General features: G+C 39.0%; 1 protein-coding gene across 2 annotated transcripts; it reads right to left on the bottom strand.

Moving 5' to 3' along the window:
* Positions 1-32,372: 32,372 nt before the first annotated feature.
* Positions 32,373-99,589, bottom strand: GPRIN3 (GPRIN family member 3). Of its 2 annotated transcripts, none has more exons than XM_058721914.1 (2): positions 99,355-99,589; positions 32,373-43,749 (listed from the first exon to the last, which is right to left on the bottom strand). In XM_058721914.1, exon 2 carries the CDS (start codon positions 43,633-43,635, stop codon positions 41,308-41,310), a length of 2,328 nt encoding a protein of 775 aa, XP_058577897.1. In that variant the 5' UTR covers positions 43,636-43,749; positions 99,355-99,589; the 3' UTR covers positions 32,373-41,307. The 2 variants fall into 2 exon arrangements, with proteins under 2 accessions (XP_058577897.1, XP_058577898.1); XM_058721915.1 differs by lacking the exon at positions 99,355-99,589 and adding an exon at positions 49,634-50,158.
* Positions 99,590-144,179: the final 44,590 nt, after the last annotated feature.

The raw sequence follows: 144,179 nt of genomic DNA, 5'->3' as shown, positions 1-144,179 counted from the left end.
AATAGGCACATGAAAATGTGCTCAATGATACTAATAATCAGGACAATGTAAATCAAAACCACAATGACATAACTCCACACCTGTTAGAATGGCTATTGTTATAAGAAATAGTAGGTCTTGACAGGGATGTTGCATAGGGAACCATTGTGCACCATGGGGGAAGTGTTAATTGGTGAAGCCACTATTGAAAACAATATAGAGTTCCACAAAAAATTAAAAATAGAGCCACCATATGATCAGCAATTCCACTTCTGGATATTTATTTGAAGAAAAAAAATCACCACTTCAAAAAGATACAGGAACTCCCATGTTCACTGCCACATTATTTACAGTAGCCCAGATATAGAAGCAACCAAAATATCCACTGGTGAATAAATGGGTAAAGAGAAAGTGCTACATATATATAATATAAAGCCATAAAAAAGAAAGAATCTTTCCATTTGCATAATATGGATAGACCTTGAGGGCATTATGTTAAGTGAAATAAATCAGAGAAAAAAAATACCGTATGTTCTCACTTGTATGTGGAATCAAACTGCCACCCACTCCTATACATACATACATACATACATACATACATAGAACTCATAGATAGAACAGACTGGTGTTGCTGGAGACAGGAGTAGTGTAAGGCAGAATGGCCAAGAGAATCAAAAGGTACAAATTTTTAGTTATAAAATCATGGGGATGTAACATACAACATGGTGTAGTTAATACTGTTGACTGTATTTGAAAGTTGCTACAAGAGTAGATCTTAAAAGTTCCTTCACGAGAAAAAATTTGTAACTCTGTGTGGTGATGGATATAAACCAGACTTATTGTGGTGATCACTTAACAAGGGCAAATACAAATATTGAATCATTTTGTTGTGTATCTGAAACTACTGTAATGTTATAGGTTAGTTTTATCTTAAAAAAAACCCAAAAAACCCAGAGAGAATTAACGTGCTGTCTGGTTTGAGCTGCTTCACATTAGGGCTTCTTTATTATCACAATTTAGCCCATACTCTAATTCATGCCATTCATTTGTATGAATTATTTTTCAAATTATTGTAAAAGTTTTACTTATAAGTATTAGAAAAATACATTGTTCTCTACTCTTTGTTGCAAATTCATTTTGAGGCTATATATTTGTATTCCATTATGATTCTTTTATTTCAGGAACAGAATATATTATATTTAAAAAGGAAAAATATATAAAAATGAGGCCACCTCTTTGGGAAGAAGAAAAATCTAGTAAGAACAAGGCACAAATTTATAACTTAGTTGTTTGTTTTGCCACTCTTAATTGCATCTACGTCCATCCTGCTTTCCTTTCTTCAGGGTTTAGGTAATTTTTTAACCCTGACTTTTATTTCTTTTTCTCTCTCAGAAAAGCTTGATCAGGAATGATTCTTCTTTGCTCATCCTAGAAACATGCCTAAATCTCAGCCTATCTAAAAATTGCCCTTCAGCTGCATGTCCCTTTTGAGCATTGTCCACTTCTCATATCAAAACATCCTCAAAGAGTCGGTCTTCACTTCCTTGCATTTGCATTCACTCCTTAATACCAGGTGTCTTCTGACCACAATTCACTGATGGTGGAGTTGCTAAGATCACTTGTGACTTCCAGTTTCCAATGCCAGTGAAAATATTTTAATCCCTATTTGATTATACTACCACTGCAATGGAAATTGTGGATTAGCACTTTTTCTGGAAATTGCCTGTACTGTTTCTACTTATACCCATAATCTTTCTTTGACCCCTTTGCCAGCTTGTCTTCCTCTGGGGACCCTAACATGGTGGTGAGTCCCAGGAATTGGCCAAGAATCACGGCTTTTCTCATTGTACTCACTCTTCCTGGGTGATTTCATCCATCCTCATATATATTTTTTGAAATAGGTAAAAGATGGTTTAAAAATTTATATCTAATGTCTTTTAAATTAAAAAATCCAAACCTCTATGTGGCACATTCCTAGTGCCTTATGATGATATTTGCATATTACTTTAAAATACTATGTCATAGATACTCTGAAAGCCTAAACATACCAAATATTTTAGAGATCATCAGACTTTCATAAACAGAGCATATGAGTTTAATGAGCCCTATAAACTGTAAACTTTGGGATGGTGTTCTAAGTTTAATCTCTAAAGTGTCTCAGGTAGTCCAGATTCTTTGACACCACATATTAAAAAAAATAACAATTAGCTAAAACCTATCTCTGGAATGGTACTTCTCTTGCCTCAGGGGAAGCTATTTATGAAAAGTATTTTTGGAGCAACAAAAAAGACATAGAGCTGACACTTCATTATTCTTAAAGAACAGGTTGCATGACTGTGTTGTGCTGGTTTGCTCATTAGTGGTAGATTGTGTTTTCCATGGAAGACTAAATGATCTCTAATGTGACCTTGTCACTCTCCCGTCTGGTTATAGGAGTTTGTTTCTTCACCCCCTTCAATACGGATAGGTCCAGTGGCAGCACTGGTGGCAGACTATGGCAGAAATGACTGTCAGTTATGAGTACAGCCCTTAGTTGCTCTTCATTTAGACTCCATGGTGTGGGAAGCCCACACCACATAAAGAGGATATGCACAGATGTTCTGGTCCTGGCTGAGCTCCTACCCAAAGCCAGCATTAAAACCAGCCCTGTGAAGAGCCATCTTGGATGTTCAATCTATCTGTCTTCAGAAACCCAGAAGACATGACTCCTCAGAGAATGGAAGAAAAAAACCACCCAATTGAGATCATTCATACCTCATAACAGTGAGAGATTAATAGTAAAATTGTTTTTCAGCCCACTAAGTTTTAGAGAAATTATGAGAATTGAGAGACTAAGATTAACGTCTATGTTTACATCAGAATTTGGTCTGAGACTTGTTTTCTTTATAAACTTGTGTTGAAGTAGTGGGGAAACTTAGCCCTTACCCACCTACCTCCAAATATTGTTGGCTATTGAGATATAACAAAAAGAACCTAAGTGTTACGTGTGACCAAATAGACTTGGGGAGATAAGGCATTTTCATCAGTGCTAACAGAGCAAGAATTTCAAGGCTCAGAACCTAATTAGGCCTGTGCAATATAATTTGTGGAATAGCAGAATTATAGCTTCAAATGTTACCTTGAGTTATGGGGTGCTGACATGGCTGGGAGTAACGTCAGTAAGCTCAGAGATCTAGAATTCTTCTGTTCTTATGCACAAAGTGTCCATATAGACTAAGACACTGCATTTACATTGCATCTCCTTGAGTTAAAAAGGAGACATTGAGGAATTGTATCAGCCATTTCAATCTTTACTTTTGCATTGCTTATTGGCTCCTTCAAGAGCAAGCCAAAGCAAAAGCAGTCTTGAATGTGTCCAAGTCAATATTCTCATTCATCCTTAAACTTTGACCAGGTGGCCTAGTATAATATCTCCACCTGAACACACCACAGGCATCTCAAACACATTGTATTCCAAACTGAGCATATCACATTTCCTCCTAAACCTACTGCCATTACTATCTTCTCTGTCTCAGTAGATATTAATCTCCATCCACCTGTTCACCAGATTTCTCCTTCTACCACTCTTGTGACATCCAAACAGTATCTGAGAATGGCTAATATAACTTTCTTAAGTGTTTAGGAATCTCTTCATAATGTTTTAAGGTTGTGGTCTTAATCATGTCTCATTTAGATCTGACTTATCTCCCTGCCTCCACTATTGTCTACTTCAAACACTCCCTCTACTCAGCTAGCAGAGAAAGCTATCCATGATGTAAATCTGACCGTGTCATTTCTTTGTCAAATCTGTTATCCTGATAGCAGCATGGCCTCCTTACTCTCTGCTCTTGCTTCATTTCCCACCACTGCACTCAGAACACTAAAATCATTCTTTCGACACTGCCCTCTCACAAAACAGCAACATGTATCTTACTTACACATCACATACCAAACTCTTTCTTGCCTCAGTGCCTTTGCTTGTACTGTTCTCTGCTCCACATACCTTGTCTCCATGGCTTTCTCCACCATCTTTGTTTTCATCCTGGTTAATTTCTCCTTATTCTTTAGAACAGTAGCACCTGAAAAAGTCCTAATGCCTAGGCAATACCCCAGACCAATTACAATAGAATTTATGTGATGGCTCCCAGGAATGTATATTTTTAAAAGTTCCCCAGGTAATTTCTGTGGCAGCTAAGGCTGAGAAAAATGCTTTAGAGTCAGGATGCTTCTGTTTTCCCCAGATTGAAATGCTCTTTTACGATCTCATAATGTTCTGTAACATCTCTATTATTGCACATTTCACAATGCATTATAATGAGCTGTTTACAAGTTTGTCTCCCTAAAGAATATGAGCTCCTTTAGGGTAGGGACTGTATTTTTTTTCAGATTTATATTTTCAGTATTTAGCTTAATGGCTGGTAGGTACTAAACAATCAATCACTCTTTATGAACGAATGAATGAGAAAGCAACTAATGTTAACAAACATTTTTCAGAATAATATTCACATTAAAGGGAAAATCTCATCCTATTTTATTCCAGTACTCTCCATTTTTTTTGTTGTTGTTGTTAAATCTCAAAGCACATAGGCATGACTAGGGTTAGAGTTCACAAAATTTGCTTTATAATTTGGAATGAAGGTATTCAGAAACCAATGCAAACACAGCAGATTTTGGGTCCCTTCAAAGAGGTCACTGACAAGCCCAAGAATACACAAGCTAGTTAGGTAGCAGTGAGGTAAAGTTTCTTCAAAGACAGAAATAGAAAAGGGAAACGTTTAAGGTTTACTCAAGAACTTTGTAAGAAAAAAATCCCTTTTCTCCTACTTACTGTAGTTTGATGAGAAACTTCAGTGAGTTAGCTAGATATAATAGACCATAAACGTGTACTTTTGAGAATTGAAAACAATGTAAAGAAGACAATAACAATTTAGAAAATAAAATTAATTAAAACCAGAATGACAAATATATCAATCTGAAAAAACACATTCTGAGGCCATTACAATTCACTAACCCATATCTGAGCATCTGCATTTCAAGTTTCTGTGAACTTGAACAAGAAAGTCCCTGATACCAAGAAACTTAGCCTCATAATAATGGTAATGGGAACAATAGCATATATAGCTATTTTGAGCATCTACTATGTGATAGGTTTTGTCCAAAGATCTTTATTCATATATGGCATCTAATCTATGGTTAACTAATTATTTTCACTCTTTTAGATGAAGAAACTAAGGCTCAGGGAGATTAAGTCATTTGCCCAAGTTTGGTAGAACTAAATTTCTATTTTTGTTATTATTGTTGTTCTAACCCATTCTGCCTTCCTAATAGGGTATATTAAAATGTATATCAGTGATAAAAATTAGAAAGTGATATGTGCTTTAAGGAAGCAAAGGCTACAAGAATATATAGTGTAAAGTTTTACCTCTCACTGTGGAGCAGGGGTTGGGGGCCAAGGTGGGGATAAAAGTAGACACAAGGGGAAGATATCTGCTTCACCTCCTACATGAGGAGTAGAATTTTGTTGTTGTTTAGTAACTGTACTCAAGTTTTTTTTTCTTTTGTGGTTTTATTATGAAATATATTTGAATTTACAGAAGAGCTACAAAGATAGTACAGAAAGTTCCCCAGTACACTTTACTCAATTTTCTGCCATGTTAACATCTTACAAATCCTTGAAACAATGATCAAAACTAGTAAGTTAATTGTCATAGACTCTGGGTCTGGAGTTCTCTCTTGTCCAGCAAGAGAGCAGGACATAGGATTAAAATGGGAGAGAGGCTAATGTCCAGGAAGAGACAAGAGCCACAAATAAGTGTCCCTGTTCTGTTTTTATTAAGATCAGAAGTCTTACAAACGTGATGGGCATGCACAAAGAGACAATGAAACCATGAACATTAACTCATGGGTGTGGGGAAAAGGAGTTTTGAAGATATGCTGTGTTAGAGGTTTGGGTTAATACAAAACGAAATCCTGACTGGAAGGAAGGTTGTTTACAACAGGCATGAGGCTCCACATCTGCTTACCTAAACTGGCCCTGGGGACAAGAAAGACAGAGCATGCTTCCTCAGGGTCAACAAGGCACCTTTCTTTTACTAATTAGCTCCACTCTGGGCAACTTTGCCCTGCTGCTGTCTAAAGTCCTGTTTTCCTGTTTTTGTCCTTCCTTCTTGTGAAAGCAACTTTCTGCTATTGTACTAATCTGGGGTGTTTCCGCCCTGAATATCTAATCTTGTTTACCTCATCTTGATGTTTTTATCCTGAAGCTTTTCTATTTCTGTACATTTGTCCTATACAGGGGGTCTTTGCTGTTTACCTAATCTTGTTTACCCAAATTTGTGTGTGTTCATCCTGTGGCTTTCTAATTCTTTATGCCTTGTTAACCCATGGGTGCAAGCTCAGGGAATTCCTAAGCTTATTCCCCACAGTTAACACTGATACAATACTAATTACTAAACTACATACTTTATTCAGGTTTTTCCCACTAATGTCCTCTTTCTGTTCCAGGCTCTAAAGAATAGAATTGTATCCGGAGAAGATGGAAGAGGAAAATATTCCAGGAAAAGAGAAGTCCCAGGAATAATGAAAACTAAGGGTACTTCTTCTAAGATGATCAGTAACATTTATTAAATCTAAGTGACTATACTAGGAATTGGAGAATTCCCCATTGCTGTTTTTCTTCCTGTCCATCAGCTCTGCCTGGCTGAACCTAAAGTGATAAATAAAGAGGAAAATAATTTGTGTTATTCCCTTGCTGTTCTGTTGTATTTTCCTTTTGCATCACCAGTAATAGAAAATTAGGCTGTGCACATTTCAGTGCTAATGCACTCTCAATGGCTTTTCTGTCTCGGTCTGACAGTTCTGGCTTCATCACAACATACCACAGATCTGAGAAAAATATGCCAGTCTATGCTGTGTTTCCCCAAATAACTTTTTCATTTTGCAGAGTAGAAAGAACCTACTCTACAAAAAAGGATAAACAAAGCTATTAAGTTCATCGTAGGTCTTCTAAAAGGCTTTCAAAAACAGGCATATTAAAAAAACAACAACTACAAGCTCCATAGAACAGTAATATCCTGGACATAAATTTAAAGAGTATGTCTCCATTGAAAACAACTATGACAGAAACAGTCACCTAAGTTTCTGGGAATATATGCATGATAGGACCTTTTAACTTTGCCAAGTTCTAGGTGAAGAACCAAAAGAGTACTTTTTCAGAGAAATAGCAAATATGTCTCCACATTGACTTCCTTTTTTCTTAATGGATTTGATGTATTTCAGCCATGTTTACCTATTTTTCCATCTCGCCCTGTAGATGGATCATTGATTTATATAATGAATCAATAAAATTTTATTTTTTAAATAAAAGGGTACTGTCAACTTCCCTTCTTTGACTTTAAAATGTGTGATATACCTGACATGATCCAATGCAGAGGCAGGGCTGTAAGCTAGATGTGTCCACGTTATCATGGATAATGATTCAAGGTCACCAGACATCCCTACTTTCCATTCTTGGTGAAATTGCAAACTGGGACATTTTTAGTGACATTACTCATAACCACACTATGGTTGTTTAAATTGGAAGGAATGATAATGAGAGTAATTTGTGGGTAATTAAGCCTCTCTTTTCCACCTGTCAGTTATGCAAACTACAAGGACATGAACAGCATAGTCATGTATTGCTTCAATTAAAAATTTCATGAAGACTGAATAATGTGGGTAGTCCATTAGAATGTTAAAGAAGAAAGAGTTGAAATCTGTTATGCTTTCAAAAAGAGTTTTATTGAGATATAATTTACATATCATAGAATTCACCCTTTTTAAGTACATAATCCAATGAATATTAGTATGTTTATGGTATTATACAATCATATTCCAGAACCTAAATTTGGAACATTTCCATCACTCTAAAAAAACACTTTGTGCTCATTTAGTGATTCCATTTTGCCACCTTCAGCCCTTAGCAAACTACCAGTTTACTTTCTCTATATATTTGCCTTTCTAGGACATTTTATATATATAGAATCATACATATTGATATTCTTGTGTGTCTGGCTTCTATTGCTGAGTGTTTTTTGAGTTTCATGCCTGTTGTAGCACACATCAAAACTTTGTTTCTTTTTATTTCTGAATAGTTTTCCATTCTATGATTTGCAGGATTTTGTTTATTCACCAACTTGATGGATATCTGAGCTCTTTCCACTTTTTCTCTATTGTACATCATGCTGTTATGAATATTTATGTACATGTTTTTTTGTGTGGACATGTTTTTATTTCTTTTGGGTAGGCATCTAAGAGTGGATTTGCGAGGTTAGTTAAATGGCAAGTCTAACTTTTTGAGGAACCTATCAAGCTGTTTTCCAAAGTGGCTACCTCGTTTTACATTCTTAGTAGCAATGTGTGAGGATTTTAGTTTCTGTACATCTCTGGCAACACTTCTTGTTGTTTGGGTTTTTTGTTTTTTGTTTTTGTTTTTAATTTTTTAATGTTTTTATTTATTTTTGAGACAGAGAGAGACAGAGCATGAGCAGGGAAGGAGCAGAGAGAGAGGGTGACACAGAATCCAAAGCAGGCTCCAGGCTCTGAGCTGTCAGCACAGAGCCCGATGCAGGGCTCGAACTCATGGACTGTGAGATCATGACCTGAGCTGAAGTCAGACGTTCAACCAGCTGAGCTACCCAGGTGCCCCTGTTTGGGTTTTTTGTATACTCATCCTAGTGAGAAATGGTATCTCATTATAGTTTTGATATTCACTTCCCTAATGAGTAATCATGCTGAGCATCTTCTCATGTTCCTATTGGCTTATCAGGTATAGCTTCTTTGGCTCTGTGTCTGTTCAAACCCTTTTTTTATTTTACAGTTGGGTTATTTGCTTATTCCACCTTCCTGTCTCCTTCTGGAGGAAAGCCCTATTTCAAATTTTAGGGCCATTATTTCTTTGCATCTAAAAAATTGTTTTCATAATGTATTGCACTTAAAAAATTGTTTTATTAGGTAATCCTAAACAAAACATTGTTTGGCTTCTTCTTAAGTCTTAAAAAATGGATTTATATTGTGTATAGTCTTCATGAATAGAAACTTGAATATTCTCATAATTCGATTTTCATGTTGGGTAAAACCAATTGTTTTCCCAACAGTGGTACTAGAATAGTTAACACAGAAAATTATTCTTAAGTGAAAAAGTAATGTGAATGAGAACATGCAGCAGCTGATTCTTGTTTCTAGAAGATTTAACTGAGTTATTATAAGTGAGGTATAAAAGTGACAAAAAGATGCCCCCAGAATTTATGAACATCAACTATTGCACTAATTGTAATTGTTATTAGAATGTAGAGCTAGTTGCTTCTAAATTGTCCTCTCCTCCTGGGAACTTTTGAGCTTGTGAGACTAATTTTTTCTAGTTTTCTTGTCTCTTTTTTTTTCTCGGAATCTGATCATTGCGTCTTTCATTTCTCTCACTGCTTTCAACATGCGTTTCTTATCTAACAGATTTAAAAAACAGATAATCTAGATTTAGATTCAATATTTAGGCTCTGATTAAGAGCCTGGGGGATTCCTTTGAAGATGAGTTAAGAAGCTTTAGTGCATGGATTATGTGAAATATTTTCATTGCTGAGGTCTCTTTTTGTTTCCTTCTTTGTTCTTAGCTTTTTTTCTGACAGATTTCAGAGTATAGGTTTGAAGTTGAATTTGGTTTTGAATTATTGCACTGCCATTTTATTGGCCATGAACAAATAACTCTATTTTCTTTATCCTCTAAATGGGGATAGGAATGTGTTTATCATAGCATGACACAAAATAAGAGGGTATCACTGTATGACATAAAAAGATATTTCTCAACACCTAGTATAAGCATCAGTAAATTTGTGGATAGTATCATTTTATAATATTAAAGAAGCTTATCAACAATATCAAGCCCTCAAATTGTTCTTTGGTGACATTGGAGAGTAGGAAAAATAAATACAGTGTAGACAAGAAAGACTGTACTTCATAGATAAGATATGTAATGCTTGTTAGGACAAGAGAGGGAAGAATTGAGAACAACTATTAGATGGTGGGAGGTGGTGGTGGTAGGAATGGTGATAGGGAAGAAGTATTTCAGGAAAACCAGATCAGGAAAACTCCCACTTCCTGGTGAGGACAAGTTGATCAGAAGGACTGTACCATCAAGAAGGTCCTGGAAGGGGGCTTAAGCATTATCTAGCTCAGAAATATCAAATTTTATCACTTTATCAAGATTATCTTTTATTACTTTCTGCCCCTCGCCCCCAGACTCCACTGAGTAAATCTGTTCACCAAGAGATCTGATGTGCTAGTGAATTAACTAATTTGTGTGGGTGAACAGAGTCTAGAGAGAAGAAGGATTTTTTCCCCCTTTCTCCTCTCCAGAGAATGAAGAAGGGGTGGGGTGGGGACTCAGAGACTACTCAGAGACTACGGAAAGCATGTGGACTCTTCTCTAGGTCTCATCTTGGCTAGGGTCCATGGCTCCACCTGAGATTTATTCAGAGAAGCCATTCTTCCTCCTTTTGTACTGAATCTGGCTTAGCCTAGGTACAGTAAAATCTACAGGGCATATGAGCTTGTCAGCAATTCAAGGACCTGTAGCACTGGAATGTCAAGGAGATAACCTCATGGGCTTGGCAGGCATCCCTAGAAGGTGTCTGCAACCAGGGTGGTGGTTTTTGCAATTACAGATGGATTTGCAGACCACAGACACCATACAGTTGACAGGAAGACAAGAATTTCACTCGCTTGTGGGCATTAGGGTAACTCCCCGGGTATTCTCAGAAGTAACTATGGGAGAGATGGTTAAGGAGGTAGCTGATAGCTATACAGATGAGGGTGATGAATCAGATAATTTTTGGCTTAAATGGTAATGTAAAATCATTTAAATCCCCAGGGAGATGAAGTTCCAAGATTTTTGAGTCATTTAAATAATAATTCACAAATTAAAACAAAAATAACCAAATGTATTAATCTAGGACAAAATTATTTTAATTATATATTTTTTACTAAAAATTATATAATTATAATTAAAGTCTTTAGAATTATAATGTATTAGTTAGCATATGCATTGTCATTCAGGCATAGGCCCCTGTATTTCATAGATCTTTTAATCACATTCTAGAATCTCTAGGGGTCTAAGGACTTTAAATTGGGAATGGTGACATAGGTCATCTCTTTCTATTCAGATGGATAAATGAGGAAGTGATAAAGCTCATATTAGAACAAGGTTTCTTTTTCTAAGTTAGTGTTTTTTTTTGTTTTTGTTTTTTTTTAGTCTTGCACTTTGCTTTTTCTAATCCTTTTTTTAGAAGTTTATTTATTTTGGGAAAAAAAGAGAGCATACATGAGGGAGGGGCAATGAGAGAGAGAGAGAGAGAGAGAGAGAGAGAGAGAGGAATCCCAAGCAAGCTCTGCACTGTCAGCACAGATCCTGACTTAGGCCTCTATCTCATAAATTGTGAGACCATGACCTGAGCCAAAACAGAGTCCAACACTCAACTGACTGAGCCACCCAGGTACCCCCTCTTCTAATATTTTAATACCCATAACCCATAGCCATATGTTTCAAGTAAGTAACTCAGCAAATGTATAGAGCAATTAGTGAATTGTACAACAGTCAGATATGCAGGTAGCCCATTTCACTCATCTCAGATGAGTATTTTGTTGCTGTGGATGGATCTAGCGGAGGGAGAGATGTGTCGGCTTATGGCAGAATGTCACCAAGATTAGTAATTGGGTAAAGCAAAAATCCAAGATTTACTTACTTAGTACTACTTAAGAAGCCAAGTACAGATCTTGGGAGAACAAAGAACCAGCACGGTGTTGGAGCAGAGAGAGTAGAACCTATAGTAACTAGGCTAGAGAGAATGTTTACAGGTTCAGTTGGTTGAGGGAGAGTGGAGGGGAACTGGCATCTGGGTCTACCAGTCTCAGAGGCTGGTCATCCAGGCCATTCCAGCAGAGGGCAGTCACAGCTTGGTTTTTTTCCAGCAGTTCCTGGTTTCATTCCTTGGGTTTTACTGCCAACTCTGAGCGAACTCTGGGGTCCTAGCTCATGATGGAGGATAGCTTCCCTTGTCTATAGAGAGGGAAAAAAGATTTTTATTGAGGTCTCAAATTCCAGAGAGGACCTGGGTGGAAATGCAGCTACACTGTCTTGTGCAGGGCATAGAACTGAGAGTCAATCCATATAGATTTTCTTTTTGCTTGTCTGCTTCGAGTTTGATCAGCTCTCTATCGGGAATATGTCCACTCAGAATACAGTATGTTTTAGACAAAGGCCTGACCAAAGGTATGATTGCTTAACTAAAAGTTTCTTGCAATGGAGAAAAATACAGAGATGTTTGAAGGTGGAAATTTTAAGGTATTTAACAGATTTAAGAAATGTATGGGGTGGGGGGGAACCTACCTATTTACAAAAACACCCAGAAGGCATTTATTTAAATAACCATTTTGCTTATTATTCTTGATAATGAAGGGTAGCAGAAAATGCTATTTCAAAACATGTCACTTTTAGTATATTGGTTATTTTGAGCTGTAGACACTTGAAAAATAACAAATGCAGGGAAAGGCAGTCTCTGCACTCCCCTTATTTGCCTGAAGACAGATCCTCTAAAAGGAACTCAATTATCATACATCACCTCCCCAGGAGTCTCATCACATGAGAGGAGACTAGAAGTCCATACCATTCCCAAACCAACTTTCTCACAAACTATCAGATCTCCCATCTGTTCTTCTAAGGGATCATTCATATTTCCTGTAAGTTATTTATATACTCTCCCCTACAAAGTCTACTTCTCCCTTTTTCTTTTCTTATTAAGATGATATAAGCCTGAATTTTAGGTCACTTCAGAGAGTTACTCATTTTTTCCTGGGTTTCTCTCATGTACACATGAGGTAGATGTGTTAATAACTTTCTGTTTTTTCTTGTTTATCTACTGCTAAAGGAGTCTCAGCTAAGAATTCAGAAACATAGAAACATTATGTTTCCTTCCCTACAATAATTTAAGTCTACACTCTACAACTTTGTTAATTAACTTTGTATTTAAACATAAGAAAATGAAACGTTACACTATTCTTAGCACTAACTGGGTTTTAGGTCATTATGAAGCATAAAATGTTTCAATTACTTCCTTTTTTTTAAAATTTGAATTTAGGGTTCAGTGTGTATTTTAGCCAAATTATTCAATCTCCTTCTTCTGATTCTAAAGGGAAATTAATTCAAGAGACTCATCTCCCAATAAACTGCCAATCAGTTTATCATAAAGTCTTAACTATTGCATCTTATTCTTGCCATACTTACATGATGTATATAAAGTTACTAGTTACTGATTTTGCAACAGAGTAGAATAACTCTTTGGTTCCAAGTTGTAATATATCTCAAGGGTTCTACATCAGTTACAACGTGTGTTCTACAAACCACCAAGCCACAGGGATTCCAGCTGGGTGTTCTGTAACTCAACACAATTCTGACACTATCCACCTGCAGATAGCATCAGATCCCACAGGTTTAGGGGCTCAGCCCTACAAGACTGCTCCCCCACCTTTCAGGCACCAATTGCAAGTCCAGGTTGCCACCTGTGCTTCTGACCAAATGACTGTACATCAGAGGTTCCAAATACCCTCTCCTTGGGTTTGATTAATTTAGTAAAGTGGCTCACAGAAACATTTTACTTACTATGCCAGTTTATTATAAAAAGATACAATTCAGGAACAACCAGATGCTAGAGATATATGGGGAAAAGAAAGGGGAAAGGGTGGAGAGATTTCATTCCTTTTCCAAGTGTACATCTCTCCTTAGAACTTCATGTGTTCACCAACCAGAAAGCTCTCTGAAGGGTCCTTTTGGGTTTTTATGAAGGCTTCATTACTTAGGGATGATTGATTAAATCATTGGCCATTGATTGATCCAAATTCCAGACCCCCTTCCTTCTTGAGTGGTCAGGGAGTTGGTCTGAAAATTTCAACCCCCTAATTACATGATTGGTTCCCCTGGTAACCAGTCCCTACCTTAAACTGTTGAGTCCAAAAGTCGTCATTAACATAATAAAAGACACCCTACAGCTCTCGTCACTTAGGAAATATTTGAAGGTTTTAGGAGTTCTGTGTCAGAAATAGGATGAGGGAAAAATACAGTTGACCCTTGTATAACACTGGGGGTTAGGGGTGTCCATCCCCTGCACAGTTAAAAATCTGCATACAACTTTTGACTGCCCAGAAAATTAACTACCAATGACCTACTATTGGCTAGAAGGTTTACTGATAATATAAACAGTCAATTGACATATATTTTGCATGTTATATGTATCATATACTGTATTCTTACAATAAAGTAGGCTGGAGAAAAGAAAATGTTATTAAAATTCATAAAAGAAAATACATTTACAGTACTGTATTAATTGAAAAAAAAATCCATGTATAAGTGGATCCAAGCAGCTCAAACCCATGTTGTTTAAGGCTCAACTGTATATATTCCTTATTATAAATCATAATACCACAATAACCCAATTAGAAATTTGAGTCCACCATCTATGTCCTAACTCTGGCAATTCCTAACATTCACTTTGGTTTAAAGATTCCCATTGATGGATTTATTTGTCAGAAACAAATTCATATACCTCCAGCTGGATATAAATATACAGTTTCTATTTTTTTTTTTTTTTAGAGGAAACATTTTGTTCATTCTTGTAAGAGGATGAATATGATTAAATTTCCTACCCTTGAGTAGGGGAGAAAGGCCATTATACTTCTAGGGACTGGGTCTTCCTTACCTTGGAGGTAGGGTGTGGCAGATTACAGATTATATTCAATCTGAGGCTTTTCTTACAAGGTGATTAACACTCATCTCAATGGGGTTTATGCTCCCTCCCCTTGAATCCAGGCTGGGCTATGATTACCTTGACTAATGGAATATCTCAGAAGGGATGCTATGCGATTTCTAATGCTAAGTTATAAAAAGGATGCAGTTTCTTTCTCTCTCTCTCTCCTGGAGGAATATAGGAGTTGTATGCTCAGGTATAGGTGGTTGAGAGAGGAGTGGTATTGATAGCTAAAAATTCCAACACTTTGAGGTACCAATTTATACTGTAGGTATCATATGGGCTCAAAGAAATTTGATATTAATCCTATTCATATTATGAGGGCAAAAACTCTCTGAAATCTACAGGTTAGTCAAATAGTGAAAGGAGGAGGTTTGCTTTTCCCTGTCCCTTTTAAGTTAAACTGAGAGAGTTTTCACTTAGAAGACTTTCCAATATCCCAAGAGTGGAAGTAGAGACTGAGAAAGAAAACCCAGGCCACAATAACCTTATCTTTCTCAGGGACTAAAACATTTGATACACAGGAGATAAGCTTCATGAGAGAGAATTGCCCAACCATTGACCATTTAGTTCAAGGTCAGAAAACAACTGTGATGTCTCCTAAGAATTTGAAAGGACACGCTAGAGAGGTTTTGATTAACGGCATACTTTTTTATTTATTCTTGTTGCTTCTTGGAAATTCATTTTGAGGGTTATTGACAGGCAAGACACAGAAAATGAGGAGTCTTGTCATCTGAACAGACTGCTAACATGCACTGGTGTCTTTTATTACATGAGTACAGTCATTAAATTGCTTATGCCTTAAGTCGTCACGTACCAAATTCCTGATGGCTATATGTGGATAGGAGGTATACTGAGGAGGTCCACAATATATTGTAATTCCTAGGGGGAATACTGAGCACCTTGGCGTATATTATATTAGAGAACCCTAAAGCTGAGCACAATGACAAGTAAACATTTCTGTTTCACACTAATTTTGTGCTGACCCACATGGCTTCTCTGCTCAAGAACATCATGTGATTCATTGTTTTTGTATTAATAACACTGAACACTGGTAATTTTGTAGTTTTGTAATCCTGCACTGACATCTGGCATTCTTTGTTATGCTTATGTTCCAGTGATTACAAACATAATAGGTACGAGTGAAAGAAAACAATAGGCCCCACATATTTTACACAGTATATATATTATACTATTTTTCTTCTCAGCGTTCACAAAATGATTTTTTGTGGTACTATCGCTTGAAACTATTATGGCTCACCAATTAATGTACATTAAAATTTACTAATATGGTGATATTGTATATCTAGTGACAAATAATTTGTGACATGTTAAAACAAGATACTCTAAGTACACAGTAGTGCAAATATACACTCTCACATTCTATACACTGTGGTTTCCTAATTCCATTTTTTATCTTCTTGACTGAACTCTATAAGCAAGGGTCAGCAGTTCATCTTCTGAGCTCCTATAGTAACTGATAATTGCTTTTGTGTGTGTGTGTGTGTGTGTGTGTGTGTGTGTGTGTGTTTTGATACTGCTGTGTTTTATGGTTTACATATCTGGGAACCTCTGAAAGGTAAGGTCTATGGATCATTCATGTTTCTAACACCTACATGTCACATATGTGCTTGGTACAGATGCTTAATTTAGGTCTACCAAATGAAAGCATGGTTCTTTAGATGTCATTATGTTTAAATCTATTTTGGGTTCTTGGATTAAGATTCTGGTTGAGATTTAACCTAGTGTAGAAAACTTCTCCCAATTACAGGCAGAGTTGGTATACCCTGTAAAGTTCTCAGAAATAGATATACACTGTTTCTACTTTTACAAAATTGAGAATTTATCTGCCAGGTCAACTGTGTCTATGCTTATTTCTTCAGTATTTCTATTATTTTTCTCAGAGAGGAAGTATTAATACATTGTCCGTGGCTTCCTTTCCTTATTTATCCACAAACATGTTGACAGTTCCTGTTTTATTACAATGTAACTCCTTGGAAGATAAATCTAAAACCTTATTGAAATTAAATGATTATATCATGTGTAAATTCATAATTACTTTAAATATCTCAGCCCATACATTTGGCCATTAGTATGAGGATTAGTGTCTTTAGATGAGCATTTCACCTTAAGGGGGAAAAATGTTATACCAAGCTTTGGTTCTTTCATAAAGGAAGCTATAATTAAAAATGTATACCTTCCAATAATTTTATTAATTATCTTAAAACATGCTCAAGGCTTATTCATATATTTCATAGTTACATTTAGAAAGTTCAAAAAATGTAATAATTATTTATTAAAATACTTTTGAGGGTAGAAAGCAATCTCATTTCTACAAATAACTTTTAGGAAGGTGGGTCCAATATGGTGGTATAGAAAGACGGAACTCACCTCCTCCCACAGACACTGAATCTACACCTGCATATAGAGCAAATTTTCCTAAAAAAGAACCGAAGGCTGATTCAACAACTTCTGCACAACAAACAACAGAGGGCCCACATAGAAAGGAGGAGAAATGGAGTAATGGCTGGAACCCCAACCCTAATGCTATGACCTGCGGCAGGGAGGAATATCACTGGGGGTCTACACACATACTTGTTTTCCCTAAGGAACACTGAAAACACAGCAGCCTAAAGGGCAACTAGATTATAAGTGAAGGAAATCCATTTATTAACCCTACAGTGTCTGCCAAATGGATGGAGAACTGTTGGAATTCTCTCTGGGTTTTGTTCAGTATCATTTTTATATTCTCCCTCCACCATGATAGCACACATGTCCTGGTCTACCCTGCCCAAGTCCCCTTCAGCTCCAGTCCTCTTGCCAGGTCACCCCTGGAGTTGCCTTGGGACACTTCCAGTCCACACCTGCTCTGGACCCAGTTGTCTTACTAAGGCAGTGGTGATAGGTTCTAGGACCCCTCCAGACCACATCTTCTTTGACTCCAGCCACTTTGCCAGGGCAGCCCCAGTACAGCATACCTGGGGGCCCCCTGACCTGTGCCCATTCCAGCTCCATTTGGCTTGCCAAAGCTGCCAGACACATGCAGGCTACACAAGGCTGTTCCTTCAAGACTGGGAGAAGTAGCTGTTCTGCCTAATTCATGGAAACAAACACAGGAAGTCAACACAATGAGGAGACAAAGAATATGTGCCATGTGAAAGAATAAGATAAAATCCCAGAAAAAACACCATAATGAAATGGAGATAAGTGATTTACTTATCAGAGTAATAGTCATAAGGATGCTCACTGAACTTGGGAGAATAGGGGAGGAATATAGTGAGAACTTCAACAAAGGGATATAAAATGTTAAAAAGAACCACTCAGAGCTGAAGAATACAATAAATGAAAAGAAAAATACACTAGAGGGAATCAACAGCACATTAGAGGAATAAAAGAATAAATCCATGATCTGGAGACAGAACAGTAAAAATCACCCAATTAGAACAGCAATGAGAAAAATAATTAATAAAGTGAAGATAGTTTAAAGGACCTCTAGAACAACATTAAGTGCACTAAAATTCTCATTTAGAGGTCCCCAAAGGAGACTAGAGAGAGAAAGAAGAAAAAAACTTATTTGAACAAGTAATAGGCTGAAAACTTCCCTAAGTTGGAGAAGGAAACAGACATCCAGGTCCAGGAAGCACTGAGAGTCCCAAACAAGATGAATCTAAAGAGATCTACATGGAAACATGTCACAATTAAAATAACAAAGTGAAAGGGAGAATCTTAAAGGCAGCAAGGGAAAAATAAATAATCATATATAAGGGAAACTCTATAAAACTATCAGCTATTTTTTTCAACAGAAACTTTGCAGGCCAGAAGAGAGGGACATGATATATTTAAAGTAATGAAAGGGAGAAACTTACAACAAAGAATACTGTACCCAACAAAATTATCATTCAGAATTGGAGAGATAAAGGATTTCCCAGACAAGCAAAAGCTAAAGGAGTTTATCACCACTAAATCAGCTCTATAGGAAATATTAAAGGGACTTCTTTAAGCAGAAAAAGAAAAGGCCTTAACTAGAAATAAGAAAATATATGGAAGAAAAAAATCTCACTGGTAAAGGCAAATACATAGTAAAGGCAATGGGTCGGCCACTTAAGAAGCTAGTATGTAGGTTAAAAGTCAAACAATAATAAAATCAACTATAATTAACATAAGTACTTAAGGGATACACAAAGTAAAAAAGATGTAAAATATGATGTCCATAACATAAAACATTGGTGGGGGAGTAAAAAGGTACTGCTTTTGGAATTCATTTGACCTTAAGTAATGATAAATATAGTGTTACATATATTATTATATTTATTTATATATATTAAATATTTTATATGTATTTATATCATATATAAGTAAATATATTAAATATATTATATATTTATATATTATATATATTTATATAGTGCTACATATATTATACTTAAAATATAATACTACATATATTATTATAATATATAATACCTTATTACATATTATATTGTTATATATTATTTTACTTTATTATACATTATTATATATTATATATGTTTAATTTCAATATATATGGATACATATATGACCCTCATGATAGCCACAGCCCCAAACCTACAACAGACACACATAAAATAAAGCAAAAGGAATCCAAACATAACACTAAAGACAATCATCAAACCACAAGGGAAGTGACAGAGAAGAAATGAACAGAGAAGAACTATAAAAGCAACCGGAAACAATGAACAAAATGGCAATAAGTACATACCTATAAATGACTACTTTAAGTGTAAATGAACTAAATGACCTATAAATAACTACTTTAAGTGTAAATGAACTAAATGCTCCAATCAAAAGACATAGGATGACTAAATGGATAAAAAACAAAAACAAAAACAAAAAGCAACAACCCAAGCACACCACAAAACAAGACCAAGAGACTCACTTCAGATCTAAACACACACAGACTGAAAGTGAAGGGATGGGAAAAGATATTCCACGAAAATGGAAATGAAAAGAAAGCTGGAATAGCAATATTCTTATCTGACAAAACAGACTTTAGAACAGAGACTGTAACAAAAGAGAATGGGCATTACATAATGATAAAGGAGTCAATACAATAAAAAGCTATAACATTTATAAATATTTATGCACCCAACATGAAAACACCTAAATATATACTAAAAAGTTAACAGATATAAAATGAGAAATTGACAGTAACACAATAATAGTAGGGGACTTTACAACCCTACTTATATCAATGGATTGGTCATCCAGACAGATAATCAACAAGAAAATATTGGCCTTAAATGACATATTAGACCAGATGAACTTAAGAGATACATACAGGACATGCTATCCAAAACTGCAGAATACAAATTCTTTTCAAATGCACATAAAACATTCTCCAGGACAGATCACATGTTAGGCCGCAAAACAAGTACCAATAAATTTAAGAAGATGGAGATTATATAAGGCATCTTTTCTGACCATAATGATATGAAACCAGAAATCAATTACCAAAAGAAAACTGGAAAAAAACCCCTCACAAATGTGGAGACTAAACAACATGCCACTAAACAACCAATAGTTCAAAAGACAAAGAAATCAAAGAGGAAATAAAAAAAATACCATGAGACAAAAACAAAAACACAACTTTTCAAAATCTTTGGGATATAAGAAAATCAGTTCTAAGAAGGAAGTTAATAGTGATACAGACCTACCTCAAAAATAACAAAAATCTAAAAAAAATAATCCAACTTTACACCTAAAGGAACTAGAAGAAGAAGCACAAAGCCCAAAGTTAATAGAAGGAAGGAAATAATAAAGATCAGGGTCAAAATGAAATGATATAGAGACTAAAGGAAATAACTAAAAAAAACCCTAAAAACAAAAAACAAAAACAAAAACAAATAACCCTCAAAACAAAAGATTACTGAATTAAAAGCTAGCTCCTTGAAAAGATAATTGATGAATTAGATAAGAAATTGGTAAACCTTCAGCTAGACACATCAAGAAAAAGAGAGAGAGGGCCCAAATAAATAAGATTAGAATGAAAGAGAAGTTATAACTGACATCACAAAAATACAAAGGATGATAAGAGTCTACTACAAACAATTATGTGTCGACAAATCAGAAAACCTAGGAGAAATGGAAAAATTCCTAGGAATATATAATCTTCTCAGACTGAATCATGAAGAAGTAGAAAATATGAATATTGATTATAAGTAGTGAAATTAAATCAGTAATTTAAAAACTCATCCCCAAAAAAGTCTAAGAGCAGACAGTTTCACAGTTGAATTATATCAAACATTAAGAGTTAGTGCATATCCTTCTCAAATTATTCCCCCCCCCGCAAAAAAAAAAAATGATGAGGAAAGGAATGCTTCCAAGGTCATTTTAGGACACCAGCACTACCTTGATACCAAAACCAGATGAAGGTACCACCAAAAAAGAAAATTACAGGCCAAAATCCCTAATGAACATACATACAGAAATTCTCAATAAAACATTATCAAATTCTATTGAAAAACAAATTAAAAGGATCATTCACCATGACCAAATAGGATTTATTCCAGGGATGCAGGTACAGTTCAACACCTGCAAATCAATCAGTGTGGTACATCACATTAACCAAAGGATAAAGACATGGATCCCACTCTTGCCACTTTTATGCAACATAGTATTGGAAGTCCTGGACACAGAAATTAGGCAAGAAAAATAAAGTGCATCCAAATTGAAAAGAAAAGCGTTAAGACTAATAAATGAATTCAGTAAAGTTATAGGATACAAAATTAACAAACAGAAATCTGTTGCATTTCTATACACTAATAAGGAGCATTAAGAGAAGAGAAATCAAGAAAAAAATCCCATTTACAACTGCATCAAAAAGCATAAAATACCTAGGAAAAAATTTAACTAAGGAGGTAAAAGACTTGTACTCTGAAAACTATGTTATTGGTGAAAGAAACTGAAATGACACAAATAAATGGAAAGATATATCATGCCCATAGGTTGGAAGAATTAATATTGCTAACATGTCCATACTACCCAAAGCAACTTATGGGTTCAATGAAATCCCCATCATAATACCAACTCTAGAGAAAAGAATCCTAAAATTTCTATGGGACCACAAAAGACCCTGAATAGCCAAAGCAATCTTGAGAAAAAAACAAAGCTAGAGGTATCATGTTCCTTGATTTCAAATTATACTACAAAGCTATAGTAATCAAACTAGTATGGTACTGGTAGCAAAGCAGACACTTGGATGTGGAATAGAATAGAGAGCCTAGAAATAAACCCATGCATATAATGGTCAATTAATCTATGACAAAGGAGGCAACAATATACAGTCGGGAGAAGACAGTCTCTTCAACAAATTGTAATGGGAAAACTGGATGCTACATGCAGAAGAATAAAACTGGACACTTACACCATACACAAAAATAAATTCAAAATGGTTAAGGACTTGAATGTAAGACATGAAACCATAAAACTTCTGGGAAAATAGGCAGTAAACTCTGACAATATAGCTTCAACAATATTTTTCTGGATCAATCTCCTCAGGCAAGGGCAGCAAAAACAAAGATAAACAAATGGAATTTAAAAGTGAAAAGCTTTTGCCTAGTGATAGAAACCATCGATAAAATTAAAAGGCAATCTATTGAATGGGAGAATATATTTGTAAATCATATGTCCAGTAAGGGGTTAATATCCAAAATATATAAAGAACACATGCAAATTAATATAAAAAATCCAAACAACCCTATAAAAATTTAGAAAAAAACAATAAAAAAACAAAATAATAAACAAAGGCTTGAATAGACATTTTCCCAAAGGACACATACAGATGGCCAACACGTATATGAAAAGGTGCTAAATTTCACTAATCATCTTGAAAATACAAATCAAAGCCACAATGAAATATCACCCCACATTGATCAGATTGACTTTTACCCAAAAGACAAAAAATAATAGGTGTTTGCTAGAATGTTAAGAAACATTGTACACTGTTGGTGGAAATGTAAATTGGTGCAACCACGATGGAGGTTCCCCCTCAAATTAAAAATAGAAATACCACATGATCTAGCAATTCCACTTCTGGGTATTTATCTGAAGAAAATGAAAACACTAGTTCAAAGAGATATTTGCACCGTTATGTTCATTGCAGCATTATTTACAGTAGCCAACATGTGGAAGCCAACTAAGGGTCCAATGAGATAAAAGGATAAAGAAGATGTGGTGTACATATACAATAGACTATTACTCAGCCATAAAAAAGAGTGAAATCTTGTCACTTGTGACAACGTGACTGAGCCTACAGGGTATTATGCTAAGTGAAATAAGTCAGACGGAGGCAAATGCCATATGATTTCACTTATATGTGGAATCTAAAAAAACAAAACAAACAAAAAAAGTAGAAACAGACTCATAAACAAAAAGAAGAAACTGGTATTTGCCAGAGGCCAGAGGGTGGGGGATGGGCAAAATGGGTAAAGAGTAGTGGGGGGTACAGGCTTCCAGTTATGGAATATATAAGTTATGGGATAAAAGGTACAGCATAGGGGATATGGTCAATGGTATTGTAATAGTGTTATGAGGAGATGGTAGCTACACTTGTGAGCATAGCATAACATTCACTATGTTGTACACCTGAAACAAATTGTGTGTCGTTGTGTGTCACCTATACTTCAAAAAGATATTAAAGTGATAAAAAAGGACATTGTATTCTGAGAAACTGGAATATTCATCAAGAAGATATAGCAGTTTGGGGTGCCTGGGTGGCTCATTTGGTTGAGAGCCTAACTTCGGCTCAGGTCATGATCTCACAGTTTGTGAGTTTGAGCCCCGCGTCGGGCTCTGTGCTGACAGCTCAGAGCCTGGAGCCTGCTTCAGATTCTGTGTCTCCCTCTCTCTGCCCCTCCCCTGCTCTCACTCTGTCAGTCTCTCTCTCAAAAATAAATAAAAAATATTAAAAAAAAAACTCACAAAGATATAGCAATTGTAAATTTTAATTAAAAATTTTTTTTAAAAAACATTTATTTTTGAGAGATAAAGAGAGAGTGAGGCAGAGCACAAGTAGGGGGCGGGGACGGGGGGCAGAGAAGGAGACACAGAATCTGAAGCAGGCTCCAGGCTCTGAGCTGTCAGCACAGAGCCCAATGCGGGACTTGAACCCACGAACTGTGAGATCACGACCTGAGCTGAAGGTGAACGCTTAACCAACTGAGCCACCCAGGCACCCCACAATTATAAATTTATATGTGTGTAATAAAGCAGTCCAAAATATATGAAGAAAAAATATACAATTGATAGACAGTTCCATAATAATATTTAGAAACTTCAATATCCCACTTTCAATAATGAATAGAAAAACTAGAGCAAAGATCAATAAGGAAACATAGGACTCTGAAATAAAGTAGTAATTCTCACTTCCAGATAGGAGTACAGAAGTTTTGAACTTGAGAATATCAACTTCAAGCAAATCACAGGCTCAAAACAAAGCAAGCAATATTCATTGCCTATGACATATAATTCTGTTTATGTGTAAACATTTCCTCCATATGAATCTCATATTTTTCCTCTGTGAAGTGGTTTAATAACTGGTTACAGATATTGACAGATGTAATGGCTAATTTGCAAGGTAGTATCTTTATAACAAACAATAAATTAAGTTAATAAGTATATTATTAATAAAATACTGGAGAAGGATGAAGCATTGCCAAGCATTTTGCAGAATAAAGAATATTGGCCAGCAAAATAAACAAACAAACAAACAAACAAACTCCCTCCAAACAAGAAATAGCTTTTACTCAATTTGTGCAACAGTATTTCAGGTGACGCATAAAACAATGTCTTAATACATCAAGATCTTTTTTTTTTCTTTTCCCCTGAAAAGGGCAAGTAATTTTATAGTTTCCATAAGTAGTCTTATTTTTTTGCATCCTTGGCATACAACTAATTGTGGTTATCATGAACATGAGATTTGCATAGAAAATGAATATTTTGATAGCATAACTTGTTTTTTTGTTCCTTCCTCCCATTATACATAGCATAGTATTTAGAGGAAATATATTTGAGAAAACTTCATTTTCTTCTAGAAGTAATTGTTTCCTTTTTTTTTTTTTAACCCCACCCTCGATTTGGGAAGATTTGTTACTTTATTTGTGATGCAGCAAAAAATACTCTAGTAGCTGGAGTTAATAAAACTTAGTAAGGGCTAATGGAAGAATGAGTCAGGTCATAATGAGAAAACCATTATGTTTTATTGAAGCAGTATCTGACATCCTGTCATTAGCATTTCATGTGCAGTAAAGCAGCCGGAGTGAACTAGTTAGGTAAGTAGACGATGACAGGCTTGAGTGGGCTTTGGCCATGGTGCCACCTCAACAAGCTATATGTAATTAGCCTTCTGCGTTTCAACTTTCATTTGTAAAATGGGAAGGTTAATAACAATAATGCTTACATCATAGGGTTATTGTAAACAGCAATAGATAATGTATGTAAGAAACTTAGAATAATGACTGGTATGTAGTAAACATTCAATATACCTTAGCTATTATTGTTAATAGTAACAGTCTCGAATACTAAGGTATAATCATTTATATATAAGTTTGATTGTGAACAAGGGGCAAATAGTTTTAATGATCCCATTTTATGAATGGGGAGACTGAGGTATATAATTTCATTAAATGTTTATCGTAAGAGCCTTGAGATAAGAGCTTATGCCTGGAGACATAACAACTTAGTACCTATTTCATACGAGAAGGCTTCTCCTTTACCGAAGATGGCACCTGTATCATGTAGTAAAGAAAATCTTATATGCATATCATCTACATTATTTACTCCAGGAAATGTTTTTCAAATTATAGAGCACTGTCCCTAACGGTAGGTGAGAACAATAAATTAATAATACTGGCAGCCAAAGGGGCATAGCTAGAAGAAGCCAGCCAAAAGAGAGAAATTTATCTGAAATCGTGTGTTTTATCATTTAAAAATGGTGAATGTGTCTTTTGATTTTTCTTTCAGTTGGATTTTGGTAGGAAACAGCTGGCACTTTCAACCTGGGTAATTGAGAAGAATTTTATAAAGAGATTGTGTATAAAGGTGCAGGTAGGGTGACCACAAATTAGGAGTGCAGTACCACGGGATCTAGTGACGGGTTGGGGTCAAGCGTATCACTCCTAGACCTGAGGAGTCCAGGAAAGGAGGAGCAACCAGAACCCAGCCTAATGGAAATGTCTGCCTGGTAGGGGCTCTGGCTTTGTTGAACATGACACAGACAACACAAAGCACCCTAAGGCGGGTATCCGGGAAATAAATGTCTTACCCTTCCCCCTCTCTGCCACCCATCTCCAGCCCTCTGCTAGGGCTGAAAGCAGAGGGTAGCGGCATGGCCAGGGGGCCTGTGGGACCTGTCTGTACAAGTCAGCCTGCAAGAGCACAGAGCAAGATGTGCAATGGTACAGGGTGGATAGACAAGAGCACATGGAAGATTCCAGCACATCTATATACATTTATATTTGATATTTGCTTCAATATTAAAGCGACTTAAGTACTTACCCATTAAAACTGCCATCTCATGTTTCAGGAAAAGTGATTATCCAGGATGAAAAGTTTCGGGTCCTGGTTTGGGGAGCGGGAGCACAGAAATAAGTTCCTGACTGAAAAGTTGATCTTTGGCAATTTCAAACCCCCAACTCAGTGCTGTATTAGTTTTCTTTTGCTGTGTAACTAATGACCAGAAACTCAGCAAATTTAAGCAGCACATATTTGCTATCTCACAATTTCTGTGGTCAGAATTATGGGTGCAGCATTTCTGGATTCTCCAAAATCCAGACATTGGGTCTTGCCTGACAGAAATCAAGGTGTTGATTAAGGGCTATGGTTCTCACCTGAGTTTGGGGCTCCTCTATCCGAGCACACTGGTAGTTGGCAGCATTTATTTCCTTGTGTTTGTAGAGCCAAGCTGCTGTTTCTCTTCAGGCTGTCAGCTGGAGACTTCTCTCAGCTCCTGGAGAGTGTCCACACCTCCTTGCCACGTGCCTTCTCCATTTGCAGTTGACAACATAGATTGTTTTCTTACAGGCCTGTTGGAGTGTATCTCTCTGACTTCTGGGACCAGCTGGAGAAAACTCTCCTTTTAATGGGCTCACGGGATTTGGTCTGGTACATGCAGACAATTTTTTTTTTAAAGTTTATTCATTCATTTTGAGGGAGAGAGAGGGTGCACTAGTGAGCAGGGAAGGGGCAGAGAGAGAGGGAGTGAGAGAATCCCAAGCAGGCTCTGCTCTGTGCTGTCAGTGGCTCGAACTCACAAACAGTGAGATCATGACCTGAGCCGAAAGAGTCTGACCCTTAGCCCACTGAGCCACCCAGGTGCCCCAATCTCTCTATTTTAAGGTCACCTGATTTGGGACCTGAATTACATTTACAAAATCACTTCATGGAAGTGATTGATTGAATGACTGGAGGAAGGTGTGTGTACATCAGAGGCAGAGAATCTTGAGGACCATCCTCAAATATTGTCTACCACAGTGGGCCTGAATAAACCAAAGTAGAGTCACCTGGGACTCTCTTCCCACAACCTCTGCAAGGTCTAAAATGCATGGTAATCTGGGGTCTATAGACTAGCAAGAGCTGCAAATGCGGATGCATTCAGGATCCAAACAGCATGGCTCAGTCACATGAATTTCCAGTATTTTCTATTCACACGAATCTTCATGTCAGGTGGCACGGTCATCATCAACGACATCGTTTATTTCAGTCTGGGGGACACCCCCTCGATTCAGCAGAAACAGGCCGCTCAAAATTGTAGATGCAATCCCAATTCAGATTTAAAATGTCCAGTCTCATGCAATAATCCTTATTTTGTTTATAATTGAAAGTCCTCTCTTATCAGCTCCACAGACTCACATGAAGAAGGGGGTTGTGATTTGGATTCTTGTTTCTTTCCACTCCTTAGAGATTCCTTTTTTTCCCCCAAGTTTATTTATTTTGAGAGACAGAGAGCATGAGTGGGGGCAGAGCAGAGAGGGAGGGAGGGAGTGAGAGAGAGAGAATCACAAGCAGGCTCTGCACTGTCAGCATGGAGCCCAGTGTGGGTGGGGCTCGAACCCATGAACCGCAAGATCACTACCTGAGCTGAAATCAAGGGTCAGGCACTTAACCAACTGAGACACTCAGGTGCCCCTCCACCCCTTTGGGATTCTAATTCTGCCAAATAGTCTGGTTGAAGGCCAGGGAAAGAGAGGGAAACAGGACATCTGGAAAGGTTATAATCTTCTAAGTGTTGCATGCTCTGGTGCTCTGGGCAGGTGTTTACGTCTAAACTGCTCTCATTGGCTTTCTGTAGATTCTTTTCTTTTAAAGTTTATTTATTTATTTTTGAGAGATAGAGAGAGAGAGAGAGAGAATCCCAAGCAGTCTCTGTGCTGTCAGAGCTGAGCCCAACGAGGGGCTGGAACGAGGGGCTGGGCTTGAACTCAGGAGCCGTGAAATCATGACCTGAGCTAAAACCAGGAGTTGGTTGCTTAACCCACTGACCCACCCAGGTGGTCCTGTTTAGATTCTTTACAGAACCTTCCCCCTCCAGTCTCCCCTCCTCCTTTAAATGTGCCTGGATGCTGCTCACAGATTTGTGTGCAGGTGTTCAGGTGTATACTCCCTCCCCTCCTCCCTCCCTTACACACATCACCAGGGATCTCCAACCTACAGATCTCTTAGCATTGTCCTCCAGCTCTTGGGCATAAAGCTCCTAATTCAGTCCCTGTGAATTTTGAAGGTTTCCTCCAACAGCATTCAGCTGTGGTGGAAAGAGATTAGTGAAGTTGAGCATAATTTTATACATTTATGATGCTTGCTGATAGAGTTTGACAAATTTCTCTGTTGTATTGCTCATCCTTTGTAACTGATTTGTAGATGTTCTTCCGATTTTTCCAAATTCTAATATTTTGTCAGTTACATGACTTTTTTTAATTAAAAAAATTTTTAATATTTATTTTTAAGAGAGAGACACAGAGCACAAGCAGGGGAGGGGCAGAGAGAGAGAGAGAGAGAGAGAGAGAGTCAGTCACAGAATCTGAAGCAGCTCCAGGGTATGAATTGTCAGCATAGAGCCTGATGCAGAGCTCAAACCCACAGTCAATCAGATCATGACTTGAGCCAAAGTCAGACGCTCAACCAACTGAGCCACCCAGGTGCCCCACATGACTTCTCTTTAAATCTTAGTTACTTAAGTTTTAAATTTTAGTGTAAAGTTACCGATTGTTTTCCTTTTTCCTCCTTTTTTGAATTGGTAATATTTTCATTAGCATTTAACTTTATATTTTAAAAATCATATTTGGGGCACCTGGGTGGCTCAGTCGGTTGAGCGCCCGACTTCAGCTCAGCACATGATCTCGCAGTCTGTGAGTTTGAGCCCCACTGACAGCTCGGAGCCTGGAGTCTGCTTCGTATTCTGTGTCTCCCTCTCTCTCTGCCCCTCCCCACTCATGCTCTGTCTCTCTCTGTCTCAGAAATAAACAAACATTAAAAAAATTAAAAAAATAAAAATCATATTTGATATGACAAAGTTAAACTGAATCAAAAATATTTTCCTAATTCTTAAAGGTCTGGCAACTCTAAATGTTTGAACGTATTATCCTCATACTTTAAACAAAAAGGGAAATACGTTTAAAGTCACATAGGTATTTCATAGTAATATTTAAAATTATTTTTAGTACTTACCTAGTTTTTAAAAAAAATGTTTATTAATTTGGGGGGGTGAGGGGCAGAGAGAGAGAGAAAGAGAGAGAGAATCTCAAGCAGACTCCATGCTGTCAGTACAGAGCCCTACACAGGGCTTGAACCCACGAATTGTGAAATCATGACCTGAGCTGAAATCAAGAGCTAGATACTCAACTGACAGAGCCACCCAGGCTCCCCACTATTTATCTGGCTTTGTGTATATATATATATATATATATATATATATATATACACACACACACATATATATATACACACACACACACATAAATACATACATATATATATATATATATATATACATAAATACATATATATACACATAAAAGATGTAGGGAAATATATACACACACACACACACACACATATAAAGTTTGCGAAGTAGAAGAAAATGGCAAAATGCCAGCCTTTTTGTAATTGAGTGATAAAGTTCAAGCAAAGAAGAAAGCAAATCTCAAAGGAGTAGGGGAGATAAATGACATTTTGTTTTGCCTATGTTATTTGATCCACACAATTTTGCAAAGTAGGTACTGTTATCCTCAACTCACAGATGAATGTGCTGAGTCTCAAAAAGACTAGATGACTTGGACAAGGAATTTGGCTTTAAAGCTGAAATTTGAACCCAGTTTTCCTTGGTTCTAAGACTGGGTATTTACTACTATATCCCTTTGAACATCCAATTTATATGTCTCAAGTATCTACCATTGAAAAAAATTGGCTGAAAACAGTGTGCATTTATATGCAAAACCTCCCAAGAGTGAAGACATACGTGCAAGTGCCCAGCGGAATGTTTGGCACATAGCTATTATCCTTTGTATTGACTTTGGGCAAAAAGAACATAGGTAACAGGAAAATACTTTCCAGGCCTTTAAGAAATCTTACCTTGCTTCTAAACACCTGTAATATCTTTGACAATGACATTCTGCTTAGTTTTTTTTTAATTTTATTTAAAAAAATTTTTTAATGCGTATTTATTTTTGAGACAGAGAGAGACAGAGTGTGAACTGGGGAGGGTCAGAGAGAGAGGGAGACACAAAATCTGAAGCAGGCTCCAGGCTCTGAGCTGTCAGCACAGAGCCCGATGTGGGCTTGAACTCACAGACCGTGAGATCATGACCTGAACTGAAGTCAGAAGCTCAACCGACAGATCCACCAGGCACCCCTGCTTAGTTTTTTTTTTTTTTTTATTTTTTAACGGCAGGCCAAGGTTCCTGTGCTGTTTGATTAAGAGATGTCAAGTGGGAATTAAAAAAAAAAGATGTAGAGAAATAATCATCCTTGAGATGCCAGTACTCCCACCAGAAATCTTTCAAGCACTTTCAGCTTCTATCCTGACAATTTGAATTTCAACTATCTTAGTCCTCTATGCTATATTTAGAAAAACCGGCTGCAGAACATTAACATAGTTCTAAGGGTCTAAAGAGTTTAGAACTCTGTAAATTAGCTGACTGATAGTCTAGGGTGGTGTTGAGGAAAATTAAACAATGTTGGTATTCATGAGTTCATTAAGTATGGGTGGTAGACTGAACGTGATCCTACGTGGTTTACAAAGAAAGACTTCACAGGAAACAAGAAATATTTTGAGTCCACAATCAGTCCAGTGAAGCCAGATTAAGCTATGAAGGTTGCTGTTGTGTTTACTACTCGGCATTACAGATGTGGATGGGTGAGAACAGTGGCTGGAAATGTCATCTAAGGAGACAAGCGTCTGGTTAGTGGAACAGAAACAGCTACAGGCATAAGACAAACTATCTCAGCCCCCTGAGGACCTTTGTGTGATCTAACTTTCCACAAATAGTATTTATATCTTTGGAAACACATGAAGTTTAACCTTTAATGGCAGCTCTATTTTAGGCCAAAATAGTGTGTACTTATATACACAGTAGTTGGAAGTTTTTTTTTTTATTTAAAAAATTTTTAGTTTATTTATTTTTTGAGAGAGAGAGAGAGAGAGAGAGAGAGAGCGAGCAGGGGAGGGGCAGAGAGAGAGGGAGAGAGAGAGAGAGTCCCAAGCAGGTTCTGCAGTGTCAGGGTAGAGCATGGTATGGGGCTTGAACTCATGAACTGTTGAGTTCACACCCCGAGCCGAAATCAAGTCAGATGCTTAACCAACTGAGCCACCCAGGCACCCCAGAGTAGTTGGAAGTTTTGAAAGAATCACTGTTTAAAGTATATAGAAATTTTACTAAGTTATTTTTGAGAGTTGGGGTTCATGAATCTTACACCTCTCCCACTCTACAGTTTCTTGATGAAGATAGATTCAAGGAGGCACAAAGAAATCCAATGATAGTGTTAGTTTTATAATGATTAAGCTAGATTGGAGGACATGGCTGGACTTTCCATCTTCTTCTAGGAACTTAGACCACAGGATCCCAACTTATTTACCCAGGAGTAGGCAGAGAGGCTGAAACTACACAGCATACACCTGGATGGCCCTGGGCAGGAGGCCGCTAAGCCTAGATGTGACATAATATAAGCTTGAATACAGGTGCTCTGTGCCACCACAAGAGCTGATGCACCCTGTACCTCCATGCCCTCCTGTATTTCCATGAATGTCAAGCTCTTATCACTTTCACCAAGCCAAGAGCAAAAGTATGCACACACGCACACACACACACACACACCCTATATCACCAAGAGCAGGAAAAAAAAATCACTGCTTCTCATCTGCAGGTGTTGTTGATTCTATGGGAATTCTATTTTAATCAAAGGAAAAAAAACCCTTTCATTGTAAATACTTTCAGCTCTACTGTAGATTTCTAGCAGAAGTGTGTCACGTTGAAAATCAATTGATTCTAAACGTCTAGGGCTAAAATAACACTTTTGACAGCAGTGCAAAAGCAACAACAACAAAAAGAACAAAGTAAATTTGAATCTCTATTATGTTTATTATGGAAAATGAAATGCAAAAAATCATACTTAAAATTTTTTGAGGGTAAAACAAAGTCATCCGTCGAATTTCCTTCCTTCCTTCATTCAAAAATCAAATTCAAAATGAGAGCAGAAGTGTATAAATTTCAAAATCCTGATCTATCCTTATTTAAATCCTAATATTCCATATTTTTTTCTAGGAAATAAAATTTTATTGGTAGGTCAATTTCTGGAGGATGGGGACTTTCTTGAATAAACCATTTTATGACTTTCATATATAGACATCATGAAAAGATATAAATTTAGATTCTAATATTGATACATTCATAAATGGAATTTCACTTTGAGTACTACTGTTTTTTTCAGAGATTTAACATTATACTACACTTTTGGTCTTTCTCAGCTGAGTATTGACACACACAAATGATTTTCACATTGACAGCTATAATTTTTCTGGGTGGCATTTAAATTAATATACATCATCCAAAATAATTACACGAATTTATCTTTTAAGCAACAGTAAATATGGACAAACATCAAGATTTCACATATTCTGCTCTTATAAACAAGTATGGTTTTAGTAGTTTAAAAACACAGCCAGCTATAGTTACAGTGTTCTTATGATTGGTTAGCCTTTTATTTTTATCTAAGATACAAAGATGGCACATTAATTCTCCAAAACATAAATACATATTAAATATTATTAACTTTCTACTGAGAAATGGTTATATTTGCACTTTGCCACATGGAGTTCTCTATTAATGGAAACTCATATATCCATTTATATCTTCAACCTAATACCCAGGCAACATAATTTTTGGTGTCAAGGAATCAGGGTCAAATTACATTAGATTTTAGGAACCAGATCAGACTTTTTGATCTCTAATAGAGTATTTCCTTTTAGGAAAAATGAGAGAAACTCAAACATCATTTCACTGATTAGAGTTGTGATAAGTTGACAAGTGTTGTCCAGTGTTGACATTTGCTGGCTAATGTCTCTCATCTTGTTATCTAGTCCACACAGTATTACCTGTTATCAATAATAGGAATTTACTTGAGTCCACTTGACGGAACTCCCAAATGCTCATATTCTATTATCCTGCCAACATCATCTGTAATTTAAAAAAAAACAAAAACAAACTTTTACTCTTTGACTTCTCTTTGGTGTTGCTAAACATCATTTTGCTTATCTCAAGAGAATGCGTACAATCATTTTCCTCTTCAAGGGATCATATACTGTTTTGAAACCTATGGATAGATCTCTAAAAAAAAGGTAGGGCTTTTATCAGCCTGTGCGAATAAACACACGAATAAATGTACAAATGGAGCCTACAAAACATAATTGATTTTCCCCAGTGTTTGTCATTTCCAGATGTAAAATTAGGTGCTTAAAGAACAGCATTAAACCTTTGGAGGTGCTCAGGTACCAGTCTATGACAATAACTAGATTTTCATAGTGAGGCAGGGCTTTCCTAAGCACCAAATCTGCTACCTGGGAGTATAACACCATTTAACGGGGAGCATTTGATCCCATGTTAATGTATAGAAAACAGAACAGTCATGGAAAGATGCAGTTTTCAATTGTTTTAATTTGTAATTTATTTAAATATTAACAGTATGAATGAAATGCATTTATGTGTGTATATATATGTGGGTAAGCTATTTACAGTTATGCCATGTATACATTTTTATGTGTAGAAAATGAAAATACTCCTTGATTAGCCCTTTTGAGGCTTTTGAACAACTGTTTCGTTTTCCTGCTTTCGTACAACTCTTTGAGGATTTAGGTTAATTCATACAAGGTATGTACACAATCACACCCATAGCATGTACATCCTAGTCACACACTTACCACGGAGAGGATGTGTGAGGAATGTAAATCATGCCGGTGGTCAAAGAACTGACCTTACCTGTGACTAATGGCATGGTTAATTAACCTGGCAGATTTAGTAACATGCCAGTGTATTGCCAATGTATTCAGCCTTTGTGATAATTATGTTATCTACTCTCAGAAATGATAAAACACACACACACACACACACACACATACACACCAGCCCTTTCTGACCTTCAGAAATGAAAGGACAAATTCTGTTACTGAATACACATGTACACTTCTGTTGGCTTTATTCATTTTCATACATGTGCCTACCCGATGACAGAACTTGGTTTTGAAATGGGACACGGCATGTTTTTTTTTCCTACACATAGAAAGAGAAAACCAACCACTCACAGACTATACACACTTACAAAATGTATTGACATACCACAACCGGCTACAGTATTATGCACAACATATTGTTCACATGTTAGTACAGCAGAGAAAAATACATTGAGGAATTTAGGAATTATTAGTATATTTCTTTCTTGAGTTTTCAGGTCAGGCCCTGTTGACCTTTCTCAGCCTCAGGAAAGCTATGTCCAGATGTCCTTAAAATAAAAATTAGTCTCTCCTCTCCTCTAGGGATTGAGGAGCATGACTGTAATACTGCAATCTTCTGATTTACCAACATCAGTTTAAGATGTGATGGAAAACATTATGAAAAATAATTTACTCAAAGATGTGGCCTAAAAGAAGCGTTAAGGAATCTCAGCTAAAATCATTAAGAGATCCTGATAAACGTGAGTAAGCTCCTTCTACCCACCCATTCAACATAGTTTGCTTTGTACAGTCTTCACGTGATATTAAAGCAATGGTATAAAACAGAAAAATCATTTATCCACTTAGAAGTTTTGCTAAAAAATAGGCAATCTAATTTTTTAAAGTAACAAAGAGTAATGCTAGTAGTAATGTTAAAAAGCAAGCCATAATTTTCACCCTGCAAATCAGTGGATGACATCCCCGCATCATAAGAGATCAAGAAAGAAGTTAGCATTTCTCTCCCACTTATTTCTCCTTAACACATGTAAATCACTAGGTTATTTCTCATCATAATTCTCACCATGCTGGTTGATGATTTGTATCATTTTATGAAATGTAAAATAGTGACTTATTTTTTTGCAGCCAATTGATTTTGAGCTTGAACTGAAAACAGGGCTAGTATTTAGAAACGCCCATCTGGAATATCATTTTCTGTAAGGCATTATTTGAGGCCCTTTTTGATATGAGTACTCATGTTTTAGTTATTTTACATTTGGGAACACATTTTTTTCATAGCTAAGGCTGGTAATCCTCTAGGCAGAATTAACTGAATTGCTTTGCTACGTGCAAGTGTCCAGGAAGAGTAATTACTATATATTTAACCCCTCTGTTTCAACAAGGTTTCTGGTTGAATCTATCTTGAATTTTAAGCTAGCAAGACTTTTTGACTCCTTTTTCGTCTTGGCTAGCATTAAGACAGAGATGTTACCTTATCTCTACTAATGTCCACCGGCGCTGTATCTCTTTATAGAGCTCCTAAACACGTTTTTCGAGCAAGAAAGCAGAAATTATGCCTTCGCTTGTTTTATCTTGTGGGTTATAGTCAGTCTTCACGGAGCAAACCATATTACATAACGGTGTGCTCGTATAGATGCACTTGCTGGTATAACTGCCTCTTTTTGGCACATTATTGCTTGGCTTTAATTTCATTTTCAACAGTCTTTATTCTCATGATGAGTATCTGAGATTTCTGGGTCTTAAAAAAATAACAAACTTGTGAATAACATCTTGTTGCACCATTCTGGCCTCCATAGTCATTTCACCAAGGCCCATGGTTATTTAAATGTTCTTTATAATTATCTTCACCTTGACTTAACTAATAGTCAACAGTAATTTTTCAGGATTTTTTGTTGTTTCTATCTACACATATATACAGATGTATCGGATTTACTTTGAGAGGTTATTTGGTTGTGGCAAGTGAGTAGTTTAGCTGGTGAGTGTTCACAGTTAAGAGTAGCTGTAATGACCTCTGGCAGATGTCACTGATTACTTGTGAGACAGAATTTTTCCACCTCAATCCATCTTCATTTATGTCCTTGGTCATCGCAAATAAAGTTTATCTTATTTCTGCAGCCAAGGAGAATTTTTTTTCCCAAGAGCAAGATAAATTTCATGGAAATGTTTCAGTATTTACAAGACTATTTTTTCCCCCTTTGCAAAAATGTCTAAAATTTTGTAGACATCCTTAAGCCTGTGTGTCTGCAAAGATGACATTTATAATTACTCATCCAGTTGCAGAATTCCATTAAGAAGGCTATAGTTACAAGAATGGACAGGAGATTTAGCGTATCACCTGTTATCTGCCAGGTGGCAGCAGCTGACCCACATTTGGAGAGATTCAACCAAAAGGGCCACACACAGCATCAAAGAACGTTGCTCACAGAAGACAAAATGCTCGAATATCAATATAAAATAGCAAACACTGAAGCAGACCTGGACAAGACTTCTGATTCACTGTGTAGACAAAACAGGGGTGGGGACAAGATGGTCAGCTCAATTATCCAAGATACTGCTGAGTTCACTGTATTATCATCACAAAGGGAAATTCACAGGCTTCATTTCTCAAATACCGTTTAGGACAAAGCAGGAGAGAGTAAACAGTATCATCTCCATGGCAGCATCGTAGCCGATTAGTAAATCAGACAGGAAGAGGCCCACACAAGGCTACAAGTGCCCAAGTGTCAGTAAAAACACATACACATATATGCAAACCTTATCCTAATGTATTGTTTTTCTTTATACTGATTCTTAAAAAGTAGACAAGAGATGTGGTGAATTATCTGGTACTAGAAATGGACCACTTTTTTAACACTTGCACAATATGTAGGAGGAATAGAAGATAATTTCTCACATTTTGGCAGCAAAACAGTAACAGTGGATACAGCAAAGGCCAAACAATTTACATTAACAGCATACTCATATATATCCTCTGTAAACAAAGTGTAAAGTCACAGGATATTATATTCTTCATGTGGTATATACAGGTATTCTCAGAATGATGGGAACTCCTAGAAATGAGAGAAATAACATTAGAATAAGCTAGGAACAATAAAACCTCAATACTCTCAGGATGCAACCAAAAGTCATTTCCTTTTTCTGTTTTCTACTTGAAAATGACAAGCTCCTATTAGAGATTTGGTCCCCAAATTCAGCCTCTAGGGTATATGTTACACATGCATATTCACTACAGTTTGTTTAAATTTTGAGATGTAAGCTATAACGTGAAGAATACTGGTATCCAAAGTACCAATTATCAGACAATTCTGAAGATTAAGAAGTCATCAAAAATCAAATTATATCGACATAGCTGAACTTGTCAAGGTAGGAAAACACACTAATATATTTTATAAATATTTCATTTTGGACGCAAACAAAAAGGATTCTCCGACCTAACAAAATGTTCAACTTATGCCATTGGTCCAAAACATAAACATAGAGCAGTTGGTCTGTGGCACCAAAGCCAGTAATCCAGAAGGACATAATTAGAAAAGCACTGAAGATAAACATATGACAGCTCAAGCGGTGCCATTTTTCTTGTGGTCATTAAAATAGAAAAATCGACATTAAAATTAAAATTCTAGTATTCACTGGGTAAGCCATAACGCCTCTTAACATTGTAAATATTTCATTATCTTCCAGACACTGTGTTCTAATTCATCTCTCTTATACTACTTGCTTAAGAAATATTTTATATTTCCTCCATATATCTCAATGATTAAAAAACATGTTTTTAATTTTCTCTTTAACGTTTTATTTATTTTTGAGACAGAGAGAGACAGAGCATGAACGGGGGAGGGTCAGAGAGAGAGAGGGAGACACAGAATCTGAAACAGGCTCCAGGCTCTGAGCTGTCAGCACAGAGCCCGACGAGGGGCTGGAACTCACGGACCGTGAGATCATGACCTGAGCCAAAGTCGGCCGCTTAACCGACTGAGCCACCCAGGCGCCCCTGACTAAAAAACATTTAAAAGGAACAGAACATCTGAAAGAAATTAAGGCCAAAAACAATTTTCAACCTGCTATGTCATGCAGCCAGGCTAAGAAATAGCCCAACAAATTCAAAGAATCTGCTATGAAAGCTGTTTTCCACTTCCATTTTGTTGAACCAACCTAAGGAGTCACGAATGATGTGCTGCATGTCAATGTTGTGTCACAGATCGAAGTGAGGGAAAATTTTCAGGTTAAGGTTTTATGGTGTGAGTACTTGGAGTGTCATAAAGCAAAAGCATGGCTTGTCTTCAGGAGGCTTCATTATTTACCCACTCGGTGGTCTTTTCCTTACTGTTTTGAAAAGCTGTTCCTTCTTTAAGATTCAATACACAACTAAACGAGAAAAGTTTTATACTATTTTATGACAAGCTCTAGAGTGTGGCAGAAGTAAAGGTGAAAAGTAAAAAAAAAAAAAAATAAAGATTAAGAAGGAAAGGCTAGTTCCAGTACCAAAGAAAACCAAAGTTACTAAATCAGATCTTAGGTTTTACTATGAGAGGCACACTGCAACGCTACATTTAGTTTTAAGTAACTTAATGTGATTTTCTTTTAATTTAATGTGCGACAAAGGTCTACAACTCTCTTAGGCCTCTGCCTCATTTTTAACTTGAGCTATTTACAATTTATAAGCTTACATTTATAATTTATAAATGTATAATTATACATTTCTAATTTCAGTATTTCTAATTCACGTGGTTACTCTAACCTCATAAGAATAAATATTACTACCAGATGCTAAATTCTTCCTTTCCCGCTATTTTAATGCAGGAACAACCTGTTCTGGCCCCTCCCTACACAGCTGAGGATTACCTGGGGCCCACCCATCTGGAGCGGGCGCTGCTGACAGCTGCTACTGTGTACACAGGGTGTTCTCTGTGTGTACACAGCACGTATGCCAACGTGTGAGGGAGACAGGCAGTGAGGAAAGGGTAGGAGGGACACGACACCCTGGCAAAAGCATCTCCAACAGAAGCCACACGAACACTACTTCAAACGGGTATTCGAGGCCAAAGAGAGAATTTTAGACTACATCTCTGATCCTTAACAGTAATTTGATTGATAATCTGATGGCAATTTCTACTGTAGGTAGTATTCTTAATAAGGGCCAGTTGGTAAGAAATGGGAAAATGTGCCTAATTAAAAAATTCAAAGGGTGGCTCCAAATGTAACCACTGTGATTTTACCATTCTTAGGCTCTAAGAGTACTGGGGCTGCAGTCCATTTATGCAGTTGTCATCTACGGTCCTATTGCTTTCAAAGAAACCAGGGGCTATTTACTAATTTGGGTTGTGCTCCGTTTAGCATGTGGTGTTAAAGCTCAGGCACAAAAGATTTTTCCCTATATGCTCAGAATCTGCAAAAGAGAATTAACAAAAATAGAAGCCAAAACAGAGGTTTTGAGTTTACTGCACAAACGCCATTTATGCGTCACCAGAGAGAGAGAATACATGGATAGACGCTCTTTTCTGGCTCATCTAGGGGAATGAGCTCAGAGAAGGCAACCAGGGAGCACCCCTTCCACATTTAACAATCTGGCTTTGTAAATGTAAGGTGGAGACGAGCAATCTCCCTACATGAATCTAGGAGGGGAAACTTTTCCAGAGCCCTGCCTCATCTCCCTTTTCCACACCCCTCCAACTCTCAAGCCACTACTGGTCATCCCAGCCCAGTACCCTGCAAGACACTCATGGGTACAAATGAAAAGCTCCTCTTCTGGAGGCAGGTGAGCGCTGAGCTCAAACAGGTGCCTATGGTTTCAAAATCTATAGCCCACTAGAAGCTCAAACCAGGTTTTAGTAAGGGCTTTTTTTTTTTTTTTTTTTTACTGGGTTTGAAGGATGAGACACAATGGTATTTCTGTTAAAATCAGTAAGTTGACAGAGGCTACCTTTTTACTACAGATGAGAAATTTAAGCAATTAGATGATATTAGTCTACCTACAAAAACATGAGAAGTTTGTGTTCTATTTGGTGTTCACTACATTTTTCTATTAGAAGCTACTGCATAAGCAAGTCAAAAGGAAAACACAAACTGCATCCCGTTTATAGGAGTTGAAATTAGACCCATCGCTTTTGTTACTTCCTTTTTTTGACACAGAAAAGGTTTCAACACAGAAACCTTAACACTCTCAGCAGAATGTTTTTGGAGAACACCTGTACTACACAAACTTTAGTATACTTAATAATTTGATGACTCTTTCCAAGAATTCAGTTGCATGTACTTCCTCTAAAGAAATAGGAATTTCATCTCGTCAGAATCATAGAGATGCCCCTTGCCTTCAGTGCAGGAAAATCTGTAGATATAAATTCAAGTTTTACGTGGGCAGTATTCATATTCAAAAGCTCAGCTAATTTTCCTAACGTAACTTTCTTACATTTGTTGACGATATAACAAGGTTTACCAAAACAGTTATCTGCAGATGTTGACAAATATTAATTCATTTGGTATTGTATGCATTTAAATGCTTTTCCTTAATGTCATCTGGCTGAAGAGCAAGTAGAATTTATTTCACAGTTTTACATTATAGTTCTTATCGTCTACTTAAATTCTGTGTGGTAATAGCATTCTTATTGCAATATGACTAGAAAGTATAACAGTATTTTTGCTAGTTTTAATATTAAGCAGGGATTTTAATGGAAACACCACAGTGTGATATGTTGAGGCAGTAATACAAAGTGACACGTATTTAATGATAGTGCTAGTTCTATAAGTAACATCATATTAAAAAATCCAGTGAGTGTTATTTCCTCTTAATTAGGGTCATTAACCTTCAGTGGAGCTTTCTTCTTTTCTTTTGTTCTTTCTTTCAAATTGAAATGATATTTTTATTTATGGAGCCCCAATCAAAGGACCCAACAATTCTTAATAGCAACTTCCAATAGTTGATTCTTGCTTGTCTTCCTGGTCTCTCCAAAAAAACAAAAAACAAAAAACAAAAAACAAAAACTAAGTAAGCTTTGACAAATAGAGACACTTAGGAATACCATAAATATACACAAGGGTTCCCATACACATTCTCTTTCAGTCTAGCACAGAAGAAGGGGCAGGACGAACACAGCAGTTGGGGCGTCGAAAGTTCTGCAGCATGGACTGTAAAACACTGTGCTGCCTTCCTTTGAGCTTTTTATTTGAAGAAGTATCTGAGGAAATGGATCTCCGGGTCTGGCTGTTTTGAGCTTTGATTAATTTCTCATGTTCCCTGATTTGTCTCTGTAGATGGTTCTGGATTGCGATACCCAGGGACTCTGGGTCCAGGGAGGCACCATACACTTCCCAGGTCATGCCCTGCTCATCCCACACGACGTCCCTGACACGCTTGGACTGTTTCAACTGCAGCTTGGAGTCGGCGCCCAGCTGCTTTTTCTTCTCTCCTGGGGTGAGTCCCACCTGGGCGGCAGCCGCGGTCACATTTAACTTTTGCTCCTTGAGGAACTCGCTGACTCGGCTGGCCCGCCGTGGGCTGGCTTTGACCAGGCGAGAAGGGGTCCTCTTGCCAGAACCTGGACTGGAGTCACCCATGGAATCGGATGGGAGGCTCAGGCTGGTGGCTGTCTTGGTCTGTCTATTTTCCTCCAGGGTACCCTCCTGGTTCTTCCTCACTGGGGAGGGCGTAGGACTAGCAGCTGACCCAGTGCCTCCACTTTCTTGAGATTTAGGATTGAGCAGCAGGGTTTTGGCCTCTGCCCTGGCCCTGACATCAAGGATATCGGTGCCTCTACATTCTTGTTTTACTATCTGAGGAGATGCCGGCTGCTTCTCTCTTGCATCTCCTTTGTCAGTGGGATCCAGGCTCCCGGGCTGGTTGGCTTTGTTGGCAGGACCACAAGAGTCAGAGAGTTGGCAGTCTGGGTTTGTTTCGTGACCATCTGTGGTTTTCACTGCAAACTCAGATGGCTTGGTTTCAACTTTCCTCAATTCATGATTTGTTTCGGTTTGACTTCCCGCACTGAAAGAAATCTGGTCAGTGGGGCTGGCTTTCAGGGACCTGGAATTCACACCTGAAAGCTGTTTAGAGGTGGGCTCTTCCCTTGCTGGGGTCATTCCTGCAGACCCTGTATCTTCCTTACACAGATCCTGAGTATTACCGGATGCCACGGTGATGGATGAGATCTTAAGGACCTCACTCGGTAAGCTCATCAATTTGCATTCCCCTTGGAGAGCTGTGGAAACAGCGGCAGCTGCCTGGATGTGCACTTCTGGCATGATGCTGGGGCACGGACCTGACCCTTGTGGGGAGTGGATGTTGTCAGATAGCTCCAGCGTGTGGCTCCCACTGCCGCTGCCATTGCAAATGACACGCAGCTGCTCTTGTTCCAAACACTCAGGAATTGGGGTTTCCTTTAAGAATGCAGCGAGGATGCTGGGGCTGGTGGAGACCGATCTGTTCTCCACACTTGCCACTGCCTGCACCCCAGCATCTTGCCGAGCCCTGTCGGGAGCTTCCGTGACCTCACTTGCAGCTTCGTTGGTCATTGTACTTGCTTCTTTGAACCTTGACACCTGATCTTGAGGATGTGTGGAGACTTTGCTAGTGAGGTGGGGTGGTTGAGGTGTCACAGAAGTCACGGACTGGCTGTCTGAAGTGGTGGCTGAGGGCTGTTTGTTCCCTGAACATCCTTCTTCTCTCGCGGGAGAGTCACAGGACCTTGTCTGGGAGTCGCATATGGCTCCTGGCCTTGCCCCTTTGGGTTGGCCTACAGGAGACGAGGGGTGACTGAACACCTTGGCTGCTGTATTTGCAGTCTGCAGCATTCCCTGGATTGTTTTTTGAGAAGAAAAATCACAGGGCACTTGGTCTTTGCTGTTGCTCTGGGTGCTTCCCACAGGGCAATTTGACTTTTCAGGTTTTTCAAGAATCTCCCCATCCGAGGTTCTCTGTGTTTTCAGCAGAGTGTCTTCAGGTCCTGATAAGGGGCTGGCATTGAGCTGGTCACCTGGGGTCACCTGGTGGGTGTGTTGGTTGGCTGGCATTGTAAATGCTTCATCTATGAGATCCTTTCCTGCTGCAGAACATGGGGCTGGTGCTGTGGGCTCACTGCTTCCTGGCAGCTGGGTTTTGTCAGAACTGCATGTAGGAGACACTTTTTCCACCTCATTGAAGACACCAGGAGAAGACATGTCTGGCTGGGTGGTCTCATGCTCAAAGGCCTGCATCAGGACCTCAGCAGCTGCACTGGGGCTGAGGTCTGGCTCTGCAGGAATGCTGGAAAGGCCATTGGTGTTCTCACACAAGACGGCTGGTGGAGACCGAGGGGAGGCAGGCTGCACTTCTCCTAGATCCTCTTCTTTTCCAGAAGCTGTGATCAAGGAAGTTTTAGCTGATCTCAAAGGGTCCGGTACAGTCCCCATGGAATTCTTCTTCAGGAAATCCTCAGAGCTCTCCCCGGAACAGTGTTCCACCTGGGAAGCAGTTTTAGCTCAGTGTAGGGACGGAGTCAGGGACGATTCCTCTGAAGGATCAATCTGTGAATCAAGGAAATAGTATGATTAACACGGTACAGCATTTAGGGGTTGAAAATACAGCAAACTGTAATTTGTACAAGATCTTATAAGCACACTAAACCTTTTCCTCGCGTATTCATTGCTATAAAACATAGATCTTGGGAAGAAAGACTTTGAAAAAAATATTTTAATTATACAAGTATTATTTGGTACATTAGTTTCTGCTTGCATCCCATTTCTGTCTGCAAATAGGTTTTTAATGTATTTACCTAAGCATTTGATAACTACCCAAAAGTCATTTGTGTAGTCTGATTTACCAGATATCCGAAAATCCTATAAAGCTACTGTAATCAAATCAGTAAGTATTGAAATAGGCCTAAACAGATACGTGAAATAGAATATCTAGAAATAAATCCACATATAAATGAAGATTTAATATATGACAAGAGAGGCATTTCAATTTAGTGGCAAAATGATGGATTATTTAATATAAGGAGCTGGCAAACTGTTTATGCATCTGGAAGAAAATAAAGCTAGATCTTTATCTTATACCAACTCCAAAAATAAATCCTAGATGGATTTAGATAGATTAAAGGTTAAAAATGTAAAATAAGTAATTAAATAAATAAAATCCTATAAGAAAATCTAGGAACCATAAATATAATCTAGGGGCAGAGAGGGTAGGCTTCTCTTGGCAAGGGAGAAAACACACAAACTAAGAAAAACATAAGGGATTGAATAAAACCCAAAAGTTTTGTATGGCAAAAGATACCATAAACAAATACAATAGATTTGAAAAACAAATGTTTAAAATCCTAGAGGACAGGCAAAAATATCTATCATATAGCAGAAGCTCTTAAAAATTTTCAGGGAAAGAAAATAGGTCTTCGGAAAAATGGACACAGAACATGAAAATGCAGCCTGCAACATAGGAAACATGACAGTCAACAAGCTTTTGGAAAAATGATCAAATTCATCTGTAGTCAAAGAAAATGCAAATAAAGTAACAACGAGATTTTAGTTTACAATACTTCCACCAGCAAAAACTTTTTTTAAAAAGAGCTGCAACATTATGGCCTGGGGAGACCTAGCAAAAGGAAGTATTTTTATTAATTGTAGGTGCATATTGTGTATTGTTACAGCTTTCTTAGGGAAGCAGTTTAGTTTTTAAAGCTAAAAATACACATGTCCTCGACTCTGTGATCCTAACTCTATCAACAGATGTAAAATACCAGCATATATAGATAGGGATACAAGTATGTTTACTGAAGTACTATTTGTAGGGGCAGAAAAACTGGATGCAAACTGATTTCCATGAAAAGGGGGAGTAGTAGAATAGATCAAGACATATCTCTACTGTAGAGCATAATGCAACCATCAAAATAAACAGTTAATTGGGCTGTAACTTTTCAATTGGGAGGGATTTCTCCAAGGTATGGCTGAGTGAGAAAAGCAAGGTAGAGAAAAGAATATATACATTTTCCTTTTTGTGACACAGTGACTTAAAACACACAGTGACCTAAACACACAATGACCTAAAACAGACTGTGTATGTGTACAGACATGTTTGTATATGATTATGTAAATTCTAAAAATATTTAGACTGAGACATATTAGGTCTTAAAATGGAGGGAATGTGAGGAGTAGAAGACAGTAAAAGAGAGATGGAGGTACTGAAAGGTGGGAAAAAACTTAATTTTTTAAATCCGAATTTTATTTACTTATATTTTTATTTGAGAGAGAGAGAGAGTGAGCAAGCATGGGAGGGAGGGGCAAAGGGAGAGCAAGAGAATCTTAAGCAGGCTCCATGCTCAGTGTGGAGTCTGACACAGGGCTCTACCCCATGACCCCTAGGATCATGACCTGAGCCGCAATCAAGAGATGGATGTTCAACAGACTGAGCCACCCAGGCGCCCCTTCCCATCCTTGGTCTTGACTGTTTTCTGCTAAAACCCTTTGTCCAGGTGTATATTCCATTTCTTCCTTATTGGAGTTTTCTGTCGCAGTCACTTACTGGGCACCAAGCCTGTCTTCCCCTCTGCCCCTTCCTCATCCGCCTATATTATGCCTTTCCTCCCACTCTCTGCCCTCCTCATCCTCAAAAAGCCTACCCATTCTTCAAGGCTCCACTTAAATCTCATTTCCTTTCTGAAGGCCTCTAAGGCTTTCAAGTCATAAAGTCTTTCTCTCTTTTAAAAATCGTACAGCTGTGGTCATCTGGGTCCTTCTAATGTGCTGTTTTTGTACCTTTGTTACTCGTGTAAATGTCTTATTTCTCCAAAAGTACTTCAAGTTCCAGGAGGGAAGGGGACAAGCTTATTGATTCTTTTCTGTTCACTCCACAGGAGACAGTGCAAAGTCTTGTGCATAAAAAGGTGTTAATTGATCCCAACTTCCCTCCCAAATGGCTATTATTAAAGCCTTGCCAAACTTCAAAATAATAGGAAATGTTAACCCATGACATGGAATATTAATCAAAACACACAATTTAAAAGAGTGCTATTTTTAAAAGTAAAAAAAAAAGGTTGTATCTTATTTATGAAACTTTATCTGTAATTCAGTGTTAGGCAATTAAAAACAAGTACATTGGACACCTGCTACAAAAGCGGGAAGGTTTCATAAAGCCAGGAGTATAGAACATCTCCTGTGTTATATAGCTGGAGCCAAGAAACCTGGTTTGCAAAGAGGACTGTGAAATATAAGCAGCTCAAAGTTCAGTAACTGAAGCTGAAAGACTTAGAAAAAGACGACATTTCATAAAGCTCTCAGAATTCGCTGTGTTTACTTCCATTTTCCACAGATACCTAGTTGATTATACCAGTTTAACTTTAAAAGGTGTTTCCTTTTGTTTACTTTGTCAATAGAGGCAAAATCCATCAATTCAAGAATCAAGAAGAAAGAGGCCCCTGGGAGGCTCAGCAGGTTGAGTCTGATTCTTGATTTTGCCTCAGGTCATGGTCTCCAGGTTCCTCAGACTGAGCCCCAGGTAGGACTCTGTGCTGACAGTGTGGAGTCTGCTTGGGACTCTCTCCCTCTTATTTGTGTTTTTTTCCCCTCTCTCTCAAAATAAATACACTTAAAAAAAAAGAATCAAGAAGAAAAAACAGATTCTTGGCTCATACTTGTGATCTGAAACTCTTGATTCATGGATAGATAGGAAATCAAGACTTTTCTCAATCATATCTGCTAAAGTAATTGTTACAGCATCTCCATGTGTCCAGGAATATTTCCCCCTCCCCTCTCCAACTAGAAGCAGAAATCTATAGTCTCCAATAGGTTAGACAGATAGGGTATTTTAAAAGTGTAATTACTTGGTGGTTTAGAGTGGGGAGTGTATATCTTTAAAATCAAGCTGAGTCCATTATGATAAGATTTAATAACCTCTACAAATGAAATTGCTAACAGGTAATCCACAGACTGAATGAATCCCTGCAGGTGTGTGTGTGTGTGTGTGTGTGTGTGTGTGTGTGAGAGAGAGAGAGAGAGAGAGAGAGAGAGAGAGAGAGAGAGAGAGAACTGCACGGTTTCCCCTTCTCTTCTCTCCCTTTCTTCCCCCTCCTCTCTTTTCTCCTTCCCCCTTCCTTTTCCTTTCTTTTTTTGTTTTATGAATTGAAGAGGTCTTTCATAAAAAGCCAGATTTCCCTCTTTTTGTTAATTTTTAAAAACTCAGAAGGTATGCATTTCTAGGCAGCAACCACCAGGTAGTGATGATGAGGGCTGGCTACCTTGTTGAGCATGGACTTTCCACATGGCCCATTCCCCACTACCTTGCTTTCCTGGTTTGTTATTACTTACCTGGGCTTGTGTGGGCAGTCAAATTTGAGAACTTTGGTCTAAGAATACTGACAGAGTAGACTTCCTAACCTAATTTTTAGTCCTCTGAGAGCAGTTCAGCATTGTCTTTAAGAACATGGACCCTGGGGCAGAATTCCTGGATTATAGTATCAGTTCCACTAGCTAACTCTAACTCTGTGTGCTTGGGCAAGTTAACTTAACCGCTCAAGGAACCCATTTCATCTATAAATTGAGGATAAAAATCATGGTACTGCCTCAGTGGGATGTTGTGAGGAATAGATTTAACATTTAGAACAAACAACATCTTGGCATATATTAAACATCTTATGAGTACTAGCTTCTTTTGAAAACCTTGATATTTAGGCTTTGATCTGTGTTAAAGAAAAAAACTATTCTGACACTTGTGAAAATGGTAAGGAAGACTTTACTTAGGACTATTGGGATACGTGTCAAGACTACTGCATAAAGAGAGAACGATCAAGTTCAACTCCAAATACAATTGCAGTAATAAGTGGGGATTTTTAACTAAAGAGCAGTTAAGGGGGGGGCGTCAGTGGATCAAACATTACTAAGAGGAGAAATCAAAGGTACAGGGACTCTTGTTGAATGCAGGCCAAGTGATCAGACACCAACTAGGGGATGGTGGGAGAGTGGGAAATTTAATCTGTTATTGAGGATATCAGATATTAAGGGTGGGAGGATTCTCTCTAAACTGGCTTAGCAGGATTCTTGCTAAAACTGGAGACTACAAGAACAGGCATGGAAGCCCAAGACCGAGGCCTAGTCAATAAGAGGGCTCAGAGGAGTCTGACTAAGGTTGGTCAAAGAGAGAGTCTTTGTCATATGCACTGGTGAATATGGATTTTCTTATAATACTCTCTGCAGCAATATGAATTCTTTCTGAATTGGCCATAAATTGCAAAGGAGCTAATGGTATCTCTGATTTTGTCTTTTAGTTTGATAGGAACTAGATTCTTAATAGCAGGTTTCTTTGGTCCTTCTGCCCTTAAAAACATGAGCAAGGATTTAAGGCCTTATTGCAGCAATGCAGCAAGCCTGCAAGGTAAATATTATCCACCTTTTACAGGGAAGGAAACTGAGGTCCAGAGGTTAAGTAACCTACTCACGGCTGAATACCTATAATTCCTATTGAATTGAATTTTTATGGGTGCAAATGCCTGGGCTCTTTCTGTGAGCTTCCTTATTATCTGTAACTCTGGAAAGAAAATGCAAAGCAAGAGAAATATATATCTCTATCTCTATCTATCTATCTATCTATCTATCTATCTATCTATCTATCTACCTACCTATCTATCTAGAGGAGAGAGAGAGAGACTTCTTTTTGCAAGTGATCTGCAACCCAGGGGCAGCCTGCATGGCATTAACACAGACTACCATGACATTCATAACTGGTCACTTTATGAAAAGCCTGCCTTGCCGAAGGCTGACACTGCCACCATTCATCCTGAAAATAGTGGGTTCCACTACTATGCCACGCTGCCTATTTTCATAACAGACACCCACGCTTAATAAGACAAGCAGCAGGGAACCTCAGCCCTTTGTGATTTGCTCCAGAGCTGCTCTGGTGGGAAGAGCATTAGACAGAAAGAACAGAGAGAGGCTTGGCAGTCCTGGACCGGCAGGATGCTAGTACATTGCAGGTCATGGCGATAATCTTGTGCACAGCAATTACCTTTGCCTACTTCAGAACTGCCGCATTGCTAGAACAAGGACTTCAGGATGTCATCGCATCTCTTTTAGTGACATTCTAGGTAAGTGTTACAGGGACCTCGGTGATACCTCTATCTGCAGATATCTGACAGCAGTTTTTAGCCTTCAGATGGATGATGCAAAGACCCTTGAAGAACAGTGAGGCAAGAGGTAAGAGACTATTAATCCTTAAGAAAAGGATAAAGAAAAAAAATGTCATCTGGCATCCTATTCAACCTGATTTTATTTTGCTCCCTTTAATCAAGAAACTTTGCCTAGATATTTGCATTCTGAGCCCAGCAGATTGTGCCAGTGCACAGTTTTAAGGAGAGGTGATTCAATCCCAAGAAACACCCACAAGCTAGGAAAAGCAGTTCGTTCTTTCTTTAAAAATTCATACCTTCGCAGTAACAGCTGCCTCAAATGCACTTCAAAGATACTTGCTGAAAAATTGGTTCTTCCCTTCGAACTGCATCTAAAGCAAATCAGAATGGCTGAAGAGACAAGAAGGCTGTTTTGCTCAGTGGCATTGACAGTGCCCGGTAGACTTTTAACCCTAATGGTTACTTTAATAAAGGCACAGGAGAAACAAGCCGCATCCTTCTCCCCATTCAAGTCATTTGTTCCACGCTATTCTAGAAAAACAAATGCATGGTTTATTATCTCATTGAATTCCACTGTAAGTAGGGCCAGATAAAAATCTCTTAAGAAGTAAAAAAGGGCTTTAAGATGCATGAAACCCCAAGCAGATCCCCATCTTTTGTCAAACACAAAATGTGAACAAGCGGCTTCTAAATTCACCACAGATAGAAATCACACGGCTCAGCGAGCGCTTACGTTTTTACTTTCTGTATTCCAGACACAGTTCTGCAGGTGAACTTAGTTAATCCTCAGAATAACTCCATAAGGATGAACCTACTATGAGTTCCACTTTGCAGATCTGGAAGCTGCGGCAAGACCACACAAGCAATCAAGGTTGAAGACCCAATTTGAATCCAGACCCTCTGAGTACAGAGTCCATGTTGTTAACCAGTTTTACACAGGGTTGAAATAGGGCACTTTTCATGGAGGCAAGCTCAATGACCTGTGGAGGAAGCCTCATCAGACAATATAGGAAACAATGGAAAACTCAAAAAAAAACCCAAAAAACAAACAAAAAAAACCACATAGCCTTAAACCCCTCTCACTGATTCGGATGAACAGAGGTAAACTAGACTACACAAAAATTCCTGTTCTTCATAATGATTAATCCCATTTGGACATTTTAAGGGCCACAGACTTTTCTGGGAAGCTGATGAAAACTAGGGACCTTCTCTCTAGAAACACAAACTTGCCCACACATGTGTTTGCAGGTAACTTTAGGGGGTTCCTGCCTGGAAACCATTCCCAGACCATCCATTAATATCCTTTTATCTAAGAAAAAAATTTTATGATAGGAAAAGATAGGATTCAGTAGGCAAAGAGGGAAAGGTTAAGACCTGAGGTCCCGGGGTGGGGCAAAACAGGTATTTGGGAACAATGCCAGGAGCTTCTGACCACAGCAAACCCCCTTGGAGTAAGGTTCCTCTTAAGACCATAGAATACACCACCTACTCCCCCCTCAGGTTCCCCTCAGTAATTTGACAAAAGACCTAACTAAAAATTAGTAGACAATAAAAACAACTTCAGTATGGCCATAGACCACCCCTCATACAATGGCATCGAGCCAACGAGGAATGGACAACCCAGCTCCCAGAGTGATCCAGCCAAGAAGAGTAGGACCTGAGAAGGAGCAAGGGGGAAAGGAAGGTGGGGGTGATCAGAATTTTACAGAACAAAGTCCTTTGCTATTGTCATGGGCATTCACTTTCTAATGTCCCCTCTCTATAAAGAGAGCTTTCACACTACTCTTACTTCTTACATTTTGATCTTATACTCTGACAAACTTTTGCCTGCTGCTCATTTTATTTTGTGTCCACCTCTTCGTTCTTTGAAGTGCTAGACAACGAATCCGGGTATTGAGATAAAAACAACAAACAAACCAACCCCTGCAGCACCACCACAAAATTAAATTTACCTGCCTCACATTGTTGTTATAGCATTTAAAGGAAATGAGCTAAATACTTAGCATAGTTTTGGGAAGATAACAGATAATCATGAATTATTATTATTTTAAAAAATTATTATTTTGGCATCATTTACCCGAGGAGGCATGCATTATGCGATATATTTCATAATGACTCTGTCTTAAGTGGTCCAGCAGAAATGTTTACTTTTTATATTCTCCCCAACCCATCTAAAGACTATTATTTGAAGAGGAAACTTTTAGCTAATTCCAAAATTAGCACAAAAATGAGGTCTATTCTTTTTAGGTCATGGGTGACACATGAACTTTTGGGTTCTTTCTCAGCAAAATCAAGACTCAGGTTTTAATGACCTTGAAAAATTAACCCCTCAAAAGCACTATTTTCCTACCTGTGGAGATAACTCATAGCTAAATATCAACGTTTCTATTTAAAAATGCTTAAAATAAGTTTTTTTTTTTTTTTTAATTTGAACTCTTCTGGGGAAACATGAATAAAATAATTGTTTTGTTACTTCCTCCCTTGTCTAATCAAGCTGGCTCTTCTCATTTACTCTGTTTGCCTGATGGATATTTGAATCTGAATGTTTTCTTCTTCTTTCGCAACTCGGCTCTGAAGGATTTCAATTGCGAGCGTATTTTAATTGCAAAGAGAGTGCAACAGGATCTCTGGGCTAACTAATGGTTAAACAACACCCTATTAGCCATAAAATAAGAGCTCTGCATTTGCATTTTAAAATCCTGGGTGAGATATGATCTAAGCTGCCCGCATCCCAATTTTCTCAGGATATATTTAGCGCCACTCAGCCTTACAAACAAGTATTCTTGTCCTTGCTCGGTTCCTCCCTGACCTTGCTGATAGCCGGCCGCCTTTTCCCCTGGCTGCCGCACTTCCCCTCACACGCCAAGTCGAGCTCATTAAAACCAGGCCTCCGCTCCACCTGCTTTCCCTCCGGCAAAGGCGAGTGGGGGCCTAAACGGAGACCCTGGCTGCCCAGCTGCAGGCGGAAAGCTTTTAGCGATTTCTGCTTTTAGCTCACGTCAGACACGGGCCAGGAACCTCTCCTTGCACACTTGCTTCTTTAATCATTTTGAACGATGGGAACGTGCCTGGTGGCAGTACCTGTGGTGAAGGAAACAGGAAAAAAGCCGTACGTGGAGCGGGTCAGTTGGGGCTGTTCTGCTCCTAGAGAGCAGGGAAACCCCGGAGAAGGCAAATTAGGAAGTAGATAGATTCCTCAGGGCCTGGCATCTGGACCTTATGCACAGTGCTGCCTTTCTGCTGAAGGAATCATACACATTCTTTGGGGGCGCCTGGGTGGCTCAGTCGCTTAAACGACCCCCGGACATCTGCTCAGGTCATGCTCTCTAGCTTCCTAGGTTCAGCCCTGCATGGGCCTCTGTGCTGACAGCTCAGAGCCTGGAGCCTGCTTGGGATTCTGGGTTTCCCTCTCTCTCTGCCCCGCCCCCTGCTGGTAAGCGCAGGCGCAGGCACACACTTTCTCAAAAATAATAATAATAAAAAAAAACAACCAAACACATAAAAAACAAAAAAGAAATAAACAATGGGTCACTCTCCTGCTTTACAGTCTGTAAAACACTGTTTCAGGTATCATGAGGTACTTAAAATTTTAATTTTGGCCTAAGGAGATTTTAATACATTTGAGGAGATAAGGACAATTCAGTCAGAAGTTAAAAATGAGCAAGATACTATATAATTAAGTGACTAATGCTGTGGTAATAAACTATACAGTGCTTCAAATCAGGGGAAAGGCCAATATTTTTTATTCAATTGACATTTCCTGGTAGTTTTTTTTTTTTTTTTTGTAGGCTAGAAAATATCACCTGTTAAGTCTAAAGAAAAAAAATGGACATTTAGAAATTAAGAGAAAGGTGAAGCAAGTAAGAGTAAAAAAGAATGGTCTTTGATTGAAAAGATAATAATCTCTTAAGTCAGACTGAGATAATTAGGAAGTACTGTTAAATTCATTCACTCATTTAATAAGCTGAGTGCCTTCTTTGTGACAGATATTCAGGATACAAATATAAATAAAATATAGTCATGGTTTTGAGGAGTTTAAGGTTCCTGAAAATCATTAATTTCAATACAATAGATGTAACAGAAACCAAAAATAAAAAACAAATGCATGATGGAAGCACATCATTTTATTTGTCATAGACCTTAGGTTAGAGAGAGTGAAGAATCCTAAGGTTTATAAGATGTATTTAATGTGATCGACAAGAAGTAGATCAGTTTCTTACCTTGGCACCACTGACTTTTTTAGAGCAGGTAACTTTGTGGGGGAGGGAAAGGGGGGTGGACTGTTTTGTGCACTGTAAGATGTTTCACAGCATCTCTGGCCTCTACCCACAAGATGTCAGCAACATCATCACCCTCCATTTGTGACAAACATGTCTCCAGACATTGCCAATGGCTCCTGGGAGGCAAAACTGTTGCCAGGTGAGAACCACTGATCTAGGAGATGAGCATATTCACCTTTGATAGTAGGGAACATCTTTAGAATGAATACCTGTGAATTGATGGAAGAGACTTTGGACTTACTCCAGCTAGGTAGGAATTAATGATATAGTTTTCTGTTCTCCTGTTAGAGATAGTGCTCTTCATATTCTGCCTGTGAAAATGCAAATTGGTACGTCTATAGAGAACACTTTGCCAATACTTGTCAAAAATATAAGGTCACATACACCTTGACTCAGCAATTCCATGTTAGGCACTAACCTTATGAGTAAAATAAATAAATGTACTCATTGATATATGTGCAAGGCTATTCACAGCATGAAATAAAAGATTAGAAACAATCTAAATGTCCACTAGAAGGGAGAGGGTCAGTTATAAAACTCATGGTACTTTCATATAATGGTGTACTAAGCACCCATATTTAATAAGGAGAAAATCTTTATGTATTGATATGTAACAATCTCCAAAATATATTAAGTAAAACAACAATTAAACAACAAAAAGTCAGCAATAATTTATAAAGTCTTAAGATGCAAAGCAGTATGTTTAATATGCATTTGTATTAAGAGGGGAAAAGCCTTTTGCTTGTATATATATACACTATCTCTGCAACAATAAATAAGAAATTACTATCAGAGGAGGGGAACTGGGTGTTTGGGGGATTGGATGGATGGAAGACTTTTCACTCTATAGCCTTTTTGTACTTTTTGAATTTTAAACTCTGTAAATGTATTATCTATTCACAAGTAATCAAGAAATTAAAAGCTGGTGCTCCTCAACTAGGCAAAACTGAACATTCACATGTGCTGAAGCTTTTCTATCAGTGATGATGGCTTTATGCTGATTTATCCTTCTACACTCTTTCCATCTGCTCTTTGCTATGCAAGAGGTTAGCCTGGCCATGAAATTAGATAAAGGAAACCATAATTTCCTTATCCATGTTGGTTATCTACAAGCTCCAAGCTAGGCAATGTAATCATTTTTCAAAGTCAGCAGCTGAAAAATGCTTTCTAAAGTGATGTCTGTTGGGCCACTAAAAAAAAAGTTTACTTGAGTTTCTTTTCCCAGACTTTCTGACTCCTGTTTATCAGCTGATTTCTTCCCCCCTCCCCTTTCCTATTCCTGGTAGCTCTATCAGCTGGTCCTCATATTATATACATCCCTCCAACAATAAATCCAAGGATGGCCAAAGCCAAATCTATGAAATTGGGTCAAACATCGATGAAAATGATTAATTAATTAATTTTGTCTATATGATGAGAATTAGCTAAATGTAAAGATATGTAATTTAGAATACATATTTTAATTGCCAATTATCAAAGCCACCTCTTCAGGCTTTCCTGAATTAATCGTATTTCACAGCAGTGCATTATCACACTACCGTACCTGCTCTTGATTCATCGATTCCAAAAACTTACCCTCCACTTGCCGCTAATGTTATCTTCCTAAAACAAACATATAGGTATGACACTTCTCTGTGCCAAACAATTTAATGGTTCTCCATTACCAGTAAAATAAGATACACTCTCCTTAGCACAGTTTAAAAAATGTGCTTCATTATCTCATTCGTTTCCCTGTCAAGACTGGCGTCCTGTCTTCATTATCATTTGCTACACCTGTATGTCACTTTTCTTACAAGCCTCAAAGAAGGTTTATCTTCATTTTTACAGATGAGAAAACTGACGCTCAGAAAAATGCAGGATGCCTAAGGTTCATGTTCAATAAGTGGAAGAGCTAGAATTCAAAACCAAGTGAGTCTGATTCCCAAATTCTACTGCCTCTCAGAGCACGAGAATGGGAGGTACAGATGAACTCATTATGTATGCAGATAACAGACAGCTAGTGAGTACATCTGAAAAGCATTTTTGAAAGGTAATTCCTCCCTAAGACCGTCCCTGATAATATTAACCAAAAGCCACTGTGCAGTCTCTCGTCTCCTGCAGCAGCTTGTTTTTTGTTTTACCGACCTCAGGGCACTTGGAACATTTTGCCTCATTCTTGATTCTCCAGGCAGAGGGCACAGCCCGGGCAAAGGCAGGAGCTTGTGGGGAAGAGTGAAGAGTTCAGCTTCACAGCTGGAGCTGAGTAGGAGGGGAGGTTAGAGAAGATGATCACACAGGGCTTCTTGAGGTCTTTGTGCAGGAGTGAGGTCCCTCTAGACGAGGCTACTGTTAAATTGCAAGTCTTCTGACTTCTACTCTCTGTCACTTCAAATGTTCTATTATGCTTACTTGTTTTTCCATAGCACTAATCACCTTTTAGTGATTAAAAGATGATCACTTTTAGTGATTAAAATACTGCAACATTTACCCACTTATTATGAGTATTAGATATTGATTATCTTCCCCTGCTGGAATGCAGGCTCTAAGAGGGCAGCTTTTATCTGCTTTTACTCATTTATATACCCCAAGTGCCTAGTGAAATGAATGGCCTATAAAAAGCTCACAGCAAACATGTGTTGAATGAATGAATGTTGCCTTTTGCATTTTAGCCTACTTTCATCATATGCCATAGTTTCTATGATTTTCATTTAGTTTTTACTGGCATTTGAAGATCGATTTTTCCTTGAGGACATACATATATAGCCAAGGTAACCATATATTCTGGATGTTTTGGGGAGGAGTGTATTTTTTTTATTTATTTATTTATTTTTATTTATTTTTGGGACAGAGAGAGACAGAGCATGAACGGGGGAGGGGCAGAGAGAGAGGGAGACACAGAATCGGAAACAGGCTCCAGGCTCTGAGCCATCAGCCCAGAGCCTGACGCGGGGCTCGAACTCACGGACCGCGAGATCGTGACCTGGCTGAAGTCGGACGCTTAACCGACTGCGCCACCCAGGCGCCCCGGGAGGAGTGTATTTTAAAGATACTGAGTTATATTTCCACCATAAATATTCCATACATGCCTCAATTTTCATTTAAGATGTGGTCCTAACAGAAAGGGACACACACACACACACACACACACACACACACATGTATATGTCTTTTGTTCCTTTTTCCTATTGGCTAATTTAGACAACAAATTCTATTCCTCCAAAGACATCTGCTATGTATGGAGATGGGCAACTTCTAATTCCATCCCTAGAAGGGGTTCATCTTATCCAGCGGCTTGTAAATAACTTATTACAATGTCTCTTTTTGCTTAAAATACTTAGGAGAACTTGTAATATGTAAATAAATTTATAGAAAAATACCAAGCATTAAACAAAATTGTTTCAGATATGTCTTTCCAACCTAGGAAATTCTTCTCTCTGCTCTTACTATCTTTTTTGGAACATTTAAAACATTTTAAAACTTTGTGATGAATTCATCAAGGTAATAGTGGCTAGGAACATACACTAACACTAAAATCCCAGATTACTATGATTTGGTACTAGTCTAAACATTAAAATGTTGTTTGATTTCCAATAACATTTCAGCTGATGTTTATTTACTATATTTTCGTTGAACCAACCTTCCTTCCTTCCCTTTTTCTCTCCTCTTCTTCCCCCTCCCACCTTTTTTTAGTTGGTATAAGCCTAATATGATTTATTTGCCAATACTTTATAATAAATTGTAAAGCATGAACATAAATTGATACGCTGCTTTTCATTACTTATATTGTAATCATTTTATATACTTTGCAGCTATAATTATAAGATATGAAAAGTTTTCAGAAGTTTCCTTGGTGAAGCTGACAAGTCCACAGAGTTGAGAACCACCATATTATATAAAACCATCTTCAGATAAATTAATAAAACACATATTTGCTTATTTATGTGGCAGAGATTAAAAATAATGGTCAACATTTGCAAGGGTGGGGTGAGAATGGCATTCTCGGTCATGTTATAGGTGCACAAATTGATGAAGAAAACTACAAATATCTATACCTTTTAACCAATAATTCTACTTCTGGGAACTGAGCCTAAGAAAGCAAACAAAATAACTGGTAAGGGTTTATGACCAGTGGGTTTCATCATAGGGTTGTAAGCTCTCTACATAACCTCCACCTAGCTGATGAGCTTTCCACTCCCAGTGTAAGATTTACTGATGGAACCCATGACTCATGGAACCTTGGCAGCTGGTAAGCCTGCCTGGTTTGCTCCTGTTATGTGGTATGAAAACCAAGAGTTAGTGGCTCCTTCTGAACTTGTTCACGCCAGTTGTCTTTGTTCTTGTCACTGCATAATTTAACTATATTACATAAAAAAAGATGAAACTTGAGTGCAAACGTGTTTTTGTTTCTTTGAAACTAAGTTGAATGCTTTGATAAGCCCTGACGAAGGTGGGTCCCTAAAAAAAATGTAGTTATTGAATCAGAAGTGTGTGAGACAGCTGTCAAAGAGGAAAATAATTATAAACACTTAACATTCTTATTCTTAATTAGGGATGCTTTGCTTCAGTGTAACAAAAGTGAAGTAGGAAAATATTGAGGGTCCGTGATGAATTTATGTAAGAAAGAGGATGCAAAACTTCAACCAGGGGTTCCATTCTCAAAGAAAACATCTGCCCTGTATCACAAGGCTAGTGAACGATGCAAATTCAAATGTTTTCAGTTGGAAGAAAAATCTTAAGAATATATGTATCATTTTATAATTCCTTGTTTTCTCTAACTTTTTATCAATTGATTCAACAAATTATGATGCTGTAGGCTGCAAGAAATATACATCTAATATAATATGTAGGAAACATATATGTAGAAAAAATATTAGAAGGAAATGTACTAAAATATACAGGGTCGATATATGGTGGGATTATGGGTGATTATAAAAATTTTATTCTTTATTCTTTTTTATTTTTTTATTTTTATTATTTTTTTAAGTTCTCTTTTGAGTGGTTTTTAGTTTTTTTTCAATATATGAAGTTTATTGTCAAGTTGGTTTCCATACAACACCCAGTGCTCTTCCCAAAAGGTGCCCTCCTATTCTTTTTTATTTTTAAAACCTTGTAAACGTAGGCTTATTTTAACAATGTAAAATGTAGCAAAAAAAAATGTGAGGAAGATTAAGAATGGGGAAACAAGATTCCTACCAAATTGAACCCCAAAGCTCCAAGGTTTCCCATTTTATAATTCATGTTAAATCTCTGCGTTTCCCCATGCTAAGCATATTTATAGTGCAGAAAGTGGGAAGGGTGTTTCTCTATGAAGCTGCACTTCTACATCTTGTTTTATCTCAATGCTCTGTCTCAGTTTTCAGATATTACACCAGTTCTTTGCCTAAATCAGCTCTGCGCATGAGTCCCAAGTACATGATTGGACTCCACCAGGTATGTGGGAAGAAATCTGGGGTTAAGTTTGCCCAGCTGAGGTAGTCCTATATGGTGCTGCTTTAGAGTACTTAACCAGCTTTAGAAGGTCAACAATCACCCTGACCTAGAAGCACATGATGGCTCTGATTCAAGAGCATTAACATGCCTTTTCTGGGAGTTGCTTATCATTGCTTCTCATTGGTCCTTGACATTCTTTCCTATCTGGGCCCCAGTCAGTCTCTGGCATCTGGTTTAAGCCATTTAAATGCCACAGTCATTTCTTTTCTACTTCTGGCTTTAAGAAGTATTATCTTCTCTTTCTGCTTTTTTAATGTCTATAAGTGCTACAAGCTTTGACCTTGAATGCCTGGGAATATTTCAGCTGTACAGGGGGAAGGAATTCAGAGAAACTTACAAAAAGAAAGGTGAAGATATAGGGAGAATATACTATTCACTCAGGGAAGGGTGGGTTGTCCTGGAAGTTTAAACATAGTGTACTCATAAGCAGGGGTATCACTGAAAATGTTTATCAGCTAGTACACACCTGGATGTGCTTGACTTTATCAGTTTGGATGCTACTTGTAAAACAACTGATTCTGGTATGTAGTTACATAAAAGTGGCTACTGGGAACCAAAAGCTGAGATGGTAGACTGGCTGAGAAAGGAAAGTCTTAATGGCGTTGTTAACAAATTTGGGCTTTTTGGTAGGCAGTAGGAAGCTACTACCTGATTTCCAACAAGCCAGTGAAACAATTAGGAAGTTTATAAAGGAAGCAGGTTTTAATCTGTACTGACTAGCAGGGAAGAATCCACAGGTAGGTAGATCAGTTATGAGGCTACTGCTACATAGCAGGTAAGGAGGAATCCATCGATGTTGTCAGTATAAAGAATATAAAGAAAAAAGGGACATGAAAACCATGGCTGAGGTGGTACTGGAGCGTCTAATGTGCTCCAATGTAGGGAGCAAGGCTGGGGGAAAAAATCAAGGACGATTCCAAGATTTCAAATCAGAGTGATTTGTTGCGGGGAGGCTGTCAAGATGACTCAAGAACAAGAATGGGAAACAAAGCTGGACTAGATTCCTAGTGGGTGTCTGTGCTGAGGGTGGGGCAATGGCATGGATGAGGAGCTGTAGCTACTCCTGCCACTGCCATCTCTCTCTGTGTCCAACTCACTCCCAATAAACATATAATCCAATAAAAATAGTGCACTTAATATCCAGCCTCCATTTCTAATTACGTTGGTCCTACAACTCTCTTTTATATAAAAATTCTGGAACCATTACTAAGGTGTATGAGTAGTGAACGATGGAAATTGTAGGCTTACAGCCAGAGTGTGTGGGAGCTGGCTCACATGGCTGGTTGTGTTCATCTCTTCCCTACTCTGTGATCAGGAACATCATGTAGGTAGCCTGAAATTGGCCATGGTGGTGGGAATATTTACACCACAGATATAGGCAAACTCTGCAAATATGGATGTTTTTCTTCCAGAGAACCTGTTGTTGAATATTTATACCTCTCTTGAGCAACTGGCTATGAAAATTTTAAAGAAGTGAAATTTTATAAAAGCTCTTGAATGATTATGAAGCAACATTTAACAATATCAGTTGGAAGGAGAAGGAAGAGCAACACGTACGATTTTGAGGTACACTTGTTACACATGGCTATCAAGATTCACGACAGGTGGGATGGCAAGATTTTTTTCCACCCAGGGGGATCTCTAAACATTTCTAAGTTAGTCATTGGTTCCTTGAGGGAAAAACTTCTGATTTTTCAAACAGTATGAAATACTGCTTAAAGTGCTCTGGCACAAATTATGTTTTTCAAAATGACCACTGTGGGTGGTTCCTGCTTTCATGCTCCCTGGTGCAACGGTCCTGCTGGATTTCCTTTACAAATTTGGTTAACAATTCAACTGAGTGATAATAAATTTTTTCATCAGGCTAGCATGCTGAATGTGTGAAACAGTTATTAAAGAGCAAATCCCCTCAATACTGTAGGCCACTAAACTTTTTCAGGGCACCTTTCTGGAACTATGTCTGTGTTCACATGTCAACCCCACCCCAATACAACCTCATTTGCCGGATCTTCTCCTCCCTTCTCCAAAATGCCACTGTAGTTTGTATTCACTCTTTTTATAATGAATCATTTCTAAGGCTTAATCCCTCAACTGTGAAATTTATTACAGAAATTGTTAACTAGAGCAGGCAGGATACAAGAAGTGATTATGCCTGAATGACATTTTGGTTGGATTAAGGTTAAGATACCCATTATTGAGAGATATATTCTCCTATACAGAGCAAAATACATCTCTTCAAGCCTACTCATGTATTGGAAGAAACTATAGATTGTGCAACAGAGATTCCCATGTTATTCTCATGGCAATTATTAGGCTCTAAAAAGAATCCAGTCTCTTGCTATGTGGTTTAAAACATAATTGGTGCTCAAAAATGCTTCTGGAAAGAAAGGAATATTGTTTCGGTAGCAGTAGGGCTCCACTGCAGTAAACTTTAAACAAATATTTGAGGCATTAAAGGAATAAAGGTCCCTTTTGCTTGAAATATTATTTTAGAATTGTCAGATAAATTTAATCAATAGCATGTGAATCTTGAACATTTATTCATTCTCTTAGTCATCTTGAGTATCTTTATTTCTCACTTGGGGAAAAGTATTTAGCAAGATTTGTTGACTGATTATCATTTTAAAATTACCAAAACAGAACAGATAGTGACATTAAAGAGTATTAAAAAAAGTGAAGAAAGGGAGGTGGTCAATTTATTCACCATAAAAAAGGGTAAGGGAGTGGGACTGTAACTGGTTAGGGAGGATGATGGAGAAAAAAACGACCTGGAGCCTGGGCCTGAATGTTGGTGCGAAGGTTACAAAAGTTGTTTTTAATGGAAGATTGCAGGAAGTGGGTGGAAAAGAGAAGGCAGTAAAGTCACAAAATGGCAATTGCTGGTGTTGGGTACTGAGATGGGTCATACTGTACCATACCACAGACATCTTATGTATATGGTGTTCATGATATGAGCTGTTATGGTGGTCATGATAATGATAGCACTTACTATTTTAAGATTTATAAGAATGAAATTCTCTTTTCACATTCGCAATTATTTTTGGGGTATTCAACTCAAACTTCCATTTTGTCTGATTTTGTTTGGTACTTTTCTGATAGCATGTTTGTAATTATTTTAAAATAAGTGTGGTTAGTGGGAATTTTGCTTCAATGGAATATTTAGTGTATCACTTTTTTTTTTCCCTGTAAATATATCAGCTATACCAGTGGATTTCAAGCTTTTCGGACACATTCTGGTGTATAAAAAATTACATCACAATTCAGGACATATCCATTCATATCACAACCCATTCATATCCAACTGTTTAGTCTACTAAAATGAAATGTTACTAAAAACAATACTTATCTTTTGATATTTTCTGTTCAATCCCATTACATTTAAAAATGCTAACTAAAACCTACCAAATTGGTACCCATAGTGAGGAACAGACTGAAAAACAGGGAGATTAACTCAGATCCATAGAAAAGATAACCAGGTGGTTAACTTGGGCCTCTGGTACCTAGCACAGAATCTAACATGTAGAGCTTTAGAAATGCTGAAAACAAGAAAGAGGGAAGGAATCACATCTTTTTGGTAGGTCATTTATTTTTCTCAGTTTAAAAAAGATTTGGTAAATCCATTACATGGCAATTTTACTCAGTTTATTTCATCTACAAATTTAGTAAATTTGTTCCCGAGTCTTAAATTCAAGTTAATGGATAATCTCAATTTTAACATTAATCCAACAATCACTACACATTGAGCTTTAAATCTCCAGAAGGTTATGGACAGCATGGGAGTTATAGATGTGGCTATAGGAGCTGTAGCTCTCTGGCAAGCACCATGTCCTGGTGACTGCCACATTTCAGTAAGAGACCAGGCAAACTGTGCGTATGTGTGTTTGTGTGTGCATGGGTGCCCGTACATGCATGTGCACTGTGTGGTGAGCACTCATACTTGGGGCTATAGGGGCAACTCATCTAAGAGTGAAACAGTGCCTTTGTCTAAGAAGAGAACTTGAATACAAGATAGGGTTGGCCCTCTGATTTGAAATTAGAACAGAAGCTGGATATCTAATTTTAAATTTTTACCAGTGATGTCTACGTTGTACTATTAAAGGTAGTATAATCAATAAAATAATAACATCCTGCTTACAGCCAGCAGCCACTTAATGCTAGATGGAATTAGCACATTCTTTGACCTTTGGTTGTATTTGAGTATCTTGGAATCACTAGAAAAAAGGAAGCAAAAGAGAGATAAGAGACTAAGGGACAACTTTCCTCTTCCTTCTTCAGAACAGATTCTGTGACAGTTGGAGCAGATTTGCTCTGGCAGTTTTCTGCCCCAGCTAACATGATAATAACTGCCTCCACTTTTGGAGGAGGAGCAAAATGTAGCCCTCCTTCCTCTCTACTCATTTCCTACCAGCTCTGCAAAGAGCTGCAGAAAACATGTGCAAACCCTTCCTTGGTTGTTATTTATTCCTTCCTTAATGAAATAGACCTTTGTTTGCCTCCTTGTCCACGTCACCAGTAATGACGAACTGTAACATCGTCACTCTAATGCAATATGGGATCCTAATCAGACTGGTTAATATTTGCCGATACATTTCATAAAGAAGAAAGAAAAACAAAACCCCGATCTGCCTAACTGATCTTAACAGTGGGCCAGTTTTATGTAGAGCTCTCAGTTCTATAATGAATAATGTCTACAGTTAACCTAGGCCAGGCAGACAATTTCAAGGGAAAGTTCTGGCAGCCATACCTGCCTCAACAGAATTGATTCCAGGAAATTCTTGCTTAAATTAGTAGAACAGGATATAAAGTGTGCCCTGTTTTGATGCTTAAAACTATCTTTTCCCTTGGCCACATAGAAAATAATAGAGGATATTTTTTGATACTGTCAATGAATTTTGAAAACACCAACCATTGTTTCACAAATATTTACTGGTCACCTACTATGCACCAGGTATGATCATGTATAATTGTATTTTATACAACTTTTACTCTTATTTATTCTATGAATTGTCTATACTCTGATCTTTAGAACCCTTTGGAGTATTTATTTTATTTCTATTATTGTAGCTTTTGCTAATTGTATTCTAATTCATATTTTAATGCAATCTTTCTTAATTATAGATCCCCTTCATTAATTAGTATTGCACTAGCTATGGTGGCCCATCAGAAGAGGGATAGAAGTGAGTAGACGGATAAGGAGAAATTAATTATTATTTAATTAACTAAACATATAGGGTCCTTTTAGAGCAGTACTCATAAACTTAGTTGAGAAATATGACTAATTCAACCCTCAGCAAAATGAGGGGAAGGTTTGGAGATTTCCCATATACCTCTGCCCCACACATGCACAGCCTCCCCCACTATTTAAAAAAAAAAAAATTCAAGGCTTATTTGTTTTTCAAAGACAGAGAGAGACAGAGCATGAGCAGGGAAAGGGCAGAGAGAGAGGGAAACACAGAATCTCAAGCAGGCTCCAGGCTCTGATCTGTCAGCACAGAGCCTGACGTGGGGCCTGAACTCACAGACAGGGAGATCATGACCTGAGCTGAAGTTGGATGCCTAACTGACTGAGCCACCCAGGTGCCCCACAGCCTCCCCCACTATTAACATTACCCACCAGAGTGGTACATTTGTTACAGCTGATGAACCTAAGTTGACGCATCGAAATTACTCAATGACAATAGTTTACATAAGGGTTCATTCTTGGTGTTGTACATTCTATGGGTTTGGACAAATGTATAAAGACATATATCCATCATTATGGTATCATAATACAAATATCAAAATACAGGGTATTTTCACTGCCCTAAAGATCTGTGCTCCATCTCTTCATCTCCCTCTTTACCTCTCTTCTGCCCCACCAACTCCTAGAAAACAACTGATCTTTTTACTTTTTCCATTATTTTGTTTTTCCCAAAATGTCAGATGGTCAAAATCACACAGTAGGTGTCCTCTTCAAATTGGCTTCTTTCACTTAGTAGTATGCATTTAAAATTCATCTGACTTTCATGCGATTTCATTTCTTCTTAGCACTGAATAACACTCTATTGTCTAGATATACCAGGGTTTATTTATCCATCTACCTGTTGAAAGGTGTTTTGGTTTCTTCCAAGTTTTGGTAATCATGAATAAAATTTCTATAAACATCCATGTGCAGGTTTTTGTGTGGATACAAATTTTCAACTCCTTTGGGGAAATACCAAGCAGTGCAACTGCTAGAATGTATGGTAAAAATATGCCAAATTGTCTTTCAAAGTGGCTGTACCATTTTGCGTTACCAACAATGAATAAGGTCTCATTGCTCCATATCCTTGTCAGCATATAGTGTTGTCATTGTTTTAGATTTTAGCCATTCTAATTAGTATATGGTGGTATCTCATTTTTGTTTTAATTTGCATTTTCCTGATGACATACAATGGGGAGCATCTTCTCACAGCTTTTTTGCTCTCTGTATATCTTTGGTGAAGTGTCTGTTCAGCTATTTGGCCAATTTTTTTTTTTTTTTAATCTGGTTGTTTGTTTCCTTATTGTTGAGTTTTTAAGAATTCTTTGTATATTTTGAACAACAGTATTTTATCAAATGCATCTTTCTAAATATATTTTGCCAGTCTGTAGCTTGTCTTCTAGTTCCTTTGACATTGTGTTTTGCATAGCAGAAGTTTTTAATTTTAATGAGGTTCAGCTTATCAATTTTTTCATAGATGATGCCTTTAGTGTTGTATCTAAAATGTCATTGTTATACCCAACGTCGCCTAGGTTTTCTTCTAGGAATTTTGTAGCTTTGCATTTAACATTTAGGTCTATGCCCTATTTTAAGTTAATTTTTGTAAAGGGTGAAAGGTCTGTGTATAATTTATTTTCTTTCCTCCTTTTCTTCCTTTGCACATGGATGTCCAGCTGTTCCAGCATCATTTGTTGAAAAGACTATCTTTGCTCTACTGTATTTCCTTTGTTCTTTTGTCAAAGATCAGCTGACTATAATTATGTGGGCTTATTTCTAGACTCTGACAACATAACAATTTTTCATTGATCTGTCTATTCAGTCACCAATATCAGACTATCTTGATTACTGTGGTAAGTCTTGAATTTGGGTAGAGTTAGTCCTCCAAATTTGTTCTCCCTCAATACTGTGTTGGTTATTCTAGGTCTTTTACCTCTCCATATAAACTTTAGAATCAGTTTGTCAATATCCACACAATAACTTGGTGAGATTTTGATTGGGATTACATTGTATCTATAGATCAGATTGAGAACTGACATCTTGACGATGTTAAGTCTTCCTATCCATGAATACGGACTATCTCTCCTTTTATTTAGTTCTTGGATTTTGCTTATCAATTTTTTAGTTTTCAACATATAGATCTTCTACATATTTTGTTAGATTTCACTTAAGTATTTCACTAAGTTATTTCACTTATTTGGGGTGCTAATGTAAATGGCAGTTAATTTCTTTTAAAAAGATAGACATCTATAGCCAAATTATAGAAAGAACTCAAATGTCCATAGACTGATGAATGGATAAAGAAGATATATATATATATATGTATATATATATATATACGTGTGTATATATATACACACACACACACACACACACATATATATATATATATATATATATATATATATACACACACACACACACAATAGAATATTACTTGAAGACCAAAAAGAATGAAATCTTGCCATTTTCAACAACATGGATGGAATTAGAGTGTATTATGCTAAGCGAGATGTCAGTCAGAGAAAGACAAATATTATAGGGCTTTATTCATATGTGGAATTTAAGAAACACAACAGATGAACATAGGGGAAGGGAAGGAAAAATAAGATAAAAACAAAGAGGGAGGTAAACCATAAGAGACTCTGAAATACAAAGAACAAACTGAGGGTTCCTGGAGGGGAGGTGGGTGCGGTGCTGGGCATTAAGGAGGGCACTTGCTGGGATGAGCACTGGGTGTGATATGTAGTGATGAATCACTAAATTCTATTCCTGAAACCGTTACTACACTATATGTTAACTAACTTGGATTTAAATTAAAAAAAAAAAAAAGGCTAGACATCTGTCTTATGTTCCTTTACAGAAATCACACTAATCTACTATACATGTAGTATATCCTCCCTTCACCCACCCCAAAGCCTTTAAAAATAAAAGCAAAGAAATATAAATGTATTAAAAGATAATGTGAGTGCACTGCAAAGTGTAAAGAAACGAGGAAAAAGTTACAGATTATTATTGTCAGGCATATTGACATCGTGCAGTGTTCCCAGCTTCTTCTCTATTATTCCCATGATGGGAGTTCAAAGGCAGAAGTATCATTTCTCCTACCCTCATTTGTAAATTGGGCATGTTGGCTGGGCAGCGCTCTGCCTACTGAAAATCCAGAAGACGGGCTCCTGAAGCTCTAAATGGAACTCAAAATTAATATTCCTATGGCAGGGAGAATATGTTTATGAAATGACAGCTCATCAGGCTATGTGTCCAATAAGCTTGTTTGGATGGACCTAAATATAAAAATTTTCCATTATAACAATTTTTAATGTCTCTTTTTTTTTTCTGTTCAACAATTCATTCTAATACATGAGCTTCTCACACATCTTGGGATGGACCCTCAGCTCAAACAAAGAGTATTTCTCCTAGAGCCATTAAATTTAATGGGAGTATTGGGGCTTCAGGGGACCCTGGAGGAATTGGTACTGGCTCTTTCTTGCTTCAGAACCACTGTGCTTTGCTTGTGCTGAGCCAGATGTCGCTCCATATGGCTGCCTGCCCATTCTTACTCCTCTCATCAGATCTATAGCTTAGCTTTGCTCCCTTTATCATGAAACCTTGTAGAGTTAGTCAACAATACTGACCTTCAGATTACTTGTCTGCAAGAAGGAGATTGTCATGTCTGTCCTGTCCACCGACTCTGGGGCCACCTGACATGGACATCTGAGTCATTCCAAATACCTTCTTCCATCATCTGCCCTTGGGTGTCTGAGGCCCTAGGATATATTATCTTGTCACCTGATGCCCATTATTTGACTCATAAGGCCCAGCTTTCATCACTGGATTCCACCCAGTGTCATGCTGCGATCATTGGTAACCTTGATGTGGATGAATCCAAAAGACTTTCTTTCTGCTTTTATCTTAGTTGACTTCTTAGCCATATTCAACACATGCCTGGTTTCCTTTTTGAAATACATGCCTTTCTTGGCTTCCATGACCCACAATCTATTTGTTTTCTTCTGTCTTTCTGCCTTGCCCATCTTGGGTAGCTTTTTGTCCTCAGCTCAGAATGCCAGAGTTGAGCAGATTTATTCCCTGCCTTTTTCAGTACCTCCTTCCCCCCTGGGTGATCATAACTAATCCTACAGCTTTATAGCCCACCTTATCAGTTACCTATTGCTGCAATATTGCTATGTAATTCAGTGTCAGGTAGCAGTGAGTAATTTCAGAGTGAGAAAATTGAGCTCCATGAAAAAAATTAACTTCTAGATGACATAAGTGACATCAGCCTCTAAACCTGATTCCCAGGTTATTGCATTTTCCACTGTATTAAGAACTTAGAAAGACAGGAACCATTATAGCCACCTCATTTCTATCAGGAGCCATTGCAGAACAATCACGTTTCAAAATAATTTTTAAAAACTCTCCCATATTTTAGTTCTCCAAAATTCTGTACAAATATGCCTTTAATGTCTCTTGTTAATGTTCCTTATTTAATTCTTAAATGAGAACTTTCGTCCATTTACCACAACTATAATATATTCAAATTCTCCTTCTCTCTTCAAATTATTGTAAATGGCCAATCCCTATGAAATGATTCATTATATCTACATTTTCAAGTTCGGCATAATAAAATGGTACTCATTTGGAATAAAGGAGGTATCCATTAGGATTCCTGGGTGGCACATAGCAACAAATGATCTAGGATAATTTATAGAGAAGAGGACTCTGTTGGAGTAATAATAACAAACACCTATAGCATTTACTCTGATTAGGCACTGTTCTAAGCATTGGGCTAATTAATTCCTGGGAAACCCTATATGTAGGCACTTTACAGACATAGAAACTGAGGCACAGAGAAATTAAGTAAGTTGTCCCAGATCACACAGTTAGGATGTTGCCAAACCTGGATTTGAATCCAAGCTCTGTGGCTCCAGAGTCTTAGACACTACAGCATATCTAAGATTATGGGGAAGTCATAAAATGAAAGGGAAGGCTACAGAGGCAGGTTCAGAAGAGGTTAGAAACCAGGGTATCCCTAACCAGGGATAAATGAACTCTAATCACCCCTCAAACACCTGTCTCAGTTAAAGTCTCCAGATTCAAAGTCCTGGGAGACAGGCCCAATTAGTCCTTACATAGGAGAGGGCAGGGCACCTTAACTGAAGTTCTACTAAGGCTGCATGCAAAGGGAAAAAATCAATTCCCTAAGAGGAAATGGAAGTGTTGTTATAAAAGGAAGGGAATTTGGAAGGAGTGGGCAGCAAAACAATGCCCACTATATGGATCATGAAGGAAATATTTTTTTTTTTTTTTTTTAAACGTTTTTTATTTATTTTTGGGACAGAGAGAGACAGAGCATGAACGGGGGAGGGGCAGAGAGAGAGGGAGACACAGAATCGGAAACAGGCTCCAGGCTCCGAGCCATCAGCCCAGAGCCTGACGCGGGGCTCGAACTCACGGACCGCGAGATCGTGACCTGGCTGAAGTCGGACGCTTAACCGACTGCGCCACCCAGGCGCCCCTGAAGGAAATATTTTTATTCATATTAACAAAATGTTCACAGTGACATTTGTGTGAGAGATCTCTCAACTGCTTTAAGAACATGTACTCAGTAGACAACTTTAGTTGGAAGAGATATCTGTACCCCTTTCCTGCTACTAACCCCACTCCAAGCCCTCTCTGTAGAGTCCATGTTTTCCCACTTGAGTTGGATCACAGCATGCTCAAATATCTATCATCATTGAAACACTCTTCCCTGACCCCATATAGCTATTGATTCCTATCTAATTCTTACACAGCTGTGCTTCCCTCATAGTCTAACTTCTTAAAAAGACAGTCTACAGTCCCTACATCTCCCTTTCTGCACAGTTACTCCCCAATCTACTATCATCTACTTTCCTCTGTCATTCCTGCATTCTACTAACACTGCCCTTGCTAAAGTCACCAATGACTGGATTTTGCCAAAACAAATAACCGCCCTCCCTTCTTATCTTGACTTCTCTGCATGCAGCATTTTGCATTCTGAGCACTCTGTCCTTCTAGGAGCTCTCTTATCTGTGATATGCTCACTTGGTTTTCCTCTTTTCTCTACAAAAGTCCTTCTTAATACCACTCTTTGGCTCTTTTTTCCTCAGTTCCTTTCCTAAATGTTGGCATTTCTAGAAGTCCTGCTCTCCTCACTTTATACATTCAACCTGGGGAACCAATTACTTATATATTCATCAATCTCAAATGCATCCCCAGCCAGAACTGTACCAGTCTCCAAAAGAGCAGCTCTCCTCTTAGAAGTGTTACTGATGCCTCTAATTAGATATGGACCAAAACTCATCCACTCTTACCTCTAAATACATTCCTCCCTCTTAATTATCTCAGCCAGTGTTACCTCCATTTCTCACTTGAGCCAGATACTTCAAAACCACTCTTGTCTTCTCTCTTCTCCTTTCTCACATCTCACTAACCAGTGAGATTTGTCTTATAGACAATTCTTTTTTAATATCTTCTCTGTCTACCACCTCTTCTCTAGTTTCCCTACCACTGGTATAATGTAGGCACTTACCATTTCTTGCCAGAATTATTTCAAGGACTTCCTATATAATCTCTCTGCTTACAATCTGTACCTTCTTCAGTTTTCCACACTGCTGCCACAGAGATTTTTCTAAAATGCAAATATGATCATGTAGCTTCCAGAATTAAAATCCCTCAATGACAGCCACACGCTTCATGAGAAAATTCAAATTCCTGAGCTTAGCACACAGGTTCCTTGTGATGAGACTCCTGTTACCTCTTCAGACACATAGCTTGGTAGGATCCCCAGAGTGTTTCAATCCAGCCATTAAGAAGGATCTGTGGTTACCCAAACATGTCAAGTCTCTTCACCTTCATCCATAGTGCTTTGTGTTTCTTGAATGCCCTCTATACTGGGGTGAATACTTGTCTCCTAAAATTTAGGTCCACTTGGAACCTGTGAATGTGATCTAACCTATAAATAGGGTCATTGTAGATATAATCATGTGAAAGTGAGGTCATACTGGGTTAGGGTGGGCCCTAAATCCAATACACTGGTGTCATAAGAAGGAAATTTGGACATAGACATACACACACAGGGGAGAAGGTCCTGTGAAGACACAAGCAGAGATTAGAGTGGCACATCTAAAAACAAGGAATACTGAGGATTGCTGAAAACCATCAGAAGCAAGGAGAAGGATGTGGAAGTTTCTTCCCCAGAGCTACTGGAAAAAACCAACCCTGCTGACATGTTGGTTTCAGACTTCCTGTTTTGTAAGCCACACAGTTTATGGTATTTTATAATGGTGGCTCTCGGAAACTAATATACCCTTCCTACTCTTTTCCCTTGCTAACCTGAATTCAGCTTAGCGTCTCTCTGGCAAGCCTTCCTGGTGCTTCTCTACCCTCCAGCCTTGGATGCCCTTCTTCTGTTTTCCCATTGTATCTGTATGTATCTCTTATTAAAATGCAGTGCTATGCTGTCATCAGTAGATTTCTGTTCTTTGTGTTTTCTTTGTCGGGTGATAAGCTCTAAGACTGTTGAGAGGGTGCCTACCTGACAGTGTCAGGATCCTGCATGTGCAGTTAACATTCAGTGAATGTTAGCATGCCTCAAAAGACGTGTGATTTTATTTCTTTCAAATGGAATATCACAAACCATCAGGTAGAGAGGAGATAAGTAAATGGGAAAAATAAGATCTCACATTAGGCCAACAATGTGCGATGCGCTGACAATGAAATTACTTTAAAATAAAAGAAGAGCTGTTTGGATTACTGAGGTTAATTTTATTCACTAGTGCTGATGAGAATTGTGTGCACGCTGTCCCAAATTATGAATTGTTTGCTTTGCATTTTTTTACTAGAAGTTCTGACTACCAGCTCATAATGAAAAATGTATCATATGAGTATCGAAGTAATAGAAATATCCTTCACAAACAATAAAATAAATGGAAGTCAGGGAAGTTTACATTATGCCTGACCATTGGGCAGCTGTGATCTCTCACTTGCTCTGGTGGCGTTCATTCTTTATTGGGTAAACTTCCACAGGTTTGTAGGAGCTCATTAGGGAAGGATCAATCCAAAGTGTGTAGGATGTTAGCCTGAAACTCACTTGTCAGAAGTGTTGGCACTTTATTCACTAAAAATAACCTCTTCATGGCCTGAAGTGGCTTAGTGGGCTGTACCCTCTTCATTATTATGGGAATTATAAAACAGTCTCAGTGTTTATGTTAAAGATCTCACCAACATGTGGAAATCTGCCTAATTAAGCTATAAAAAAAATGAACTTGTTTCCTTTTAAGAATTCATTAATTGTTTGCCATACATACAATTATATTCCCCTCAGATGGTAACATAGGCCATTGTTTCTAAAAGTGGTAACAATAGTAGCCACATCCACTCAGGCCTCAGAAGACCACCTGTTATTAAAATTAACAAAAGTTGCCAAGGGCTTTAGTATTTTGACTGCAGAAGATCTTGCCTAATTGAAGGCTATGAGATGAGATTAAAACAGGGCCTTTACAATGATTATTTTTCTTATTCACTCAACTGTTATGCAGCTAAGCAAAAGGCCTGAAGCACCATGAAACAAACATGTTACACTTTGTAGCTATGTCAAATTGTTTAACACAGACAGGTGCTGGGCCTGTGGTAGGTACAAGAGAGCCACAAAGATGAGCAAGACTCAATCCCTGCCTTCAGAGGCTGGCGTCTGCTGAAGACAAAGGCAATTTCAGTGCCAGAAATTTCAACAGTAACGTAAGAGGAGGCTGACTCATTCCATCTTGTGTAGTCAGGGAAGGCTTCCTGGGGAAGCTGTGATCTGCTGCAGTGCTGAGAAGGAAAATTCATCAGTAACAAGGTAAATAATCACACAGATCGTGGGACACACAAGATGGGCTTTGGGAACAGCTCCGAGTTTAATGAAGAGTGAGGAGGGAGGAGAAATAGTAGGGCATCAGGCCCCAAACGTGGAGATAATATTATCTATATAACTAACTCCTTAATTCACTCATTAAACATTGAGTAGTTGGTATGTTCCAGGCACTGAGACTATAATGGTCAATATACCAGTCTTCCCCTTCAGGAAGTTCTTTTTTTAGGTTTAATTTTGAGAGAGAAACAGAGAGAGAGAGAGAGAGAGAGAGAGAGAGAGAGAGAGAGAGAGAGAGAGAGAGAGAATCCCAAGCAGGCTCTATATTGGCAGCACAGAGCCTCATGCTGGGCTCAAACTCACACACCAGGAGATCATGACCTGAGCCCAAAGCAAGAGTTGGATGCTTAACCGACTGAGTCAACCAGGCACGCCGCCCCTCCGCCCCAGGAAGTTCTTATCCAGTCAGGGAGGCAGAAACCTAAAGGACTGATTGGAAACAAGTTAGTGAGCCTCTTGAAAGAGGGAGGTACAGGTGTCATGAAAGCTCAGTGTTAGTGCATCTGACAGAGGAGCCACCCAAGGCCTCTGAGTGTAAGCGACAGCAAAGCGGCCTTGAAAATCCAGCAGGAGTTTGCCAGTGAGAAGGACAGAGCATTTCAGGTGCACATGAACAACAACGTGTGAGCAGCTGTGCAGAAGCAAGAGACAGCCTGTTGGGAGGAGTGGTTGAGGGTGGGGTGGGGTTGGAACAATAAGTAAGTGAGCACCGCTAAAGCTCCAGATGCAAGGCTGACAGCATAAAGCAGCCATCTGTCAAGCGATGGGGCTAAGGGCAGCAACCGAGTGAGGCTGTGCTGGGCCGAGTATGTCTTTTCCCCAGGTCATGGGCAGTCACTGAGGGCTTGATGGGGCAGGTGTGTGGAAGCCTGAGAAAGAAGGACCTATGGGAAGGCTACTGTAGGAGGTACTGTGAGAACCGGGGCAGTGATCATAGGAATAGACAGGACGGGATGAATCTAGAAATACTGAAGAGATCAAATCACCTGTGCACTGTGATTGACTGAATGTAAAGGATGAGACAGAGGGAATATCCAAGGCTTCAAGATGAGGCAGGAAGGTAACAGGATGCTGTGATCAGTGTAACAATAGAGGTATTTACACAGGACCCAACATAAGTCAGTGAGGGAAGGGACCCAGACCACCTTGAGGAGAGTTCTGGAAAGCTTTGCTGAGCAAAATGACCCCTGAGCTGAGATCTGAAGGATGTAGAGTAATACATGAGAAGGAAAGGGTGGAGGAAAGGAGGCCACCCAAGACAAGGGAAACAGCACAAACAGAGGCAGGAGACTGAAAACAATACATCAGAGAATGATCAGCAGTGCAGAATTCCTATGTCCCTTACCTTCTGGAAACATTTCTCTGTGTGACAGGCTATATATTGACAGGTGGTGAAAGTGTGCTTCTAGGATCAGATGGTTTGGATTCACACCTGGCTTGCCACTTACCAGCTGCGTGGCCTTGGGGAAATTACTTAACTCCTCAGTGCCTATGGCATGTAACACTTGCAACACAGAGATGAAAACAGCATCTACTTCATAGGGTTGCTGTAGGCACTCAGAAGAAAGCTTGGCACCCAGTGTTGGCTAGCAGGCAGCGGTAGCATTGGTGATAGTGGTAGTAGAAAACTTGGCTTTTCTTACTAATACAAACTTACCACCAGCTCCACCTTGCAAGTCTACTGCCCCTGCTATACCCCTCTTCTCATCCCATCCACGTCATAGCTATGGAATAATCAAAGGTCCATAACTTGAAATTTTAATTCTGAAAGAAAAAATGTGTTGGAAACCTCGGGCTGCATTGTGAAAATCTCAATTCTCTACTCTGTCATACAATTCACTTCTTTCTATTTTTCTTAAATATAACTATCTCCTTTCTCTATAGACATTCCTAAAACAAGCTACTCAAGATTCACCTGTATGCAAACCAAAATTGATGCTGCTGGGGAAGAGACAGGTGAAGGAAATCAGTGCATCCAAGAAGAACAACAGAGGACTGGGTGTTTGGGCGGGGACCATCATGGACAAGAAGCTTGTTAGAATGTCCACTCTTTACCTAAATCCGTAACTCTGCTGTCCCAACCACTTAATTTATTTCCAATGGAAAAAGAAGGAATACACCAGTTTTTCAGTTAAATTCATCATTTTCTGCTTGACTTCATCAGTTGCTCATATTCTCCCTCTCTCCCTTTTTCTTTTTCAGACCGTAATTCTCCCCTTAACTTTTAGACATTTCCCTTTTTCTAGAGGTTGGTCGACTACACTTATTTCTTCTTAGATAGAAGGAATGTTTTCCTTATGCATATAGACATAAAAATTAAGGGAACACAATGCTTGAGAAGTTGTCATATTCTCTGAATGTTTTAGGAGGAAGTAGAAGTTAGGTGAAGCACTAATTTGCAAAATATAAAAGTGTTCACTTCAGAAGCCAACTTGCCTCAACAAAAGTATGGTTTTTGCTGATATTGTTAAAGTTGTACAGATGATAATGTCAGGTGGGTGATGCTCAGTATAACCACTGAATAATAATAATAATCCCCCAAATCTTGTACTCAACTTTATTTCTTATCCTCTGTCCGGGGCCTGCTTCAGAACAACTGTGATATTTCCCTTTCAGCTAAATTTACCTTTCAGTGTTGCTTTATTCTATTCTGTTTTAATCACATCGGATATACCTTGTTTTCATCTGAGAATCCACATTCATATTCAGAAAGCTTACTTTAAAAATGTTATAGTTTTCTCGTCTTTCGTCTTTGTGTTTTTAAAATGTGACTCCAATTCAGGAGTGCCTGGCTGGCTCCATTGGGTTAACATCCAACTTTTGCTTTTGCCTTAGGTCATGATCTCACGGTTTGTGGCATTGAGCCCTGTGTCAGGGTATGTGCTGACAACGCAGAGCCTGCTTGGGATTCTCTTTCTCCCTCTCTCTCTGCCCCTCCCCCAGTGGTGCTTTTTCTCTCATAAAATAAATAACTTAAAAATTTTTTTTTTTAACATTTGTTTTTGAGAGACAGAGAGAGACAGAGCGTAAGTGGGGGAGGGGCAAAGAGAGAGGGAGACAGAATCCGAAGCGGGCTTCAGGCTCTGAGCTCGAACTCATGAACTGTGAGATCACGACCTGAGCCAAAGTCGGACGCTTAACCAATGAGCTACCAGGCACCCAAAATAAATAACTTTTAAAAAATGTGATTCCAATTTCAATTTATCTCCACCCTCTATGTACATCGCTTCTTATACATTAATTTCTTATTTTTCATGTATTTTTTTGTCATTACTTTTAGAAGCTTCTTGACTTTCAGGATGATTAGAAAACAAAAATCTCAAAGAAGAAAAGTCACTAAGCACTCACGGGAAAACTATGTGCTTTCTCTCATGATATGACATAACATAAATACCTTAAATACAATAAAGACACTTAAACAATTTTTAACTTTACAAGGATTTGGAAGGCAGTAGCACATGAATGCTTACAAAGCAAACTATTTTTTTTTAAGTTTATTTTGAGAGAGAGACTGCACATGCAAGTGAGTGGGGGAGGGGAAGGGAGAGAGAGAGAGAGAGAGACAGAGAGACAGAGAGAGAGACAGAGAGAGAGAGAGGAGGGAGAGAGTCCCAAGAAGGCTCTGTGCTATCATCATAGAGTCTGATGCCGGGCTCAAACCCACAGAATTGTGAGATCATAACCTGAGCTGAAATCAAGGGCTGGATGCTTACCTGACTGAGCCACCCAGGGGTCCCAAAGCAAATTATTTCTAAAATCTACTACTCCAGCCTCAAATTCTTAAAGAATTCAATACTGAATTCAATGGAAAATTGAACTGAATTCAATAAACATGTACTGAGGATTGCCATGTATTGGGCATTGCGCTAAGCTTTGTGGGGCTATGCAAAGATATGTAAAAATTTATAAAAGCTGGCTGATGTGCTTCAAAATTGAACATTTTAGAGAAGATATCCCCCTAAAAACAACATGTACGAATCATGTAGAGGAAAAGTGCTGTGGGAATGCAGGAGAGCAAACGTTCAATTACCACTAGGGTGAACTTAAAATAATTTTTGGAGGTGGTAAAGATTTTTTAAAACTATACACATACACTTTTATTTCCTTAAGCCATGGATGTTTGGAGTTTATTATATCATTAGAAGTTAGGCTACTGTGGTCACTGCATCCAAACTGATCATATTGGACCATGTACTGTTTCCCAGTTTGGAGTAAAATTTGAGTTGGGTTTTAAAAGCTGAGCATTTGGGACAGAGGAGGAGAGCCCAGGCAAAGATTCACAGACAGCAATTCATAGACTTACTATTGTCCATCATGGTCCATTGTACCTGGAGTTTAAGAATGTATGAAGGAGGAGGGCTGGGAAGGGGTGTAGATGGGGTTCGGACTGAGATACTTGCTGGGAGATATGGCTCTAGGCCCAAGTCTATTACGAATAGACTTCAATGCCAGGTTAAGAAATTGAATTTTATTTCAGAAATTATTTCCAAGTTCTATGCCTTGAAATGAGTGAAAAATGAATGATTCCATTAGCTAAAATATGAAATGAAAGAGAAAAAAGAAATGTTTGTGTTTTGAACTGTTTTTGAATTGTAGGAAAATCATAATGAAGCCTGAAGGTAAGAAAGATGTGGTAGGCATATTTCATGATAATTTTGGTAATTGCCGCAAACATGGAAGAAAGTTTGCTCTGGTTTCAGTGTTGGGCCAGCAAATATATCAATGGATGACAAGAAAACAGTTTTATCAATTTCCTTGGGAGATCCCACACTTTTGATTAATGATTTGAGCATGCAGAATAAAGGGCCATCGAATTTCAGAGCCACACGGGTCTTTAATGGTCACAGAACCCTGCTCCGTGCCTTGGATGGGTTTCCCCAGAGTAACTGCGGTGGTCCCGGAACCTTTTCTGCTTTTTCACTGTGTGTCCTTAACTGATACATTTTCTTTTTTTTTTTTTTATTTTTTTAAACGTTTATTTATTTTTGAGACAGAGAGAGACAGAGCATGAACGGGGAAGGGTCAGAGAGAGGGAGACACAGAATCTGAAACAGGCTCCAGGCTCTGAGCTGTCAGCACAGAGCCCAACGCGGGGCTGGAACCCACAGACCACGAGATCACAACCTGAGCCAAAGTCGGATGCTTAACTGACTGACCCACCCAGGCGCCCCAACTGAATACATTTTCAAGGTGGTTGATTTGAGGTGAGACACAAGGTATGATCCTGGAAGGGAGGTGTTTCCCTGCCCCCCCCCCCCCCCCCCGCCTGCTTTAAAAAACCAACTGGTTCTGGGGCATCTGGGTGGCTCAGTCAGTTAAGCATCCGACTCTTGGTTTCAGCTCAGGTCATGATCTCACAATTCCTGAGTTCAAGCCCTGCACTGGGCTCTGCGCTGACAGTGCAGAGCCTGCCTGGGGTTCTCTCTCTCCCTGTCTCTCTGTCCCTCCCTGCTGCTCTCTCTGTCTCTGCCAAAATAAATAAATAAACTTTAAAAAAAAAAAAGCAAACTGGTTCTTATGTGAATCAAAGCATAAATTCTCAGCCTCTTAGATAAAAAATTAAAAAATAATCACAATACAAATACGTTTGATAATTGTATAATGTTGTCTTGGGCACTACTTATTCCTAAAATGATGTAAAAGTGTGTATATCAGAGCAGTGCTCTTTCCCCCCTTCCTTAATGATTTTCTGGGTCAATTAAGTTTTCAGTGCCACCCTTAAGACTAAAAGTTAGCATTAATTTCATAAAAAATGATATATTCCACGTTAGGGCAGAAGGAAGCAGATGAGCAAGTTCTTCTTACTCTGTGTAACCTGGTATTATTCAACATTGGCCTGGAGAGGAGAATTTTGTGTTTCCATGCAGGGCTCCCTAATGAGAGTTACTGAAAAACAATGTGCTCTTGTCAGAACAGTGTGGAGCTCTTCTAAAACTGGGATGGAGCTACGTTTTACCCTTTAAAGGTCAGGAGATATTATTATGCAGCAAATTGAGCCTATGATTTATCTTTTAGAAGGGCAGCATCACACACATACAAAACCCACAAGGTTTGGGTTACATTTTAAAAAATTCTAGAAGATATTGAAAATGAGAATTAATTTCCAATAACAATGCTAATAATAGCTCCAATTTTTAAGCCTAAGATATTAGATTAAATATTATCTCTTATTTACTCTCCACAACACACCAGCAAGGAAGGTATCATTTTCTCAATTTTAAAATGAGGAAACTCAATTCTATTCCTCATCCCCTTTGAACTCCAGCTTTGTTTTCACCACTGATCCCCTCTGCCTGACACTCTGAGACTTTCCTTTCTACTTTTGGACAGTGTTTTTGTAGTCTTTGATCAAATTTATTCCTTTTCTGACCCCTAAATCTGAGTTTATCAGGAATTTTCCTCCTCTGTCCTCTTCTTTCCTGTCCTTGGAAATCTCTTTCACACTTGGGATATCTAATGGTGCTGATCTAGTAGCTGTAAGTCCTGGCATCAGCCTCTCCCCATGTTCCCATCCTCCTCCACTTTAATACCTGCAGGCCAGATATCTGATGTGCATGTCATGGCCGGTATCCCAAACAACGCCCAACCCGGGATTCGGCATCATTGTGTCAAAATGAACTTCTCCTTCCGACATCTCTATTTCTTTTAATGGCACCAGTGTTCTCCCGGTCAGGTCTGGCTTAAAATCCTGGAGTCATTTGGACAGCTCCGACTCCCTCACCCCCTATGTTTATGCAGTCCCAATTCTTGTCACATCTCTGGCTAGAAATATTTGCAACTTTCCTTCCAATAACTGGGACTCAAATAACATACCTCTCACCTTCTACAGCTTTTAAAAATACACAGAGACTTATGTGATTTGTCCCACAGTTTCGAAGCGGAGTTAGGACTTGATCCCAGGGTTTCTGACTCCTGTTTTTTCCAAGGGGGAATATTGCAACAACTGTGTCTCCAGGCCCTGCTTGAGCTGGTCCAGGTGCCTCAGGCACGGTCTCTCTACTTGGTTCCAACACAGCTTATATAAGCACTAATAGTCACTGTCTCATAATCACTGACAAATGACCTCATTTTAAAACACAGATCTGATCACCTCATGCTCAGCTCAAAATCCTTCAGTGCCTTCCTCTACTGAAAAATGTTCTCATTACTTAACCTGGCCATAGACATCCTTCGGTTTGATTTCCACATAATTTTGGAATACTGCTTCCCACAACCCCCTCTATTCTCCAGCCAAATGGAACTACTCTCAGTGTCTCAAACATGCTTGAAGTATTTGCCTGCATTCCTCTCTCAGGCTATGGCCTCTTGGAATGGGCTCCCTGCCTTTGAAAATGCTGTCTTTTCTTTCTTTCATTCATTAATTCCAAAACATTGATGTATCAACAACAGTGTATCAGGGTCTGTGCTAGACATGGGAGGAAGCTGGTGAATAAGATAGAAAGGATCCATTTCTCAGGGACATTAGGATCTACTGGGTTCTTAAATTTCGGGACAGATGCCACACTCTTTGCAAAATGTCTTTCCTGATACCCGTGGCAGAAAGTGATGACTTCTCCTCCCAACAGCCATAGCACAGGGAGAAAACCTATTGCAGGATTTATCATAATCTGATTGAATTACAGTTATTGAGTCTTATCTCTCACCCTAGGTTGTAAGCTTTATTTTTGATGGAGACTCTAAGTAGCTCAATATTTAGCCCTCATAGCACATAGTACAGAGCTCCACATAGAAGACCTCAATAAATGATATTGGAATAAACAATGTCTCTCAGAGTCTGTGACTACGAGATTGGGCAGGGAGAGCAGCACACTCCATTCACACACAGTCAGGAGAGGACAGTAAGCTCACACTCCTCTCACACCCCCCCACCATATGGTTAACATAACATTATTTTGGTCAACAGAATTGTCAGCTGATATCCAGGGCCCCATGATACTTGCCTTTATCCATTTAAAGAGAGTTTTGAGACCAAAACTAACGCAAGATTTCTGGTCATCAGAGCGCAGATCTGTTCAGTCTGCACATTTTTCTGTGTCAATAAGCAGGAAATAGGATTAGCATCTTCCCCATATGGTCTGTTTTTCCGACTCCAGAACCAGAAGGCTGCTAAACTCTGGACCATGATTCTAGGCTGCATTTGTTTCATGAAAATTAAAAATAATCATGTACAGTTATATTTACTCTTTTGGGGTACAGTTCTAGGAATTTTACAAATGCATGGTTGTATGACCGCCGCCACAATCAAGATATAGAACAGTCCCATCATCCCTCTAGAGACATACCCCTTGACTATTCCTTTATAGTCAAACCCTCCTCCGCTCTTAACCACTCATCTGTTCTCCACTCCTGTAGTTTTGCCTTTTCCAGGATGTCCTATAAATATAAAAGTACATAGTTGTTTCGGTCTGGTTTCTTTAATTAGCGTCACATACTTGCAATTCATCTGTGTTGTTGTGTGTTATTAATAGTTTGTTCCTTTTTATGGAAGAGTGGTATTCCATTGCAAAAGTGTGCCACTGTTTATTTATTCACTCCCTGAGGGACATTTCAGTTATGTTCTGGTTTTGGTGATTGTGAATAAAGCCACTACAAAATATGTTCTTGGGTTACCATAGGTTTTCGTATTGCTTAGGTAAATGGGAGTGAAATCGGCAGGTCACATGGTAAGTGAATGTTCAATTTTATAAGAAACGGCCAAAATGCTTTCCACAGAATGAGTCGGAGGTCTAGTTGCTTCACATCCTTACCAACGCTTGGTTTTCTCAAGACTTGTTTTTTTCTTTTTTTTTCTTTGCCCTTGTAGATCTATATAGCATGAGATAGGATTTTAAGATTTCATCTTTTAGAACCATAATATTTCCACTTCCACACTAAGGCCACACTCAATATGTCCTCCTCCCCCTTCACTTGGATCTTTGTATTATCCCTCCCACTAGATTAAGGATTCCTTTGTGGGTAAGGAACAAGTCTTAGCCATTTTCGTATATATGATGTGCTGCCAACCCACCCCAAGTGTGGGGATTTGTAACAACAGGAAATAACACATGCTACTTAAATAAATGCTCCTAGGGGCGCCTGGGTGGCTCAGTTGGTTGAGCGGCCAACTTCAGCTCAGGTCATGATCTCGCGGTCCGTGAGTTCGAGCCCCGCGTCGGGCTCTGTGCTGACAGCTCGGAGCCTGGAGCCTGTTTCGGATTCTGTGTCTCCCTCTCTCTGACCCTCCCTGTTCATGCTCTGTCTCTCTCTGTCTCAAAAATAAATAAACGTTTAAAAAAAATAAAAAAAAAATAAATGCTCCTATATGATCAGATTTGATCAACACATAATGACACAACTAATGTATCCAAAACATAATATCGTTTGCCCAATTTTATCAATTGTTTTATGCCATAGGAATTTTAATAAAATTGTGCACTTTCCTCCCTTCTCACAGATATTGTATATCCCCCCAAAACGTTCATTTGTTTTGGGGGATATTTGTCTAAATTATGGATTTCAGTTTTCCTGCTTTATCAAAGGACAAATTAGAAAATATGGTTAGGGTGGTGAAATATTTGAGTAACAGATTTCTTGTGCCAACATGAAAAATGAGATTTTTCTTACTAGTACTTTAGTAAGAGATTATGACCTATTTATTTTACAAATTATATCACTTACTTGCATTTTTTTAAAAAAATGAGCTATAATTGACATATATCATTATAGTCATTTCAGATGTACAACATAATGATTCGATATTTTGTATATAATGTGAAAATGATCACAACAGTGTCTAGTTAACGTCCATCACCATACTGTTACAATTTCTTTCTTGTGATGAGAACTTTTAAGATACTTACTCTCTCACCAACTTTCAAATATTCAACACAGTGTTATTCACTATAGTCACCATGCTGTACATTATACCCCTGGAGCCAATTTATTTCATAACTACAAGTTTGTGTGTGTGTGTGTGTGTGTGTGTGTGTAATCACATTTGCTTTATCCATTCATCCATTAATGACACTTAAGTTTCTTACCTTGACTATTGCGAATAACGCTGTAGTGACCATGGCAGTGCAAATATCTTTTCAAGTGTTTTCATTTCCTTCAGATAAATACTCAGAAGTGGAACTGCTGGGTCATATGGTACTTCTATTTTTAATTTAAAGTTTTGAGGAAGCTCCATAGTGTTTTCCACAGGGACTGCACCAGTTTACATTCTCACCAATGCTGCACAAGGGTTTCCTTTTCTCTACATCCTTACCAATGTTTGTTATTGCTTGCCTTTTTTGATAATAGCCATTCTAACAGGTGTGAGGTCATCTCATTGTGGTTTGTATTTCCCTAATGATTAGTCATGACTAGCACCTGTCAGTCATCTGTATCTCTTCTTTGGAAAAATGTCTTTTCAGACCCTCTGCCCATTTTTTTAAAAATGGGTTTTTGTTTTGTTTTTGTTTTTGCCACTTACTTGCACTTCAATGTGCTTTTTAGGTGAGAGGAAAAATTGGAATTGCAGGGGGAAACTGTAATCATCATTTATCAAGTGAGTTGGGGCAAAAAAAAGAGGTTGAGAGTCACTGATAAAGACTCAATTTCAAAAGTGAATGTGTCTTTGAAGTGCCACGGGCCAACCTCCCAGTCATTGCCAGAATCCTGACTATAACATCTGGTTGAATAGTTGCACCATTAGAAAGCTCACCGCTTCATATGGCACCAGTGCATACATCCTTGCGTGCAAGAGTCTCAAAACAAAATAAATACAAAACATTGGGAAAGCAGCTTCTTTCTAACCAGCTTCTGTTTTTCTGTAACTTTGTATCATATTAACTTTCCGTAGCACCTACAGAAATCTAAACATGGAGTTTGGAATCTATTGTGGCAGAAAGATGTTCACCTTGCATCATCCAGCCACCAGCAGAATTAATCTCATTAACTTTTATAATGCAAGATGATTTATATTTTGAAGAGATGAACTCAGTGGCGTAAACGACATGAATCTTGGAACCTGTTTTTATATATCACTCTTTCTGCAACTTGAGTTTTTGAATGGAAGTAAACCAACAACTTACAGTTGTACATAGAGAATAAAATTTGTATAAGTCTATAGAAGAAAATGTCTTAAGTATAATCTATGCGTAGACTGGACTCTGAGCCCTTTAATGGAAAGCATTCTTGCAGAACTCAAAAACAAGGGGCTTTCTAACCTTAGACATTTCTCTTTCTATTGGCTAGTTTCCGGGTGGTTTTGTATGAAGCCTAGCTCAGATGGAAATCCATTCCCGGAATTCCCTTCGCTAAATACTCCTTCAGTATAGTTGGCTACAAGGGAAACCTCTGTGATATTTGGTGGCAGAAGTGGGGCATTAGCATTATTCGGCTTGGAAGAGCCCTGTGGTGCAACAGCGGCTAGGCGGCTGGGCGCTGATCTCCTGGCTCACCTCAGTGACCTCAGGCAGCAGCCAGGCCGCAGGTCCGCACCTCCCACCAGACCCTCTCTCTCAGCCTCTGCCCAAGGTCTGTCAACAGCTCTGCAGTGAGAAGGGTGAGCCCCTTTCACGGTTTTCCCAGGTGGCTGTGGTTGGAGGAGACAGGAGTCCAGCGGGGATTCTGTTTTGTCTTTCTGTGTTCCAGTTTGTCTTGCGGGTTCCAGATTGTCCCTGTTCCACTTCACATCCAGCTTTTCTTTCCCACTGCTGGCTCTGTTAGCCTACGATCACCGCAGGCCCAATATCAGATGCAGAACAACTGCTTCCCATAGAACTTTTTATAAGCTCCCATGATTATGTAAGGTCTAACACTTATGATAAATCCATTATTCTACATCCACCGTACCGTTACTGCTTTCCTAACTGATATCGCTTCCATAAATTGTTTCTATTCAGAATATGCACTTGGTTACAAATGGTCTTTTTGTGCCTGACTTAAAAAAAAAAAAATTATGATAGAGGCACCTGAGTGGCTCAGTCGGTTAAGCGGTTAAGCGTCTGACTTCGGCTTGGGTCATGATCTCATGATCTCATGTTTCGTGAGTTTGAGCCCCGCATCGGGCTCTGGGCTGACAGCTCAGAGCCTGGAGCCTGCTTCAGATTCTGTGTCTCCCTCTGTCTGCCCCTCCACTGGTTGCACTCTGTCTCTCGCATTGTCTCAAAAATAAATAAACATTAAAAAAAAATTATGATGGGGCGCCTGGGTGGTTTAGTTGGTTGAGGGTATGACTCTTGATTTCAGCTCAGATCATGATCCCAGGTTCGTGGGATGGAGCCCCACGTTGGCTGTGCACTGAGCCTGGAGCCTGTTTAAGACTCTCTCTCTCTCTCTCTCTCTCTCTCTCTCTCTCTCTCTCTCTCTCTCTTTCCCCTTCCGCCCCTCCTCCCGGTTCTCATGCATGGTCTCTCAAAACAACACCACCACCAACAACAAAAAAAACCCCACCTGAGCCAACTAGTTGTTTCTTCAAAATACGTTTTAATGTGACACTTGGAAAGTTGGATCTACTCATAGTAAAACATAAACTACAAATTTGGAAACGATTTCAAGTAATCCATTTTTATCACACTGTATGTGTATTGAGAGCAGATAAATACTGTTCCAAGTGTTTCAAACTCTTTAAAATTTCTTAATAGTAAGATTTTATGGTCTTTAAAGGTGGAGAAGCCTCTTTTCATCTTTACATCCTTACATATTAGCACATAGATAAGACCTTATTAAACACTGGCAGAACTACGTAAAGAGCAAATTTCAGCTTCCTGTTTTTTTACAAAAAAGAAAAGAGCAGCAGTGTGTGAGCAAGCGACCACAACCAACTGCATCCTCTGATGCTTGTCTCACTATTATATAGAAACTCCAGCAGGAAACCACAGCTATATCCTTTTCATCAGTATAGAAAAATCTTATGAATTGTTGGCAAGCATAAAACAGCTCTATTGACATTACATAGATAGTGGTGACAATTTATACTCACCACATCCAGGTGCTTTACAACATTTTCACAATGTTTCTCAAGGACAAATTCCAGAGAAAAGTAGGCATAATAATAGTTATACCTTAACCACTTGCCAGGGGGTAAACTATATAGAAAAACAATAAATGCTGCTGAAACTCGACTCCTCCCTTGAAGTAACTGATTAAAAAAAAAACCTGGTAAGTGCTAAAATTTTGCATTTCACTCAAATTTGTAAAAATTTCTAACTGACCAAAGATGCATTAGCCTGTACTCAAAAATCAGTACTGGGGCTCCTGGGTGGCTTAGTTAGTTAAGTGTCATGATCAGCTCAGGTCATGATCTCACGGTTTGGGAGTTCAAGCCCTGTGTTGGTCTCTGGGCTGACAGCTCAGAGCCTGGAGCCTGCATTGGATTCTGTGTCTCCCTCTATCTCTGCCTCTCCCCTGTTCACACTCTCTCTGTCTCTCTCTCTCTCTTTCTCAAAAATAAACTTTTAAAAAAATTGTGACCATACTAATTTTTCCCTTTGTATTCAAAATAGCTCAAGAATTGGACCTTTCTAACTATGAAATGTACAAACCCCTTTTGTCCACTTTCATGTATAATCCTATTTAGGATTTGGATAACACATGTTTTAAATTTGTAATATGAGCCTTGACAATGTGTTTTATCAATGAAGGGACTTTCTAACGAAGATCTCTTAATCATTTAGGAAATACAAAGAAAAAAATATGGCAGAAGTCCAGGGCTTTCAATGACTTTCATTTTAATGGGAACCACAGACATGTAGACTCATTTACACAGAAGTCAGAGAGTACAGACGTGTAGCTTTCTTGCGTGTCTACAACAAAACCTACTATGGAAATTCTCCACAGTATGTTTGTTCCATGAATACATGTGTGAACAACTGAATGCATAAATTATTGGTGGCAATGGAGAGGGGGGAGATAAGAAGGGCATCTCCAAGTTCCAGAAAAGGCTGAAGAGACTCCAAATCCAGAAAAAAAAAAGAGGCCCAAGAGAGAAGAAAAAAATGAAAGACCATTTTAAAAACCTGGACATTAAAACTAGAATTGTTCTTAGGAATTTCTGGACCAAACTGTTCATTTCTAGAAAGAACCTGAGGTGCCTTGGGCAATGACATGACTTCAAGTAACATTTTCACAGATTGTGACATGTGTGTGTCACTTTCATGATTTTTGCCTTATGGTGCTTCTTATCTAAACTATTTTTTACTTAATGCTTTTTATTCAGTTGACTTTAATTGGTGCACTAGCTGAAAATATTAACCTAGTCTTAAGAAATGCTCTCTCTGCAAAGTAACGGTTTTGATGTGCTAGTAATGTATTTTACATATAGCAGCATATGGTGTATTTAGTATATGGTATATTTAAAAAATATTAAATATAAATTTATTTTAAAATAAATTTAAAAATATACCATATGCTAAATACATTATAGGCTATATTTTTAAAATATACTTTAAATTTATTCTTAGTATATTTCAAATTTTTTTTAATGTCTATTTATTTTTGAGAGAGAGAGAGAGAGAGAGAGAGAGAGAGAGAGAGACAGACTGTGAATGAGGAGGGGTACAGAGAGAGAGGGAAACACAGAATCTGAAGCAGGCTCCAGGCTCCATGCTGTCAGCACAGAGCCCGATGCGGGGCTCAAACCCACAAGCCGCAAGATCATGACCTGAGCCAAAGTCAGACGCTTAACTGACTGAGCCACCCAGGCGCCCCAATACATTTCTGAAATAAAACAAATTCATAACTATTAAAATAAAAAGTAAATCTGTATACCATCTAAGATCATCTTACAGGTCACTGATCAAAATCTTCTGCATTTTGAAAACTAGTGCACTTTGCCATGCCATCCCCTGGAACAAAGCATTTGGATTCTGAAACAACATGAAGTGTTGTTTGTGGTAAACACATTCCAGATTGATGACAAGAGTCCAGTAATAAGATCAATGCCTGCAGGTGACTTCTGCCTATTTTTTTTTTAACTAGAAAAAAATCAATTGCTTATTAAGGAACAAAAAAATAAGTTAAGGCAGAAGTCATGGCTTTAAAAACAATTAGTGGATTTTCATCTTTAAAATGGATAGAGATAATATATATTCATCTACCTGTCAACTATCATTAATTTATTAGGAATATGGTTTTAAGAAGGAGCTTGTCTCAAATGAGCCTTCTGTACATAGACTTTCTTTTTTTCAGCCTTTAATTTGAACTAGAACACTTAGCTGCCAGCTAAAATGAGGAATTGCTCAACTTTCATAACTAAATGAGTATCTATGATTAAAACATCAATCACGGAAACACTAGTTCTATAAATAGTGTCTAAGTCCAAAGTCCACAGGTAGGGCTAAACACAGACACATGCTTTGTTTTTCTCCTTATATGTGTGTGTGTGCGCACGTGTGCATGCACGTGACTATCTGATAGGTATTTGTTTTTCTCTTGAGAAACAAAGAAATGTTGTTTGCTGAACATATGTGTCACCTGGATATTTTGATAAACATTTTTATTTTTCAATTTAACCGCCTATACAATGATTTATAAAGTTTTAACCTAAAATGTTTGTTTGTCTTTGAACTCTCTCTGTTTGCTTAAAAAAAAAAGTCTTATCTCTGATTTGTAAGCTTTCAGTTTGGTTTTTCAGCAACACAAAATGAAATTTGAGATAGGAGAAATCAGGCTATAAAATCCAACCTATTCCTCTGCTTTTGACCCAGTGGTAATAATAATAATGTTAATACATTACAGTGTGGTATAGTAGTGAAGTGAAGCTTGTGACCTTTGAAGTTAGACAACTCTGAATCTACACACAGTTGAGTCAGATACTATCTGAGGGACCTTTGGCAAGTTTTTAATCTGTTTCCTTATCTCTAAAATGGGGGAAGTAAAAGTACAAATCTCATAGATTTGTTTAAATGAGAAATGGGTTTAGCAGGATGTCACTAGCAGAAAAGGCTAAAGAATGAAGTTTTGAAAGAATCTGAGTTCATTAACTGGACAGATTTGTAGTCTACTCATCACCCATTTCCTTACAGTGGAAAGCAAATGGATGAAGAGAAATGTACTAGGGTTCTCTTATGCCCTAGAATCAAGATAGCAAAAGTGCCCTGAGTGGTTCCCTTAGGCTCTTGATCCTCATTTACCTCAACTAAATTCCTCTTCCCCCCGTGTTTGGTTGGTTTTTCATTCTTTTTCACTTACCATCCTTAGTTCTGAAATCTAGGTACTGCCTCTTCTCTTATTTCCCCTGTGCTGCTACCTTCTGGGCAGCAAAGCAAGAAAGTTCTCTTCTCAGCAGGAGTGAATACACAAAAATGGAATCACTCACCAGGCAATCCAGAGATGTGATTTACCACTTAAACTCTAGGGTCTTAACCCTGAAGAGGAAGACCAGGAAAGAGTGATAAGCACCATGTTAGGGAAAAAAGATAGCATGAAGGCAGGGGGTATTTCACCCAACAACTATGAAAACCCCAAGTGTTTTCAGTACTCCGAAATGGGTATATTACCCAATAATGCTCTGATTCAAGATCATCTTCCAAGGGTGAAGGTGATCCTCGCGAGTCTAATAATCCCAAATGGCAGCCTTTCACTTGTCTTAAAATACACTAGCATATTACAAACCATTTATAAGCAATGGTAAAGTACCAATGACAGCAAATGATTTATTAAAAGACTAATTTAGAGCAGTTTTCTGTAATGTCAGTTATGTTGATCTTGATGATAAAGTAATTTTTATAATAATGTTACTCTCATTTATCTCACTTGCATTTGTAGATGTTTTCTTGAATAGAAAAAAATGAGGGGCGATGAAGTTACATTGAGGTTCTGGTATTTTCATGGGGAGGAAATTTCCTACAGTATATAAACTAGCTGTCCACAGAAACCTGGAAGATTTCTTAATCTTACACCTTCCCTATCTTGGTCACATTTGCTCCCCTCTGTTTCTTAGTTGTTTTTAACAAGATGAAGTTGAAAATACATATGTCTACCATTTCATTTTTGACATTAAGGAAGTGTAGTGTGGGAAAGGCTTCCTCCAGTTTTCGAGCTGGCCTGGCTGGAAGAAAGGACCCCAGGTGTGGTGAGCAGGTGGCGAAGCTCTGAAGGGGAACGGAAATTAAGTGAATTGCTAGGGCCTAGAGGAAGGAAGAGAGAGGTCTGTTTGGGACAGAGAAAGAAGCCTGGTTGTTAGGCTGTAGGGGAATTCCCAAGGAACCTCACCAGGAAAAGAACCCACTCTAATGCTGCTGAGCATATTTATTAATATGTTTATGTAGGCCAGGAGTCTGGGAATTATTTGAGAGTTCAGATTATGTTTTATTCATTTTTGAATCCTTAGCACATAGCACAGGGCCTAACATATATATCAAGTACTCGATACAAATTTATTAAATGATCCAAGCATCTATCTTCCTCAAATCAGAGCTTCAGCCGGTGTCCTTTCACATTCTATACTTCATCTCCTAAATAAAATCCTATTTCCAGTTTGAGGAATGCTTTTATTTCATTTGCAAAGCAGAAGTAGCTGACATATCCCCAATCCATCAAGCTCACATTATTAACTTTTATCATCCCTCTCTGAGAGTTAGACTCACTACTCAAAAGTAGTGAGGGATGATCTTTAAAAACCCATCATTACAATTTTAGACATCCAAATAACCACCAGGGAAATAGAACAGTTCTTCATAAGAGCATGAAAGTTTTAGTGTAACTAAGTTTATGTTATTTCAAATCACTAAGAAAAAAATTACCTTGACCCCTAAAGAATTTTAACACCTATGGTCTCTTACATGTTATCAATACATTTTAGGTGTTATGAAGACACGGACATCATTCCACATGGAAATGCACTCTGTCCAAAGAAAGCACAGAGTCAATGTAGCCCCGTGTCCTCTGTTGGCTTCCACCGATACTATTCTCAGCCCCGTCTTCTTAGAGTGAAAATGGTGAAGCACCGACACTTTGGGATTAATAATTTGATGTGAGGATGTTTTTAGAAGTGAGGTGGGAGGCACAGTGTGGGGGTGGTACGCAGCAAAGTGTGCACAAGGAAGGAAAGTGGCAGCGGTAGTTGAGAAAGAAAGTGATTTCAGAGAGCTATCAACTAAGAGCTTTCTCTATTTTCGAGATCTGCCTGAGGTTTTCATCCTATTGTCTCAGAAGGGCATATGCCTTTACTTCTAGTATCTGTTCTTATCAGTTTAATGTGAATGATCAACTATGACACAGTCAGCTCATTGTCAGCCCTAGTAACGGACGAGTTCCACACAATCCAGTGGCCACACTGTGTAGTGATCTCAGGGATGAGTTAAAAGCACAGCCAACTGCCATTGTTAGATGCACATTTCTCAGCTGTACAGACACAGACACAAACTGGGATAAGAGTTGATACTACTTCTGACAGTTGGTTCTCAATTGCCAAGCCTACGAAATAGACCTCACCATTACCTGAAAGACTGAGATATGCTTTGGGCTTTCAGGAGGCTAGGCAAGTTTGGCATATAGCTAAAGAGTCGTATGTAACATAAAGATATGGTGTATTTAAACACACATAAAGCAACCTGATGTAAAATTGTAGTTATTGGTTAAAGAAGAAATGAACTGTTCTACGGATGGTTGATTTTGTTTGCTTGCTGCCAAAAGTGGTACGGTAAAAAATAAGCAAACTGAAAAATTCACTCTTCTCTTACTAACAGACCACGTCAACCCAGTTTGTATTCATTAACCTTTTGCAGCATCTGCATGTTTTGATGATGGAAACTTTTTAGACTCTCGTGATAGTTTACGGGAGTCAACGACATTGACCACAATGATCTCTCTACTTTGTAGAGTCACATCAGTTTCATGAGTACAGTCACAGCACCGGAGGGCCCAGGGATACTTAGAAAACATCACAAACTCAATCCCTATTAACTGAAGTTGTTGAGCACAAGTGGCTTCTATGAAGCCTCAGTGTCAGAGAGACAGTAGGGAGTAGTGGAGACTATAATGAAATAAAGATGTAGCACATACTGTTACTTAGCTTCTACCCAGAGAGTATGTATCAGGGTCTCATTTTTTATAATATATCTCTTAAGTTTTAAATATTGCCTTAATGAAAAATAAATACCTGCGAGTCAAATAAAACATGATCTTCCTGCTGGGCCCACAAACTGTGCCAGTTTTTAATTTCTGACCTGGTATACACATCTTTAAACCTGAGGTCTGGCCACGTTAAGTGAAATGTATCGGGTCTCTCAGATGCTCATGGCAAAGGATTCTTCTGCTCTGAGTATCTATACGTGTAGACACAAAATCATCCCCATGTGAAAGGAGACTGCATAGGCATTTTCACTTAAGGAGAGCTCAGCCCCTAACCCTGACATTGACAGATTTCTGTTCGGTGACTGCTTTCGGAACATGTTCAACATGAAAACAAGACCAAACCTCCACACTCATTTGTCAGAAGCAATTTCTACTCATTCAAGGATGCAAGGGAAAATGCATATCCATTTATTAACCTTCGCACTGATTAAAATCCTCATTAGCATTAAAATTCTAGTTGCTTCATTTTTACCTGTATTTTTCAAGGAGAAATAATTTGTAGTATTCAAAGAAAGCCGTGCTTAGAAAAAAAAATATTACCAAGTGTAAATTAAAAATTCATGCTCTGTATAAGAAAGTAGTTAGAGACAGGGCATAAGAATCACGGAGGGTTTACTGAAATAATTGATCTCTAAACCATGTTTTGAGGGGATTGAGAAGCTAATTTAGGATGAAGGATTGAGCATTCCAAAATGATGTAATGGCAAAGGCAATGACCAAAGTCCAACAAAGTGGACTCCATGATGAATCAATTATATCTTGCATTTTGAACAATTAAAAAAAATTAATGTTTATTTTTGAGAGAGAGAGCGGGGTAGGGGCAGAGAGAGAGGGGAACAGAGGATCTGAAGCAGGTTCTGTGCTAACAGCAGAGAACCTGATTGTGGGGCTTGAACTCATGAACTGTGAGATCATGACCTAAGCCGAAGTTGGACGCTTAATTGACTGAGCCACCCAGGTGCCCCTTGCACAACAATTTTTGAGAAGTGTATCAGGAGAAAGCAAATTCATATCAGACTAAAAAAGAAGAAAGATGATTAAAAATGTCTATATTATATTCAGCAGCCCTGTCCTACACAGACATGATTTGGAATAAAAATCTGGAGCTGATGCAAAATTCTGAATCCCGATGATATCTGCTATAGTGTACTTATTAAGGCAGACACATAGGCACAGACTATAACATTTTAGAAAAAAAGTTGTCAACAAGAATTGAAACAAAAAAAGATGCTCTGATTACTCAGAAAATATAGTGAACACAAATGTTTAGCTCCCTCAAGCATTTAATTTACCCAAAGTTGTACATTATAAAAAAGAGAAGAGTCTCCCATAGACACAATATGATTGTTTTAATTTTAGACTATTTAGAAATCAATATGCTGAAAAAACAATCAAGAGTCTATCCCCATAAAACATCTTGATTACTCCCCCTGAACTAGATCTTCCACTTTGCTGGACAATTTGCAATTCAGGCTTAAAAAAGGATCCTCTGCAACTCCTTTTCTCCAGAAAATTAGTAGATGGAAATGTGATCTTTTAAGGAGCACTGGAGCTCTCTGTCCAGCTGTCTGTTACTGAATTAGCAAGAGTGCTGAGGTCCCTGGAGGTGCCTGTGACTGTGAACTGTTACTCTCTAGCCTCGAGTTTTTTCAAGGTTTGCTTGGTTCTGCAAGTGTCACAAGCTGTGACTACTGACTAAAGCAGTAGGGTTGGCTTGGGTATCCACCGGGTTTAAGACCCAAGAATTAACATGTTTAAGTGGAATCTGGTGTGTAAGTAAGTCCAAGAAGGCTCCCTGCCTCAGATTGCACAGCTGATGCCCACAGTTTTTCTGCCACATCAGACCTCTGGGACAGAGATCACTGCGTTGTCACTTAGAAAGGCTCACAGCATTGACTCTCAATTTCGGAGGAAGGGCTGCAGGAATAATTAGATTCCCTTTCCCCCACCACTCTGGAGCCATTCATATCCTCTCTTCAGACCCCATTCCTTCCCCCCCTCAGCAGAAAATCGGTAGAGAATTAGAAAGAAGAGTTCCAGGTTTTAGCCCCAGCTTTAACAATCATGAGGACACATTATTCACTCATCTGGGGCTCACCTGTTATCTTTTTTCTCCCCTGTAAGTAAAGGCAAGACTGAACAGTGGTGTTCAAGCCTGGCTATTGGAATCATTTTAGGACCATCATAAAATATAGATTTCCAAGCCCTACATTTAGATTCGGATTCAGATTCAATAGGTCACAGCATTTAGCCTTCCAGCTAAGGGTCCGTTATTATTACCTGGTAATAATAATTCAGGCCCCCAATTATTCTGCCAGCTTTAAAATAAAGCCGACGATCTAATTATAGACATGAAAAATCAGAAAGCTGTTATTGTGCTGGCAACTCCAATAAGCCCAAATAAAAAGCTGTGAAAATTTTTCTCACTGGCATTCAAGACAGTAAGTAATCTAAATTGTAAGCTCATATACATTTTCCCCCATGAAATTCAATAAAGTCTTTTCAATTCAAATGCAGCCTCTAAATGTTTTTGTTATTCTGGACTTGACTCTTATGCAACAAAGCTAGCTTATCACTAATCTAAAGATTCTGATGAAGGAAGATGAAAAAGGAGTCCAGGACATCTTTATAGAAAAGTGAATCTCCATATTTGACTGAACTCCAAATCAACTAATTTGGGTACCCGAGTCTCTGTTTTAACTGGCACTGTTCTTCTGGTTGAAGGTATAACTGTTTTCAAAAGGGTATTAATATCATAATGTTGTTCTATTCCATAGGAAAGGTAGCAAGAGCTGAAATAAACCCACCAAACGTTTTAAAAAACACAAGTGAAGACATTCTCCTCTGATTTTATCTCCTAATAGCTCCGGTTGCAGCAAAACACACTGATGTTAATTTCTCAAAATGCATGCAAACGTACTTAAACATTTTACTAAAATGCTGAACAAGTCATAGAGCAACTGAAAAATAAAATCTGGCAGGTTCTGCCCTTTCTTTTGGGGTTATGAGTACCAAGTGGTCTGATTCATCTTCAAGAAACTGTTGGTTTCTAACACGGGGGTTTATACCTATGAGGCACACAGGAAAGGAGACTTGTAGGAGAGAATAGAAAGGTTTGCTGGATTTGTGACAGTCACTTGATCACCCTTGCCCCTCTGTGCCAATGATGGTACTTGTGTTCTGGGAAACGAAATGCTCATGCTACAATGTGGTATATCGCGTAATTTCAATACTTCATTGAATTTAACTGAAACAAGGCCTAGCCAGTAAATTATTGCAAATGAGAGTTTTTTAAAGGCAGGAAATGACAGATTTATGATGTTATGGCCATGCTGACTAGATTTTCTTAATGGAGTAGTATTAGGAAAAGAAATCTTATATACAAAATAACAACTCTTGGCTAATATTTTAGTCTAAACAGAAATCCTGCTGTGATTCTCTCCCCCCACCTCGATACTCATTTTCTTTTCTAAATGTTTCTTAAATAAAGCTCACACTACCCTGCCTCATTCTTTACTTCTTCCTTCTATATCACCACTCCTTCTGCACTGCCCACCCAGATCCATTCATCTTTCATAAACTAGCTCACATTCTGAAACCTTCTCCTTGAAGCCTTTCTAGATTAATGCAGTCCCCAAGGATCTCTTTCTCATCTGACTTTAGTGTCATGAATTAATGGTAAGTCATAATGTCTTGTCTTTCTCAAGGCAGTTCTGCCTTTCAGAGTATTGTGTAAATGCTTGTGTATCAGATTTCCTGTTGACTCTTGGGGTCTGACAAACGGGAAGCATCTCTTCTTTGTGTCACTCAAAGCACTGGCTTTTGGACTTTTTGGAACATGATGCATAATAAGATATACAATCTACATCATAGTCGGATGTGTATATATACATATAAACATATATTTAATCAAAAAGTTCCATGAACTATACTTACCCTTCTATTCTGTTTTACTCTACTTCATTTTTTGAAAATAAAAATGCCATCAGACCCAGTAAACTGACTTCACAATGGGTTGTGACCAGTTCTAGAAGGGCACTTACTGATTACCATGGGGTTGCTATATACATTTCCCTCACTTAAGACATAATTTAAAAATTGTGTGAGACCTTTTGGCTCTCTTTAGTACATGTTTCTGAATTATTTTTTTTTTTTCATCCACTTTTTCAAACCATCATACTTTTGCCTTTTGGGTCATTGGGGACAATTAATCCCTGGCATATATAGTACTTTCCATCTTTTTGCCCTGAGCACTGTTGTCATAAAAATAAGATCTCCTGCCTCCTATAAAACTCCAATCTCCGTTCTCTCATTCCCTTTTATTCTCACAATAGGCAAAGTAGGGGGTAGACATTTCATGGATGAAGAAATTGAGACATAGAGGATTATGACTTTTTCAAGGGTACGTCTCCTTTTTAATCAGGTTATTACAAATTAGCGAATAGGGGGGCACCTGGGTGGCTCAGTCGGTTAAGCGTCTCACTTCGGCTCAGGTCATGATCTCGAGGTTTGTGAGTTCGAGCCCTGCGTCGGGCTCTGTGCTGACACCTTGGAGCCTGGAACCTGCTTCAGATTCTGTGTCTCCCTCTCTCTCTCTGTTCCCCCCCCGCTCACGCTCTGTCTCTCAATAATAAATAAACATTAAAAAAAAAATTAGTGAATAGCGTTTCTAGATATTTGAAGGGTATAACACTGGGTGATGTGAACAACATAGAGCCTCCCTGGATATGCATGTACCTAACTTACCCAGGTCAAACGGTTTACAGTCATGACCAGATGAGTTAGTGGCCCTGCCGGACTTCAGTGTGAGGGTGGGTCTGCTTCCTTTCACACTCATCTTTCCGTCTCCATCTTCTCTCAGTTTTTCACCCACCCAGAGCTACCTGTTATTCCTGGGCCTCTTCATGTTTTGGCCCCTGTACCAGGACTGCTCCTCTCTCTCCTCTTTCCCAAACTAGTTCCTCTTGTTCTTTAGGTCTCTGCACACAGTCCTCGTCCTCTCTACCTCCACAACCTGACTTCCGCAGCATGGTCTACAGGCCCTGTCAAGCACTGAACCAGGTGGTACTCACTCCCTGCCCAGTTCTGCCAGCAGAGGCTGTGTCTCGCTCAGTCTTCTATTCCACAGACAAGGACCATGGTGAGTTCTAGATAAACAAGGTTGATTGCATGAATGAATCAATGAATGAGTGCACAGAGGGCAGAAATTGCTAGCACTGAAAGAACTCACGCGTGAGCTGGGGCTGGAACTGTGTGTCCTGACTCCCAATCTTTTATGATTTTGGATTCCATGACGGACATTTTAATGCTCCCCCATAAGTTGTAGGTTTTTTGACTGGGGATTCATACAGTGAAGGAGACCTATATCTCATAAGTATATCTGAGGCACAGTCAAGAAAATGTTGCAGGGACAAATAATTAAGGCAAGTGTATTGAGGCAATTAAAAAATACCCAAATTTCAAAATGGCTTGTTGGACCTCACCCCGACCTGCAGTTGAGACTGATCCGATTCAGGTCATGTTTCAGGCCTCCACTTCCCATATGAAGCCATGCTTTTTTTTTTTTTTTTCTCATCATTTTCATAAAAGTCTAGTTAATGATTAGGTGAAGCCTCACCACACCACAACACACTGTACATGGCTCAGCGTGAGTTCCTCTGCTCTGTTTCCAAAATAAATCCCAGTGATACAACATCTAGACTTGCAATGGCGATTACTACTCTTTTTTCCTGTTTATGAATCAACAACCCATTTCCTCGCCCCCCACCCAACACATAAAAACTTAAAAAGTGCTCTTGGTGATTCTATTTAAAGAACATTCTCTAATACAAACTCCTGTCATTCGCAGATAGCAACAGAGCAGATTTTCTTCTTTATGCTGTGACTCATGTGTCTCTATTCCCAGGCTCAGGGCAGGCCAATGGTGAACACAATGGAAAAGAAAGAATAGTTTATAACTGGAAAATAAGCACATTCAAGAGAAGTACACTCAAAGCATTATCAAAGTAAAATATGCAGCAGCACCAACAAGAGCAAACAAAAGCCCACGCGAGAGATGTGTAAATATTTCATGAGACTAAGCCTTAATCAACTCTCTCCCCAAATCTTGCTGGGGTTGTAAACACTTCAGTTTCTTTCAGTCCTATCATGACCCAGATTCCCCGCAAAAATAAAATGAAGACACGGACTGATGGTTCTTTCACAAATGTGTTGTGAAAAATATTGCCATGGAGCATATCCAGGTTTGCTTTAACAGGAAGATCCCCTTAATAAAAGGTGCTTGCTTCTCGGTGACTCTGAGCTGCTTTCTCCCCTCCTCCTCCAACCCTTGCCTTTTCCCCACCGCCTCTGCTGCTTTCTGGACATTCACATCATCTTAACCTTGAACTGCCTACACTCCAAGCAGAGATTTCTCCCACTGCTTCTCCAGGAGGCCCTTCAAACCCGACGGCCGTTTGCTGCCTTCCCACCACCCAAAATTCACTTCCCAGTGTCCAAGAACCCCTCTTCCCCTGCACCCCCTCTTTTATAGTCCACTGTTGTGTCTGAAATTTTGCATCTATCTTTTAGATCTGCCTGGATAGCGTGAAAATCTGTTGTGTGTATATCGGCTGGCAGTGTTCTTCAGATTTTTTCCTAAGATCCATCTCTACAGAACCCTTTATAGCCTCTAGTCTCTACCCTGACTTAATGTGGTTCCAAAGTTCACCTCTACATGCTGAACAGGTCTCTACAATGATTTCCCTTTATCAACCTCTGCCTCCCCTCCTTCTCTCTCCACCTCTCTGAAGATAAACTATATATGCAAGTGTGTATGTGGATAAACGCACACATACATGTATATACACACACATATGAAATATATGAAAACTACAGTGTTTTGACTCTAAAGAAAATAGACATGGGAAAATGAGAAAAATACAAGTATAGTATTGCCAAACACACACACACACACACACACACACACACACACACACACCCCTATTTGGATATTCACAGTGTGCAGACCTGATGGATTATAATCCCCACGCCTCCCAGCCCGAGAACAAGAACAAGCAGGCTTCGTCTCCCATTTACCTTCAAAGCCAGAGCCTAAGGGAGCAATGACCTTGCAGAGAAATTCATCACCTGCGAGAAAGACGGCCCCTCCTGGAGCGCCGGACGGGATGGGGACAAGAGCAACAGGCAAACGATCAGCGGGCAAAATGTGGGACCGAATCCATACCCCCGGCGGTACCGAGCACACCACAAAGCTCCGGTCTCCCGGGCTGGACGCCGGGCAGAGGTGGCGCAGGGGGGCGTCTCCTCCCGCGGCCGCCGGTCGCCTACCTGCTCTCGCTGGGCTCTCCCCGGCGCCGCGGGGCCGCTGCCTGCGCTGTGGCGGGGGTTTCCCGTCGCATATCCCAAGCGGCGGCTCTCGGCGCCACACGGATAGCTCCGGCGGGCTCCGGAGCGGCGGTCCTTTTTCGCCCCGTTCCGGGAGCTAGCTGGGTGCTCGCAGGAACTGAAATTACTATGCAAAGAGCAGAGGCGGCGCGCAGGAGCCGGGCGGAGACCGCGGGGGCCGCCCCCACCGCTGGGCTGCAGCCGCCGCCGCCCGGCACGGAGCCAAATTGGAGGTGGGAGTTCACGTGCCCGACTGCTCCTCCGTCAGGCCCGGGATGCGCCCACCTGTCCACGGAGGGCAGCGCCGCCGGGCCGGAGCATCCGGGGAAGGGGCTGCAGCTTCGCAGGCAGCGGCGGCGGTGGCGGCGGCCGCAAGGCGCCGAGCTCCGCCCCCGCCGCACCCCAGCCCAGCCTTCCAGGTCCCCCGGGAAGGGTTTGCAGCGGCTACTTGCAGCGCGGCAGGGGGGTGGGGGGTAGCCGGGCAGCGGCTGGAGGGTCAGCGTTCTGCTGCAAGGTGACCAGCGGCAGGTGGAAAGTTAAGGAGACTAAGGTAGAGGACTAGGGCCCAGAGCGACTCGGCAGGAATTCTGGCCGTTGCTCCTTCCCACAGGTCACCAGACTCCATGTATGTGTCTAGACTCTAGCAGACGGTTTCTAATAAAGCCACGTGCAGCGAAAATCTGAGAACAAGGAACTCCCCGACGTTTCACATGTGTTGCAGAACGGACAGTATCCTGCGTATTTGGAGATGGCATTGCGGACGGTTTTCTTGTCCTTCTTCCCTCTCCCCCACCCCCACTGATGGGCGTGGATGGCTTTGAAAATCGTCCCTGCCAAGTGGCTCCGGTAGTACTATATGGATGTGTAGTATGGTTAACAGCTAGAGATGCTGCAAATGATACAAGGAAAATAACTGTTATTAACTGAATATTGTTGGCAGGCACTATGTAAAAGGCCTTATATGTGCCTTCTCTGAGTTCCACAGCAACTCGGGGGGGTGGGTATTGTTCTCCACTGTATAGGCAAGAAAACAGGCTTCCATGATTTAGACACTTTGGTTGAGGCCACACCCTAGTAACCTGCACAGCCAGGATTCAACCCACTCCAAAATATGTCCTCTGAGCTAGTACACAGGACTCACCCAAGGATCTTGTTGTAATGAAGATTCTGATTATGTAGGTCTTATGTGGGCATTGCTAAGAAGCTCACAGTGACGTCCATGCTGTTGGCCAAGGAACCAAACTTTCTAACCTACTAGACCAGGGATTTGAATTAAATTATTTCACCCTAGCTCTAGTTGGTTGATAACAACTTTTTTTAAATTCTTTTTTATTTTTGAGACAGAGCGCGACAGAGCACAAGCAGGGGAGGGGCAGAGAGAGAGGGAGACACAGAATCCGCAACAGGCACCAGGCTCTGAGCTGTCAGCATAGAGCCCGACACAGGGCTCAAACCCAAGGACCGTGAAATCATGACCCGAGCTGAAGTCAGATGCCTAACCAACTGAGCCATCCAGGCGCCCCATAGCAGCTCTCTGAAGGTGGGTTAAGAAGGACTCTATGGTTGTATCTTGGCTCCTAGTCAGAGAATACTGTAATCAGTTCATCATGTTCAATTTGGTTGTGGAGAGATGGTTGTGACAATGTGCTGGGTGGCCATCCCCTTCCAAAACAACAGGGGTGGCTATGGTATAATATCGAAGGCGTTGGTGCACCAAGGACAGATATCTTCCATTCCAGTTCTCACCCTCATTAAGAAAAGCTTAAAGTTTTACACCTGACGTATGTAACACAAAACACTTTACAAAGCGTGCACATAAATAATTTTATCTGTCTTTATAACAACACTGTAAGGCAAGAATAATTTCATGTTACAGGAAAGAAAACTGAGGTGGACTGAGTTTCCTGAGGTTAACAATTAATATGCAGGCAGTAGTGGCTAGACTGTGACAGATCTCTAATTCAAGGTTGTTTTTACTATGCCACGTGGGTAGTTCCTACTGATGCTGTAACAAATTACTGCAAATTCAGTAGCTTGATATAACACAAATGTATTAGCTTACAGTTCTGGAAATTGAAAGTCTGAAAATAGGTCTTACAGGGCTAAAATCAAAGGACCAGCAGGGCTATGCATTCCTTCTGGAGGCTCTGAGGGGATAATCTTTTCCTTCCTTATTGGTCCCAGTTTCTGGAGACAGCCTATATTCCCTGGCTTGTGACCATTGTGATTACCTTGGGTACACCCAGATAATCGAGAAGAATCTCTCCATTTCAAGATCCTTAACTTAATCACATCCATGAAGGGCCTTTTGTCATGTAAGGTAACATATTCATAGGTCCCAGAGATTAGGATTAGATATTTTTGGACGATTATTATTATGCCTACTGAAACCTCGATTGGTACTTATCTTAACAGTTTCTACCATACCTTATTGGTCTGAATGACACTGAGGTAATCCTTAGGGGAAGTCCTAACTGCTGTTAAAGGCCCTCTTTAACAATACAGAATTTTTCAAAATTCTGCTTCTCAAATATCTGCTTCTAGGATAAATAATGCAATTCAAAACTCAGACAAAATCGAGTGTAACTTCAATTCCAAACCAAGTGATGGTTTTTGAAGTGATGAGAAACAGTAAACCAGTATGTCAAACAAAATCAATAAAAATTATTGAACACCTTTTATGCTCAAGACATTTATAGAAAAACTCTGATATAGAGAAGTTTATCATATTATTGGGGCACAGAATTTCTGAAAAGTGAAATAATAAAGGATTTAAACAGAAGAAATAATAGGAGAAGCCACATGAGATGGTATATGATTAATTGCCAAGTAAATTAGATAAATCTGGAAGTTAGACTAATACTGGAGAGTAGATACAAAACTGGAAAGGTAGGTTGGAAAGGTTGTGTTGCTTAGGATCTTAAATGTCAAACTAAGGAGTTTAGACTTCCCCTGCAATAATAACACTGATAATAACCCCTTATGTTCACATAGAATAATTTACCAAGCACTTTTTACATATTTTCAGTCACTTGACTTCCTCCCGTAAGCCCCCAGAAAAGCAGGCCTGTGCATACGCATGCAACACACAAGGAAGGAAATGCAAGTCTCTTATCAAAGTGGTGTTCTTGACCATTCTATGTAAAATTGCAGCTCCCCTTCCCACTTACATATGCCATTCTTTTATCTTCCTTACCCCTGCTCTATGTTTTTCCATTGGGCCCACTACAGCATCTTGATAGAGTATATATTTGTTTATTGATATCTACTGTTTATGAGGGCAGGGACTTCATCTCTAGTTCACTGCTATATCCTTATCGCCTAAAATAGTGCCCAACACTTATTAAGTGCTCAGGAAATATTGTCGGATGGATCATTATCTCCAATTTAGAAATCAGGAACGAAAATCCCAGATGTTTAAATGACCTTCATGATGTCCAACAGCTAAAAGTGCCTTTACCAAGACTGAAGCCCAATGTCTGGCCCGATGGTTTTTTTTTTGATAGACTATTCCCTTTCTGAGTGAAAGCTGTTAGTCATGTTTAAACAGGGGCAGCAATATATTTTAAAAAGATAAGAATTTGAGAGTAGAATCCTCTCTAAATGTCACATCTTTCCTAAAAGCTTCATCCATCTAGCTGGATTGGCAAGAAACATTGGCAGGACAGAGTTACCAACAGTGAATTCTGGAGGGCTGCCATCATCAATTCCATGTTAGTTAGCACTGACTGCTAATACTGTAAGTTGTTTTGTAAGTGTTCTGTTAATTCATGTGCACATGTCTTGACACTCTGGATTATAGGCTTTTGGTCTCAGGGACTGTAACTTCTATTTCTTGTATTTATTTATTAAAAAATCTTTTTTAATGTTTATTTATTTTTGATAAAGAGAGAGACAGAGCACATGTGGGGGAGGGAAAGAGAGAGAGGGAGACACAGAATATGAAGTAGGCTCCAGGCTCTGAACTGTCAGCAAAGAGACCAATGTGGGGCTCAAACCCATGAACCATGAGATCATGACCTGAGCTGAAATCGGACACTTAACCGACTGAGCCACCTATTTCTTTTATATCCCTGCATTCTGCCCAGTACTGGGTTCTAAATAGACTTACCACTGCATGGTTACAAGAAGGCTGCCATCACTACAAAAATTATTTTATTACAGGGCACCTGGGTGGCTCAGTCTCTTAAGCATCCGACTCTTCATCTTGGCTCAGGTCATGATCTCACAGGTTTGTCGGACTGAGACCCACATCAGGCTCTGTGCTGACAGTGTGGAACCTGCTTGGGGTCCTCTGTCTCCCTCTTCCTCTGCCCCTCCCCTGCTCGTGCACATGCATGTACTCTCTTTCTCAAAATAACTAAACTAAAAAAAAAAAAATTCTATCATTACAAACCACATTCAAAACAATGTAGGGGATCTGAATATGCCACTGCAAAATATGTCATTTTGTCATATGTCCAGTTTTGAGCTGGAGGCAAATAGGAGTCAACAGATGCATAAGAAAGCCTTCTTGGAGCTTTCCTTATCAGACTAAAAGAAAACTTCTGAGAAATGAGGACTGCTATAAGCCCCTTTCCTGGGAAGTCTTGTGGCCATGAAAAAGATGGAGAGCCAGCCCCAAGATGGGTCTGCGAACCAATCTTACTAAAATAACCCTTGGCTTTCATTAGGTTCCCCTCATACATTTACCTTGCCACAGTTTGCTGCCCCTAAAAGCCTATACCCCCTTTTCCTTTGTCTGGTCATTTCTCTACAAAATGATTGCTCTTTATTAAGATAAGCCCACCCATTTGAGTCATACATCACTGAGTTTCTACTGGATCTATGCACAACGCACAGGTAAATAAATTCGGTTTCTTTTTCCTGTCTTAATTTGTCTTTCTCTGTCTATAGGGCTTCAGCTGGAGAAGTTAGGAGGATAGAAGGAAAAGATTTTTTTCTTCTTCTACAACAGGAAGAAAAGGGAACCTCCATTTTTTTTTTCATGGAAGAAAAACATTTTCCAGAACCCACTCTCCTAGTCCCAAATAGTTGGCCAGAATTCAGTCACCAAATCACCCAGGAAGACTCTGAAAATGGGCCCCTAGCAAGGAGGAATGGACCTGCCTTGATTTTTCTAGGCTGTCTAGAAAAAATCCTGGTGCCCCAATCAAAATTGAGGTTCTGTTAGTAAGGGAGAAGGAAGGTCGGCCCTAGGATCATCCCTTAGCAATATCTTTCACAGACACTGAAAGTGACTGTGACTCACATTCAGGTCTGTTTGGAGGTTCCCTGCCTGCATCTGGATTTCTGGAAGACCACAGCAAGCCGTATAAATTAGGTTCCTACTTATTTTCCTCCCTCCCTCCCCCCTCTCCTCCTTCCGTCCCTCCCTACCCAACTTCCTGTTCCCCCTCTTCTGATGCTAAGTAGCCTTCTGCAGCATCATCTTTTGCCTACTTAGTATTCCACTGTATATTTAATCAATGTCCTATTGCCAAATGTTTAGATTATCTCTATCTGGAATATTCTTAAGCTAGGCTTGTTCAATTGATTGCATAAGAGACACTCGGATCACTGCTTGTCCTACTGACATCATCTCTTGCTGCTCCCTAAACTCACATTTTCTATTTCTATAATAGTTTTTATCACACTAGTAGATTGTTCTGCGACACCATGACTTTGCTTTGATTGTGCCCTCCACCCACCCTCCCCTGGAAGTGCCCTTTCCTCATAGCCTCTTATCAAATTCCTATTCACCTATCAAAATTTGAGTTAGCTTTCGCTTCCTTCAGGAACACTTGCCAAAACCACCCATTCTTCTATTTAATTACTTCCTCCTCTGTGATACATCTGTATGAAGTATCCATCCTTGTTGTAGTTAATAAAACACTGTACTACAATTCATGTTTTTTCTCCTGAATACACTCAGAGTTTCATGAGAACCAAGCCTTTGTATTATACCATTTTTTATTATCAAACGTAGCACATCACCTGTTGATTGTTAACATTTGTGGAATTTAAGGCCAACAGTTTTTTAAAGAATTGACTCTGCTCCAGCTGTTGCGCTAGGCATTTTGAAAATCAACTACTCTAATTAAAGTGAGAGAAGATGGAGCAATCATTTCATCACAAAAGATTTCTAGCTAACTTTAAGACGAAGGAAGAGTCCTAAATGGCTTCAGGCTCTGAAAACTGGGGTTGTGTCTACACTGTTGTCACGGGTATGCAACGTGGAAGGATTTGGTTCTTCATCTGGCCATTTTAGCCATGTACACTTGCGTATAGCCCCCTTCTATTTAAAACCTGCATGTCATACATGTGAAAGTCTATTTCATACAGGACTGTGTTCCAGTGATTATTTTTGCTAGGTGCTTTTGGGCTATAAGGAACAAAAATCATGCTCAGTTCACCTCAGCTACTGGAAACTTGTTTAAAGTGCACCAGGAAATAAGGATGCAGGGAACAATCTATGCAAGACACCTGCTGTCTCTGTCTTCTTGACTTCCGTTCACCCCTTGCTAATGACTACATCTCAATTTTCCATTGAAGAGCTACATAACTCAGTCCATGTGACTAGGTGGGGCTGACCCTGACCAAGGGGTAAATAGTATGTCTTACTTAGAGCAATAGGAGAACCACCTGTTCCTGGTCACAGTAATTGGATCATGGATGGGTACAAGACCCAAACTATTACTAGAACTCTTGGGAAAGATGGGTCTCCTGACTAGGTATAATGTAAAACTGGAACTGTTAATGGAGGCCATTTGTAGACAGTTTGTATGAGGGAGACATGAAGACAAAGGAAAGGAAAGGAAAGCAGAGCTGGGAGATGGAGAGAAAGTGAGGAGTTCTTTTTCTGGTGATATAATTTAAACCATTACATTCAGCCATGCTTGAATTCAAGCTCCACCACTGAATTTTACATTGGTTAATTATTTTCAAGTTGGGATTGCCTCCCACAACTGAAGAGTTCTTATATGCTCTTGTAATAGCTGCATGGAAAACGGTATATATTGCTCAGGATACAGCAGCAGACCCTGTGATCAACAGTGATGCTTCTGGTCCAGTGTGAAGCTTTCTGGTGACTTGGTCACATTGTCCCTTTAGAAGCAGCCATCTGCTGTTGCTTCTCCTTCTGAAGACTCTGAAGAACTTTCTAAATGCTTCTTTTCTGCTTCTCTGCCTACACAACTATTATCTGAACCCTTTTTTTTCCTCTGCACAAATTGCATTCAAACTTCCCAGGAAAGAGAATTTGATTGACTGCTTGATACATTCCACTGACTGCTTGATATAGTCCCTTAAATGTAGGGAGTGCTTTCTTACAAGTTGTTCCCTCTGGCATGATTTACTGCCCCATATCTACCTCCTTCATTTGGCTAATACTTACTTAATTTTCATGTCTCCGGTAAAGCCATTTCTCCTGGAAAGGTTATTTGAGTCCCCAGGATTGAGTTAAGTACTTCTACTTTGTGTTCATAAAACACCTTCCTGTTTATCTCTTGATATTTCATTGCCTATTTACTTGTGTGCCTCTCCACTTACCACTCTTAGACTGTAATTTCTTTCTGAACAGGAATTTTTCTTGGTTTATGTTGAGTGCCTGGCACAGTTCCTAGCACACGGTAGATACAAAAAACAATATTGGCTAAGTATTAAAAAAATATTTGCCATTGAGATTATGGTCTATCCTAAGTCTCTATTAAAAATCTCATTGACCAAACTAGCAATGGGTCTCCAGAGTTGGTTCTCTTAACTTATCTAGGGTGTAACATCAGGAAAAGGAATTGGAATATAACTAATGAAACGAAAGCAGTAGAGTGCCAACAGTTCATATGTACATTTAATTTACATCAACATACATACATAGTATTGGAGAGAGGTAGTGAGAGAAATACAGAAATAACAATGCATATAGTATGCATTTGGCATGACATTTCACCATTCTGCATTTGACCTGGGAGCTGTTCCCTCATGGCAGCTCTCATAACAGGGTCATTATCACCGGGGATGATTCTGGTGTTTGAAGGTACTTTTTTTCATACGACCGCTAAACACAATGATGCCTAAACATCAATTAACCATTTCATTTGGTATTAGACCAAAGGCTCAGAAATCTGTTCTAATGCTGGAAGAAAGGAACCAAAGGAGGAGTTAGTACTTTCTTCTAATGAAAAAAAAAAAAAAGATTATTGATAGACAGATAAGCTAGTGTTGAATATATATTTTGACTGGAGAGGTTTGAAGTCTTTGCCTTTTCTTGCTCCATGTTGCCACAGAACTCAGGCTTTTCACTAAATACCCTCCAGCTCTCTAGTCCTGAAGCCAGCTCTGACCAAGATAGACAATAGACTCACATCCTGTAGCTGGTGACATGTGGAAATAATCTCATCGAATTTCCACATTTGACAGGGAATGACTAAGGTGGACCATGAGCCACCATATCTGCAATGATGATCAACCTTCCTCTCTGTTCTCTATCATGTTCTCTTCGTTCATATGGTCCTACTTCTGCTTGTTTTTTTAGTAAAGCTGCATTCGCTAGCACTCCAGCATGCTTGTTTGAGACCCTGACCCTTCTTAGCTCTTGCCAGCCCTTTTTATCCAATGGAAGGGATGATGGTACTTAGGTGCAATTTTTTCTGGTAATTGGGTGGAGTCCAGCTCTAAATTAGATAGATCTCCTGGAAAGAGAATGCAACTAGCATGTAGTTTTAAATATAACCACCATCCTCAGTCAGTTGAGCATCTGACTTTGATTTTGGCCCAGGTCATGATCCCACAGTCATGCAATGGACTCGCACTGAGCATGGAGCCTGATTAAGATTTTCTCTCTCTCTCTCTCTCTCTCTCTCTCTCTCTCTCTCTCTCTCCCCCACTCATGCATTCTCTCTCTCTCTTTCTCTGTCAAATAAAAAAAAAATTCAAATAGAACCACCATCTAGAGACTGCCTTGCCTCATTCACTTCTAAGTCTGTTCTACCTTCCCTCCACTGTAAAGATGTGAGCTCTATGTAACAAAATTTGCCCATTCTTTCAGACACTATTACTTTTTTTCTCAGTCAGGCCCATAAACCAAGGTAGTTTCCCTAGTCCAAATTCCCAGCCTTCTCCATCTGCTGAGATCACCAACATCCTCCATAAAAACACAAAACACAAAAAATTATTTAACAGTGCTCATCAACTGATGAATGGATACATAAAATATGGCAATGTAATATTACTTGTCAATAAAAAAATTATATGTTCTAGTTAAAAAACAGTCAAAGGATATGAATAGACGTTTCTCCAAAGAAGATATACAAATGGTCAATAAGCACATGAAAAAATGTTCAATATCATTAGTCAGAAGGAGAATGCAAATCAAAACCTCATACCCATTAGAATGTCTACTATCATACAATAGAAAATAAGTGCTGGCAAAGATGTGGAGAAATTGGAATGCTCATAACTGCAAAAGGGAATTAGATATGGTACAGCTCCTTTGGGAAACAGTTTGGCAGGTCCCCAAAAGGTTAAACATGGAGTTACCACATGACCCAGCAATTGTACCCTAAGTATATCCCAAGAGAAATGAAAACATATGCCCACAAAAGAATATGTACACAAATGTTCATAACAGCATTATTCATAGCAGCTAAAAAGTAGAAAAACCCAAATATCCATCAACTGTAGTACAAACACCCATAAAATAGAATTTTATTTGGAAACAGGGGCGCCTGGGTGGCGCAGTCGGTTAAGCAGCCGACTTCAGCCAGGTCACGATCTCGCGGTCCGTGAGTTCGAGCCCCGCGTCGGGCTCTGTGCTGACAGCTCGGAGCCTGGAGCCTGTTTCCAATTCTGTGTCTCCCTCTCTCTCTGCCCCTCCCCCGTTCATGCTCTGTCTCTCTCTGTCCCAAAAATAAATAAAAAACGTTGAAAAAAAAAATTAAAAAAAAAAATTAAAAAAAAAAAAAAAGGAAATAAAAAAGTATTGATACATGATACAGCATGGAAAAACTCTGAAAACATGTAAAGTGAAAGAAGTCACGAAAGATCACATTTTGTAGGATCCCATTGATAGAAAATGTCCAGAATACAAAAATCTATAGAAATGGAAAGTAGATTAGTGATTGCCTAATTAGGGCTGTAAAGCAGGGAAAAGGAGAGAATGTGGAGTGACTGCTAATGGGTATGGGATTTCTTTTTGGGGTGATGAAAATGTTCTAAGGTTAGATAGGGGTGATGGTTGCATGACACTGTGAATATATTAAAAACCATTGTACAATTTAAAATAGTGAATTGTATGCTATGTGAATTTTATCTTTTTTTTTTTTTTTTTGAGAATTGGAGAGAGGGCAGAGGAGAGGGGCAGAGTGAGAGAGAATATTAAGCAGGCTTTGTGCTGAGGCTCAATCTCATGGCTACAAAATCATGACCTGAGCTGAAATCAAGACTCAGGTATACTTAACAGACTGAGCCACTCAGGCACCCCATTAATTATGTCTTAATAAAGCTGTTTAAAATATTTTAACAGATAGTTTAAGTCCGATTGAATATTTTTTAAAGTTCTCAACTTCTGTTATTCTAAGAATGAGCTCACGAGTAACCTTTTCATGTCTGTTTCCTTAATGCATTATCCTGATCAATGATACTGTCAACCTGTGCAAATATGTCAACCTGTGCAAATAAATTGATACTTTGGTTTGCATATCCATCTCTTGTGAGTCTTTTTTAGCCCAGATAATTTCCCCAGAGTTTGATCACACTTAGGGTGAACAGATAGAATGGATTTTAGCAAACTGCAAAGCTAAACACCTGGCCTGTGTTAGCCTCATACAGGTACTACATCCCCAAGAGACTCTGCCTAAAATAGCCAACCAGACAGCCAGCTAGCTGGCCTCTTGCTCTTTCTTTTTGACAGGTCTAACCTACAATATATTGGATGGAATGTTCTTTTTCAATGAGGAACTGTAAAGATTCCTGATGGAAATGTGCAGTATCATATCACAAAAGAAAAATAGAGCAGAAATAAATTAAAAAAATAAGATATAGTTCCTGATTTTGTTTTCTGCAATGGATATGAAGCCGTTGCAAAAATAAACAGTGATTTGGCATTTCGCATCACCACTGCATCAGTCGTTAATAAGGACTGAATTAATGAATGAATAAACTCACGTTATCATATTGTTTGTGGATTGATGAATATATTCAGTTTTCCCAGACTGGTTAAGTTGATGTAGTTATGAAATTGCACAACTCAAGGAATAAAATTGTATTCTATGTAAATGGTGTCTTCTGGATTTGTGCAAAACAGAAAATCTGATTTATCTAACAGCTCTTCCAGAATGGTAGTGAAACCTGGAAAATCAAAGGAAAAATTGGTCTTCCTATCCTATCTTTCCCCTTACCTCACCTAAAGGTAGAATTGTACTAGGTGTCCCACTTTACTTCCTGAAACTTGAAGCCACCAAAGCACTCCTTATTGTCAAGTCAATCAGTTTGATGCCTATTAAGATCCCAGAGAAATTTAGGTTATATTTAGTTCTTATGGATTTATAGACTCATATTCATTGATAATTATATTAACATTATAATATTCAGTTGGCTTAATTTTCTATGGCTGATATTCACAATGATGTGGTAGATTAGATATTACTGATTTTTAGGTAAGGATCCAAATAGAAACAGGTGAAATGCATTTTACGGATTTACATCCTTTGGCTGCCATATCTTATATCCTAAATTGACTCTTTTGCATGGGTGAAGACAGAACCAAACATCTAATCAGTCCATAAAATGCAAATAATATGGTGGAACAGAATTTCTAAAAGACATGATTCCCTTTCCTGGGAGACATGGTTATTGACCATGGTAAACATATGCATACACATACATATACATACATCTGTAAATGTATACATACATATACATGTACATGTATACATACACATACATATACATACACATAAATATACACATATATGTACATGTATACATATATATGCATATGTACATATATATGCACATATACATATATACATACACATATATACACACATACATATATATACACACACATACATATATATAAACACACAGTGTTATTATATATTTATAAATAATGTGTGTCTAAATATGAATATATGTGTGTATATATCAGAAAATATATGAATTTACAGAGGGGATCCATAAAGCCTAGATATATCAATAGTATGTTTTAATTTTTTATAGATTGAAAGCACCTCTGATGAGATAATATTCTTCTAAGTATTATCAGATTTTCTGGAAACAATTTTTTTTTATTTTAGAGAGAGAGAGAGAGAGAGAGAAGGGGCAGAGAGAGAGGAGGAGAGAGAATCTTAAGCAGGCTCCATGCTCAGTGCAAAGCCCTAGGCAGGGCTTGATCCCACCACCCTGAGATCATGGCCTGAGCCAAAATCGAGTCAGATGCTCAACCGACTGAGCCACCCAGGCACTGGTGGAAACTTTTTATACATAAGAAATACGAATGCAAAAAGACTTCTTTAGTTAAGAAGACTATTAGATTTTCCTAATCACCAAATGGGTTATTGCTTCTATTTGTAATTTCCAGGATGACTTATCTCCCTAATTATTCATTTACTATAAGGAATCTCTATGTTTCTCTCTATATAAGATAGTTCTAGAAGTTATGTCAGAAAGCATATTGGGGCACTTGGGTGGCTCAGTCAGTTAAGCGTCTGACTTCGGCTCAGGTCATGATCTCACGCTTTGTGGATTTGAGCCCTGTATTGGGCTCTGCACTGACAGTGTGGAGCCTGCTTGGGATTCTCTCTCTCTGCCCCCTCCTAACTTATGCTGTCTCTCTCTCTCAAAATAAATAAATAAACAACAAAAAAAGCATACTAGGGGGTGCCTGGGTGGCTGAGGCTCAGGTCATGATGGAACCATGGAATTGAGCCCAAAGTTGGGCTCTGTGCAGACAGCACAGAGCCTGCTTGGGAGTCTCTCTCTCCCTCCTTCACTGCCCCTCCCCCACTCTCTCTCTCTCTTTCTCTCAAAATAAATAAATAGGCGTTAAAAAAAAAAAGAAAGTGTATTAGTATAAAATGGATCTTTTTCCCTATAGCAATAATGCTACCATTAGGTCTGATTTTTCTGATCATGAATTCAACAACAAAATGATTCAGAGTTAAAAACAAATACTAAAATCTCTACAATCATTTAAAAAAAGACTATGTTCTAAATTCTATAAAATTACATAAATAGGATATGTACATTATTCAGGAGATCTCAATGTACTACCATGTACATATATAGCAACATATTATAACTATATTAGATTACTGTATCATAATGACACTGAAAACAAGCCAGCTCTAACAACCATTGCACTAATTATACATGATTCAAGGAATAGTTTTGCTTGCATTCTTACAATTCAGAAGGAGTTGGGAGGAATAATGTTTCGCCAAATTCTTACTAGCACCACTTAGGGAAGTTTGAGTGGATTTTTTTTTTCTCTTGAAAAGTTTTCCTGAAGCAAGAAGTCTTCAAAATCATTAAACTGTTCTGACAAGCAGATATTTGTTAAGATTCTACCATATGCCAGACACTATGCTAAGCAATGAGGACACACAGTTGAATAATACACAGCCCTGCCCAGGAGGAATTCATAGTTCTGGGAGGGAGACACATGCATAAGTAGTTGATTTCCATACAGGCACGAGCGACACATGAGACACTATGAAACACGGGGAAGCTGCAATTTTGAGAAAGCAGTTCTTTGCAATGAGTCTTAAATTCAAGATGGAAAGGAGGTAGTGGGATGATGAAGAGGGATGTATAAGAGACATTTAAGATTATCCTGTGCTGTGCTCCAAACAGGTCACTAGAAAACAGTCACTGTGGTATTTACCTATTTGAAGTCCTTATTAAGAAACATAGTTCAGTCAATAAAATGCTTACTTAGTGTTATATTATGTATTGGGCAATGTTCTAGATGCTCCAAATACAGGGATGAGTAAAACAGACAAATGTCTCTGACTTCAGGAGCTTACGCTCTACTGAGGGAAACAGATAAAAACTGAATAAACAAATATATGTTATGTCAGATAGTGATGAATGTCATAAAGGGGAAGAGAAGAGTTAAGAAACTGGAGTGACAGGGTGCTATTTTAGATGGGTGGAGGTGATCAGAGAAATCCTCTCAAGAGGTGGTTTTGAGCAGAGTGAAGTTAGGGGGCAAGCTGTGTGTGTCTGGTGAATAGCGAGATAGCTTTTCAGATAATAAAGGCTCTGAGGCAGGACCTTGACTTGGTATATTTAAAGGTTAGCAAGAAGACTAAAATGGCTGGAATACATGAAATGAGGGAAAGAAGAACAGGAAATGACTTGGTGGGAGTGGCCAGAGGCCAGCTTACGTAGAGCCTTTATTCTTACCAAATCTGTTTTTTTCTACTTCCTAGTTCCATAGCTCCTGTATGATTTTCTCTCTTCTATTGATCTTATGGAGGACTACAAGGCCCTGGGAAGTCCTGGATCTCTGACTGACTAACCACACAGAGGACTAACCACTGATTAGGAACATTTACTTTGGATTCTTTTTTTTTTTAGGGACTTTTATTTATTTATTTTTTTCTTTATCATTTTCTTTTTCTTTTTTTTTTATTTTTATTTTTTAATATATGAAATTTACTGTCAAATTGGTTTCCATACAACACCCAGTGCTCATCCCAAAAGGTGCCCTCCTCAATACCCATCACCCACCCTGCCCTCCCTCCCACCCCCCATCAACCCTCAGTTTGTTCTCAGTTCTTAACAGTCTCTTATGCTTTGGCTCTCTCCCACTCTATCCTCTTTTTTTTTTTTTTTCCTTCCCCTCCCCCATGGGTTTCTGTTACGTTTCTCAGGATCCACATACGAGTGAAACCATATGGTATCTGTCTTTCTCTGTATGGCTTATTTCACTTAGCATCACACTCTCCAGTTCCATCCACGTTGCTACAAAAGGCCATATTTCATTTTTTCTCATTGCCACGTAGTATTCCATTGTGTATATAAACCACAATTTCTTTATCCATTCATCAGTTGATGGACATTTAGGCTCTTTCCATAATTTGGCTATTGTTGAGAGTGCTGCTATAAACATTGGGGTACAAGTGCCCCTATGCATCAGTACTCCTGTATCCCTTGGATAAATTCCTAGCAGTGCTATTGCTGGGTCATAGGGTAGGTCTATTTTTAATTTTCTGAGGAACCTCCACACTGTTTTCCAGAGTGGCTGCACCAATTTGCATTCCCACCAACAGTGCAAGAGGGTTCCTGTTTCTCCACATCCTCTCCAGCATCTATAGTCTCCTGATTTCTTCATTTTGGCCACTCTGACTGGTGTGAGGTGGTATCTGAGTGTGGTTTTGATTTGTATTTCCCTGATAAGGAGCGACGTTGAACATCTTTTCATGTGCCTGTTGGCCATCCGGATGTCTTCTTTAGAGAAGTGTCTATTCATGTTTTCTGCCCATTTCTTCACTGGGTTATTTGGTTTTCGGGTGTGGAGTTTGATGAGCTCTTTATAGATTTTGGATACTAGCCCTTTGTCCGATGTGTCATTTGCAAATATCTTTTCCCATTCCGTTGGTTGCCTTTTAGTTTTGTTGGTTGTTTCCTTTGCTGTGCAGAAGATTTTTATCTTCATAAGGTCCCAGTAATTCACTTTTGCTTTTAATTCCCTTGCCTTTGGGGATGTGCCGAGTAAGAGATTGCTACGGCTGAGGTCAGAGAGGTCTTTTCCTGCTTTCTCCTCTAAGGTTTTGATGGTTTCCTGTCTCACATTCAGGTCCTTTATCCATTTTGAGTTTATTTTTGTGAATGGTGTGAGAAAGTGGTCTAGTTTCAACCTTCTGCATGTTGCTGTCCAGTTCTCTCAGCACCATTTGTTAAAGAGACTGTCTTTTTTCCATTGGATGTTCTTTCCTGCTTTGTCAAAGATGAGTTGGCCATACGTTTGTGGGTCTAGTTCTGGGGTTTCTATTCTATTCCATTGGTCTATGTGTCTGTTTTTGTGCCAATACCATGCTGTCTTGATGATGACGGCTTTGTAGTAGAGGCTAAAGTCTGGGATTGTGATGCCTCCTGCTTTGGACTTCTTCTTCAAAATTACTTTGGCTATTCAGGGCCTTTTGTGGCTCCATATGAATTTTAGGATTGCTTGTTCTAGCTTCGAGAAGAATGCTGGTGCAATTTTGATTGGGATTGCATTGAATGTGTAGATAGCTTTGGGTAGTATTGACATTTTGACAATATTTATTCTTCCAATCCATGAGCAGGGAATGTCTTTCCATTTCTTTATATCTTCTTCAATTACCTGCATAAGCTTTCTATAGTTTTCAGCATACAGATCTTTTACATCTTTGGTTAGATTTATTCCTAGGTATTTTATGCTTCTTGGTGCAATTGTGAATGGGATCAGTTTCTTTATTTGTCTTTCTGTTGCTTCATTGTTAGTGTATAAGAATGCAACTGATTTCTGTACATTGATTTTGTATGCTGCAACTTTGCTGAATTCATGTATCAGTTCTAGCAGACTTTTGGTGGAGTCTATCGGATTTTCCATGTATAATATCATGTCATCTGCAAAAAGCGAAAGCTTGACTTCATCTTTGCCAATTTGGATGCCTTTGATTTCCTTTTGTTGTCTGATTGCTGATGCTAGAACTTCCAGCACTGTGTTAAACAACAGCGGTGAGAGTGGGCATCCCTGTCGTGTTCCTGATCTCAGGGAAAAAGCTCTCAGTTTTTCCCCGTTGAGGATGATGTTAGCTGTGGGCTTTTCATAAATGGCTTTTATGATCTTTAAGTATGTTCCTTCTATCCCGACTTTCTCCAGGGTTTTTATTAAGAAAGGGTGCTGGATTTTGTCAAAGGCCTTTTCTGCATCGATTGACAGGATCATATGGTTCTTCTCTTTTTTTTTGTTAATGTGATGTATCACGTTGATCGATTTGCGAATGTTGAACCAGCCCTGCATCCCAGGAATGAATCCCACTTGATCATGGTGAATAATTCTTTTTATATGCCGTTGAATTCGATTTGCTAGTATCTTATTGAGAATTTTTGCATCCATATTCATCAGAGATATTGGCCTGTAGTTCTCTTTTTTTACTGGGTCTCTGTCTGGTTTAGGAATCAAAGTAATACTGGCTTCATAGAATGAGTCTGGAAGTTTTCCTTCCCTTTCTATTTCTTGGAATAGCTTGAGAAGGATAGGTATTATCTCTGCTTTAAACGTCTGGTAGAACTCCCCTGGGAAGCCATCTGGTCCTGGACTCTTATTTGTTGGGAGATTTTTGATAACCGATTCAATTTCTTCGCTGGTTATGGGTCTGTTCAAGCTTTCTATTTCCTCCTGATTGAGTTTTGGAAGAGTGTGGGTGTTTAGGAATTTGTCCATTACTTCCAGGTTATCCAATTTGTTGGCATATAATTTTTCATAGTATTCCCTGATAATTGTTTGTATCTCTGAGGGATTGGTTGTAATCATTCCATTTTCATTCATGATTTTATCTATTTGGGTCATCTCCCTTTTCTTTTTGAGAAGCCTGGCTAGAGGTTTGTCAATTTTGTTTATTTTTTCAAAAAACCAACTCTTGGTTTCGTTGATCTGCTCTATGGTTTTTTTAGATTCTATATTGTTTATTTCTGCTCTGATCTTTATTATTTCTCTTCTTTTGCTGGGTTTAGGCTGCCTTTGCTGTTCTGCTTCTAGTTCCTTTAGGTGTGCTGTTAGATTTTGTATTTGGGATTTTTCTTGTTTCTTGAGATAGGCCTGGATGGCAATGTATTTTCCTCTCAGGACTGCCTTTGCTGCGTCCCAAAGCATTTGGATTGTTGTATTTTCATTTTCGTTTGTTTCCATATATTTTTTTAATTTCTTCTCTAATTGCCTGGTTGACCCACTCATTCGTTAGTAGGGTGTTCTTTAACCTCCATGCTTTTGGAGGTTTTCCAGACTTTTTCCTGTGGTTGATTTCAAGCTTCATAGCATTGTGGTCTGAAAGTATGCATGGTATAATTTCAATTCTTGTAAACTTATGAAGGGCTGTTTTGTGACCCAGTATATGATCTATCTTGGAGAATGTTCCATGTGCCCTCGAGAAGAAAGTATATTCTGTTGCTTTGGGATGCAGAGTTCTAAATATATCTGTCAAGTCCATCTGATCCAATGTATCATTCAGGGCCCTTGTTTCTTTATTGACCGTGTGTCTAGATGATCTATCCATTTCTGTAAGTGGGGTGTTAAAGTCCCCTGCAATGACCACATTCTTATCAATAAGGTTGCTTATGTTTGTGAGTAATTGTTTTATATATCTGGGGGCTCCGGTATTTGGCGCATAGACATTTATAATTGTTAGCTTTTCCTGATGGATAGACCCTGTAATTATTATAGACCATTCTTCATCTCTTGTTACAGCCTTTAATTTAAAGTCTAGTTCGTCTGATATAAGTATGGCTACTCCAGCTTTCTTTTGGCTTCCAGTAGCATGATAAATAGTTCTCCATCCCCTCACTCTCAATCTAAAGGTGTCCTCAGATCTAAAATGAGTCTCTTGTAGACAGCAAATAGATGGGTCTTGTTTTTTATCCATTCTGATACCCTATGTCTTTTGGTTGGCGCATTTAATCCATTTACATTCAGTGTTATTATAGAAAGATACGGATTTAGAGTCATTGTGATGTCTGTATGTTTTATGCTTGTAGTGATGTCTCTGGTACTTTGTCTCACAGGATCCCCCTTAGGATCTCTTGTAGGGCTGGTTTCGTGGTGACAAATTCCTTCAGTTTTTGTTTGTTTGGGAAGACCTTTATCTCTCCTATTCTAAATGACAGACTTGCTGGATAAAGGATTCTCGGCTGCATATTTTTTCTGTTTAGCACACTGAAGATATCGTACCAAGCCTTTCTGGCCTGCCAAGTTTCAAAGGAGAGATCAGTCACGAGTCTTATAGGTGTCCCTTTATATGTGAGGGCACGTTTACCCCTTGCTGCTTTCAGAATTTTCTCTTTATCCTTGTATTTTGCCAGTTTCACTATGATATGTCGTGCAGAAGATCGATTCAAGTTACGTCTGAAGGGAGTTCTCTGTGCCTCTTGGATTTCAATGCCTTTTTCCTTCCCCAGTTCAGGGAAGTTCTCAACTATAATTTCTTCAAGTACCCCTTCAGCACCTTTCCCTCTCTCTTCCTCCTCTGGGATACCAATTATGCGTATATTATTTCTTTTTAGTGTATCACTTAGTTCTCTAATTTTCCCCTCATACTCCTGGATTTTTTTATCTCTCTTTCTGTCAGCTTCCTCTTTCTCCATAACTTTATCTTCTAGTTCACCTATTCTCTCCTCTGCCTCTTCAATCCGAGCCGTCGTGGTTTCCATTTTGTTTTGCATTTCATTTAAAGCGTTTTTCAGCTCATCGTGACTGTTCCTTAGTCCCTTGATCTCTGTGGCAAGAGATTCTCTGCTGTCCTGTATACTGTTTTCAAGCCCAGCGATTAATTTTATGACTATTATTCTAAATTCACTTTCTGTTATATTATTTAAATCCTTTTTGATCAGTTCATTAGCTGTTGTTATTTCCTGGAGATTCTTCTGAGGGGAATTCTTCCGTTTGGTCATTTTGGATAGTCCCTGGAGTGGTGAGGACCCGCAGGGCACTTCCCCCGTGCTGTGGTGTATAACTGGAGTTGGTGGGCGGGGCCGCAGTCCGACCTGATGTCTGCCCCCAGCCCACCGCTGGGGCCACAGTCAGACTGGTGTGTGCCTTCTCTTCCCCTCTCCTAGGGGTGGGATTCACTGTGGGGTGGCGTGGCCCGTCTGGGCTACTTGCACACTGCCAGGCTTGTGGTGCTGGGGATCTGGCGTATTAGCTGGGGTGGGTAGGCAAGGTGCATGGGGGCAGAAGGGGCAGGCTTAGCTCGCTTCTCCTTAGGTGATCCACTTCAGGAGGGGCCCTGTGGCAGCGGGAGGGAGTCAGATCCGCTGCCGGAGGTTTGGCTCCGCAGAAGCACAGAGTTGGTTGTTTGTGCGGAGCGAGCAAGTTCCCTGGCAGGAACTGGTTCTCTTTGGGATTTTGGCTGGGGGATGGGCGGGGGAGATGGCGCTGGCGAGCGCCTTTATTCCCTGCCAAGCTGAGCTCTGCCGTCTGGGGGCTCAGCAGCTCTCCCTCCCTTTGTCCTCCAGCCTTCCCGCTTTCTGAGCAGAGCTGTTAACTTATGACCTCCCAGAGGCTAAGTCGCGCTTGCTGTCGGAACACAGTCCGTCAGTCCCCTCCGCTTTTGCCAGCCAGACTCGGGGGCTCCGCTTGGCCGGCGAGCCGCCCCTCCGCCCCGGCTCCCTCCCGCCAGTCCGTGGAGCGCGCACCGCCTCGCCGCCCGTCCTACCCTCTTCCGTGGGCCTCTCGTCTGCGCTTGGCTCCGGAGACTCCATTCTGCTAATCCTCTGGCGGTTTTCTGGGTTCTTTAGGCAGGTGTAGGTGGAATCTAAGTGATCAGCAGGACGCGCGGTGAGCCCAGCGTCCTCCTACGCTGCCATCTTCCGGAACCTTTTTTTTTTTTTTTTTTTTATGTAAGCACATGATTCAGTAAACTACGCTAAACCACCAAGATTTGGGAGTTTCTTACAGTAATCATTGACTCTCACTAATAAAGCTTTGTGGTTGGTGGGGTTTGAAAAAAAGGCATCTAGTGAATTTGATATTTGAGTTCATTTTCTGTTCTTTATTCTTTACCTTACATCCACCACCCCTCAAGTTAGGAAAACTTTAAAGAAGCAAAGTGGCCATAGAAGATCAGTGTGAAGGCTTTTCTTTTTAAGACAGGTGGAATAGTCACCCTTCCTTGTCATAGTGATGTTGAGGGATGTAGATGTGAACTTCAAGTCTTGTAGGAATCATCAGTTTTAGCCTCCTCCCTGAAACAGCGGGGATTTCCAAATTCTTTCTCTGCCCAGTTCCAAGAGGAATAGCCGGAACAATCAGAAGTATAGAGAAAAACATTTATTAAATAGAATTGAAGTTTAGACCACCTCATTTATAAAAGAACAATAGGTTGCATGAGAAAAGGAATGTATATTGGAGAATTTGGCTCAATAATTTACCTTAAAATTTAGATGATTCTTCTGCATCTGCGTCTTTTAGGTATAAACATGTGGCTAAGACACAGTTATTTTTATAGTTCCCAACAGCATATTTTAGATAATTTTTTTTTCTCCCTATAGGACCATTCCTCTAGGTTTTAAACTCTCCTATATTTCTGAAGTATCATGGTACCACTATGGCATTCATTGTTTCACTGTTTTATAATTGAGCATATACTCTGCTTCTGGCACTATTCTAAGTGTTATGAATATAAAACTTTTGCTCTCATGGAGCTCGGGAAAAAAATGAAATTTGACTGCAGTATAACTTAGTTTGGTTTTACTTCTTGTATTAGTTTCTATAGTTGCTATATTAAGAAATTACCACAAATTTAGTAGCTGAAAACCGCACAAATTCAATCTTACGTTCTGGAGGTTAGAAGTCTAAAAGGAGACTAATGGGGCTAAAATCAAGGTATTGGCAAGGCCAGTTCCTCTGGGAACCCTAGGGGAGAATCTATTCCTTGTCTCTTCCAGTCTCTAGAGCTTGCTGACATTCCTTGCCTGGCAGCCAAATCACCCCAATTTCTATTTCTATCATCATAGTAACTTTTCTATCTGACCTCTCCAAGTCCCTTTTATTTATTAAAATAAATAAATAAATAAATAAATAATGTTTATTTTTTGAAAGAGAGAGAGAGAGACAGAGCGTGAGCAGGGAGGGGCAAAGAGAGAGGGAGACACAGAATCCGAAGCAGGCTCCAGGCTCCGAGCTGTCAGCACAGAGCCTGACGTGGGGCTCAAACCCACAAGCTGTGAGATCATGACCTGAGCTGAAGTCAGACGCTTAACTGACTGAACCACCCAGGTGCCCCTCCCCAAATCCCTTTTAGAAGGATCCTTGTGATTTTATTTGGCCTACCAGGATAATCTCACTGTCACAGATCATTAATTTAATCACATCAGCATAGTCCCTTTGCCATGCAAGGTAACATATTCACAGGTTTCTAGGGATTAGGATGTGGATATCTTCAGGAGAGGGCACACTTTTGAGCGTACCATACTTTTCAGTATCTAAAACCAAAGAACTTATTTCCTTTGTCAAGGTGAGCTTGGAACTTTTTCTGCTTGTCCTTCTCAGTCCAGCTCACTGAACCACGAGTGTGTTTTGTGAACTAATAGGATTTGAATGAGGCACTTTATTGAGCCTGTGTACATGGCTTGCTTAATTCAGGACATAGTACTTCCCTAAAGCTGTGACTCCATGGCATGCTTTTATCCGTTGTATGATAGACTGTGAACTCCTTGAGAGCAGAGCTCATATTTTATCCATTTCCTTATCTGTTTTACCCAGTATCACACCTCAGACACAGTAAGTGCTTAGGAAATACTTGTTGTATTAAATTAAATAGTTTTGAATGCCAAACTCATTGTCTTGTCCCATGAAACCCACATCTTCTTCTATTTCTTTTTCTATTAATTATATCACCCTCTAAACATACTTCCAAGTTTGAAACTGTGATCATTTATATCAGGGGTCAACAAACTATGACCCTTAGGCCAAACCCAGCTACCACCTGGGTCTGAAATTCAACTGGAACACTGCAGAGTTGAGTAGTTGTGTCAGAGACTGTATGGACTGCAAAGGCTAAATTATTTACCATTTTGCCCTTTACAAAAAAATGTTCTCTAACTGTTGACTTAGGTGAAAATGCCCAACAAGTTATCTTCTGGGATGGGGAAGATTTCTATCCACATTACTTCCTTAAATACGACTCCTTCTCACTGATTCTTCCCCAGCTCATCCTTAATCCCCACTTATACCAACTGCCACCTTATTGTTGAACTCTTCATAAGGCAGGAATAATAGATGTGACCTCTGAGGGGCAGGAATCATAGCTGGCTTGCTTCCTTAAGTGTACTCAGTAACTGTTGCTTTGTGAAGGGTGCTCTTCTCCAAGCATCTGACCAAAGTTTATTGTTTGTGATCTTTTCTAGGCCTTCTTCTGGGTATTTCATGTAGATACTGAAGTCATTCAGAAGATACCTAACTTGCGTCTTACTGCGGCTCCTGCACAAGTAGATGCTTCAGGGCTCATTAAAGGAGAGTCTTCATAATGGGCAAAATGCCCAGAAAATGGCATTGTGGAAAACAGAAAATTATGCCAAGGGGTAAGGATAAAATACTTACGGATTTTCTATTGTGCTTTTAGTTATTTTAAAAGTGTATTGCCTGGCAACAAAATAATCAATAATGAGAGAAGGAAAATCTATGTAGCATGGAGTAGTACTTTATGTTTCATCCTTTATCTAAAATATATATAAACCGTTAAGATGAAAGTGAGTACAGCACAACCTTGCTGGGTAATGGTCAGAAAGAGATGTCTTAGTTTGGACTGGTTGAGCGCATTACTAACCACAGAGGTTAAGATGGATAAGAACTAAGGGTTTATAATGTTTCTCTTTTTGGTGCCTCCCTGGATTCTAGCTGGAAGAGTCTCCTCATCCTCTATTTTGTCATTGGATGAAGACATAAATCTGATGAACCTATTTCCTTAGATATTCTACTGTCCTGGTGACAGAGAAACCTAAGCTTTCACAGGACTTTCTTGAGGGGAAAGACATCTCTTTGATGTTAAATCTCAGACCTTTATTCATGCATGTAAACCTTGGGCCATGTGGGACACATTTCTGTTACCCGATGGCCAGGAAATAGCATTAAAAACTCAGGTGCATCAAGAAAAAGGAATTCCTCCTAAACCTGAGCTAATTACCACACAAAGAGGTGAGTAGACAACAGAAGTTACTTCAGACTAGGAATGGGCTGTAGGTTTGACCCTTGGAAAGAGGTATTCGTTTTCCCCTTTTTATTGGTATTTTTTTTTCTGATTGCAACAACATAGATTAATTTTGTCATTTATGAGATATTTGAATGCCAAAAAACCCAAAGACCACAAATAGTCACATATGAGCCTAGTAATGGGTATTTCAAAATTCTGAAGTCTAGAAATTTTTCAGTTAACAAAAATTCGATCAAAATAGAGTATACATGCATCACACAGAGATACTTACAGACATGCATGTGTCTGCCTGGATCTATCTATCTATCTATCTATGTATGTATTGATCATCTACCTATCTACCTATGTATTGTTCTATAGAAAATGGCCATTTTTCAGAACATTTGTTGCTAAAAATGCATGTTTTTAAAATATAATTACAATAGTAATGAGGTCTGTAAAGGATAAGGTGAATAGTAATGATATTTCCTCCTTTATATGTTGCTTCACGGTTGAGTCCTGGGTAACAGCAATAATACGTTTTTTACCTACAGGTTACAATGTATATACTCATCAGCTTTTTTCCATTATGGTCCATTATACCCTTTGAGAATAAATATGCCACTCCCACCAGGGTAAAGATGAGAGTTTAATTCATCATAATAGGAAAAAGATACTGGATTCAGAATACTATTCTTACACAACTTTAATATATGAGACAACTCAGAACAAACCTGGACAAGATTTACCTTCCATGTTTTAACATTAAGGGTGGGTCAGTTTTTATTGCTGGAATCAACCACAAAGAGTCAACATAATTATGTAATATTTTACAAAAGTTAAGAAATAGTAACAAATCTCTGATGTTCTGAGTCTCTGTCTATACCTTGTTCTAACCTAGAAGTGATTCCTCTGACAGCTCATGTTTAAATCTTATTAGGTATACACTTAAAATTATGCCAAAACTCCACCCCTGCCAACCACACTATCACCCTCATCACCTCCTACATTCTTTCTCTCTTACTTAGTATTTCTAAAACCTTTCTAATCTTATTGTTTCCTTCTCCCACTCTATCCCATAGTTAGTACTTATTTTTGCTCCACTTCTTGGATTTGAATATGATTCTGATTAAGAAGTGTCAAGATTCAATCTCCAAATTTTCCTTTGCTCAAACATCTCCTTAAGCCCACTCAAATGCTTATCTCACCAAGGTCCCCAAATGCCCTGCTGAGTTTGAGCGTCTAGTACTGTGGATTTCACCACTTTTCCTATTGACAATGTAGACTATAGGTTAAGTACAAAGCACAACTGAAAACAACAGTCTCATTTTGGCCTTCCCCACATCTTCTTTATTTTTTTTTAATGTTTATATATTTTTGAGGGCCAGAAAGACAAGGGAGGGCAGAGAGAGAGGGAGACACAGAATCTGAAACAGGCTCCAGGCTCCAAGCTGTCAGCACAGAGCCCGACACGATGCTCAAACCCACAAACCTTGAGATCATGATCTGAGCTGAAGTCCAACACTTAACCAACTGAGCCACCCAGGTGCCCCTCTCCAATTCTTCTTCATTATTGGGACTCTAACAATGGGAAGTGAGCAAGTCATCTTCACTGCCAGAGCAGGGGCAGTCTCTCTGTGGTTGGGCATTATTTCTGAACCTTCTGTTCAGGTGTAATATAGCCAGAGGATAGGGATTGTGAAGCGGAGTAGGATTGGAGAAGAAGAATCTGCAAAGAACACCTGGATCTGTAGGGTTGCAAGTAGAAGCAAGCTCTGTCCTGAACTGACCTGTTAAACTACCTGTTAACTGTTCACTGACCTGTTAGGCAAATTCTAGGCTTCTCAAACCCATGTTCTATAAAGGGGACATCATGAAATCTCTCTTTTAAGTTTGTCATGAGACTGGGCATAATGCATTTAAAGCACATAGCACAGCCTCTCACACATAAGTGGCACTCATGTAATGACAGTTTTGTTATCAGTTTTTACTTAGGAGACATCAGGGCTTATCAAGGAATTGAGAAAGAGTTAAAATTTTCAGAGGCATTGTGGCAAACACATACTTAGACTGGAGTATCAAGTGAATGTGAGAGGGAGTTTCAAGGGCTTGGCTGTGACAAGATTTGTTTTCAGCACACAGTTGGAAAGCCACCACCATCACACCCACTCAGCACTCTTCTCACCATCGTCTCCAAATGCCCTGACATGTCTGAGAGTCTGCTAATATGGATTTCACGGTTCTTTCTATTGAAAATGTAGACTTCAGGTGTCTTAGTTTGGGCTGCTATGATAAAAATACCATAGACTACATTTGTTTCTCACAGTTCCAAAGACTTGGAAATCCAAGATCAAGGTGCCAGCAGATTTGAGGACTGGTGAGGGCTTATTTCCTGGTTCACAGACAGCTTTCTTTCTGCTGTATCCTCACATGGTGAAGAAGGCAAGAAAGCTCTGTGGGTCCCTTGTATAATGGCATTCGTCCATTTGTGAGATGTCCTCATGACCCAATTGCCTTCCAAAGGCACCATCTCTTAATACCATTACACTGATACTGACATAGGAATTTTGGAGGAAACAGACATTCAGTCCATTACAAATAGATTAAGTAACAAATACAACTAAAGCAATGGTTTCTTTCTCTTGATCCATTAAGCACTGCTTGCTCCTTCCCTAGGACATGTTTTCTTTTTTAGCTAAAAAGTGACATATTAGAACATGCGTCAGTGGCACCTGCTAACCTCTATTTTTTATTGGAGTATCTACAATGTAATCATGATGCTCAACCCCAAATTAGGGCATAAAATGGCTCTGTTCCTTGATGTACAACAAGAAGGGAGAAATAAAAGGTAGGTCATTGTGTTTTCTTTGAAAGGTCAATTATATGGCCACTGTTATTAGCTCAAGGAATTTAGGAATATTTTGAGAATCTTCATTCTGAAGTAGTTTTACCCACTTCATTTGGAGGAACGACTCATCTAAGAGAGACAAAGAGATGAAAGAGCCATCAAGTCCCCAGAAGTTGGCCTTACTTTGCCAGGTCCCACTCCAGAGAGTTTGTTCACTTCTGAGGATGGAGGGAGTGGGGGAGCGACACCACCCAGTTCTGCTTTTCCTCTGACAATGCATGTGACCTCAGACAAATCAAAATCTGTCTGGGTTTCATCTAGAAAATATGGAAGCAGGATTACATGACTACATTCCTTATAGCCCTAACAGGATATCAACATCAATATTTGAATCACTGTTCTGACCCTTCACATCCTCCAGGGACTCTGGGTGCAGAAAATGAAAACTGCACAGGAAGCTAGGAGTCCTGTTGTCTTAATGGCTAGTGGAGTGATAATGGTCACCACTCTCTTTCTTTTCTGAAACTTTCTTTTCTGAAATGGGGTTCAGTGGAGAGCAAAGCAGACATCTTTCTCACCCACAGAGCAGGGCTGAGAGGTGAAGGAAGACAGAACAGAGCAGATGATGTCAAGATTCTTTCCACCTCCTAAATTCTCTGAGTTATCGTAGACATTTGTTTACCATTACTCAAGCAAAGCAAATAGAGACGATTTCGTGGAAACTATATTCCTGGTTTTTGTTCTGTGTTAGTTTTTTTTTAAGACTGACTAGTAGGGAGCCTGGATGGCTCAGTCAGTTAAGTGTCTGACTTCAGCTCAGGTCATGAACTTGTTGTTCCTGAGTTCAAGCCCCACATCTGGCTCTGTGCTGACAGCTTGGAGCCTGGAGCCTGCCTTGGATTCTGTCTCCCTCTCTCTCTGCCCCTCCCCTGCTGGCGCTGTCTCTGTCTCTCTCAAAAATAAATAAACAAACAAATAAATAAAATAAACATTAAAAAAAAAACCCACCTGACTAGTAAGAAGAACACAATTCCTAAAAATATCTTAAAAGTCCAGTTTCCTGGGGCGCCTGGGTGGCTCAGTCGGTTAAGCGTCCGACTTCAACTTCGGCTCAGGTCATGAAATCGTGGTTTGTGAGTTTGAGCCCTGTATTGGGCTCTGTGCTGACAGCTCAGAGCCTGGAGACTGCTTTGGATTCTATGTCTCCCTCTCTCTGCCCCTCCCCTGCTCATGCTCTGTGTCTCTCTGTCTCTCAATAATAAATAAACATTAAAAAAATTTTAAAGGAGTCCAGTTTCCTGAGAATATAGAAGGATTTCTTATAAACCCAGGAATCAAAATGATTTATAGACAATCAGGATTTAGCCACAAAATTATTTGTTTTGTTCAACTGTATTGAGTGCATGAGTTTAATGAGTAACACTTACTTAATATTACTTCAAATTCTTGCCCTTATTTGTTAAGAAAAACGAAGGACAGAAAAACCCACATGGGGTAACTATATACTATTAATCTTATGGATTGCTATTTCTGAGAATTATGAAGAAAGATTAATCCTCATGATTAAAGAAAGGCAGTGCACTTCTCTTTACAATGGGGTAATTTGTATGGTTGCAATTAACTGTCCTTTCCAGTGCAGAAAATCCTGGAGGTTAGAAAGGACATGCCATTGTTTTCTGTTTAGTAGATGTAGATTGGTAAATCAGAAATCAGACTATCTTATGTTCACATTGCAATTAAGCAGCAAGGAAGATAAACAAAACTAAATATAGCTTTAGAGAAAAAACACTTTCCAGTTGTCTTTAAAATTTCCCAAGCTCAGACTACTGTATGAAATATGAACTAGAATGTTTTCTTCCATTGGGTATCAAGAGGTCAACTAGTCCCCGTTTCATAGATTATCTGAGATCAGCTCAATTGAGTCATTAGTGGATAAAGATATTGTAGCTATATATGAGTAAATAAACCAAAGACTACATGGATAAAAGCTCTAGACTATGACTTTTTAAAATATGGTTTTAACTCATTATGCATTCCTTATGATTCCTCAGCATATAGTAAGCACTGGCCCTAACGAATTCTTGCTGCAATTACTATTGTTAATTTCTTTGTTTTGTTCTTGGCCCATCAACATCTAAGTCCAAATAGGTAGAAGTGTCTTTAGGTAGGATTCTAGTACTTTTTAAAAGTTAAATGAGTAATTCAGGGCCCCTGGGTGGCTCAGTAGGTTAAGCATCCAACTCTCTGTTTTAGCTCAGTCATGATCTCACGGTTTCATGAGTTAGAGCCCCTTATTGGGCTCTGTGCTGACAGTGCAGAGCTTGCTTGGGATTCTCTCTCTCTCTCTCTCTCCCTCTCTCTCTCTCTGCCCCTCCCCTGCTCACACTGTCTCTCTCTCAAAATAAATAAATACACTTAAAAAAATTTAAAAGTTAAATGAAGAATTCAAAATTCTTAGGATTTTTCAAATATAGCATATTGTTTAATATGACATAACCATTCACTTTAAGAGTATAATCGTAGCACATTACAAAAAAGAAAGAAAATAAAATTAGGATTTACCTAAGAGAGAAAGCTGGCTGGATGCTTTAGTAATAAATGCTATTTTCTTTGAATGAAGAAAATATTTCTGAAGATCTTCATTTTATAAATTCTGTGTCTTTTTCTCAAGTACTTTCTTCAGAGATTTATGACTAAATAACTCCCTGATGAATTCTCTTCAGAAGACATCTAAAGCCAGGTAACCTGAGAGTGGAAAATCATCCTGCCACAAGTATGTAGGCCTTCTCCTCATTGTATCAAATCCCCACAAATGGGTCGAAAGCTGGGATCCTGCCTGACTTGCCCTGGCAGCATAAAACCATTATTAACAGAGCCTTGAATGATAGACCTTGAGAGGGCCTCTAATGCGTCATCCTGAACGCAAGGACATCGTTGAAAAAAAAGGATATCATTTAGAATATTCTAAGTTTCTGTAAATATAAACTAGGGTGTGTGGTAACCCATATATTTGGGCTAGGGAGTTTTGGGGGGCACTGAGGACTTGTATAAAAATTCCAGTCATCGTTCCTTGATTTTCTCTGCCCCCTCCACAGAATTCTCAGTGGGACCCTGACTCTCTCCTTTCTTTCCACTTTCACTTCAAGGGTTCTGGGGACTTCAAGTTCTTTTCCCATGGCTGCTCTAACTTTGCTGCTACAGAAGCCCAGATCTTTCTAGGCCTGTCAGTGTTACTGTCCCTGTGGTTCTCATTCAACACTCTCATTGCTTTCTCTTCCTGTCACCAGTTTCCCTCGCTCTCAGAAACTTTGCCATTGGAGAGAAGTTTCTTCATCATGGATTACTGCTTTCTAGGTCCCTAAGGCTCAGCTTGGCTGCTTTTTCCTTGCAAATGCTGAATTAGGAATTTTGAACATGATTGCCAGAGCCCAAGGGTAGCACAGCAAATGTGCTCCTTGGTAACGATTGCTCCTTGGTAACGTGGTGACACAAAATGAGGCACATATTTTATCAGCCTAGTATCTCTGCCTTCTCTTATGCTATATTTTTCTCCTCCTCTCCTCCCTCTTTGTGTGGGGGTGCTAACATACTTAACCTGAGGATTAGGCCCATAGTTTCCTCCCCTGATGCCCAGGGGGTCCTCCTAATAGAGCTTTCGGTAGTATGGTCTGATTCCCCAGAGTCTCTAAAGCAAATGGAGTGATCAGAATCCATATTAGTTTTCTATTACTACTGTAACAAATTATCACAAATGTAGCAACTTAATTAAGCACAAATTTATTACCTAATAGCTCATAGGTCAGGAGTCTGGTATGGATCTTACCAGGCAAAAATCAAGGTGCCAGCAGGCTAGATTTCTTCTTGGATGCTGTAGGGAAGGACACCTTTTCTATTCAGACTGTTGGCAGAACATCGTTCCTTTAATTGTAGGACTGAGTTTCTCCTTTTGCTGCCTGCTGGGGATCATTTCTAACTTCTAGGGGACACAACATTCTTTGGCTCATAGCCTGTTTCCTCCATCCTCCAAGTTGATAATGGCAGATGACTCTTCCTCATGCTTAGAATCTTTCCTCAATCTTCTCCCACTCCATTTCTTAACGTCTTTGCCTCCCTCTTCTGCTTTTAAGGACTTATGCGATTAGATCGGGCCATCTAATCTGGAGGTCTTTATCCTTAACCACATGTGCAAAGATGTTTCTTTTTTTTCCATGTAAAATAACATATTCCCAGGTTCTAGGGATGAGCATGGGTGCATATTTGATGGGGGGTGGGGGGGTCATTATTCTGCCTGCCACAGAATCTGCTCAGTGATTCTTCATGTTTTGATATTTCCAAAACCATGGCTTGCTTCTAATAGAAAGTTGCAGACTAAGATTATGCTCTGTGTTAGAAGACTTTTATTGGATCAAGAAATTGAGATATGGTGAGAAAATATATTCATTAGGTTATTAAATGGAGAAGTCCAAATGGCTTCAGACACAGATGGATCCAGGAATTTTCTTCATCATGTGATACATCATTCCTTTGCTCTAGTTCCAAATTCAGGCAGGTTGTTTCTTTGTGTCTAAGCTTTTGCCCTATCATTCTAGCAACCCCAGTCAAAAGGAAGGTTCCTCAAGAGTTCCAATGAAAGTTTGGGAGATAATTTTAGTTCACTCTGTTTGGAACCAGTTATGTTGTAGTCAGGATAATGCAGTGCTTTGATTGGCTAAGCATGGGGTAAGCCCACCTTAATCACAGGGACTGAGTGGATGGAGGTGCTATTGCTCGAAGGGGGTGTGAATGCTGGACAGGCAAAAGCAACAGGTGTCTACCATTCTTCCTCAGAACTCTGGGGAATTACTAAGTAGAGACTTAATATCTAAAGATTAAACTAGAAGTTGCAAGAGAAAGAGGAAACAGAAGCAGGTGGTCTTTGTATAATGTACCTAATAAAATATTTACTTGAGTAAATCAAAGTGACTTACCTAAATATTGCACATTTATGTGCACCCTTCCATTATGATATATGTGATTCTATGCACATTAATCTTGTTTCTCATATGTAAAATAAAGTAATAGTCCCTCTTGTTCGGAGTTGGTGCAGGGACCATAGATATTGCATGTGAAGACTCCACCACAGTGTCTGGCATATAGCTGATGTTCAATGAAGGGCATATCACTATCGTCATCATCCTTTTAATAAATCTCAACTTTTGTCACTGTCAGAGGCACAGTTTAAGTTACAGCACTTCTACGTTTAAGTCTTCCTGGAGGGCGAGTAACCTACTTGTAATGCCCCACTTTAAATGTCAGACTTTAAATGAAACTTTGATCAATTTGTTCTGAAGCCATTAGACCTTCTTATTAATTCAGCTCTGAGGAAAACCCCAATAGTTTTAAATGTATTGATGCTGGTTGAAGTTAATTTTCATTGAACATAAACCAAAGGCAAAGTGAGGTCAGACTAGCGATGTTGCCAACATGATATTTGCACTCTTCTAAGATTTCTTTCACTGCTGCTCTCCATTAAATCCATTAAATTAAAGTTTCATTTTGTTAGCCAAGACGGATATGATTCTGAACCTGTATGGCTCTCTTCTCGATCTTCTTTTTCTTATAGAGGGACATCTCCTACTGATAAATAGGATTGTCTGTAAGCTTTTTAAGGGTAGGGAATGTTTCTTATTCACTGTTTTTATCTGTCCAGTAGCCCTGTGCTGAGCCCACAATTAGCTGCTAAGAATTTCTAGGATATTTATTTAGAAATAAGGAGGGGGAATATACATGTATGTGTTCATATGTGGTTTGATTACCAAGTTGGGGTAAGTGTAAGTGAATTGGGGTGGAGAAAAATGAGGGAAAGATTAGAGAATGATAAAAAGGAAAAGGACTTTAAACTAACCATTAGAAATCAACTTGGGGTACATGGCCAGTATCAAGGGTGCTGCGAACTTTCTGACATGCTCTGTAAAATTTCAAGCCTATGCTTGTATGTGTTTTCTAGCAGAGGATTTTCATAAGCATGTAAGCTATCCAAGAAGGTTTTTTTTTTTTTTTTTTTTAAATTCAGTGTTACCAGGCAGAGTGCAAGGATCTTATGTCATAGAATAAGACCTATTCATATAACACAGAATAAGATACTTCAAATGATTTTGTATTGTTATTCAGATTTTTTTAAAAAAAGCTAAATTCAATGTTCCTTCAGGCTTATTGGGATGACCTCGTACACGCTATCATCAAGAAATGTGATTCGGTCTAGAGTTTGCACTTTGCCAGTCAAATCCTTAGTTCAATGTTCTAAATCTGAGAGTTCATGTGACTTTATTGTCCAGGACTAGCCTTGTTAGTAAGGAAGCTGGAGAAGCATGCTACCTACATGTGATGTATGGGCAGCTGGTGAATACAGGTGTTGAGAATGTGGAAACTGGGTCTGACCGTCTGACCTAGCAAAGCCAGAATCCAATGGCTGGGCAGGGGAAGAGAGTAAGAGAATCAACCTGATCCTACATGCTGCACCTCAGAGGAGGAGTTTGCTGGTGAGGGACATTCCATATGTAAATGAGGAAGGGTGGGTAAGTGAAAAGAAACATTCCAAGGGGCAGGTAATAATAGATAACATTTAGTGCAGGCTTATTATGTGTTGTATACAGTTGTAAACATGTTCCATGTATTTTCTCCTTTAATCCTTCAAAAGCTTTATCAGGTAGGTTCTAGATTACCCCTATATTTTGCAGTCCAGAAACTGAGGCCAGAGAAATGAAGTGACTTGCTCAAGGTCTCACAGCTAGTAAGCAGCAGAGGAGAGTTTGAACCCAGGCAGAGGGGCTCCATTACCCACCCTCATCACCACTACATAATATACCTCCTTATCCACCTTGTCCTATCCTAGCTCTTTCCTTTGGCCAGGAAAAAAGTGGTCAAACACCAAAAGCTTCAGCCCTCTTGTGCCTCATGTCCATGAAAATAGAACTGAAAATATAGGGGGACCTTCTTTCTCTCTTGTACTTGAGATCTTAAGAAGTTTGTTGCTTCCTCAACCCCTCACCCCTTGGTCACATCGGGAACTTAGTTTACCTGGGTCTCCAGGTGAGCGTAGGATTAGAGCTTCACTCTGCTCCGGGTCCTATTGGAAATGGCCTCTCTGTTTCCTCTTCTGCCTTTGTTCTTTGCTTCTTTTGGAAGAGAGCCCCGTCCTGGACTCCCGCCCATTACCTGGGGCCCTAAAACTCTCACCCTCTCTTCACTTAGCTTTTTAAAGCTTCCTTCCCCTAGGAGGCGATAACTGCTGACAGGATTACTTGTGTAGCCTTGAAACAAATCCTCCCAAGACCTTACTGCATTGCTGGCTGGAAGTCTCTGCAAATGTTCCCAGTTAGATTGCCTGGGCTCAAGTCCCAGCTGTGTAACGTTAGGCAAAGTAATTATGTTCCTGAACCCTCAGTTTCCTCATGTGTAAAATGAGGCTAATAAAATATCCCCTCATCGACATTGCCATGAGCATTACATAAGATGCATGTAAAGTTCCTGACAAATTGAGCACTCAAAGAAATAATTATTTATGTCTTTCCACTAGAACAGACCTTAAGAAATTCAGCTTTGTGGCTTAAGATGTTGATTCTTCCCCCAAAGGGTTTAGCTTCTCTTCTCTTTTTTTTTTTTTTTTTTTTTTTTTCCCCAGACCCTGCTCTAAGTAAATATGGGCCCCTCCTCTGCAGTGTGCTTTGTGGCTAGGTTTACACAAGTTATGGCAGTCATGGTTCTGAAACCTAGGGACCTGGGTCCAGATAGGACCAATGGGAGTCAAGATAGCTCAGTGTTCACAAGAGGTCCACAAAGATTAGGGGAGGAAGGAGGACGGGGTAGGAAGTGTGTGGATTCAAGGGCTACAGACATCATAGTGTTTCTTTCTAATGAACCTTTTAATGGGTCACACTGAGGGCACAATTTAATTCACGTTCCACTAGAGAATGGAACTGAGAATCTTCATACATTTCCTGGTGTTTTACATGTCGTTTTCAGGACCAGGAAAAGGGTTGGGCTCACCAGGGGATCTTACAGTATACAATGAGTATTAGTTTTCTATTATTGCTATAACAAATTGCCACAAATTTAGTGGCTTCAAACAGCACAAGTTTATTATTTTACAGTTCAGGAGGTAAGAAGTGCAAAATGAGTCTGCAGGGCTGCGTTCCTTTAGGAAGCTCTATGTGAAAATCTATTTCCTTGCCATTTCCAGCTGTGTTTTCTGGCTTGTGGCTTCCTCCTCCATCTTCAAAGTTAAAACTGTAGCATTTTCAAATCTCTGCCTCTCTCTCTCTCTCTCTCTCTCTCCCCCCCTCTCCCTCCGTGATCACATCTCTTACTTGTCTTTTGCCTCCTTCTTTCACTTATAAGGACTTTGTGATCATATCCTACTACCTGATAATCCAGGATAATTTCCCCATCTAAAGATTCTTAACTTAATCACATCTGCAGAGTCCCTTTTACCATTTTAACTGACATATTCACAGGTCCTGGGGATTAGGATGTGGGCTCCTTTGGGAGGCCATTCTTCCCTGTTTTGTGAAACAGGAGAAACTCATGCAGGGGAAACACAGCAGGCCCTGACAGCTAGCCTGGCCTGGTAGGTTTTTTCCCCAGTATGAATCTTCATGGTTGCCATGGCACATATAGACAGCATGGTCCTACTACCTGTGCTTAAATTATAACTCTCTACTAGGTAAGGAGGCTTCATGTTACACAAAAGCTTGCAAAATACAAGATTTAGGATGTTTAAAATATGTGCTCATCCTCAAATGCTGACAACTCTTTTTGGCTATAAAGTGAAGTGTTGATATTTTATATAAAACACAGTCCTACACAGCACACATTTTTTTAACAAATAGAAGAAAACCCATCCCAAATATAGGCTCGGCAATTTACTTCAAAGATAAAAATATTAAATTCCAGAGAAATATTGAATTCCCAGGGAAATCAAGAGAAATCACTGAAAAGGGATAATTCTTACATAGGAATTATCACTAGCCCCTGGGATCCACACTCTGTGCTTAAGACAGGACCTAGCAGGGGTATAGGTCCTATTGCAACATCAGTTTTTAGGACATTTTCCCCCTTAAAATGGCTCATCTGTGCCCAGAAGGGTTTGGTAAATATGAGAGAAAGATTTGATAGAGATAGTGGATATAAGTGTGAAACTATTTTTTAAAACTTCCATGAATATCATGGTCATCTATGAGCATGAAGGGCACCCTCCACTCTACTCAGAATTCGGTCAGGGATTATATTCGTTTGCTGGTGCTGTGATAACAAATAACTACAGACTGGGTGGCTTAAGGAATGAAAATTAATTTTCTCACTGTTCTTCTGGAGGCTGGAAGTCCAAGATCAAAGTTTAAGTAGCGTTGGTATTTTCTGAGGTCTTTCTCCTTGGCTCACAGACAGCTGACTTCTCACCGTGTCCTCACATGATCCTCCCTCTATGTTGTCTGTGGCCTAATCTCCTCATTTTATAAGGATACCAGCCATATTGGATTAGGGCCTACTCACCTGCCCTCATTTTAACTTAATTACCTTTTGATAGCTCTATCTCCAGGGGGCACCTGGGTGGCTGAGTCAAATATCTGACTCTTGATTTCAGCTCAGGTCATGATCTCAAGGTTGGTGAGATCGAGCCCCACACTATAGCCTGCTTGGGACACTCTCTCTCTCTCTCTCTCTCTCTCTCTCTCTCTCTCTCTCTCTCTCTCTCTCTCCCTCTCTCTCTCTCTCCCTCTCCCTCTCCCTCTCCCTCTCTCTCCCTTCCCGATCATTCTGTCTCTCTCTCTCAAGAAAAATAAAATGAAATAAAATAAACTTAAAAAAATAAATAAAAGTCTTATCTCCAAATACAGTCACATTCTGAGGTTGGTGGTTAGGAGTTCAACATATGAATTTTGGAGGAATACAAATTAGCCCGTAATACGGACTGACTGAATTTATTCCTTTGCATTATTTTTTGGTGGGGTAATTTGTTCCAGCTGTGTCCATCACTCTTCCTGGTGAGAGAAGGGTGAACTTCGAAGGGTCCTTGCCAGTCACCAGGTGGTGTTCTCAACCTGGAACAATCACAAGTCAGCATCACATTCAAACCAAGAAACAATAAACCCTTTCTTGGTCCGTGTCTCTGTCAAACTCACTCAAAACCTTGGGGATTTAGAGGTTACCACAGAAAGTTATTTAAAGCCATCCAAGCTGTTATCTGTTCCTTATTTTAGCATTTCATATTAACTCACAATCCTTTTAGGACAGAGGGTTAAATTCTTTAGCTCTTCTCTGTTTCTGTCATTTTCTTCTCATACGTCCTGGGGTTTATATTTAAAAACACTGCTTAGAAATGCAGAAATGAAATTTTATTTTCTGTGACTGAACTTAACTTGCCCATGAATATCCCAATCTTGTCAGGAACTGGGGAGTACTTGAAGCTGCCCTTTCTTGTTTTCTTGGTCACTTTCAGTTGAAATTTTCCTCTTTTCCAGGGTAAGTCAGTGTTGCTGCTCCCCTCCCTGCCCCCAGGATGGGATCTAGATTCCCAGGGAAGGCCACTGGTCCTTGTTCTGACATCCTCCTGTCTCCCCTGGTGTTGCCCTAGGTTTTGGATTTACTGTACAGTTCATGAAACTTAAACTCCAGGACTTCTCATTGGCAGAGTTCTTCTGAGCCCTTGGAAGGGGATGCAGTGATGGGTTTTACATGGTCATAGATTTTGTAACATTTGTAGAAGTAAAATATTTTAATAGCAATTAAAGACCATTGTTGCTTGCATCTTGATTTCCATTCCACCAAACTTTCCCTCGTATAAAGTAGCTTTGGAGTGGCTATAGGGGTTTTGTGGATCTAACTAAGGGGAAGTCTAGATGAGGATACATTCAGTTTGTATTAATGTGACATATTCATGTGGTTTATATTCACTTCTATGAATAGTTAAATTCTATGCTGGTCAACGTTGGGTAGAAATGGCTTCTAGAAATATTCTTATCATCTGCTGTACCAACTCAAAATCATACAGAGTTGGGGTGGTGTCAGGATATAGTGCCTACGATGCCTGGCACCAGAAATATGTGGGGAGTAGAGGAGAAAACAGCTTGGGAAAAAGCCTAGGGAAGATTCTTCCAGTTACCAGAGGGGTAAAATTGTAAGCAGAGTATTTATTACTCATTGACAACTTGACATAGAAATTTTCCAGATCAGAAATACACTCAATAATGCAGCATATACATTATAAATAAGACATATATATATACATACATACATATATATATTGTTTTATGATGGAAATTATGCAAAATAGAACTTAGAATTCCTGTGTTTGTAAGGTACAAGCACAAACAGTAGGTACAACTGTGTGTGAAGCCATATGACTTATGCTTTCCAACCATCGGGGGAAAAAAAAGAACTTATTTTCTTTCCCCAAATATTTAAAGAAATATTCACTTCATTCTTAGCATTGTATTTTTCACCTTGTTTTCTTTTCTCTCAAGGGCTCCCCAAATCGTACAAGATTCAGTGTTTCCTATACACCTTATCTGGCTGTCCTTACACCCCTTGAGTGGTGAACATTGTAAGCTGGCACAATAGGGACCCGGATTCCAGAGCAGGGAAGGCAACTCTGCATTTCCCTTGTCCAGACCCTAGCGCTCTCCATGCCAGTGTGATCTGAGCATGCGCATTTCAGCACACCTCCTCCCCATTTCTGAATTCCGGGAGTACGTGATACCCGAAGGGCATGCAGGAGCATTTAAGTAAGATATGGAAAACAGAAGTGTCCTACCTTCTACTACAAATCCTTTTTGTTTGTTTGTTTGTTTTAATTTAAGGAAAGCTACTGCTTATGGAAGGCGGCCATGGGCTGAGCCCGGTCAGCAGGAACAGGGGTACCCGGGGAAGGGCATGCAGGTAGAGCGGATCCAACCGCAGGGCCCCCTCCCTGGTGCCAGGGGACATCGCCTGGTGGCTTTCTGCGTCAGCTGGGGGAGGCTTCTTAGGTGCTTTGTGCTTTTGGACCATTCTCAAGAAAGGCCTTCTCAGAGGAGCTCAGCCCGGGAGCCTGTGCCCTGGGCTCCCACCTCCACGTGGGGATGCTGCTCTGCAAGTCCTCTTTCTGAACAAACATTTCATGCCAACCTGTCTACTGCTCCAGTGTTGGCGTGGGTGTGGCAGGGATAGTGGTGGAGCCATGCAGACACACTGTGAAGCCATCTTTAAGTGTTTGGATTTCAGATTGTTCCTACCAGTACCCTCCAAGTACCTCTTCCCGTGCTTGGATGAGCTTGTGTGGCGCCATGGTGCAATAAACAAGAGCACAGACTGGAGCCAAATCGCATAGGATCAAATACCAGAGACGTCAGTTACAAACTGTGTAACTTTGGATAAGTTACTTAACCTCTCTGAGCATCAGTTTCCTTGTCTGTACAAAGATTGTTATGTGGATGAGTGACTTAATTAACATATGTAAAGTTCTTGGAATACAAAATGCATATGTTTCAGCTCTTATAATCTCCTGACTGTAGGGTATGCACTTGTACTATATCCTGAATCTTTCCTGGCCGGTGGCTCACATTAAAAACACTATGCTCTGGCCTTCAAGCCTTTGATCCTTGATATTTAAAGAGAAGCTTTTGGGATTTATAATATCCACCCCCCCCACCTTTTTTTTATCAAAAAGGCCCAGAGGTGCCTGGTGGGCTCAGCTGATAGACCATGAGATTTTTTTTTTTTTTTAATTTACCACCTTAATAATTTTTTATTAATTTTCTTATTATCAAAATAAAGTTTATTTATTTTGAGAGAGAGAGAGCAAGCAGAGGAGTGGCAGACAGAGAAGGAGAGAGAGAGAATCCCAAGCAGGCTCCATGCTGCCAGTGTGGAGCCAGACATGGGGATCGAACCCACCAACCATGAGAACCATGAGAACCATGAGAACCATGAGAACTGTGTTCTCATTTCATGAGAACATTACCAGACCACAGGTTCGTGACCTGAGCTGAAATCGAGAGTCGGACACTTAACCGACTGAGCCACCCAGGTGCCCCAGAACATGAGATTCTTAATCTCAGGGTCCTGAATTCAAGCCCCACATTGGGCATGAGACCACATTAAAAAAAAAAAAAAGGCTCAGATGTTACAATGAAAAGTCCAGAGATGGATGTAAGTGACTGTTTTGGAAGTCCAGAAATGGACATAACTTTTTCTTTATGCTTGTATCTCAGCTATAAAGACATTAAACTTCTCTGAGGCAATGGATACTTCTGGCTAATAAGGAGAAGACAGTGAACAAAGATTTTTTTTAAAGTACAAATATTAAAGTAAGAACCTATTGAAAAATGTTACATAAATAACAATAAAGGAGAACCAATTCTTTTGATTTTCTTTAAGGGTGTCAGTATCAGGTCATGCGATTTATATACATTGCTTCAACTTTATACTATTCTATTATATGGAGGGTTTGATTTCTGAGGTTTGCAGAATTTCAAGTTACTTGCCTGAACTATTAAGTATAATAAGGGATAGGCCATGATTCAAGCTGATGTTTCGCTTCCAAAAGACATTCTCTTTCCACTCACTGCTCTTGACACCCCACCCCCTGTTTCATAAAATTTAATTCTCAGAAAGGAAAACATCTGATGAGAAAATGACATCTTTATGTAAAGAAGAGGTTTCCGTCATCAGCCAGAGGTGTGTTATTGTGGGAAGCATCTTCCTCAATCTTTAGAGCTTTCCCTCTGTCAGAAGCTAAAGAAATCTAAGGTGCAGATTCTATCTGCAAGTTTGACATCTATTATGAAAGTCTATCTCAGTGATATTGTGTATTCCATTCTAATGAACTCTCCTCTTCCATAAATTCTGCCAATACATTGATTCTATTTAAAAAATTCAAGCTGTCCTTGTGGAAAAACCTCATTCCACCTCTCTCAATTATTTGTTGCTTTGACTCTAAGCATAAGTTTTAGTCTTATGAAAAATTCCTCAGAAAAAACTGTCCATCCCCTTCCCAGAATGAATTATGTTGATCATTTCTAAGATGGTGACAATAAAATTTTGCTCTTACTTCAAAATAGGAACAGAGAGATCAAATATGTGAACTCGTTACTCTGGCTAACATTGAAAACTAGCACCATACAAGATGCCATGTGAGTTTTCAAGCTTGATCCCAAGTGAAAGCATGAAGAAGACAAAATTTGTTTTATATAATCCACTCTCTCCTTTCTTGGCACCTGTTGCCTTGCCTTTATCTCCCATTCACAACACTATATCTAACATTCTAATTCATTTTTTAAAAAAAAATTTTAAGGTTTTTATATATTCTGAGAGAGAGAGAGAGAGAGAGAGAGAGAGAGAGAGAGAGAGAAAATCCCAAGCAGTGCAGAGCCTGATGTGGGGCTCAAAGTCACGGAACCATGAGATCATGACCTGAACCGAAACTAAGAGTTGGAGGCTTAACCAACTGAGCCACCCAGGCATCTGTCTCATTCATTCTTTACTTCTCTCTCTCAAGATCTGGTTTCAGGGAAGGGGTCTGGTATACTCATTTCATGAGAACATTACCAGACCACAGCTTTTTTCCTGTCTTCCTTCTCAGTTTCCCATATGTAGGTTCGTGAATATGCTGTTTCCCTCCCACCTTCCATTCTTCCCTTAGGGTTATTTCTCTTCTGGTTTTCAATTTAATTTATAAGTGAGTTAGGAGCCGCTTAAATTATTTCCATTTTACCACATGGAAGGGTTTAAAAATAGATAATCCTGCCCACAACCACATTATCATGTAACAATGTTCTGTAAGTTCTGGTTAATGTAATAAGATTGAATTAGAAATAAGCTGTACATACATTTTGGAAAAGTGAAGGCAACATTATTATCTGCATATGTGAAGATATACCTAGAAAATGTATGTGACTAAACTAAAAAAAAGTATTGTAATTTTAAAAAGTTCAGTAAAATGGTATTTATGGAAAGTGTTTAATAATAACTGTGTTATTCCAGCAATTCTCATTTAGAAAATATAATGAAAAAACGAGCTCATTAATAGTATTAGCAAAATACACAAAATAAGTTAGAAATAACCTTATCAAGGATTGCAGGGATTACAGGAAGTAAACTATTTTTTTATAAATAGGTAGACAATATGCCTTTGGAATATTTGGAGACACATGTTCTAATTATGAGGGAATTGAGTATCACAATGATATTTTATCTCAAATACATATGTGAAAATAATTCTAATGAAAATTCAAATGAGATTAAAAAATCAATAACTTTACAGATGTTTCCAAGGTATTTTATTTTATTTTATTTATTTTATTTATTTTATTTTTATTTTTATTTTATTTTATTTTATTTTATTTTATTTTATTTTATTTTATTTTATTTTATTTCATTTCATTTCATTTTATTTTGAGAGAGGGGGAGAGAGAGAGAGAGGGAGAGAAAACCCCAAGCAGGCTCCATGCTGTTGGCATAGAGCCTGATGTTGAGCTTGAACCCACAAACCATGAGATCATGACCTAAGTTGAAATGAAGAATTGGACGCTTAACCTATTAAGCCACCCTGGCGCCCCTCTTTTGTTTTGTTTTGATTGAAATATAGTTGACACATATATTTCCAAGTTTTTTTTCCAGAAAAATAGACAAAAAGGACTAAATTTATTGCTAATGAAACTTAGTTGGATTATTAAAAAGTTTAAATAAAATATTATATACAAAGATTTTGCGATTGATTAGATGTCAATAAATTAAAGTTTTCTACATGGTCATTTAGTGCTTATGGGTTCTAGAATTCCCACAGGTCTCACCAACCTGTTACAATGAAGTCTTAACTTCCAAGTTACAGTGACTTAGGCTCTATCTTTGATACTGAAAGACTTCTTCAATTTCCTGTCAAAGTCACCCCTATTTATTTCTAGGATATCAGGATGTGTCACTTGTATCCAGGAGAAGTGGTTTATGTTCTTCATGAGTCAATCACCACAACCTATTGCCTGTGTTCTCTGTGAGAATGTCCCAAGCTTACTCCTCTGAGCCCATAGCTGCCTGCCCCTCAGCAAGCTATGGCAAAGTTGGAGAGAACTGTTCACCTGGATCTAATGCAGTAATGTTTGTGCCCAGAGCCTCAAGTGGCCTTTATAAAGCATCTTGTAAACTTTCTGCCCCCTCTCATCATCAGGACTGAAATCCTGACCTCAATCCAGAAAGAGGAAGATTTAAGCCATCTCTTGTCATACCCAGCCCTGTTCTCCTCATCTTTCTTCTCAGGCTTTCAAACTTCTCTATTCTATTTCAACCCCAAATAAGAGCTCTGTACATCATCAAATCACATGAAGAGACGAGACTACCAGGTCATCAAATACAGTCAGATTCTGAGTACAAGTTCATGTTCAGCAGAGACATTCTGCTGTATAAGAATCTTCCTAACTCTATTATAAGTCATTCACTAACAGTGATTTATTATGGTGTATTAGGTGCCAAGCAGTTAAAAAGTTAAAAAGTCAGGGTTTCTGTCACTGGGGTATCATATCACTGGGGTAGATGTCACTGGGGTATCATGAGAGGGCTTACCAGATGCATTTCTCAAATATATAAACTACATTTTCCTACTCTACCAAGCTAAATATGCTACAAAAGAGCAACTGAATTTATTATCATGACTTGTTCTCAATTAACTGTTACTGGCTTTTAGAATTCTTTATTTTATATTTTAAATGTTCTTAAAATCCATTTGATGGTATTTCTGAGAATCCACATCAAACTCACCAGAATGTAGAGAAAAATCAAAAGAACATCAACCTATTGCCAGTATTTCAGCAGCTCTCTGTAGAGCTACAATACTGACTCACTGCCCTCCATATTCAGTTAATACCTTTTCATGTAATATTCTAAGACAGAATGGCTGAACTCTGAAAATAATCATGTGCTTTCTTACAGTACCTCTACCCACATTATAGACTGACATGGGCATAATTATTAAATAAACGTTTATTGAACATAAACTCTTAACTGGCAGCTGTTTTATGTATACAGGTAAAATGGTGAAGAAAACACAATCTTATTCAAAGATGCTCATGGTTTGGTGAAGAAGACATGTTTATAAACAAATGGTAATGATGATGCTAATGCTAATGATAGTGACTATGATATGATAATGATAGAAGTATAATGGGGAGAAGGATTTTTTAAAAAGTGGTGCTGGGTTAATGGCTATTTAATTGACCATCTCACAACATATTAAAAAAAAATATTCCAGAGGGATTGTAGATTTATATGTGAAAATTAAAGCAATAACTTCTAGAAAACAACATAGGTGAATATTTTCATTACATTGGGCAGGAAAAGATTTTATAAACCAGACATCAAAAAGCATTAGACATAAAGGAAAAGCCTGATAAATTGGACTTCACTAAAATTAAGAATTTCGGTTCACTAAAAGATACCAGTAAGGGAGCAAACCACAGAGTTGGATTAAATATTTGTAATACATATATCTGGTAAAGAATTATATCCAGAGTACTTATACATCAATAAGGAAAATTACCCCAGAAAACATAATTATAAATGGGCAAAACACTTGAATAGGTACTTCACAAAAGAAACTATCCAAATGACTGACCAATACACATTTACAGATGTAATCAGCATTACTAGTCACCACGGAAATGCAAATTAAAATAACAGTAAAATACATGTACAAAAAAACTAAAGTTAAGCAAAAAGTTTACAATACCAAGTGTCAGTGAAGAATGATTTGAAAAAACTGGCAGTTATTAAAGCTAATCATACAATACTCAAAGACCCTGCAATTCTAC

Source organism: Neofelis nebulosa, chromosome 3 (assembly GCF_028018385.1).
Source record: "Neofelis nebulosa isolate mNeoNeb1 chromosome 3, mNeoNeb1.pri, whole genome shotgun sequence".
Classification (NCBI taxonomy): domain Eukaryota; kingdom Metazoa; phylum Chordata; class Mammalia; order Carnivora; family Felidae; genus Neofelis; species Neofelis nebulosa.
This window is presented reverse-complemented; position numbering and strand designations above follow the sequence as displayed.

Bases quoted from the DNA above. Each gene is read 5' to 3' on its own strand.
- GPRIN3 (XM_058721914.1), bottom strand. From the start codon at position 43,635: ATGGGGACTGTACCGGACCCTTTGAGATCAGCTAAAACTTCCTTGATC.